Source organism: Rhea americana, unplaced genomic scaffold (genome assembly GCF_003343005.1).
Source record: "Rhea americana isolate MKP2758 unplaced genomic scaffold, rheAme1 scaffold_4, whole genome shotgun sequence".
NCBI lineage: Eukaryota > Metazoa > Chordata > Aves > Rheiformes > Rheidae > Rhea > Rhea americana.
The window spans coordinates 12,173,307-12,284,134 of record NW_028186534.1 but is presented as its reverse complement, the minus strand read 5'-3'; the positions used below and the strand labels follow the sequence as shown (position 1 = coordinate 12,284,134).

Here is a 110,828-nt window from a genome sequence, read left to right as displayed (position 1 = left end):
AAAAAGAAAAAAAAAGAAACAAAAAATGAATTAAAAAGAAAAGTCAGAAGCTTGACATAAACCCCACGAAATGCAGAAATTTGCAGCCAGCTCGCTCCCGAGGCGTTCGGGCATCGCGGCCTTGGCAGAACGACAGCGGCTGGATTAGACGCAGTGGGGCGCCTTGCGAATCCCTTCCGCTGATCACCCACTCCCATGGGCTTCCTGTTATCTCATGCAGGTAAAATCAGCATGTGCCCGATACATCCCTGCACAGGGCCACCGAGGAACCTCAGCAGGGCTTTCTCCCTTTTCCTGCTGGTGGCAGAGGGACTGGCACCATCTGTCTTTAAAGGAGGCCAAGAGCAATGAAGTCACGCAAAAAACAAGGAGTAGGGGAAGCTGACGACGACGGGGGCACGCTGTTACGTCTTTTAACACAAATAAGAGAAGAAGGACAAACCTTCCACCAGCGTGCAACCACCAGCTCACCTGTCTCCAAAACTGATGTTTGGGAAGCTCAGCAGAGCCGATGATGGAGGTGGGATGCAGAGATGGACTTTGGGGGGGACAGACAGAAAGGATCAGGATTTCAGTGCCACTGGGATCATCATCAGGACAAATTCCCACTCCTTTGTCCTGCAAAGAAATCCTGATCCCTGGAGAGCGAAGCTGCCCCTGCAGCTCCCCCATTTCCCAGAGGAGAGTGAGGGGGCCAGGCTGGAGATGGCAGGGAAGAAGAGAAATGCAAATGTGCTATTTTTTTTTCAAGTTCTAGATCCCTCCCCCCAAAAGAAATGATAAATATTTTATGATTCTTTTTGCTTCATGAATCAAAGTGAAACGGGCCAGGAGGCCAAGCAGGCAGTGCTAAGAGGTGCAGCTGTAATTACCTTCAAAATAAAATGTCTGCGGAAAAAGGCACTTCTAAACTGGTCCGTGGAGTCCCGATGGCAACTGACCATTCAATAACGTTCAGCTGAAGCTTCAAAATGCTCCAATTTCTTTATATAAGGGGATTATGCCTCCGGCTACGCACGAGGAACGGGACCGCCTCGCACACGTATTGCAGGCAAGTGCAGGAGTGGGGCAGCTCGTCATCCAGCCTCACCGTGCAGCGGGGACACAAGCAAAAGTGCAATTTATGCTTTTGGATGATTTCCCCTCCTTCTCATCTCCCTGCCTAGTTGCTGTTTGCTCCTGCTAGCGTCGCGCAGTCTCCTAGGCTCCGACCCTGCCCAAAGCCCGGCTGCTGCTCCGCTCCGGACACCCGTCCCACATCCCGGTTGTGCCGGCGGGTGCGCGCGGCCCTTCTCCCCCGGCACTGCCGAGTCGTTGTTTTGCCACGAGGGACAGTCTGTTCTGCAAGAAGCACGCGGGTCTCGCAGGGGCTTTTTTTTTTCCCTACGCTTTGCCAGACACACAATTTGTAGAGACGTGCGTGTAAACAGCAAAGGCAGCGCAGGTCCCAGCAGGGGCGAGGAGGGAGCAGAACAAAAGCTCAGACGTCAGAAAGGATTTAGAGCCACGGAAAGAAGGACGATTTGAGATGGGGGGGAGGAGAGACAGCACAGGGGAAAGGAGAATCAGGGAAGGGAGGGAAAAAAGAAAAGAAAGGGGAAGAGAAGGGGGAGGGCAGCCAGGAGAAGGAAAAGGAGGTTGCAAAGTCTGCGGCACAGCAGCAGGGTGCCGGAGACGATCATAGCTCCCGCTTTCCCCCTTTTCCTTACTGCTTTTTCTCCGTAAATAAAGCACAGCCTTGGTTGTGGCAAGGTTGTGCCAGGGTTATGAATAGCAACTTGGTTCCTCAGTGTATCTGTAAATTATTGTAGGAATAGCAGGCAAGACTCTGTCTCTAAGGTCAAGTCACCTCTCATCAGCTTCTCAGGAAAGTTGGTGCCCTATCCCATGAAACTGAAAAAAAAATAAATAAATAAAAAGGGAAGGAAATAACACTGTATAGGGCCCACAAATAAAGGGTTTCATCCCCTGCAGCACCCAGGATGTTTGTCCTTTCAGCCCCTGGGCAATTCTTCTCCCCACAGTCGAGACAGCTTTCGTAATCCATCATTGCCCTTACTCGAACTTCTTGCCCATCCATCACACGTGTCAGCACTTGCAGTAAACCCAGCACATACCTAGGACACGTCCTTCCGCTCCCAGGACTGACTTGCCCTCAGGTTTCTGTCCCCAGCATGTCAGTGCCATAAATTATTATTGCCATGTGAAAACCTGGGACTGCAGTAATAGCCCAGACTCTCCCTTCCCCCCTTTACCTTCAGCACTGTACAGCTTTAAGTTTCATCTGATTACTAAAAATAATTAAAAAAAAAATCAAAACCTGCTGCTGCCTTCTGGTTTTGCCAAGACTAGAGCTGAAATATTTGATTGACATGAATTCTGTCTAACATATGTGTATTTATTTAAAATTCCAGCTTGCCTGCCCTGCGCTAAGAATAGCTCCTGTTGACATCAGCCAAACTAATCGTATGTGCAAATGAATCCAAAAAAAAAAAAAAAAAAAAAAAAAAAAAAAAAAAAAGAAAGAAAGAAAGAAAGAAAGAAAAAGAAAAGAAGCAGCAGCAGCATGTACAGTGTTTACAGGAATCTGCAGAGCCAGCCAGGTGAAGTACATGGGGAATTTATTGTCCAAATGCATACTGATATTTAAAACCAGTGCAACTCCCTCACATCCCATGGGAACATGATTCATAAGACCATATTATTGCAATAAGACTTAAATATGTTATACAATTAAATGTGATTAACCATCTTCCCCAAATCCTGCATTCGTTCGTCTCAACTATTTTAGCCATTTTCCAAAGTGACTGTTGAAAAAAGATATTAATAACATGAACCAAGAGGGGAAGGGGAGGAAACATCTTCACCCGTTGTCAGAACAAATTAGCTGCCTGATAGATGACAGAGACTCAACGGGGCATTAATGCCATTTGACACCTGCAGCCAGGACACAGCCAATTCTCCGATCACTGGGACCAGGCAGCATTTTGCTGGCAACCCCGCGATGGGAAGGAAGGCGATGCTGGCCATGAGCGTTGCTCGAAACAGCAGCCGTGGGCTTCTGCTCAGCTCACTTCAGGGCTTGGTTGGGCTTTCCCTTCCCTCTTCTCCCATTAACTTGGTTTCTTTCTGCCAAAGGAACAGTAAATCTTGCTAAGCCTGAGAGAATGAGATGCATGACACTTGGGCCCTTCCAGATGCAACGAGGAGACTTGTCCCAGCAAACCCAGTGCTGATGTGCCAGCTCAGACCAGGGACCAGAGCCTGGGCCCAAGCAACTGAAAATCATAACTTGTATTTCCAACAAGGACAGCAGCTTGTCTAGCTTCACTAGCCCCTGATCAACACCAAGCTCTTGTTAAGAAAAACTCTTGCCAACCCTTAAGCCATGAGTATCTGAGAGCCACCACAGTCTCCATTTTCCAAGGTGTGTAATAACAAGTGACGAATATTTGACTAGGGGCATCACTTCAGAGTATCCTTTTTTTGAGCTGTCAGTCAGACAGTATGTTTGCAGTGGGCTTAATGGCACTCTGCCACGTCTGCTCATTAGCAAACCAGGTGCTTCCTCCTGTGAGACCCAATTATGCCAGGGAGAATAACAATTTCTCACTAATCCCTACCAGAGTGGCCCTGTGCTGGCAGAGAATTCAGTGATGTCTTGCCTGAATTGCAAGACAGGCCGAACGCTGGATCACATCCTCCAAGGACAAGTAATGCCTCCTAGCTGAAAAACACTTAGAAGGAAGAATCTGTTATACCTAATGCAAGAAGATTGAGGACCAAGCTGGTCCTAGGCCATACAAACTCACAGCTTAGGGAACACCCTAAAGATCCTGGTGAAGGTGTGCCTGACTTCTCTGTGGCTAGATGTAATCAGCACAATATATTGAGTATGTGCAAACTACTGAAAATTCAGTTAAATTTTTAGTGTCCTGTCAAATTTGTCTCCTCACCCTACTTGAGGAAGTTAGTCTGAAGTGAGACTAATGTCTCTTTATTCCTTTCTTTCCTAGAGAAGTCCTCAGAGGTGATTTTAAATGACCACCCAGAGAGATCTGGTGGCAGCTTTCAGCAAGGGTGATGTTTTGTGTGAATGAAAAACTTCAACCCCAAATGCTTGGATATACAACCCCTTTGCTGCATACACTCACGTAGGAAGGGCTGCTGGGTGTCAGTGCTTAGGAAAATGAAGCCTTGGCATGAAGAATCATCCTAAAAGATGTCAGCTAACAGTATGGTCTCGTTGGCATTAAGTTATCGTTCTTCCCATATTATAGGTGACTTAAAGAAGTGATGGCCCCCTCCTGTGGTAATGGCTCCCAAAAGTCTCTGGGGGGAATTTCTTTCATGAGATTTAAAAGAAGGCAACTGTCAGAATAAAAATATAGGATTTTAAAGGGAGAAAGGAAGTAGCAACTCATTGCTATGCCCGTGTTGCATGTGAAAGCCCCAATGAGCTGTGTAGAACCATCTGCTCCTGTAGGGCCAGGTTGTCTCCCAGCTGCTTCAGACAGCGGCACAGGTCTGCTCCAGACTCAGCAGCTCAGGTCTGCTCCAGACTGAGCCAACTCACCAGTTTGCACAACAGGAGCAAGAATCAGGCGTCTCTTTCAACTCAGGCTGAACAAGCAACTCAAATCTGAGCATACTCATTTACTTAATTTCTATCATATTTTTTAACCAGATCCTCTATGCAAAATGCTCCAGGCTTTTCTGAAAAATACGTACAACATAGGAAAACTGCAGTTCTCTGTTGTGCAATAATCCCAACCAAGCAGGCGTTAGAGCTAATAACCCTAAACAACTGACTCTCTCTCTCCCTAGGCACATTTCTATGAGTGCATAAAGCTTTGTTAACCCTTTTAAGACAGACTGCACAGCTTGCTCAGGTTCAGTGAATTCCTTCCAGTTGAAGCCTTTCCAGTCTCCTGTTTCACTTTTAATGAGGTGGGGAATTACCATCAGAGTCTTCTCTGCAGGAGATCCTGTGTGGAGATGATCCTTCTACAGGGAAGGTCCAAATTTCTCAAAACCTCAAATCTCTTCCTGACTGGATGCAGACATGGGTTTACTGAGGTGCAGGCTGTCAGTCAAACACCTCTGCTAAGTATTGGCACTATTTGCTTAGTTTTGAAACTTGTTTCATGCTGCAAACATGAGGTTGGTCATGCAGCTATCAGGTGTGAAACCATCCACTGCTTAATGTCCAGCTACACATCCCACTGCCGTATCTGATCTGTGTACTTCCTCACCAGAGCACATTGTATTTAAAAACATCTAGATAACTTTGTTTGAATCTATCTAAACACCCCAGGCTTCGGGAAGAACTGAAGCATTAACATAACACAGCAAAGGGCATTTTACTCCTTGTCCTTTTAATGATCCCTTCCCCCTGAAGATGCACTGCACTGAGGTGCCTCCCAGTGTATATCTGATTGTAGCCAGAAGTCACAAGCTCCTGAGCTCTTCTCCTAACTTTACCACTTCTTGCCCCCACAGTTTTGGAGGCAAGCTGTTCTCTTGGATCAGCAAGTCCTAGCTGACCTATTCATCAACCAGAGAAAACAAGGATTGCCAGGCGGTTTGGTAGTTGGTGGTAAGGGTTTATGCTTTCTTGATGACTATTGAGGCTGCTTTTGATCTCTGAGATCCAATTAGTAAAGGTGTGTACTCACCATGAAGAAGGGCTAAGAAGGGCTTTTTTTTCAGTAGTTGACAGGCTTTTTTAGAAGCCCTTTGCCCTGTGATGGGGTTGAGATGCTGCCGGAGTACATCCAGCCCAGAGTGGCATGTAATGCTGCAGCGAGGGGTGGAAGAGCCTCTGCACTGCAGAGAGGAGGCTGTGAGGGAGGACCGAGCCATCAGGCGGGAAGACTGCTCCACACAGAGGTGCCCTTGTGTACAGCTGTGCTCCTTAGAAAGAAACCTCCTGGGAAGTACCCGTGGTGTGGGCTGCCTCCTTGGAAGAGTGGGGAAGGCACGAAATTCTGGGACCTTGGAAGATGGCTTAGTGCACTCACCTACCCTCAGGCAAGAGCAGCTCTGCTGAAACCATCTGTTTATAGCCCTGCTCACGCAAAGCTGACCGAAGTCAGAGCTCCTGAACCGGTATGGAAGAATATCAGTGTCCTGCTGGAAACAAACTTACTTCGTATTTGTTTGCACACAACAGTGGAGCCTCATAGATGCTTTACAGGCAAATTCAACATAGTTCACATTTTCAGAACAGGCAAAATATGTAAAATGTATCTTTAAGCTCATGACAAATGGAGTGGAAGGGAAATGACAAACTTCAGGTCTGGTCAGAAGACTGAAAAGAGTGGCACTAGATTAGACTGAGATATTATGTTTTAACTGACAGATCTGCTTTACCACAGATATTGTAGGAACTTGGTTCTCATAGACTAGATGAATGATTCCTATTCCGTGATGGCTGCGAACTTCACAAAGCTCTTGAAGACCTCCTGTCATTGACTTGTTTTCCAGCTTGCCTGGGATGACCCAGGTCTGTTTGTGCCTGGATGGAGGTGACAGGATAAACCCAGCTAACATCGCTCCCTGAGCTTCAGGGTTATGTTCAAACTGTGCTGGATTTGGCTCTTTTCTTACCACCATTAACATCTAGAGTTAAGAGACAAATAACAGCATCTGAAAACAAAAATCATCCAAGCTTATGGGCTAAGCACACGTCCACTCCTGAAAGGCAGCCTGCTGCGTATGCCGAAGAACAAACGTATTAAGCAAATCATACACCGAAAGGCAGGAATATCTCCCTGACAAACATTTGCTTTTCTACATGCCAGTGCCTCAGGAGCATTCAGGAAGGCAAAATATTAAAATTCTTGCCTCAGTCAGATTAGAGCTTTACAAATATCTGCAAAATGGCCTTGTCTAAATAAATGCAGGAGTTGCGCTGTCTTTTTCTGAGCTGCTGAGAAACTACTTCAGAAGAGGTGGATCGAAGCTCAGTTCCGTGGTACTTGTCCCCTATCCCACTTGGTACCTTTTGAAGTTTCCTCTTTGCTCAGGCTCTGAGTGCTCCTCTCAGAGTGAAAATAGCCTTAATCTCTCTCTCTCTCTCTCTCTCTTTTTTTTTTTTTTTTTTTAAGTCAGGCTTCAAACAGTTCCTCCTGCCTCCTAAAAAAACTTTAGGGGAAACACAAACATATAACTTCTTATGAGAGCAGAGCTGTGGTTATTTAACTTATTCCCTGTGTTAGCTTTCAAGCCTTATCCTGGAGAAAATGTTACAGCAATGTGTTATCATTCGTTCACAACTTGGACTTTAAAGAAAATGATCATCCTAGAGCTATTTTTTTAAATCTTCATAGACTATTTAAATAGCTTTCCCCTCACTTCCTTTACCACAAAAGCAGTTAAGCAGTAGCTGACTAAATGCGTGAGCAAAAATATCTTATTTTGTTCAAGCTTTTAAACTCTCCTTGTCAACAAATGATGCGAGCAGCTCTGCGGAGTGTGCCGTCACTTTCCTGCCATCTGCCATGTGTCACTTCTTTACTCTTACTCCCCAAGGAGAAATGTCAGTGGCTGATTTATATTTCATGTTTGATTTTAAAAAAAAAAAAAAAAAAAAAAAAAAATCCTGCCAGGACACAACTGAACTGAGTTTTATGGCTCTTCCTCAGCTTCAGAGGGTATTAACTGTTCTCTTCCAGGCACTATATAATTCCTCCCCCATATTCCAGACATAGACATATTCTATTTGTCTCTCTCTCTCTCTCTTTTTTTTAAAGAAGCCATACATTCTGCTCATTTTAAAGCAAGGCAAGTGCAAACAAGTCTCACCAAAAATACTAAATGTTTGTTGAGACTGGTGGGAAAATGCTCCTGTGGTAGCAGAAATCAGACTGTGGATAAGATTAAATTTGATTGGGGAAACGCTATTATAGTTATATTTACTTGAGTCTAGGACAATTTCAGACACACGGGCTTTACTTTTGGAAAAAATATTTTTAAATAATCCATGACAAACCTCTTCCAGATACGTCTCTCTCGCTGTGGGGTAAGAGCTTGCATACGGGTGAGAGCTCGCATACGGGCAGAACAGAGGAGCTGACACGTTTGTGCAGAGACGGTGTTAAGATAACATTTTGATTTTGAATCTGAGGAAGAAGGGAAGGTTTATTTTTACTGCTGTGCATTTAAATAAATCCATTTACACAGCCACTGTCTGCCCAGCAATGGGGCTGACTCATAGAGCAGGAACTGGTGAAGTGCTGCTTTTCTGCCTGCGGACGATGATTGCAAATGAACCAGGAGACCTCCAGTTCAGCAGCTTGGGGCTGAAGCAGTGTGAAGAGTTAGGTGGGCTCTGGCCTTCCTCTTCCCCCTCCTCCTCGGTGCAGCTCTCCATCACCTCGCTCAGAGCCCTGCAGCTGAGGAAAACTCCCCACGATGCCCAAGGGGAAACCTTGCGCCTGGCCATAGGGTGCTTTGGGGGGGCCAAATTATGGAGAGTGTTAGAAACCTCTTTGAAACCGTCCACACTTCTATTTCCTTGCAAATGTGGAAGGAGTCAGATGGTACCTGACTGCAGGAACTGCGGAGGAGGAAGGGAGGGGTGATGACAGCTGACAGTGGACTTTGCCTCTTAAATACAGAGGAAAAAAAAAAAAAGAAGAAGAAGCTTTGATAGTTACAATGTTCTAAATGTCCCTATTTTTGCCCTCATCTCTGGAGAATCTTCAAATGATGCCCGACCTTACCCTCCCTGCTTAGAAAAGAGGTTGGTTTCCAGATCTAATCAAAGTAGGGCTCATGCTGATTTATAAACGTTCCCCGCTGTGCAGCGCAGTGCCCGTGCCCTGCGGCCGGCGCGGAGCGAACGGTGCTGCTCCAGCCTGGCTCGAGCACTGGCTTTGATGGTGGTTTCAAGGTGACACGTGCAGCCAGGGATGTCCCACCCACAGTCCTGCTCACGTGCCTCTAGCTTCCACCCGTTACGTGGGAAATCTCTGGATCCCTGAACATTGCAAATTTGACCCAGATCAAGCTGACTTTTTACCTTTGCAGTAGGAACATTAGTGAGCCAGGGAGCTAATTAAACTTTCAGCAGATCACCTTTGTGAGAGCTTAATTACCTGCCTCTTGTCCTGTCACATGGGACAACTGAAAAGAGTTTGTCCCCATCCCCTTGACACCCTCCCTTCAGGTACTTGTACACATTGATCAGATCCCCCCTCAGTCTTCTCTTCCCCAGGCTGAAGAGGCCCAGCTCTCGCAGCCGTTCCTCATAGGGCAGATGCTCCAGCCCTCTGATCATCTTCATAGCCCTACACTGGACTCTCCCCAGTAGCTCCATGTCTCTCTTGTACTGGGGAGCCCAGAACTGGACACAGTACTCAAGATGAGGCCTCCCCAGGGCTGAGGAGAGGGGCAGGATCACCTCCCTTGGCCTACTGGTAACAGTCTTCCTAACGCACCCCAGGAGACCATTGGCCTTCCTGGCCACAAGGGCACATTGCTGGCTCATGGTCAACTTGTCATCCACCAGCACTTCCAGGTCCTTCTCCTCAGAGCTGCTCTCCAGCAGGTCAGCCCCCAGCTTGTCCTGGTACCTAGGGTTATTTTTCTCTAGATGCAGGACTCCGCATTTGCTCTTGTTGAACCTCCTGAGGTTCCTCTCTGCCCAACTCTCCAGCCTGTCCACGTCTTTCTGAATGGCAGCACAGCCCTCAGGTGTGTCAGCCACTCCTCCCAGCTTGGGAATGGCCCTGCGATCGCACACAGGTCTCCAGCTCCTCCTGTTTGTTCCCCATGCTGCGTGCATTGATATACATGCATTTCAAAGAGGTAATCATGCCCGCAGGTTTCCCAGGAAGGGTGTACAGGGGTCCCCCATAGCCATGTCCCAAATGCACATCCCCAGCTGCATGCACCCGTTGGAGGCCCCCCAACCCAACTTGTGTTTTGTTGTCTACCCTTTCTTTACGACACCCCCTTTCCCAGCTCCAACCTAGTTTAAAGCCCTCTTTACTAGGCTGGCCAACCTGTTTGCAAAGGCAAATGTGCCCTGCTTGATGAGGTGAATCCCATCTCTCCCCGCTGGTTGTTGATCTGCAAACCATGTTCCATTGGCAATAAATATTCAGCAGGGCTTTGGCAGATTGCTTTGGAGGATGTCTAATTACCTCTAATTAGACTTACAAAGCCTTCCTTGTGCACACTTTACAAATTCAGGCTTTTTGGTTGTCATTTTTTTCTCCCCTTAAAGCCAGCTCTCCACACTTTACTGACATGCAACATCCTGCACTGGAGAATGGATTTGGAGAAGGGAGGAAAATTAAATTAGGAGACTGTGGGAAAGGGCTTCTCCCTCTGGAGAGGGGATGAGGGCCAAGCCTGAGGAAAACAAGTGGCTTGCCATGGATGCCAACCACGCTGGCACAACCATTAAAACTACATTGTCCACCGCGGGTGCAGCTCCGAGCTTCAGGAAGGCCAATTGATAAGGCATTGGGAAACAGCTGTGTTTTGATTTTTATCTTACCGATCTGGGGGGAAACCCTGCTCTTTTGGACCATGGTTAGGGCTTGCGTGTGGCCAGCATGCTGCCAAGGTGGGTGCAGCATGCTCATATCCCTATTTCCCAGGGCACTTGCTTGGATACTTCAATTCCTGCAGCACTTCTGAAGCTTTCAGTTGCATTTATGCTCCCCATGCAGCCAGTTTTTTCCCTTGCTGTAGGCAAAACTGCAGCTGCCTCCATGCCATCCCGCAGGCCAGGGTGCTGGGATGGAACGGGCCCCGGGGTGAGGACAGACGTGGTGGGAGCAGGACAGGCAGAAGGTGACTGCAGTGATTCCTTTTCCCTGTTCCTACAGGACTCGGTGATCTTTGCACGGGAGAGTGGTACTCCATGTAGCCACTTAGCTTTTTTAGATGTGAGCAGTTCCCCTGCGTGGGGGTTCTTCCTGTCAAAGCCTGTCCATAGCTTCGCTGAACTGCAGTTAGTCAAGCCCCAGCATAAAAATGGTGGTGTTACCTACCTCTGCTGGCAAGGCAGGGACAGGCTCCCCGCCGTTTCTGAGCCCTGACAGCCTTTCTGAGCCAGAGGTGATTTCTACAGCAGCTCTTTCTGCCCAAATATTCCTCTCCTTTACATTACTGAATTTGACTTTAAAAGCTGTGTTGAAAGGACTCAGGCTGGGAGCCTTCAAAGGAGCTCAAGGGAGTCTGGTGGATGACACATCAGCTGTGCAGAGGCTTCCTGAGCCAGTAAACCTTTTGAAAATGAAATAAACCTGGGAAAGCAGCTCTGGGTGAGTATTTATAACCTTGTCCATGTCCCACGGTCTGTTCCCAAATCTCTGGCTACTGCGACAGCTGCAGCTCCAGCCCTGCAGCCTTGGAAGGAAGGTCTCCAGGAGTGTGCAGCTCCCTCACCTTGGCAAGATTCACTGCGTGACAGATTCCCCTCCCAACTCACCTTAATTCAGCACTGACCATGCAGATGCAGACCACATGACTGTCCGGGAGATACTTCTGGCCTGGTGGAAAGATCTCTAAGGCCACTGTAGTGAAACTCAGTGTCTTGCTAAGTCAGTCCAAGCTGCAGCCCAGACATCAAGCTGAGAGGCAGCAGAGCTTGGGACTGCCACGAGTCTGGCCATTTGTCCCTGCCAAGAGTAGATGCCCAAAGCACAAGGTCTCTCCGGTACACTTACACTGACATAAGAATGGAGGCACCAAAGAACAGTGCTAGAAAAGGGAGGTCCAAATGGCATCAAAAGGCTTGTCTGAGTTTCTCAGGGGTGGTAAAAAGGGAGATTTTCATAGAAAATCTTTTTCTCCAATTTTCTCTTCTATTTCTGCCTCTGACGTGCTTTTGCCACACTACCACCTTGGCATTTATGAGCCATCGATCTTGTCCATCAAGTAGAGATCTTTGCTGTGGCCAGCATGGCCATGGAGAAGGATGCTGTGGGACAGATCATACCCCACTTTCCCCCATGAGTGACACTCCTAGCCAGCCAAGGGTTATCTCTAGCCTTGGCCGTATTAAATACCCAACAGCTCCACCACAGATGGGATTTGAACCCAGTATGATGGTAGGTGGGCTTTGGGCTCTCTCACATAAAAGAATAGCACAGTGAAACCAAGTAAGTGTCCAAACCTAATGAATAATATCAGTATCATGTCTTTGAGGGGGCGCTCTTGTCCTGTTAAACTAGTGTAGTGTTTCCCTGAAGTCTCAGGGTAATAGCCAAAGACAGTGATGCCATCTGATGGGGAAGGAGAACCTCATTAGAGCTGCACAACTTGATGCATACGGAAGAAAAGGATGTGCACAACTCCGAGCTCCCACATCGAGAACAGCATTGCAGATTGCCTTGGATCTCACCTAAGTAGAAGTCTTTGCAGCGACCATTTTTGCAGGCATCTTCTCAGTTAGTTGATTTGCACAGATCTCAGCTATACAGTTTGAATAAAGATGTTTCCATCTTGGATAAACACTGAGAAGTGACGTTGCTGACCCAGAGCGAACCATCTCCTAGAACATTTGGGGAATTGCTTGTCATAAGTTGTTGCTATGGCTCTGGACAGCTTTTCTTGTATCCTAGCAATGACTGTCTTTGACTGAAGCTTTGGTTGCTGTAGTTGGGCTCCTGACGGAGATATTCAGTGTCAGCCCCTTGCCTGCTCTCATACTGACTATTCCACAAAATGATCTCCCGCCTGCTTCCATAAAAGTGATAGCTTGCCTCAGGCAACTTCATTCCTTGCAACCTAGCAATTTACACCTTGCTGAAATGATTGCAGTATTAGAATAACATCATTTCTGCATGGGACCTGACTTGATTTTTAATAAACTCCAGGGCTGGTGTGATAGGTACTTATGAGTCACTGGCTGTAACAGAGCTGAGCAGCTCTCTGCCTTCAAAGCTAGTCTCAGTGAATCCTCTCTCAGAAGGCTCATTGATTTTGCCTGTATAATTTATACATTTGCCTTCTGTGAATAAAGGGAACAAACAATGGCTTGTTCTGCTCACAGAGACAGTCCTTTGAAGCAAATATCCTCCAATAAAATACTGTTTCATGAATTCCACAGCTCTTTCTCTTGGGGAGAAGAAAAGAAAAAACTAGGCAACTCCAAGAACAAAATAAATGTAGATTTTCAAATCTAGGAAGCTTTCCACAGTTGCAGCAAATAACAATCTCCAAACTAGAACAAGCCACGCTGAAATGTGGCCGGTCGTTTGGCTTTCTAAGCTTGTTCCCCTCCCCCCCCCCCTCAAAAAAAAAGGGGGGCCAGCAGCTCATGAATAACAGACGTGACCCAGTGAGTAACAGCAGAGAAGTGTGCTGCTTTGGGGAGCGCCTCTGTGTCTGCGTGGTGGTAGCAGAGGGTTGCAAGCTTGTGCTGAGTAAAGGGATGAAACCTGGGACTGCCAGCTCCCAGGATTTTATTGCTGGGCTTGCAGTGTTTTATTGACAGCCTCAGCTACTGAAGTTGAAAAAAGTATCTGAGAACCTTGGACTTTTTCTAGAAAAAAAGCTAGCTGTAGAAAAAACTTGCTCAAAAAGCGAAGCATACACTCCCTGCAGGTTAGAGGCAGACAGGAAATGAAAAGAATCGCAAATGTACTTTTTAATTCTACAATTTTTAAGAAAACCTCCAGTGTTTTTTTGAGTTTGACTCATATTTGGGAGTTCTTTCGTTTATATTTTGAGTAGTCTGGACATTTTTTCCTTGCAGAAAGCAAAGCTCAGCTCAGTGATTGGCGTCTTTGCTAAGAACAAAGAAGGGCAGTGACTCCTGGCAGGGAGGACACGCTACAGGAAACTCTTTTGCCAGAAATGTTTCAATATGGAGAGTAAAACGACTTTTTGTTGTTCAGGTCTGGCAGCATGGTCCTTAGCAGATCCGTTCCCTTTAATATTGGCTGTTTTAACTAATTGATTTTCACTCTGTGCTGTATAAAGCTGTTTACTGTCAGTTCCATTTAAAAACTTCGTGTTGTTCAAGGCGTTTATGTTATATGGATGTTAATGCATCTAGGCCATAGGATCAAACACAACTGCTCCACTTGGGAACAGCTCTGAATCCACCAATATTTTCATCCCACAACATTTAAACTGTCTGCGATTTCAACATTTTCCTCTTCCAAGTGTCTGATTTTATTCCCCTGCCAGTAACACGACTGTGACCAAGAAGATTTGAGGATTGCAGCTTTTCGACTGTGAGCACTTTCCAGACAGACGGGGGATAACTGACCCGTGCCCACCTTTTCTTCCTTCACTCACACTGTGCGTCTTGCTGCAGCCTGTAAATAAGCAACTCTCTGACTGCTCTGAAATGTTTTCATTGGGATTACAAGAGGAATAATTAAAATTAGCAAAAGCTTTGCTGTTAACAGTGCTAACAAAAGTTTTACACCTCATTTATCCACACCTACATTTGTGAAGATAGGTTAAAACTGGTAGTCTGGATAGTCCTGATGGCCTCAGATCAAGTAATAGCGACATGTCATTATGCTTTTGGGGAGGATATTTAAAAAAGAATATGCCAGTGTCCATTCCTCCAAGTTTCTACTGCAAACGCATTGTCAAGAGTCTGGTTTCATTCTGTAAAGGAAGGGCCATTTGATTTTTAATCATATACCAGAGCTGGGAATGGATTTCTATTCCCCAAAGTTTTATTCAGAGCTAAATGTCTCATCTGAAACCCATTTCCGAACGGAAGTATATTATAGGAGCTCAAAAGAGGGACATTTTATCCCTTTAGAGAACAAACTTATACATAATGTTGCTCAGTGTAGAAAATGTCTTCTTCCTGTTGAACAGTGGAATAAAAATGACATGACTATTTCCATTTGCCAAAAGCATCCACAGCCTGAGCCAGCCCAAAGGCAGAACTTGGTATTTTCAAGCATCAATCAAACATGCTTTCCCTTCAGCTGGTGCAGGGTCCAACAAAAGGCCATATGGGATGTTAGTCAGTGCCAGACGAAGAAGAATTGAATCAGGAATGAAATACATCAAAGTATCTCCAGGCTATTTCCAAGCTCTGTACTCAACATGATGTTGAGGGGGCTAATTGTAGTCATTCCAGCACAATCATCTTCATTGGCAAAATCAGAAGCAGCACAGGTATAAATATCCCTGCCCTAAGCTTCTCTTGTGGGTTTTCAGAGTATAGGATAAGGTCTAAAGAAAACATGGTATTTTTGCAGAAAAGTGCAAAAAATAGCTGGGTTCTTAAGGAGCAAGTAGCAACTGCTGTGATTTACTGACTATAGTTTGAAGGGCACAGCCCAGGTCTCCAAAGGTATTTATACTTGTAAAAACAAGTGCTTACGTTCCTTCACTCAGACTGAGCAGTACTTACCTCTGTAAATAACTGCTATACAACACGCACACAGGGTACAGAAATCTGGTCCCAGGTAAGTGCCTGAGTGTTATTAATATGCAGGACTTCAGCTCTGAAGGCAGGAAAAGAAGCTGTAATTTTAGAGGGAGATATATAGTTCTTGGAAATCAGTGGGAGATGGGTGTCTCACTCATTTATTCTTTTGCAAAACCTCCTCCTTAATCAAGATCCAGATCTTGTGATCCAGAAATCCGTGGGAGGAACAGATGGCTGATGTTTCTTTTCATGTAGGCCCGTCAGCAGTAAGCATGTTTCTCAATGAACAGAAAGTAAGTTGAGTCCAAAAGTACAGTAACATGGGAGACAGATGCAGACAAATATCCAGATGCTACCTCCCTGGTTATCAATAAACTTTCTTTGTTGCTCAAAAAGAGCTCTTGGACTGTCTTCTTTCCACCTCCCTAGGGGTACATCGGAGAAATGCACCCCAGATCAAGTGCTTGTATGATACATTTGGCCCCAGCTTCTCTGGTGTCCATGAAAAGATGATACTGTACATCCCATAGGTTTCCTGAAAACACCTTTTCTCTCTGCTTTGGACAGCAGTTTGAACGATTCACTTCCCAAGAATGTCTATCAGCTACATATGAATGAATCCAGCCAATGAGGGGATTGATGGAAACATAAGAAGCTGTAACAGAACTGTCACTACAAACTCCTACTGCAGACAGCTTTTGGACTGAGCTACAGAAAGTACAGAGTATTTTTTTCTGATCCCAGAGCTTCCAAACTCAACAAGGACAGAGAGGTGTTGAACTCCAGGAATTGCCAAAAATCACCATTTCAGGGCTCCATGCAAGAGGCAATGATGCTGCAGGAAAGCTGCCCTTGTTTCCCACATAAGCAAGGCAGGACCCCAGTGCCAAGCAATGTGAGCCAGTTACTACTCAACTGTAATTGAGATTTAAGAGCTATCATTTCCTATTGGTTAACCAAGGAAATATTTATGGGCAAAGCTTTGTGCCAAGCACAACATTTACGACCAAGTTTTCAGCACTAACTGCATCTTTTAATGCTAATTTTTGCACAAAGCACACAGATCACATTCACACTGAGGTGGGCACCAAAGGAAGCCTGGAGCTTCTGAAGGAGAGTCTGGAGCAGAGTTCGTTTCTGCCAAACTTCATCCTTGCCATCACAGCAGGCAAGGCAAGGGCCTTGAAGCAGAAAATCACATCAGGTACTAGAAATCAGAAGGCCTGGGTTGCTCTGCTGTCCTCTCCACCCTAGCTAAAACACCCTTTGCTCAGGGCACCAATGCCTGAAACAGGCAAGATTTAAAATGTTGTCTATGCACTGAAATCGAAAGCTTTAAATGAGGTTGCACCTTAGGAGCTCCACTGATTCACTCGGAGTGGCTGGAGAAGTTCCCAGCTGCTGCTCCCTGGGCTGGATGGACAGTGAGAACACTGCTGAGCCCCTGCACCGTTGCTACAGTCTTGCCCTGTCCATAGCGGTGAGGCCCTCTGACAGGTTTACACTGGTTGGGAAGATGTGAGCTGTAGCTAGCACTGATCATAGGGGAGAAAAGGGGAAGGATTTGTCAACCAGTCAACTCCAGATTTTTTTAATGAATAAATCGGGTAGCATTTGCCCTTTGGTGAGGAAGGACAAGAGCCTAATTTAGATCTACAAAGCTAAGCAGTGAAACCAAAGCTATCCTTGGAGAACAAACTTGTCTGGAGAGACATGCTTCTGTTCTCTAATTTAAAATCTATCTTCTCTTGGATCTCAAGAGAAGCTAAAGCCGTCTCCTTGCTCTTTCTGTGCTCTTTACAATAATGTCTTGCATTTACAAATAAGAAGTTGAGGTTCATCTGATTTGTAACATTAAGTCTCTAATAGCTGTAGCGCTGGCTGCTGTAATGAGGCCATGCCTTGCTGTTTTGCTGCCCGTCCATTTTCAGTGGTCAGCTCGTTTTGTTTGTTTGCTTTTAGCACAGCCAGAATCAGAGATTCCCTTACTGACTTACTAATAATGAGTCTTATTCTGATATTCACGAGACATGTTTGACTGCCTGCGTGAGGAACAAGAAATGGAGAAAGTATAGAGTAAAAGAAGTGTCTGGATGAGTACATCTAGTTGTCATCAAGCATCACTGACTGAAGAGCCAGATCATCACCACATCATACAGCAGTGGAGGAGAGAGAGGTGGGAGCGAGCCAGGAGATGAAACAACGACAAGATGCTGAGAGAATTCCCCCTGCTCTGCAACGGCACAGCCCACTTAGCGATAAACACTACTTGAGGTTCCCCAGAGCTTTATTATGGAGCTAATCCTGCAAGGCGCTGAGCTCCCAGCTCAGTAATGCATGAGGATTTTAAGGCAACACAATAGCTTAATGCATTAGAGCTCTTGCGCTTGGATTCAAATCCTAATCAGCTCACAGGGAGGAGGGAGAGTGATTACGTTAGTGAACGTGCCCTGCTGTGAGGCATATGTGTTATCTTCCCTGTGTCCCACGGAGCGGCTCGGCATGGCTGGAGCCATGGGGGCTGCCACGGGCTGGGATTATGGTGCACTCAGAGCATCCCAATGGTTATATTCATTTAAGGTAGAGTCGTCTCTCCTGTCTTGGACCCTCTCCGTGTAGCTCCCATCTCCATACCCACAAAGCTCTGCAGCCTTCATAGGAGCTGTGCAGTGATCTTCTCCAGGACTATGGCTGGTACTAAACAGCACAAGGAAGGCTCTGCACACTTTGAATCTCACATTTACCAACATCCCTTGTTTTTCCACACCCTTGAGCCACCTGCCCTATGAGCTTCCTCAGCTCAGATGTGGGGTGCTTTCTCTGAAGTCACTACTTTTTTTCATGGAAAAATAAAAAGTGAAAATGAGCAGTGTCCATGTGGATAAGGGCTCTACTGCGAGCTCCAGCCTGGTGCTCAGCGTCTGCTGGAGGGAGATATAATGTCTTGTTATTAAAACAGCTGGGACCAGATCTACTGCTTTGGTAAAAAGCGTTACCTACACCTGCTTTTTCTCCATCATTTTTTACTCTCATGCAGGTGTCTCAGCTTCCCTCCTTGGCCAGAAGTCTTCTGTGCGGTGAATGTGTTTAATTCAAAGTGTCTTTCAACATATTCTGACACTCCACAGAAAATCTGAAATACATCTGAATAAATCAGTCACTCTTGGGAAGCCAGGAGTACTGCGAGGATTTCCCCAGAGGTAGATCCAGCCTGGGCTTTTCAGATACAGTCTCGCATGTCCCTCCTCTCTGCTCATGTTAATGCACGGTTCACTGGAAGGAGATGCCGCTCCTTTTCTCTTGGTTTTAGTCTTGCTGCTTCTGCTCCACCTGAAATCTCTGCTGACAATGAAGCTGCCAGCAACAAGAGAGAGAAATCTGCTTCAGCACCAGAATGGTGACAAGGAAAAAAAAAACAGATATGTGGGGAAAACTGCTTTGAAGGCAGAGTATTTCCCAAACTTCCCATTAACTTGCTTTGTCCCTCATGTGAAGCCCAAATAGACAGGAAACTATGAGACAGCATTATTATTATTATTAATTACTGTTATTATTATGTCCTATTTCTGTACATCCAAACATACAGATGACGTTTTGCAAAATGAACAGGGGCCGAGGGCTTGCCCTGGAGAGGAGGCAGCAGCGACCCAGACCAGGAAGAGAGAGAGAAGGCGAATCCAAAGAAAGCGTCCAGCCCTCGGGTTCCCGGGCCGTGCAGTTCACGGCTGGCACTGTGCCTCTGCGGGTAATGGATTTTTTTTCTGTATTTCAATATTCCAAGAACAAGCCTGAGATTTCTTTGAAAACCTTGGGGGGAAACACTGCCTTTATTATGTTTAGCTCAATCTTCAACAGCTGAGTTGTTCGGACCCAATTTTTTGAACATCTGGATTACCCAGATTATCCACATCTTTTCCAAACAAAGGGAGATAATAACAATGATGAGGCTCAGAGCTGGGTGCCTGAGAATCAGGCCAGAATTGCAGCTTTCTCCCACAATAAAAAATCATTAAAACCCTTAAATTGTATCTTTTGTCCCAGTTAGGCTGAGTCCCTAGCACATGTATTGGTGGAAAACACTGCCTTCCAAATACATCCAGGAGCTGATGGAAATTCTGTTATGGCCCAATGATGCAGAAAGAAACTGGCAGTGAGATTTAACAAGGTCACTTAAGCCACAGAAACCTCTGTAAAATATGCTTGTTCTCCCACATCATATAAACATAGGGCCAGGGAGGTGAGGGATAAACCTCTCACTTGTAGGAGATGATGATTTATGATTAATTTCCAAAAGAAGGAAATCCATTTTTAATCAAAGTTATTTATAGGGTTAATCTAAAGGCAGTATTTGTCAGCCAGCATCCTTGCTCACCAGCACAGAAAACGAGGCAAGGTGAAGATGGATGGAGTATGTCCATGGGATTTGAATCGCTCTGCACGGAAAGGCCTGTAGTCAAGGATACCTGTATAATTTATGGCCCCGATTTTCCAAAGGGACTAGCTGATTTTGGTTCCCCTGGGTCTGGTTGCCCAATGCGTGACCTGTGCCGAGTACCAACCCCTGAAAAATGTCCTTTACAGATCCCAGTTTACAGGCACACAGCAGCTTCAGTGCAGTGGGACACCATGCTATAGGCATTATAGCAACCCTGTAGACCTTTATAGCACATCACAGGGGCTCAGATGCTGTAAGACTGGCTGCAAACGAGAGGTGTTTAGCCTGCAATTCTTGCCACCAGAGGCAAATTACACAGAAATTGGTGCTTCCAGTAGAAAGAATGGGGGTGATGCAAAAAGGTCGACAACTGTTGAGAAAGAGGTGAAACAAGATGCGACGAAAAGAGTTTGATACTACACTGACTTTGTCCGTAATCTCACTACAGACCTAATTTCTTCTGTTGCTTTAATTCTCCCCATTTCCAGCCAGCAATCTCATCTAATGGAAGATATTTGAGATTCTCTGGGAGCAGGGAAATTACTATACATAAAATATGTAGCTAGTATTATTAGAACAGACTTTGATTAATTCTGCAGCTGGCAAAATTACCCCTCCTTGAAAATGAAATCCATTTGCTATCAGTGTGGAAATAACGGTGTTAATATTAAAGCTAGTTTTAAAATGAATGGAGAGGGCTCTCCTCCTCGTCTCCCATGCACAGAGGCAGGGAGGTGAGACGAAGGGCCGGAGTGCTTATTCCCTTGCAATACTTTCCTCCGCAAATAATCTTCAGGACTTCAGCAGGGTTGTTTGTGATAATAGGTGTATTCTAATTGCAGTGAGCTCCTTCCTCAGCCTCACCTTCAGTTTGCAGATTGCTTGTGGCCAGAGGCTGTGGTTTTTTTGTTGCATATTTGTACAGCATCAAGCACTGTGGAGCCCTGTTGTCCACAGTGAAGATACAAGCCCAGGCCAGATGTGTCCCCGGACAGCGGGCATGCTGACTACCCTGTTAGTCTGCAGGACTGATTTGGAAAAGCACCTGGTCAAGATTAGCTGAGCAGCTACGACTGACTGCAGAGCTGCTTGGGGTTCAGGTGCTATAAGGCACATACGTGGCCCCAAATCCACCACTTCTGGCAGTCTGCTGGGTCCAGCTCTCCCCCTTATTTCTCACGCTGGAAGTTTTCCTCCCCGGCAGCTTGTTTGCTGGAGTGCACAGGCTCTCTCCTCCTCCTTCTCCTAAGCAGGAGGTGGGCAGGTCTAAATACGTTAAACACACAAACATACTCCACTCGCTCCCCGCTCCTCCAAGGACTGGCGTTGGCAGCGGTGGACCACCAGCAGCAGAAGCTGCCCGGAGGGCTTGGGGGAGGGTGAAAACAGCAAGAAGGCAACCAAGCAGCTAAGCCTCCCCCGTCGGAAAGGGGAGCGGAGCAAGCAGGAGAGCCCGCAGAAGCTCTGCGTTTTGTGCCTGTCTGCAAGGGCTTGCTGCAGCCCCTGCACACCTCTTGCAAGTACTTGTGTGCATCCGTGTCCCAGGGAAGAGCATCCTTCCAGGAGGAAGAGCAGGGAAGCAGCTGGAAGAGAAGAGGAGGGGAGGAATCAGCTATTCTCCCGTGCTAGAGGCAGGTGAAAGAGGGAGAAAGAGCAGTTTGGGGGAATGAAGCTGGAGGATCCAGAGACTCGGGAAGGAAAAGTTGCTGTGCTGGGAGATTCTGCACACTAGAGACTGAGCTCGGCTCCACTATGGGATTTCGCGTGTCTGACGGAAACCTCCTCCTTCTCCTGTGCGCCAGCGTCTTCCCCGGTAAGTTTGAGGAGGCTGTTTTTACTCCTGCTCTTCTCTTTAGCTCTCTCCTGCCTGCGCCCTGCCACAGGCATGCCCTGTCCTTTGCAGCGAGGCTTTTTCCCCACTCATGCATCCTCCTGCCCCTCCGTTGCAGATCCCTGAAGTACCAGCCTCTACCAAGAGCGGTTTTGTTTTTATTTTCTGGTTATTAACTAATTTAGCGGGGAAACAGTTAAAGTCGTAATGGGGAAGGGGCAGCTGAACCCACACAGGGGCTCAGCCTACCTGCTCCCTGCCGGGTTTTTTTTCCCTCGTTATCGAGTGCGTTGATGTGTCTCCCAGCTGCAGCTCCGGCTGGAGAGAAAAGTGCAGCCAGGGCTCAGCGAACACATCCCGTCGGATAAGCCCGGCTCCCTCGCACCCCGCGTCCGTGGGCCAAAGCTGCCGGATGCCCGGGCAAACGGGCAGGGTCGGCGCTCCTCCGGGCAGCGTCCAACTCTCAAAGTCGTTGCTGGGAGAAGCTGCACTCGTCACCCAGTCCATGCCCTTCCTCTCCCCTCACCCACCAATCTGTGAAAGATCAACCATGAAGCTTTGTTTGGAGAGCTGAATTTTTATCTGTTCTTTTATTATTTTTATTTTTATGATATATTTGATTGCAGTTTTCACGTGTAAATCTGATCCAAGAACCCCGTCTCCTAGCGGGTTTTGCTGGAGAAAAGCTTCTTTCTCCTCTTCGGGTTGCCCTTTCTTGCACACCTAACCTAGCAGGTTACTTTGCTTCCCCGATCCGTGCCCGTACGCCAGCAAAGTGAGCATCCCTCTCTCCCAGCCACAGGCTTCAACACCAGCAGCTCGCCGCAAAGTGGCCAAAAAAATTGTAAACCCTTTTGGGGAAGAATGTTCCATGTCATGTTTTACCAGTGGTTTTAGCAATCAGCCTCCGCTGCAATGGCAATTCTGCAGCTGGGGATCGGCCTCGGTGGGTGAAGGGATGCCCGGGGCAGGGCGGAGGGGGGACGTCAGCGGGGCACCGCCACGCACCCCTCACCGCCCTGCCCGCAGCCCGCGGCCGCGTGGAGACCCGAGCCCACGCCGAGGAGCGGCTCCTGAAGAAGCTCTTCGCCGGCTATAACAAGTGGTCCCGCCCCGTGGCCAACATTTCGGATGTGGTCCTCGTCCGCTTCGGCTTGTCCATCGCCCAGCTCATCGACGTCGTAAGTGCAAGCCGCGAGCGCGACGGGCGGCTGAGCTCGAGCGGGTCAGGGCTTTATTTGGTTTGGTCAGAATTTTGGTCTTCGCACCAAACCCAGGGAAATGGAGCACAGCATGGCATGGGAGCATCTAGGATAAGGGCCAGAGGACACCGGCTAAGGGAAAACCAAGTAGCTAATTTGGAATTTGAGCCGTAATTATTAACACTGTGATTTACACGAGCTCATAGGCGCAGCATAAGCTCTGGGACAGAGCTTCCCTAAAGAGCTAGCTCTTTGCTAGCTAATTTGGCAAATATTAGCAAGAAAAATATTCCTGAATATTTGTTCAAACAGAACTTACATGTAGGCAAGCTACAAATGCTACGTACCAAACAGAGTGATTTGTGCTGTGGACTGATACACATTGAAATGTTTTATATAAATATGAGATCTATTTCATAATTTGAATGCATTTATTTATATCAATATAAATTTTATGAAATAGGAGAAAGAACTTTTAGGAATAACGATTGCCGTGATTTTCACTTTCTACCTTGGAGAAGCTGAGGTTTCTTAGCACCAGCACCTCAGCTAGGGATAACTCAGATAGCCAAAGCAGTGAACAGAAATCTTGAATTAGCCTCAATACCTTTTTCACACTATGTGTTGCAGTGATCGTTCCTGTTCCCTCCAGACCACAGGAGCTGTTTAGCTTCTTTCTCAGTGGCGGGAAATTAGGATCTTCGTTCTCAGTGAATCCCCAAATATTCAGGCCTTCGATTTGTCATTGAGATTTATTCTGTGTGAGGAGGGAAAAACAGAGAGGCAGGTTTTTCCACAGGGAAGAGCAATACTGGGGGCTGCTACGTTCACGTGGGACCAGCGCAGCCGAGCAGCCGCCCGCGTGCCGAGCGAGCGGGCGCGCGGCGTCGGGCCTGAGACGCGAGGAGACGCAGCCCGGCTGAGCCGGGAGCCGGGAAGCGAAGCACACGAGCGTCACGAGTTGCAGCTCCTTAACGTGCAGAAGCATTAGCCTCCAACTGTGCAGTGCAGAGACGGTTTTCTGTTCTCTTCTGCTCCCTTACGTAAGCCTGAGGGATCCAGAGCTGTTTGCCACTGTCGAAACTGTATGGTTTTCATTTGAATAATTGATAAGGCTCAAATGAGGCATCGATGATTGTGGAGGCATAACAGAGACTTTCTACCCTGCAGCTGCTGAACTGTGGAAGCGTGGGATCAATACACGTTTTGTAGTGCTGTGCCCAGAGTACTTCACAAGAAATGATCCTTTAAAATTATGGCAATGTTTAGAAGTGCAACTAGCAGACGCTTCTGTGGAGAGGCTGATGGCTATGTTAGGGGAATAGCTGGAGGAGAGGTCTTCTTCCCTCCCATCCTGTGTGCTGTTGGATAACCCCGCCACCGACGCATCCTCCTGCCTGTCACGGTGGCCTTTGGACCATCTCTGTCCTCCAGACAGCGATACCATGCTGGTGCGAGCCCCGATGTGACTGTGAGACCTGACACTGCTCCCAACAGCAGGAAGTCTGAAAGAGAAATCGGAGTCGTATTCAAATCCCAGTTCCTGCTGACAAAAGCTGGGGCCAGGAGGAGAAAAAAAATCAATGTGAAACCTGCCGTCCCTCTGTATCCTTAGATCACCCCAGCACACTGAAGTTATTTTGAGACCACAGTAGAGTGATAGGGGATCAAGCCATGAGTCTAGGAGCAGCCACTGAGAAACACATCTGGACTCCTAAGCCCCCATCTCTGCAGGCCTTTGTGTGGTGCCTTCACCTTGAAAAACGGAGCCATGCAGCCCAGTATCGCCATCGGCTGGGAAACCACCCGCTGTCCTCCAGGCCACCTCTGCGCAGAAGCAGGGAACTGTGCTGGCTGAAGCTTAGGCAGTCATTAGCGTATTGCAGATCCTCCTACAAGAGAAACCCATGGGACCAGCCTCATCCTCCGCTGAGCCCAGATGGACGGCAGAGCCCTTGGGTGTGGTATTGAGGTGTAAAACAGGCAGGAATTTCCGCCAAGACCTGCACACAGCTAGGGAGGAAAATGACGCTGAAAGGACAGCACCTACGACTTTGGGATCTCCGGTCCAGGAACTGTGGTGCAGATCCTCACATACTCACCCTACAAATTGACAAGGGGTGTGGGTGCCCAAGGAGCCTCCTCCAGTGCCATTTCGGGATCTCCCACCTGAGCCCAAAGAAGGAGCTAGATTTGTCCTTCCTCTATTGTTCACTTGAATAGCTATGTATTTTCTAACTGCCTACGACACAAGTTAAGCACTGAAGATGTTTTTTCAAGTGATTTCCTTCTTCGTGCCCTCCTTCACTCTCAGAAAAGGGATGTATTTTGTAGAATGAGGAATACCGTTTAGCTTCAGGTTTCCAGAAATGTATGCACTATTAATGTTTCACAGTATAAGTACTTGTAGATTAAACTGTTGTAATCCATGCATGATGTATGCACACACGTGTGAGGAGGGATGTATTTATCTGGCAATCCCTTTCCTCCATGCTGAGGTCAGAGGAAGCATTTTCCTCTGCCTGTCCCCATGGTCCCATGCTGAATCCATCGACACTGAGGTAAATCCCCAAAAATTTGAACTGGTCTGTTCACAAGATTGCTTAGGTGCAGGCTCAGCTGTTCGGTAGTATCAAACAGCTGTGCCCTCTCCCATGTTAAATGGCAGAAACATCTGTTTTTTTATTTCCAAGATGGAACTTGCATTTATTGCTGAGGTGGTTTATGACTACAGAAATTAATTACAATAAAGAAAAGTTCCATGAGTTCCTTGGGCCTCTTCATCTGCTCCTGTAACAGACATCTGATCTTGCATTTTAGGATGAGAAGAATCAAATGATGACCACGAATGTGTGGGTGAAGCAGGTGGGTGCACTAATAGGTACTTTTCCCTGTTCCTTTTCAGTTTTGCAATCCAAACTCTCCCAACTTTACAACCACCTTGTTTTTGGCAGGAGTGGCATGACTACAAGCTGCGCTGGGACCCCCAAGAATATGAGAATGTCACATCCATCCGTATCCCCTCAGAGCTCATCTGGAGGCCAGATATTGTTCTCTACAACAAGTGAGTGTGAGCATGGTAACCGGCAGGCAAACCTGGTCCTTGCGCATTTGCTCGATGTATGGCATGAAGGATATTGTTGCAATTTTTGTTATCTTTGGTTCAAGCCTACTTAGTTCTCGTAATACCTGTCCCAGGCATGCCTTAAATGACATGACTGTTCTTCACAAGGGTTTGATTCTTCTGCTGATCCTTTCTCTGGAGAGCAAATTGTGTGGGTGGTATCAGGCTTTATTTTATTTTCACATGTGGGAGACATAACTAAGCTGGATTTGAGCTTTCAGTTTCCTCGCCATGGAGCTCCCCTCTAAATCTTCATCATCAGCTGGAAAAGCTGATTTCTAAGGATGGCCTTAAATAAGGAAAATATGCTGAAAAATGTCAGATTTGCCATGTCTCCAAATACGGACTAAGTCAAACTCTAATTTTTTTGGTCTTCACTTATACCAAGCTGTGATCTACGTTTTGCTCAGTCTATCATCCCTGATCAATAGCGTTTCCTTCAGGCGGAGTATTTCAGTGCAGAGTGTGTTAGCAGCAGTGAAGGAGGGCTCTTGATACCCGTATTATAAACTCTCTTCAGCTGCTAGGGCAGTGGGGGGCTCGTAGGTTAGTTTTCAGGTCAGCGCAATGCAATTCTAGGATTATTTCTAAATAGATATTTGTACCTGAATGCGAAATGCTCGAAATCTGTCTCCCTCATGGCCACTTCAGGGGGACCAGGTGATTGTTTCCTTTCTTTCCTATGGTGCCTGTATTCTTGGAAAGGGTGTCCACGTTCCAAGACTTTCTCCTTGACCCCTCCCCCAACTTTGCTTATCCCACCAGAGCTCTCTGGTCTCCTCAGATGCTGGAATACCCCAGCCTCCCTCTCCAGCATTGGCTCCAGAGGAAACACTTGCTGCAAGCATCAAACAAAAACGTCTTTGTATGTGGCTAACTCTCAGAGAAAACGCTCACAACGGAAAGCAGACTTATTTTTAATGAATAGTTGCCTGGTTCTAGTTTGATATGATTTTGCTTTTGTTTTCCTAAAAAATGGCTGAGGGAGAAATCTGTCCAGGGGATTGTGAGCTTTGGAGACTATTGAAATTTTTATCTTTTGCAATAGCTTGTCTCTGATCCTCAGTGGTGGGGAGTGATTGCAAACCTCTCGGAAATCACTGGGCCCTCACATAGCAGCTCTGAGAGATTAGGCCAATGGAAATGATTAATTCATAGGCACGTGGGCCTTTCTACAGGGACACACTCTGAGCAGAATATTATACGACAAGTGTTTCACATTGCAGCCCAGAAAGTGCTCACAGCTTCCACTGGAGAAACTGAATGTGCCTATCTGTCTTATGTATGGAGAAATCACTGCTTAATTAATGATGGTGATAAAGATTATCATTTTAGGAGCTTCTGGAGACTGCTGGGTTAGACAGGACTGCCAAAGGAAATGATCAAAGCTTTATGCAAACCAGGCCCTCATAGTTCAAGCCACCCAGCTGCTGGTGCGCAAGGATCTGATGTGTTGGCTTTCCATCTACCTCTTTGGCTCACCACACTCTCCTCAGGTGACTGAGCATGGGCCACCACGGGAGGACCTTAGTGCTAAAGCAGAAGGCCTAGAAGGCCTCTGCCACTCTGCTGCTGTGCTCTGGACCTCCTAGTGCCCCAGCTATCTAAATACAACTCTCCCTTTCTCTATATTAATCATCAATAATCATATATTCTGCTATTGATTACCATGAGTCTATCATGCATTTTTAATTGGTTACTTTATCCATGAATTAAACATGTATGTAGGCGCCAACCATTAGCCCGTAATGGTTTTCCGTTACTTCTACACCTCTTTAATACTATATTTGCCCTCGCTCTTTCAAACAGCGTCAAACATATCTTACATGGATTATTTTTTGTCTCGGGATGTTCAACCAGCATTCTGCACTTCTGTCTTCTAGCTAGCAAGTTATGAGCCATGCCTCCAGCTGCAGTCGTTATTTTAGTTGCACTGCTTACAAGGTGCACTGGCAGAGTTATGACACTTCTGTTTGGGATACTATGCTTTGAAAAAAAGAGCTTCCGGATGGAAGATTCAGCTAATGTCTCTTGTTTTCATCTTAGGGAATATACAGAAATGGTGAAATTTAAATTGATTTCAGATTTGCATCTTTAAGGAAACCTAACCACTTGTGAATTATTCTCATATCTAAGCTCGTTATTGTCAAAAACTTCCATTTATTCATTATATGAGGCCCAAATTAAATCAGTAAACTTGGCTGGTTTGGCCTAGAGAGTATTTGTAAGTTGTCAGCATTCATAAAGGATCTAAAATCAAATTAATATCCTATGGGGAAATTAATATGCTGTTGGGTTTTCAGGCTTGATGAGATAAGTTCCAAGGCTCTGTAAATAGTTCCTGCTAGATGTGACAAAACATATGTATAACAGAGGAATGAGTTAATAGTGAAATGACAGAGCCTCTCTTTTTCTTTGCCAAGAAGGCCAGCTGTTCTCTGTCTGAGGTTGTGAAGGCTCTACAGGCACAATCAAATCATTTATAAATGAATTATCTAATCCTCTGCATTGGCTTCTTTTCCCATTCATGAATGGACTTGAAGCACATTTTATGTTTTCTGGGTATATTTAAAGCGAAAGTGAGCTTTGTTGGCTTGTTCTCAACTGGGTAGTCACGACAGCACTGTAGCATTTCTTTTCCCTGGCCTGGTGATTGTAATACCTGGGAAGAAGCTCAGACTTCAGAATCTCCTTTTCTCAGTATTTTCTGGTGTTAGCTGTTCCAGAAAGCTATTCCTGCTTTAGCCTTAACAGCCACAAAAATGAATAAAAGGCAAGATTGCACGTGAAGAGAATTCAAATACAGTTTCTGTAATTAGGAGAAGGAAATATCTTCAGGAATTCACCCAGGGCTAATACGGACACAAAGCATTACTGGTCTGGGTTAGACGATCAGCTGGTAGGCAGCTTTCGAAAATCATGGGAAGAAGGTGGAGTTCTTTTGAACTATACTGTAGTGACTTGTTCTTTTTGAACTACACTACTGTGTTTGCAACCAGTGAGGCATATGGAATGACACTAGTTTCCTGACTCATCCCAAGGCTATTTGGAAAAGAAATACCAGAAAATGCCCTTGTCTAACTTTAAAAATATCGGAAACATTCTTGACATTTTTCTGTGTTTGTGTTTACTGACTCTTCCCAACAGAGTGTATCTTGTCATTTCATACTAGATTGTGCTTACGAAGGACCTTTAATTGCTATTTCACACTTAAACTTTCCTGATTCATCTGTGAAGTTTAGATGACTATGATTTTAGAGACAAATTGTATTTCTAGATGCCTTTGAGATTTGCCCTCAAGCTCTTTCCAGAAATACAGGAACAGATAGAAGGAAATCTATGAGAGAGATCTCTCTCATGGGTTGTTGCTGAGTTGGCGTCCAAGCCCTTCTCCTACCTTTATTCTTGGGACAGAGCTGGAGTCTCCAGTCTCCAAAGTGCTGATGAGGATTCTTGGTAAATGGAAGAGTCAAAGCAAAATGCGCAAATTGAGCATTGCTTAGAGCCCTGTGATGAAATAAGCACAAGATTCTCATTGTAACACTGCCACTTCTGAGACAAATGCTCATTTTTACTGAGGATTGATAGGAATTTCCATTATCAATGATTTAAAAACATCTGAAGCAAGCGAAAACTGAGATAGGACCTACAGAAGTACATATCTCCACATAGATATCTACATCTGGTGTACCTATGATGTAGATGGTCTCATCTATCTTGTACCCAAGAAGCCAAGATATTAGAGATATTCAAAACCCAACAGGATAAGGTCCTCAGCAACATGCTGTAGCTGTTTCCCGCTTTCAACTAGACAGTCTCCAAAGGTCCCTTCCAACCTCAAGTATTCTGTGATCCTCTGAATTTGTTGTGACCATTTTGACAGTACAAAATAGTTGCTAAACAAAGAATTCTGTAATTTGCCTTTGGAGAGTATCTTAATGTGAACATCACAGATGCATCTAATGTTTACCACGTTGTTTGGAAAGGTCTTGTGACCTTGTTCTGTATTGGTTAGTGCTGTCAGATGACAAATGCATCGAATGAGGGATATTTTAGCTCTATCTATATATACATATAGCTAATTTTCAGGCTTTTAAAGCTCTGTTTGGATTAAAATAGTATAATCAGAAATTAAAATAAATGTGTGCCTCATTTACATGCATTCTGAAAACATTTAATTTGTGACATGATGTGTCTTCCAAGTGCAGGGGAAATAGAAACTGGCAAAAAAAAATCTCCATCAGCAGAGCTTTTTAATGAAGCATAGCTGATGTCTGCCAGTAAAACAATGCTGTTCTTGAACCTTTAGAAACTCAGAAGTTCTTAGAAGAAGAGCCTTTATTCTAGAAATGAGGAATCAAAGGCTGCAGAACTATATCCACTGGAAAAGGAAAAAGCAACTCTCTATTGGTGTGCACTGTTGTATTTGACATAAAAATATAAGAGCTCTGGTACTTTATTACTGACAGATATTTAGAGCTGCCAGGTCAGAGTAATCGAGTGAGTCTGACTATCTTAATTTTCCTAAGTCCTTGCTGTGACTTTTGCCTTTCACTAGCTCATTCTTCCAAATGGTTTTTCATGACAACTGTCACAACATAGTGGTCTAGATTGAATTAGATGAAAAAGTGTTTCCACTATAAAGGAATGACTGCAAACCAGATTTACCCTGTCCCACTATATCAGAGGTCCTTTGTGTCTAAGGAAATATTCACATTACACAGTCAGAGCTGTTGGTATAACTTGGCTGAGAATGGGCTTTCCCACAGCAAAACCTTCCGCAAGGAAACAGGGTTTCCCCAGGCTTGTATCTCCAGACTCTGTTTGCAGTCAGTTGGCGCAACTACATCCCGCAGAGGAGACAGGGGAAAGACTTTGGAAGACCATCAACAGTCAGGTGACATTGTTGGCTCCTTCTCATGTCAAAATGAACAGATTCACTCAGAATGAAGACCTCTCTCTAGGATCACCCCCACATTGTGATCCCCCACAGGAAGAGGAAGAGGAAGAGGGAAGAGTGGGCTAGATGGTACAATGATAACACTCTTTTATTTATGTTGAAGAAAAGGCTATGGCGGTCTCTGCCTTGACCCCTATGGGACAGCAGCCTGGCTTTGTGCATATTTTTAGCTTTTCTGACTTAAGTAACAGGAAATATTAAAGCTTTAGAGAAAGTTCCATGGATAAAAGGCACCGAGTCCTTCTGTGTTCCTTTGTTTTCCAAAATCTGACACAAGCAACAAAGGCTTTCCATTATAGAAAGAAAAAGGTTTAGTTAAAAACCCCAGTTTTTCACCAAGCAATAATTCTAAGACTGTTTTTCCATTATTTCAACCAACCTGGAAAACTATCCCAGAGCTAAAGATCTGGGCAGCGATCCTGGGAGTTCTGCCTGTGCCTCCAGCAGCTGGAAAGGGCCCTGGTGGATCTTCCCAATGGAGTTTATCATGCTGTGGAATGGGAGTGGTCTGAGCCCGGTGCTTCGGCACCACACGGCTGTTGCCACAGCGGAGCACTGCAGCGGCTGAAGGAGTTTGCTGCTGGTTTGGAAAAAGGCTGCAGCCTGGGTCAGCTCCAGCCAGGAGGGTTTGGCAGGCAGCAGAACGCTTTCTAGCTATGTCACACTGAATAATTCATGTCAGGGTCTTAGCAGAATCTCTCCTTTCCCTTCTCGGCTTCTTTGTTGTTTAGTAGCGTTGTTGCTTGCCACCGCTCTGCTTCTTACAGCTGGCCTCTTGCTTGGTATCCAAAGACTTTGCAGCACCTCGAGTGCATAAGAAGGTCCCAGATCCCTCCCTGCTACTGTGCCTTTCTCTGCTGATGTGGTCCTCAGCAGAGGGAAGCATAGATGGATCGCTCTCCAAAGAGTCCAGCTTCCCGGATTCCTTCTGCCTTTTCCGATTGGCTTGTTAGAAAATGTCCTGAGTACATTTTTCAGAAGCCAGGCACTAAATAGGCTTTTTCATTAGTAAGAGTTACAAAGTCTCAGAAAAGTCTAAAGATAGAATATTGTCTCAGCTGTCATATTTAAAATCTCCCTGCAGATGTGACGGAATAATTTTCTTCACCTGTTGTCCTGGAAAGGCAGGCACAGTAGTGCTGTGTGCCCTAGATCTCTCTTGGGCATATTCTCTCAGAATATGATCCGCATTTTGGGATATCACCTTCAAGGTCTAACTTTGTTGTCCTCTCACTCAAGTGGCACACAGATGTGGCAGGTGTATGCATTGAGGAGGTTTTCCAGATGTGCATGTGTTCTGCCTGCCTAGGTGTGAGAACACTTGTTAAAAGTAATCTCTAGCTTGCAAGCTTTGAAGGCACTATTTCCTCAGTCTTTTCTTATCTTACATCTCTTCCCAGTGCTGATGGTGACTTTGCAGTCACCCACCTGACCAAGGCCCACCTCTTCTATGATGGGAGAATTAAATGGATGCCACCTGCTATCTATAAAAGCTCCTGCAGCATCGATGTTACCTTCTTCCCCTTTGACCAGCAGAACTGTACAATGAAGTTTGGCTCCTGGACCTATGACAAAGCCAAGATAGACTTGGTGAGCATGCACAGCCATGTGGACCAGCTCGACTACTGGGAGAGTGGGGAATGGGTCATCATAAATGCTGTGGGCAATTACAACAGCAAGAAATATGAATGCTGCACGGAGATCTACCCTGATATAACTTACTCCTTCATCATCAGGAGGCTGCCCTTGTTCTATACAATCAATCTGATCATCCCCTGCCTGCTGATCTCTTGCCTGACTGTCTTGGTCTTCTACTTGCCCTCTGAGTGTGGAGAGAAGATAACCTTGTGCATCTCAGTGCTGCTGTCACTCACTGTGTTCCTGTTGCTCATCACAGAGATCATCCCTTCAACCTCCTTGGTCATCCCCCTGATTGGAGAGTATCTCCTCTTCACCATGATATTTGTCACCTTGTCTATCATCATCACTGTCTTTGTGCTCAATGTGCACCACCGTTCCCCACGTACCCACACTATGCCTGACTGGGTGAGGAGAATCTTCCTTGACATAGTCCCACGGCTCCTTTTTATGAAACGGCCCTCTGCAGTGAAAGATAATTGTAAGAAGCTCATTGAATCCATGCACAAAATAACTAGCGCACCAAGGCTTTGGTCTGAGACTGACATGGAACCCAACTTCACTACCTCATCTTCCCCAAGCCCCCAGAGTAACGAGCCATCACCCACATCTTCCTTCTGTGCCCATCTTGAGGAGCCAGCCAAGCCCCAACCTGTCTGCAAATCCCCTTCCAGCCAGTACACTGTGCTGCACCCAGAGCCCATTCAGGTGTCCTGCTCCTCACCACAGTCCTCCTGCCATCCCCTGAGTGACACCCAGAGCACATCCATCTCGAAAGGCAGATCATTAAGTGTTCAGCAGATGTACAGTCCCAATAAAGCAGAGGAAGGGAGCATCCGCTGTAGGTCTCGGAGCATCCAGTATTGCTACCTGCAGGAGGACTCCTCCCAGACCAATGGCCAGTCCTGTGGCTCTCCAGCATCCCAACGGTGCCACCTAAATGAAGATCAACCCCAGCATAAGCCCCATCTGTGCAAATGTAAGTGCAAAAAGAACGAGGCTGCTGGCATGACAGGTCAAGGGACCAGCACTCACAGTGCCAAAGAGCAACATCTTCTGTTGATGTCCCCGGCCCTGAAGCTGGCAGTGGAAGGAGTTCATTATATTGCAGACCACCTACGAGCAGAAGATGCAGACTTCTCAGTAAGTGTGCTAATTTAGCCTGTTATCCTTGGGTAAGTCAAAAACCATCTACTAAGAGAGACCCACCAAACCCGCGGGCTATACAGATCATGTATTTGCTAGTATAGGCTCTGCCACCCTCTGTCACAGCCTCCGGACCCACTGGTCACCGCAGGCATGACTGCAGTGTTTGTTCCTGGGTCTTGGTAGGCCTGTGGGCTGAGAGGGTGGCATAGCCAGACCGCACTCAGGGCTGCAGCAGAGCAATAGGATTCTCCAGAAGAAAACAGAAGTAAAGTTGTTGTCAGATATGTTAGAAGGACCAGCTGTGAAAAAGAATAGTAATTACCCCCATCCCTTATTTATTTATTTATTGGGTGGGGGGATTTTAACTTATTTTTCTTTTTTGAATTCAAAACTTAGCGAGGACACAGTAATCCTTTGGCACTCCAAAGTCTGAACCTTTGCAAAATCCCTCTAGTTGCAGCCAAGAATGAGATTTTAGTCAAGGGCCCAGATTCACTCACACAGTGAATTTGCCCTTGCCTGCTATAGGAAACAGCGGTGAAATTTATTGTTTCACCATCACTGAGAATGGTATCATCAAGTGCACTTTAATTTAATTAATTTAATTTTGGTTGCTACAAGATGGCCTTAACAGCCAAACTTTGGTGGTTTCTCAGTTCACAGTGAGGTGTGTTAAACATCTCTTGTGAGATGCTGAGAGCTGCAAATGCCTCTGACTTCTGTAAGAGCTGTTACTGGAGCACCCCTTGGCATTGCTGGGTAAAACTCATCCCTAAAGCTATTACCAAGGAACAGAAAGCCCATCAGCTGTAGGAAGCAGCTAAAATTAGGAAAGAAGGAGAAACAAAAAGCAGTCATCTCTTGGGAATTTATCTGACTTTCGCTTTATAGATACGCCTCTGACAGACAGAGATTTAGCATTCTCTGTTTTCTATTAAGTATCGACTCCGGTTATTGAGTTTGGCAAAGTAAATTACCCAGAATAGGTTATGGATATGGCCAGTATGCAGTAGCATGGGGACATCACAGGATATGTTTGGTTTGGCATGACCCCAGTCTTCTTCGTTAGTGGGCTTCCGCTGGAGCAGGTGGTGGGTCTGTCTGCAGGAAGGTGGGTGGACAGACGAATTTCACACATACTCTGAAGGGGTAAATGTGTCTAAAAGGGTGAGAAGGAAAGACGGACTCAAAGCGCTTCTTCCACTGGAGTGGAAAATGTTGTTACACGTACAAGGAGCAAGTCCTTCTGCACCTCTTGTAGCTCTTCCCCCATGACACTAGGGATATAACGTGCTACTTAATTATGGCAGTACTGAAGGAAGCCGCAAGATAACCTGATGTTAGTATTCTTGCCTTAAAGAGAAGTCTTATCTGGTCTTTCCCATATGGATCAGTCAACAAAAGCATTTTTTTCAGCTGTGTTTATAGTTTGATTGTCTTAAGATTTACAGTCAGTGTAAGCCATGCTGCTTTTTTGCAATACTTCTTGGGCATGGAGAGTGTCTTTATTCACAGCACTGAGCACTTAGCTATATAAGCAGCAAAAACAAAAGATTACGTGCTACTATCCACTTATGCACCTTCTGCTACCACACTGAGATGTTTCTGTTCTTTAATGTCTTTCACTTCACAACATCCCTTTGAGGGAATAACTGTTTATTCCTCATTTTGAGGACTGACAGCCAAAACGCAGAGATGAGGTGACTTGTTCAAGGTTGCAGAACAAATCTGTGGCAGAGAAGGGATGTGAATCCCCATCTCCATTAGTCAACAGCACAGATCTCTCTGCGGGGCTAAGGCGCTTCACAGATGTTTTAGGACTACTGGCATTTAACTCTGCTCTTTCCCACTAAGAGTAATCACAAATAAATCCACAGAATTCAGTTGTTTTTGACTCGTACATTTTCCCATGGTGCAATTGAAAGAATATTGCACCAACAATACTTCTCATTTCTACTGATCCTCTTTCTGGTAAGCTTGTGGCTGTCAAACAAGAACCAAGTCAATAAGCATCATGGAGTCTTTCTTTAAAATGAAAAGAGTCTTCAGAGTCCACCAGTTTTCTTCTTGTACCCTGCTCTACTCTTCCCTTTTGAAATGAAGCAATTATCCTGGGCAGAAAGAAATTCCCGGTGGCAAACATCAAAAGCAGAAGTAGAGCAGTTTTGCTGGCTCTGACCAGACCCTTTGCCCCAGCCCAGCCCGCTGCCAAAAGCATCTGGAAAACATCCAGCAACAAGGTGATGGCGAATGGAGGACAGCCACTGCCAGGACCACCGATGCACCAGGCTCCGCTGGAACAGCTTGGCCAACCTGTGATACAAAACTATCTATCTCATTTGATGGCCAAACCACCTCACCAGCATTTCAAAGCCATAGGGAGCTTGACAATATTCTCAGAAACTAACAGAGAAGCAGACGTCCCCTCCCTGGCATGATGGTAAAACAGATTACCCAACTGTCCGCACTTTTCTACTCTTTCTCAGCAATTGTGGGCCGCACTGTAGGCAGAGTTCAGTGTTTGGAGGATTTGCTGAACCTAGTCTAAGTTTTTTCTTGTTCTGGATCCAAGTCAAGTGGGAATTTTTCTGGATGGAAATGAGAGAGAAGAAAGAAATACTATCACTTGCAATTGAAATTTAATGTAAGGAGCAGAGCTGAGCTAACAAAATGGGAAATTATTGGGAAAAAAAATCAGTACTCTGAAATTTGCTTTCATCTTAAAAATCAAACTGTGGCGTTTATCCCTGGGATGCAAGTTTCCAAGAAATACATCAGCAGACACCTCTAATGTAGCTGCAGCCCCTTGGACAAGCTCTCTGTCTCTTGGGCAATATTTTTAGAGAAATACATCTCCCCAGAATAGGAACAGAGCTTCTTTTGAAGTGTCTGTCTTTTTCCTAAAGCAACATTGCCACAGGGCAGTGTTTCTAAATTAAAAGTAAATAGCTTGTTTAATTAAGTGCTTCAGCAAAAAAGAAAATGGGAAATGCAAGGAGCAGTTGCTTGCTACAACAATATCTGCAAACACAGACACAAAGGTACTCTGGGGAAAATGCAAGAAGAATGAATCACTCTAGCATATGTTAAAAACACCATTAGAAATTAATTACAGACTGAGAAGCAAGACAAGCTGGATGTCACATGAGCCAAAATAACCAGACAACCAACACTCCCATCCAGAAAACCTCATCATCTCTCTGATGACTACGTTAATAGAAAGTCTTTGAAGAAGGCTTAGAAATAAAATGGGAGAGAGTAAATCTTAAAGGGAGGGAACATGAGATAATCTCACCAGTTTATTTTTAACAAAGTACAATAAACCCCACGCAGGACTGCTCTAATCTGTGTTTCAGGCTATAGCTCATGAGGATCAGCTGCTACTTGGAGGTCCCTGAGGTGCCCCAGCCCACCAGTCAAACTCCTGGGCTCCTGCCCTAGTCCCATGGCTAGGGTTTGGAAGGAGCTGCACCAGGGAAGCAGAAACATGAACTTCACCAGAGCCACAGAGTCCTGAACATTTCAAGAGCTTGGGGATGGGGGAATCAGCTGGTTCCTGCCCCTGATCCTTTCCCTAAAGTAGTTTTGAGTGAGATCACACTCAAAAATACAGATCAGAACTTGGGCTGCCAGATGTTGACAGCTGCATACCTGTTGGCAGAGATGCTGATGCAGATCATGTTCCACGTGTTTTACTAGGGAGTTTCAGTTAAAGAAAATGTATGCAGTCAGCCAAAAATAATAATTCTTTTCCTTCTGCTCTGTTTTTTCATAATGTCTCCATAATTTTCAATTTCCCCCCTTCTGTGCTCTCAATCTGAAGCTGGATATTGATTTAGAAACATCTGATGCACTCCCAGCCATCATTTTCAAGATTGGCTGAGTTTTTTATGTACATGCCATTGCATCTGAAAGCAAATTTCTGTTGACCTTTTCAAATTGTTCCTCTTCTCCCATTCTCTTTTTTTCTCTCTCTTTCTCTCAAAAAGAAACTTCTGTAGGTCATTTCTTGTCTTGGAGTGAGCTGTCACTTACTAGCACAAATACTTACGAAAGTTTATTTCACTAGAATGAGAGAATATTTCCTCAATCCAAACTCCCAGCTGGACATCATATTGTAAAATGCAAATTTTCTTCACTCTTTGGTTACATCATGAGCCACTAAACCCTGGAAGCTATCACCCAGCGCTTGCTTAGCCATGCTTCTTACTGGCAATATTAAGCATCAGACTGAGAGAGTTTCACCCCAACTCTCAGCAAACAATGAACAAATCAGTAAATTGGTGCAGCAAAGGGAAATTATCCACAGTGACCTTACGCCTGGATAAGAGAATTCCTTTGAATTTTGAGAGTTGCTATTTCTTTTACGCTCCATGATTATAGAGCATTGTGCTAGGTGCTGTGAAAGAATAGTTTCCCCCAGGAAGGTAACAAGCTCCAGGATAAGTCTCTGCTTGGTTACGTCTCCATGAAGTTGTGCTAGTTCGACAGAGAATAAAATTATCCATTGCATGGAAACATACAATTGATTCTTACACTTTTGAAAATATTCCAGGTATTCCTGGAACTGAAGATTGGGAGTTCAGAGAACAAACTGGGGGGAAGTATTACTCACTCTCCGGGGCTCACCTCTAATTTCCCACGTTACAAAGCTGCACGCTGAGCCAGGGAGCTGCAGCAATACCAGGTGGCCTAAAGGCCTGAATAAGCAAATAATCAGCGGTGTCGCTAACGCGGTCGCTTTGCAGGCATTGCTTCGGCTGGGTGCTGTCCGTGTTAAGGCACGGAGTGGGCACGGGTGCTTAGCAAATACAGTTGCAGATTCATACTTGGTTGGGGAAGGGCTGAACAAGCCGAAATGAAGTGAATGCATATATCCTGCCTGCGGGATATATCCTTTCCGTGCACACGCCGGCCCCGTGCCTTTGGTGGGTTTGGGCTACGGCGCAGCCACCGTTTGCTGAGGCCGGCAGGACGTGCAGGTGGAAGCAACCACAGCCGGCAGGAGCGGCAGCCGCTGTGGCCTCTGCTTCCATCTCCCAGGGGAGCCGGGAGTAGCAAACCCAGCTCTAAGGCTGATTGATTTTAGTCTCGTCCTCGAGGGGCGGAGGGGCCTTTTCTCCCCTCGCCCCTGGGGAGGTTCGAGCCAGCTCCGGCCGAGGTGGTTCCCCTGCAGAGCGAGGCGGCGCGCCACGGTCCAGCCCAGGGCTCAAGGCAGCGGCAGGGCTGTTCATCGCGGAGCAGGACGTTAGAGCGAATTACAACGGGCAGAGCCGCGTCAGTTAAAACGCTGCCATCCGATCGGGCCTCTTCCTGGGAAAGAAATTAATAGCAGCAATATAATAAGAGAGGTTTTCGCGTGCATGTGGTTTCTTACTTAATGAAATCACCATTTACAAGAATTCTTTCTTGCTGGTATAAATGAGTATTAGACCTCCCTGGAGAGGAATTGCTGGAAAACCCTCCCACAGCAAGGCAAAAGTGGATGAAGATGACCACTGCTTTTATTTGCAAGTTTGTTTTCACTTCTTACTCTGTCAAAGCAGTAAATCCCTTCTTAGAAAGAATTTGGCTTCATTAATCTGTGAGTGAGTCTGGGAAAATTAATACCTTTTTCCCCCTCTCAAGCTTGAACACATGCCCAGTTACAGCTGTTGCTCGTGGAAAATGGGACTGAGTGCGTAGATAAGCTTAATCACCCGCTGGCCTATGTCATCCGTGGAGAGTTGTGAACAGTGTGCAATTGCACACGCACACCCTGCGAGTCTGGAAATCGGACCCCCGCGTAGCTGCCAGAACAAACCTTGGCCAACACACAGGACTGTGGCATGTTAAACAGACGCCTCCCTTCCCTGCTCTCTCTGGACCTAAATTAAAATATTATATTTTGGAATAAAGCACTAATAGTCTCACTAAGCTTCAGTCTGGATAAAGCATGAATAATTGTAATAATTGCCCTTTCCTCTCTGTGTTCCCAGGTGAAGGAAGACTGGAAGTACGTTGCAATGGTCATCGACCGAATCTTTCTCTGGATGTTCATCATCGTGTGCTTGCTGGGAACCGTGGGTCTCTTCCTCCCACCCTGGCTGGCAGGAATGATCTAAATATAATCCCAGAAAGAAGAAAGTATATCCCACTCGATGGGTTTTAGTTCACCTGGAAGGGGATGAGCAGAGGAACGGAGACACCTCTTGAATAATTTACTGGGCGTCCGTGCATGAGTTGCTCCGGAGCGCTCTGAGAACGCTCTCTGAGGTTACACCACTTTGCCAAGCCATTCTCATCTCCTCCATCTAAGTTAAGGGAAAAGTTGTTATTCAAGTTTGTACATAGCATGGTGGCATTCATTGACAAATATTCAGCAACGCGAGAGCAGGAGCGTGTTCTCCACAGCAGCACGTGCAGAGGCTTCGTGCATACCAACCAGCCCCGGGCAAGCTAGCTCCACTCATCTTCAGAGGTCCCGGTGTGCCCTGCCTAGTAAGTTCACCCCGTCAAGCTGATATGGTTCAGGACTCTTGTGTCCCTGTGTGTGTCATTATTTATAAATAAAGTTCCAGATTTGGGATTCTCGTGGAGGATGTGGTCTGTGCTTTCAAGGTAACGCTGAGCCACGCTCGGTGGTCCCCGAGGTCGGGTCTGCCAGGTCAGGCAACGCCGGGCTGATCAACTTTCAAACAGCCGGTGGGAGTAAACAGCAGAAAGAGGCACAAACGTGCAAGCAGGGACTGAATCTGCCACCAGCCTCAGCTGGTGAGATAAACACGTGGAAGATGCTATTTTAAAGGGCAGTTTCAGCAAGAGCGTCTTCCAGAGCAGGCCAGATTTACAAAAAGTCCCATGGTTTTATCAGAGTACCAGCAGAACAGGGAGCATGGACAAGGAGTGACACTGGCTGTCCCAGGTGCAGACAAGCCCACGTTAACCTGCTCAGGGAGCAATACGGGCTGCGTCAATCACCTCTGACAACCTAGCCTGCTAACGAGTAATTTATTACAGAGATTAGTGTGTTTTCTACCATTCCCAAATATGTGGATTCAGGTCGTGGCACATGTCCCACTTGCTATTACATTTGGTGGGCTAATCCTCACCTTTGTTGGTTCTTCTTTCCAAGGAAGACTGCGAGTCCCTGCTGCAACTTGGCTCCAGGAGCCATGTGATTATAGAGGTGAATAACCGCTTTCAGAGCTATTTTTATTTTAGAGCTATGATACAGATGGGAAGATGGTCTGAAGAGCAACCTGGGAGGCAAGAACATCCCACTGCCAGTGCCACCACTTTCTAGCACTACCCAGGGGAATCCTTTTGCCCTCTATGTTTCAGCTTCTCCATTTCCACCCTGGCTCAAGTGGGAGCAGGTCAGGGAAAGCACTGAGGACAGACCCTCTGCTCAGCTCCAACCTAAAGATCACTGTTTCCATGTCAGGATTTTCAAAGATGAAATGAGCCCTATAAAAACCCCACTGCTGTTGTCATTCTGCCAGCAATGGGCTGCAGTCAACATGCTTTCACAAGCCTTGCAGCAGCTCCGTTTACGTTTAGCCCCTCTTTATTCTTCTGGGCTGTGGTTTTGAATTGCAATTTTTCCCTAGATTGCTTCAGCTGGGGCCAGTGCCTCCAGGGCAATCAATGTCACCTCTCTTCACACCGGGCTAACCTCACATCCAGGGAGAAGTGGGAAGCTGAACGTGGGCTCCTGCTGCTGACCTCTCCCAGGAGCTGCTTACTGTGATTGAGTTTGATTTTTTAAGCCCAAAGTGCAATTTAGCCACCTCTCCCACTGCCAGGCAGCTAGCTCCCATCCCAAGGTGAGGAGAGGCTGTGAAGGTGAGTTATCTCCTCCTGCACAGCGCATCATGCAGGCTGCAACTTCAAGGCAGAATGGGCTTTTTGGGTGGGGAATGATGACTCCCCAGCTCCCGCTGGATCAGGTCTTGCCGTGCCAGGAGGCTGGGGGCAGCCGCCAAATGGCCCAGCGTTGACCGTGGAAACCTCTTCAAGTAGCAGCTCCAGTCTGGAGCCTGTCAGCCACCCTCATGTATCTCGGACAATGCTGGCCTCGCTATAAAGCATCCTGCAGCAGGTCTCTCCCTTCCTCCATCCAGTTTCCCTGTCTTTGCCTGATGGGCTGGAAGAAGTCATTTAATGAGCATCAGATGATGAACTCACACGAATGCAACTACAAATGTTCACTACTATTTCAACAACTGTGCTCTTTCCACACAAAAACAATCCTTTACGTAAGTGTTGCCCTTGCTTTGGGACTCTCAGCAAGGAGGCAGAGATCAGTACCATGAGCCAGCAGGAAAAGGGAGCTGCTGGAGTCCTCTCCAGCTCCAGGAGCTGGAGACAGGACTGGACACCACAACTGAGCCAGATGCAATGGGTGAACCAGATAGAGGTTGAGCATCTGCCTTTTCTTTGTATGCATTCATAACCACAGAACGGCAGTCACACCAGGACAGACCCAAGCCCATCTAGCCCTGCATCTCCTCTGTTTAGCATTTGTTAGGCCACAGTTCCCATCTCCACCACTGGTCGCGGGTGCCAGGTAGGAACAGCACAACAGTGCCTGGACCTGCATCCTGTTTGCTTCAGAGGTCTTGCAGGCAGAAGGGCACATAAACAGTTACTGCAGTGTGCGAAGGAAGACAGACGCAGCCTAAAAATACAGGCTTCCCCAGGGACCAGCCCTGACTGCACGCCTCAAAAAGCAGCCTGGCAGCTGAGGGGCTCTGGACCTCATGCAGCAGCTCCTCTGCAGCTGGGATCAGCACCCATGAGGCTCTCTGGCCACTATGAAGTTTATTTCCAGGCAACTCTAGTTAGCACAGAGCTTTGGAAAGAACACGTAGGGAGAGGTGGGCAGCTGCCTGGTGAGCAGCACAGAGGGTCCAGTACAAGCCAGAGCCTGTGTTAGGTGTGATGTGTTGCACCTCTACGCAGTAGTTTCGGACGTGAAGCTGAGCCATGCTGCGCGACCCAATGGAATAATATGGTTTAAACGAGATTTTTCTCAAATACAAGTTATCATATGCACTCCAACAACCCGAGCACTACAGGCTAAAACCCAGGCAGTTATCAGCCCAGCTGATGTGCTGATCCCACTGGGTCTTCTTATCTAAGATGCTCACTCACACACTACTTTTTTCAGCTCTCAGCTTTTTAACTGGCGGTGCTGGCATCAGGCAAGATGTGGAAGAGATAAGCAGGCTTGTATCCTCAAAGTCCTTTAATAAAAGAAGGGGCAATCTTAAAAAGAGATAGCTACCCCTGCAAACTTCTAGTTCAAGTAAAGTCTTGCCTTTCTGATATTCTTCCTGGTAAAATTTCCTGGTAGAAAATAGGAATCAACCTAGATTAATAGGTTATTTCATCACGGAGGTTGCTAAGGAGGATGCTCTCCTCCATAGGAATCGAAGATCAGAAATAGCCTTACTGGAATAAAACTGGGACATGAACCAGGTGTAAGTACAGGAAAATGAATAATTCTGCTATTCTAACTCCTTGCTCGGTAATGGCTAAGACAAAATACAAAGATAGAGTTTTTAGCATATGAAAGACTCTAGAAAAATGTGTGCAGCCAGACTATTCATATTTGTAATGCTCCCAGCTCAGAAGCGATTCCCACTACTTGGTTGACTAAGTAAGGAAGCAAGAGTGGTAACACAGCAGGTGCCCTGAAGCTGCCTTAGAAGAGATGCAAGGAAAAATAACTATTGCTCAGGATCTGGGCCTGCAAAACCGAGCTGAAAGACCCCAAAGGCATCATGGAAAGCAAACACAGATGCTAACCTTTTCTGCTGTACTCACTGAGGAGACGCCTCATCTTCACCATGGCAGTTCACATTTTCCCACCAGCACACCTCCATCAACCCCAGCAAAATCACTGTATCATGAAGGCAAGAAGGGCAAAGGCATTACCTGACTGTAATAACCTAAATTACTATCATTTTTCTAGTTTTCTATACATCGTTTTCCTTCTAATTCCATAATGCTCAGCTTGTCTGGGTCGCTTTTCCAGCCATAAAGCGCTCAGGGTACTTTATCTGCGGCTGGCTGCTAGGACAAGCTATGTAACCACCATCGCCCCAGCTGTTTGGGGGACTCTTCTCCACAGCATCTCATCTTCTATGAGACGACCCACATAGCCAGCACCACCTCCCTTCTGCATAAGTTTCTCTCTAGACAGGTATCTGAAAACTGCACTTAAGGAAACCCACTTGCCTAGAGACAGACAGACAGAAAGGCAGATGGACATGTAAGACAAGTACAGTGCTAAAGAGAGAATCCCCTATCACAGCCTCGCTTGCTTAAAAATCCAAATTCATTCAAAGTTAAAGACTGGAGGATAGAAACTTTAAAGATGTAAGAAACTAAAGATGATCCCAGACTGTATCTTTTCACTGTGTGAAAAGGAAGTCTCTATACCACTGATTACATGAGGATAGTGGGAAGAATGAGCAAATCAGGACAAGGCACTTCACTAAAGGCTCATCAAAAGGGGAGGTAAACGATCATTAATTTGTAAAGATGAGGAAATGACAGGTACCTGTAGGGTTTCTCAGGGACTCATTAAACTCCTGCTTTATCAAGAAATCAGGCTTAAATCCCCCCAATTTATGGCCAAACTCTTTATTTGTGGTGATTAAAGCTTTAAGAACAAAGTCCCTACTGGCAAAAGATCTGCATAGGAATTTTAAATGCTGCATTGCTAACGCGTGGCACTGTTTTTAACTGCAGTTTCCATGAAATGTGATAAATTGGGCCAGAAAAGTACAAAGCGTACTAAAGAACGGTGCAACGGGGAAAATGGCAGGTTGCACTCACCAAAAGGAGCACAAAAAGTTTAATATTCACAAGCGGCCGGTACTCACTGGCAGAGGAGGGAAGGGCAATTCGGGCCGGGCAGGGGCCCCGCAAGCCGCTCTCCTGCCCTCCTCCTGCAGCCGCCGCCTTCCCCGCGCCGCACCTGCAGCCCCGCGCACGTCGTGTGCCCTCCCCAGCAAACCTCTGCTGCTCCTGCCCAGTGCTCCACGCCACGAAACGCCGTGACAAACCCGCTGCAAAGGGCTTTGACCAGCCTTAGAGTGACAAACGAAGCAGGATGCGTTTTCTTATTCCCACGGAAACTGGTATGTATATATACTAGTCAGATCACATTCAGGCAGTTTAATTTCTTCAAGGGTTGATGTTTCTCCAACCACAGAAATGTTCTCTTTCTGCTATTTGCTAGTGTGCAGAGGTTAGTGCTGGATTAGGACATCTCAGTACCTGAAACCTCTCAACAGAAAGGCGGCTGGATTCAGAGCGACGGGGTCGCAACACGCTTGCATGTACAGTCACTTGTTGCGTCTTCGTGCAAGTGAAGTTCCTAGTTGTTTCATATAGGCATCTTTAGATGCATTCCAAATAATCCTGGTTTATCTGGCCTCACACAGCAGGAGGAGGCTACTGGCAAGCATTTCCTTCCAGTGCAGCAGGAGTAGCGCAGGGGGCTTGTGCTGAACGCAGGCAACGCCGCTTTGGCTGCAGCAACTGCAACGTTTCAGGGACTTCCTCAGCCCCATCTCCGGCTGCCTCTGAAGGGGAGGCTCTGGCACTGTCGTTTAGGAGTGGCTGAGTTTGCTGCTGATGGACATCTGGAGCAAGTAGCTAAGTTTAACAAGTTATCGTTCCCTGCCGGGCCAGGGCATCTGAAAACAGGGAGGTGGCACCGCTTGCTGCCTGTCACTCTGCTCCGTTCCTCAGCAGCACCCTGGACTCATCATGACCCGCAAGGAGGCCGCCTGTCTGGGCGAGGAGAGTGGCACAGCCTTGTTCTTCTACCTTTTCCACTACTTGTGCCAAAAGCCCCCATGTTCCTTCTACAGAATTAGTTTTTCTTCTTTAAACCACTTGCAGATTGGTTTATAGCCATTAATTAGCACAGCTGACGGGGCCCACCAGGCTCCTGCCTGCCTTTGAGCCAAGCAACACCATTCCTGCATGCTCCTGGGCCGATCCACACCCGCACATCAACTCCAGATAGGATGAAGGCAGATCAAAGACATGAGTACGTGCACCGAGCCAGCCTTAGCCACAGCCCCCTGCCGTGGACACCCCAAGCAGGGCACCATCCCGGCCAAGCCTTGAGCTGCCAGTTGCTGCGTCTGGGTGAGGAGCTCAAACTTCTGCAGGTACCAGCTCCTCCAACTGTGTGATTGTCCTTAGCCACCTAACAAGTACTTTCCTACGGGAGCTAAGAGTTTCTCTCCTCAGACCTTTGTGCAGGTATTCTTCATGTGCCTGAGCAGGATACAAAAAACTTCCAGGTTCTGTTCAAGGGGTAGAGTTTTGAATCTACAATACTAAATGGACTAAATAGCTATGATTTCAAGTAAATAAAACCACTCATGGGGCAAAATTTAGGAACATAAATGGACAAATTGTTTATGCAGGTTGCCTTTCTCCTAATCAATAGCTGTCACGGCACTAGGTTTTGTTAACAGCTGGTCGTTCATGTTGTATTTGAAGTAATCAGACAAAAGCAAACGTCACTTGAAATTCTGCCTAATAGATTACATCCACGTCAGGCAACGACATGATTCAAAAATAAAGAAAAACAAAGAATTCTATATCAAATAACCTGCAGTGACTAGATTTGAACAGACAAAACTGCAAATTGAAGACTTGGAATCTGGCTGTACTGATTTAAATGAGAATGGAAGCCAAATTACCTGCTAAATTCAGATGCTGTGTGTTGAACTACCTCACCCACTACATGAGTGGTTTTGAGGCCCAATTTTAGAGTTCTGCTGTGTGAAGAGCACCCCTTTTACTTCCCCACTTTTCTTGCCCACTACTTTGTGTCTCATAGTTGCCAGAAGTGTTGAGTTCTATAACCAATGGTAAATACAGAAACATTCCTGATGCAATTTTATGTAGGTTTGTTGGATCCATTTTCAGAACATCTTCATTTTTCAGATAGGGAAAATGAAGATCAAATGGAAACGTATACAACTCTTCAGTATGTATGCAGGAGGTCTATTCCAGTGCCTACATCTGTTTTAATTACTGCATTCACAATATGCTATATACTTTAGCTCTTCTGAGCTCTCCTTTCTTCTGCCTGGAGCTTTTGTCTGTGGTGATACTAAGTCTAAGCTGGAAAGATTTCTATCTGATATGTTAAGGCAAGTCTGGAAAGCATCAACATGAACAGGAATTTTACTTCTGTCAATGTGGTATTTCTTTGCACTTCCCTGCATTTACCAAGGGGAATATACATCATACTGAAAATATTCATTATTGTGAGTTTCTAGAGAATTGACAAGGACTAAGACAAGAATTACTTTAAATACTTGCAGACTGTAGAGATCCTATTGTTATGTGACTCTTCTAATAGGATTTATGATTCCCAAACAAGTCTGACATGTTAAGAAATTACTGTTAGCAAAATTTCTTACTTCTGTAAGATTTTTACTTAATGGAAAAAGAAATAATACTTGGATGCAGTGTTGAAGCAACCTAAATTTTCTTAACGGAAGCCTCTCTCCATTGGGTGCTTGACAATCTGGTCTCTAGGACTTGGAGCTAAGAATTCAAGAGTTAGCTATAGCCATGTGAATACACAGCTACCAGTACACACCTAGCTACAGAAACTGCACATCCCAATTAAGTGCACAGGAATACAAACCATGTTCCATTTTTTGCCTCTTAGCATCTTTGAAAATCTGTACTGATACTTTTTGCTCCATTCTGTTTTGACAAACATTTCATTCACAGAATTTGTTCCATGATGTATAAATCTAAGTTCATACACTACCGTTTGGCAACAGGGGAAGCTTACAGCCAGGATAACATAAAGCAGCAACACAAAGCAGCAGGTACATTTTATCCGTATCTCTACAGTTCGTTGTGATACACATTAGACTGGAGCTCACACAAGGAGAAGGGTGGAACATGGCAATTACCTCCATGTCATACAGGTAAAAGTCAGGCTCAGAGCTATTCAATATTTTAGCCGACAAAATGTAAAGTAGCTACTAGGATTGCAGGAGGCAGAGATGGAAAAGGCCAAGAGGTTAATCTCCAGCTCCTCTCAGTACATGGCTGTGCTCTGTCTGATCTAAGACTTTGCTTGACAGATCTCAAGCCCCAGAGAGCACAACTAAATGGTGAGGTTTGTCACACCACGAGAAGGTTATCACGTTGTCTGCAGTGCTTGTGTACGTAACGCCGCTGTGAGGAAGCCATCAGCACTGAGCTACAAGCAGAAACAGTCAAAGTAGTCCAGATTTTATTACACTGTCAGCCAACAGAAACAACAATTTTGTTCCAGTGGATTTGCATTTTTGGCCATGAGGTGCTGTTTTTTGTCTGCGCTGGAGACCCAAAGTAACATGTGACAGAAATAAAGCACAAACTGGCAAAAATCACCTATGTTATATCTGAGCATTTCAATACATTATTAAGTCTATCAGCCTGCACTGCTGGCCATGTCTTTACTTTGTGTGGAACAAATGATGTGAATCTGAACACTGCATTTGTCCAGTGCTGATCAGGAAAACAGGAAAGGATGACCGGAGCTCATCTGTATGCAGCCTGGTTTGTTGGCTCTGGCGTTTGATTGACATGTCATTACAGAAACGATGGAAGGTTTAAAAAACAAACAAACAATGCATTTTGTGTTCAGATTGCTGCTTCTCTCAGAGTATGTGGAGCCTTCACCCAAAGATTGCCAGGGCAAAGCACTATCCTCAGCTGCCTCTGCATCAGGGGATGAAATCTGTATGTGGAAACATGCAATGATACCAGTGAATAAAAAAATAAATTAATGTCAAGTACTGAGGAGGAGGGTCCAGAGTTATTCCTTTCCAAATCTTTTGTTCAGCACAAGTGATTTTATTTTATGGGACTTTGCACAGTCAAATCTCTATAAGATATATGTAGGAATCCAGACACTGGTCCACCATAGAAACATCTCTGGGGACATTAAGAATTGAAGATATACCCATGATCACTTTTTATACCAAACTGCTACTACAGTTAAATATATTAATTTATGAAGGGTGGGTTAGGAGAAGCCAAATGTGCTGGCTTTTTAGTCTTTTTTTTTTTTTTTTTTTTTTTTTAATAGACCAATTGCATATGAATCATTAAAATTGCTTTACAAAGGAAGCTCTTCCAGTACTGACAGTGCCTGAAGGATGAACAAAGGGCTCTACCTAGTTTAAGAGAAGTAACCAGAAATATCAGTTCTAAAATCATAACTTTTACATTAAGACATTCAAGGCTTACCTCTTCTACCTGTCCCATAACATCCAGAGATATCACAACCCCCTGGATATCCAGGCTGTCCAGGATGTCCTCTGACACCAGGAAAACCTTGAGGACCGGCATTTCCAGGGGAACCCTTTGGACCTGGTTTCCCCAGCACTATTTCTCCTGGTGGGCCTGAAGAAGGAGAAGCATTGTAAGCAGTAGCACATCTACTTTAGCTGGTCCTTGGTAATATCCACGCTGTACTGCCTCCATCCTACATTGCTGTTCATTATCTGAGTATTGTTTCCTCTTTTTCGTGGAAGGATTGCACCTGCCAGTTGGAAAAATATCTTCTGCATCCCAGTTAACTACAAGTCTTATCCTTGACTTCACAGGTGTCAAGTTCCCCTAAAAATGGAGCCTGTTTATGAGAATCCAAAGTCTACCTATGCAACAATGCAGAAAATCACCTTAATCCCAGGAGCCATCTCAGAGTCATTGTTTTTGTGTTTTTATATCTCAATTATAAAAATTTGTATATACAAGAATATGTGTGACCATACTCCCTTGTTAGTGCCCAGTTCGTTAAGCCAGTGGTAAGCCTCTCACTGATTTCAAATAAGAGGGATCAGGATGGAAGAATATACCAAAGCCCAACAGATTACTCAAAAACCCTTGGGTTTCAGGAGTTGAATTTTCAATGCGTTTCTATCACTTGAGAGTCTGGATGAGAAAACTAAAACTCCCTGGATATGCCTCAGGTCATTAAAACACATCATTGCCTGGTACGTAGGCACTGAACTGAGATGTCAGCCTGCACACTGGCAGCTGTGTACTGAAGAGGGGAGGCTGTCTAGTACAGATGGATCTTTTTGTCTTAATAGAGAGGAATTGGTGCAGCAAACAGCACCCTCAAGCTGTTTGATCCAGGATGCTGATTATCACCTACAGCTCTGCCAGCAACCCTGCAGTGGGAAGGCCAGTCTGCCCACTGCAACAGTCCTAAGGCTGAGTGGGGCCTTGAATCTGGCAGCCGGGAGGTCTGGATGACCCATGGTTGATACAAAAAGGTTTATTCACTCTACCTGTTCTGCCTCTGGGTCCTTGGATTCCTTCTTCACTGGCTCCTGACATCCCTTTTTCACCCTTGGGCCCTGGTGCACCTAGTTAAAGATAAAAGACAAGTTTCAGGTACCTGCATTTTGCATTTCACCCAGAATTAAAGCTCCTGTAATCTCCTTACTATGCTATTTTTCATTGTTTAAGCAGCACAGGAGGGTTGCAGCCTTTGGCAAAGCAGTCAAATGACTATTTTCTTCAGTTCTGTCTGTGTACCATGGGGCAGTCTAAAGAAGTATCCCCTGAGTATCATCAGACACTAGGATGTTCAGTTTGAGGTTTAGTGAATGTTTGCTGGTACTGAAAGACCTGGCTATGCATACCTGGTCCTTCTCAGAAGGGTCCAGGCTATCAGCAGGCATTTAACACACAGACACAAACTCTTTGCTCTTGAATCTTCCTTTATCGACCAAACAGAAATGTCTTCTTAATGCAGGTCTGTACGTCATCCCTGTAGTTCCTCCTCCTCCCTGGCTCATCACTTCTCCCAGTCAATGTCTATAACCAAATGTTACCATCTCCCACTCTTTTCCATAATGACCAGTTGCCCATGACTAGCAGGGCTCCAACCAGCTTTGACTTGCATCCCGATACAGGTGAGAACAGAGATTTTTTACAAAGAAATTTGCAGTACTGGTGTTAGTGCAGTGGCCTGAATATAAGGTCCATTCCCATATGTTCTTCACCTTGCTCAGACAAATCACACAGCTGAACAGTGTCTTCAACCAGCTGCTGGTTACATCAGGCTTACAGTTTTCTCACTGCTATCAAAACCAGTATGTTTCAGCAAAACAAGTGCATTTTGACAAAATATCATTTTTCATATTTTTAAGATGAAAATATTTTAATCAGCTCTGTCCTTAAGAGTTTTTTTCAGTGAGATCCATCTCCTCCTGTCTCCTCACTTGACAGGCTTGAAACATCTGCAAGCTGTTGCCTTCCATTTTCATTTCAGTAACATTTCGGCAAGTTCTACAGATCACAGCCAAAATGGAACAACACGGTCGGAAGGGTAAATAGAAGGTCTCTAGCTATTTAGAGGTGTTAGGCCACCACCGAAAGCAGTATGTTTTACTTTACTTTGACGATTACCTGAGCTTCTAACAAATGTTCTCAAATCCAAAGTGTATTCCCATGATTCATTCATGCTTGTGCAGTAACTGTTACTACTTTTATACCACTGCATACTTGTATCAATGTTTGAGACACGCTTCTGAACAGGATCCTCTCCTGTTTTGAATTTATGTACAAGGACTACTCCAGCACTTCAAAGTCTTTCATCATTTTGCTTTTGGGAGATACATCTGCATTTTCCAATTGGTTTCCCCAGTTTCATTAATATCTCTAAGTTTACTGTCATTTTATGGAACTTCTAAGTCTCCCATCACTAATCAGACAAATTGTTTGGAAATGTTTTGAACCTCTGAAAATGTCTTAGAGTGTATTTTATTATGTAATGATATTTGAAATAGCAAAGTTCATAATCTAGTTTGGCAAAGTGGGCAACCAGCCTAATCATGATTTCTATGTTTTGGGGGCTACAGTTAAATGCTATTCTCTAGACTGAAAAAGATACTATTTCCCTGAAAATATCGAAATACTGTTTTTATTTTTAATAGCTTTTTTCAACCCCCAGTTGGTGACCTTTGCTTATTCTCAGGATGTTGAGATTATATTAATCCATTTTTTTAGTCACATGTGAGGCTATTGTTGTTGGAAGTATTGCTCCAGAAACCTGCTTCCACCATCCGCATTACTTCAGTTGCCTCAGGCTTTCCTTCCACTTTTCCCGAGATTTGTCATTTCTGCCCAGAAGCAATCAATTCCATTGCCATGCTGTTCATCAAAATGGCTTTATTTTGCCTTTCTGTAAGGAAAGTATCCAGCCCTCTAAAATCAAACTTTCCATCCCCCAAAAATGTACAAATGGTTGCAAATTGACATCCCTCTCAAAGCAGACTTTACAAGAAGAGTGAGCTGCATTTGTTCTCTCTAGTCTTTGACCTATCTAACTTTGCAGTAAAAACACACACTGACATAATCCTTCTGGCTGCTGAAGCTTTCCAACAAGATTAGGAGAGGCCCTCCTGGAAGGACAACATTTACAAATGCACATATGCATATATGTTTGTAACTACTTTGGTTTATCTCATCTACCACTTCATGTGGATAGCACTAAAGAGAAGTTTTCTTTTAGACATCGCGATGAGTCCAAGAGGAAAATAGGAAAGAGATGAGATAATATCATGAGGTATTTTTACTGCTTGAAGTACTGAAGCGCTTAAAGTATTAAATATGGGGTCAAATATGCTTAAGAACACTTCTAGCCATACCTCTTTCTCCAGGATATCCATCTTTGCCTGGCTGTCCGGGGATGCCATTTTCTCCTCTTTCTCCATTGTTCCCAGGGGGACCTGGAGGACCTGGTGGTCCTGGTTCTCCTGGTTTCAATTTTTCTTCCCAAATAGGAACTGGTTTCCTTGCATGTTCATGAATGAATGAGTCAAACTTCAACACGTGAGCTGAGAAGACAAGCCAGAAAACCAATGTCCATTTGCCAGGAACTCAGGAAAGGGACAAAAATCAGAGGATGTCGTCTAAAAAGATACTTAAAAGGAACAGGTACTGCTAAAATATGCCAGTCCAAACTAAAAAAGCCAGAAGCTGAGGAGAAGACTGGCAGCTGAGTCATGATTTTGCTATCTGACCTTGGGCAAACTGTTTCATCTCTTTGTGCATCACAGCACAGGAACTTTTCTACAAATGCTTCATCTTAAGAGAGATCCATGCGATTTCTTTAGCATTTAAAACACGCTGCGCTCTGTTCATGTTGTACCCTCTGAGCTGAGCATACCAGATTAGATACATCTCCAAAGTAGGCGCTCCATTTTTTTTTTCTGCTGCATAAAGTGAATCATTGATTCAGCACAAATCACAGCAGTTTTCCCTTAAAGGATCAAGTTTCAAACGGAATCTCTTCCATTTGAGAAAAATTTGAGTCTTTGCAAGGTGCCAAAGGGATTTCCTAAATAATACTTCACGGATTTTTGTGCTAATACCAGCCCAATAAAAACAATGTAGCACTGACAGCCTGGCCTAGGACACTTGCTTTACTTGGCGCTCAGCGTGGCACAGGATGGAGGAGCTCTATGGATCACTACAGCTTCAGGTTGTTCCCCTGTGATTTTGTTCATGCCTCACCATTGCTCTAGAGGCAGCATAAATTCAGGAGTCCAGTTGGTTATACTCACTCTGAATCATCCGCTCACAAGCCTGGCTAACTAGCTGGTAAATTGTGGCCAGGGACTGTGGTTCCCCCTAAAGTGAAACATTTTTTTAAAGAAAAGGAAGTATTAATATCGTTAAAGCAGGATCAATATCATAATGCAGGATATCTGTCTGCCTGCTCTTCTTGTCAGCTTGAGTTAGAGATACTCATTACTATGCAATGTAGCTTTATTTATTTATCACAAAGCTCTGAAGCCATAAAATTGTAATTGGGAAATGTCAATAATTGCTTTTTTCCTGCACATCAAAAGCGCTAGACTGGATCTACGTAATTTATGAAGCTACCAAAAAAGGAGAATAAATTTCACTTTCAAATGTTATCACAAAGGATGCTAAGATTGTGTAGCCTGTAATTCAGCATCCTGTGATATGTAAAGCATTTAATAAGATCAGATATTGCAGTGTGTTATCTTTGTCTAAACCTTTTACAAACATTGATTCTTACTGCTACTGTGTTCTAAAAAAAAATGATATCGGGAGTTTCTATAGAAAGTTTTAGGGGAGCAAGGAAAAGCAATAACATGCAAAAAAATCTGCTTGAATATAAATATTTACTCTGAAAATCCATAACTGTAACATTGCATCTCTCCAAAGCCATATAAAACATACATCTTTGTCTGGATCAACATGCATACTTGCTCAAAATTAAACAAAAGCTTAGCACAACACCCAAGGGAGGGGAAAAAAACAGTTCCATTGTAAAAGCAAGCATAGAAAAGGAAAAGCTGCTGGGAATGGAAGGAGAATAGTTTTAAAAATTATAATACCGAGGTGTTAACTTGAAACTAAAACAGTCTTTAGCCTCAAGGAGATCTGCAAAACATCTCACAGATTAAAAGGGGGATTCATCTCTCAGTTTTTGGAGTGTACGTCTGCAATTTGAGCCAATCCTAAAGGCACCCAGACAGGCAGGGAAAGGAAATAGGCAGTGGAGGACATGATTCATCTGACTTACTTTATTCTGCTTGTAGGTGAGAATCATGTCCTAAAAATACCTATTTCTCTCCACTGGTTATAAAGGGAGTCAGGGAAGAGGAGCTGACATGCATCTACGGTAGACAGCTGGTTTGGCCTGATGAAACCCCCACAAAGTTTGAGGCTCTGATCCAGAATCTGCTGAAGGAGACCGTTGAAGGTGAACCACTGATGCTGGGTTCTCGGCCCCATCCTAACTGGGAGAAGGTATGACAGCACGTCCCGCAGCTGCACCTGCAGAGCAGCTCTACCTTTTCTCAGCGTGTGTACTTTATGAACACACCAATTATACAGAGGTGCAAAGGATGCACAAACCCACTAATGATAACAACAATCTAGAAACAGGCAAGTAAAGAGCACAGACTTTTCAAAACATCTTAGGTGACAAAAGTCCCCTTGACTTCCGTACAGATTTGCACACTGAACTTGCTACAATTTATAGGGTTAATTGGGCTGTAGTAAAAGCAATGTTCATCTCTTCAATCTGCCTCAAACGTGAGGGAAGACATATTAGCCCATTAATTCCTTGTCATTTTTAAGCCAGTGCATATTACTCTGTGTCTGAGATAGGCTCAGAGTACATGCATGGCTAATTCCCTGGGCTCAGCTGGCGTGTGCTAACTCATTGCACAGCATAGCTCTCCTGCTTGAAGCCTAATTCATGTAAGTCATATCTCGCAATGAGACTCGGACTCCCAGAAGCACACAGGGTTGCATTTTTTTAAACCAAAAATCACAATAAGAAAATTTTTCTCACAATAAAATAACCTTCCAATGTAGCGTAAATATCCTGACTGTACCATCTCTCCGTGTAAGCACACCAGAGATATATTACACGAGTCCCTAGTTATACAATACATTTAGAAAGAACAACTGGGTGAAGTCAAGTGTTTTTGTGTTTTCCTTCCCAGTAAAGATGGGATTTTCAACTGGCTTTTTTTCTCATTACTACAACTGACACTAAGAAGCTCCTAGCTGCTGTAAGATTATATATATCCCATCAGAATAGCCAGTGCAGGAAAGTGGAAAGGTAATGAATTACAGCTACATTAAGTTATTCAACATCAAAATGGTTTAAATATGTAAGTATAACTTGTGAAACAGATTACCACCTCCATTCTTTTGAGGATAGGATACAATGTCTGTGTTGCCCAATACCCCAAAAAACTCACTTTCTCTCCTCTTTCTCCTTTTGGACCTGGAAGCCCCTGTGAAAAAGCAAAAGGAAAAAAAAATAAAAGTCTAGAGAAAGGAGGGGCAAAAGAAAATAAAAGTTCAACAGGGTACAGGTTACATTAGTGAGACATGGAGCACATTTGTTTCCAACACTCTGGTTGTTTATTTGACCTCCTGACAATGACTAAATAGGTTTTGAGTTCACAGGAATATTTTGTTTTCTTTTTAAGGGCATCAAAAATAAGGCAGCTGCTGATGCATAAAACACCATCAACAAGGATGCAGAAATTCCTCAGATACTATCTTAGGACAGTTTTCCCAACTTAAGTGGTTTTTAACATCTGAGAAGAAGAAATAAATGTTGACATCTAGACTTGAGGTTGCCTTGCCAAAGGCCAATATTAGCTAGTCCTGTTTGGGCCTTATTCTAATTCTTTATTTTATCTACACTCACACCAGATATTTGTTTGCCTGCTGGATTTTGTATAGCTTGTAAAACCACAGAGATTGAAGGAAAGTAGGATTTGTTAAATGCTTTATCAACGGTCAAGTAGCCTGGGCTTTGCATACCCAGAGATCTTCTTAAGAAGGGTGAGTGTAAAACAAAATTATTCTTTACACCTTGAGGGAGACCTTCTGTGGGAATAGTTTCTTTCCCCTGAATTATTTCATATCTTTGCCTTTGAACAAGCAGAAACTTACTGTTGGCCCAACGTCACCCGGAGGTCCTTTCTCTCCGCTGTTGCCTCGGGAGCCTGTCACTCCTTGGAAACCCTGCAGCATCAATTACAAGATGAAGATAAAAGGCCAGTTACTTCCTAACTTCTTTTTCTGTTTGAGGTTTACCCCTCCCTGTGGCTTCACAGGCACCAGCAGTTTGAGTTCAGAGGACTCTAGCAAGGGCATTGTCCTTAAGGCTTATGTCAGTGTCTTATCCAGCCATGAATATGGTGTTAAAAGTATATCATATATGAGTCATGTTCACATCATTCCCTATTACTGTCTCAATTATGGTCCAGCCAGCAAAGTTCAGTTTTGCGAACAAATTGCAATGCATTTTTTACCCTGCAGGTTTTAGATCCTTCATTATATATTCAGATTATTTTAGACTTAGCCCAGAGCATAATCCTTTTCTTCAGCCTGCTAATACCACATTATTCTTTTTTTCCTTGAAGACCTATGTTTGCCTCTAATGCTTCACTGCAACAGTAACAGTAGCTTAGAGAAAGGGAAGTACATTCTCTGGTCATCTCCTCTTTGTGCCATATAGACAAGAAAAACAAACAACACACACAAGAAGTATTTTCCTTTACAATTTTCCAGCTGTTAGGTTTAGACTCAGTGATTAGCAATTACTTTGAACAATGGAAAATGAAAGAAGTCTTTGAGACAGCACCAGAATGGCTTTCAGAGTCCAGTATGAAGGCTACAGTGCTCTCGTCATACTCAGAAAGCTCAGGTTCTATCCTGCCTCCTCTGAATCTTCCCAGGATGAGCAAGTCACAGTCACAAGCTGAATTCAGACTTAGCTTCTATAAATACCCAACTAAAACTACTATGAGGTCTCATACAAAGACAGCAGTGAGCAATTTCCACTGCAAACTGCTCCTTCCACATCTGCCTTCACCCTCCAGCTCCAGCTAGTGATTTCAGTGTGACAACCCCCATACACCTCAAACTCACACAACACCTGAAAAAAAAGTAGCAGGAGAAAACTAGCAATAGAAAAGCAATCATCTGCTTCCTGCCTCAAGGCCTCCCCAGAAGGTACCTCCAACAGGGGAAGCTAAAGGCATTACACCTCATGCTGACAGCGTCAGCGTAGGTACACCTGTGAAAATGTGCTGGGGTACAGCCCTGGGACACCCTGAGAAGGGGTTTTACTCTGACATCGTTGGAGGACAGCTTGTCAACACAAACCACAACTGCATGATGAGGAAGATTTTTCTATTGAATGGCTCAGGGCATGCACCTACCCTTGGTCCAGGTGGTCCTGGAGGCCCAGCCGTGCCTTCTAGTCCTCTTACCCCCTGCAAAGCCAAACCCAGTTATGCATTAACAAGAGGACTCAAAGAAAGCTGGTAAGCAATGAGATGGTTTCTCCACATGCTGTTTTTAACAGAAGCTTGCCAGAAATTAGTAAAAATATACCTGCCAAGCAGACAAGACACTTGCCACCTGGTCAGTGATGAAAAAGTTTGACAAAACTGAGATGACCCAATATTTTTTTCTCCAGTCCTTTTGGCCTAGTGAAAGCATCATTCAATTATGCACTGAGTTCATAAGGAGAGCTGAATGTTTCAGGTCTCTGCAAGTACACTCAACAATTGGAATTTATGGCACTCATGCTTGAAAACTCAGAGATTTACCTTTGCACCTTGAAGACCATCCCTGCCTGGAGCTCCCTGCACACCAGGAATGCCCTGTAATTTAGAATTGCTGGGTAAAATTGGCATCTGATTATTATTTCTCTACTTCATATTTTGCAACAGGGAACATAAGAAAACATGGAAAAAGAGACAGGGTTATTTGTGGAACAGAACAATCATTATCATTCCATCTTTAACCTGCATTGTCTCCAGGCTTCTGGATAAGTTCTTTTTTCTCCCACCAACTGACTCAGTTTTCCTTTTCCCCCCTATATTGCACCCCTCCCTTGAAAGGGTGCTTTTGATAACAGTTGAGTCCTAAGGCACTTTGCTGACACCATCTCCTCCCTCTTCTGCTCTGAGGATTCTTGGAAAACACCAAAGCAGAGAGCAGGCAGTCAAGCTGGCTTTCCTTCCTACCTTTGCTGATTATTTACAGTTCATTTATGGCTTGCTTGTTGGAGATTGTCTTATCGCTCTGTGAAACAGGTAGGATATTTGCCCCTTTAGAAGGCTAAAGCTATGGATGATTGTATGTTTAAAACTTTAGGAAGCAGGACTAACCAGCACAGGAAGATGGTTTGACACTCCAAGTGAAAGAGTTTCAAAACAGGTAACAACAAGAATCCTATCACTTTTCAGACTTGCTTAAATTAATTACTAGGAAAAAAGGGAAAATATTCTAGACAGTTTAAAGAAATGGTATCTGCTATTACTTGCATGCCAGGACTTCCTGTGTCTCCTTTCTCTCCTTTAATTCCTGGTGGTCCCTTGGATTGAAGCAGAAAAATAGTTATGCATACTGGACTATCCTGTAAGGAAAACATCATCATGCCTGCTCCACACCCACTTCCCAGTTTGCTCATGCTCTCCAAAGTGCTAAAAGAGAGTTTGTTCATGGGAATCTGCCACGTTCCTACAGACATGAACACAGTGACCTCCACTTGCATTCCTTGCTTAAAAATGATGACCAAGAAATGCCTGAACACTCTACTGGGCTGTTATCATTATCTTTCTCTAGTGCAGCTGCCCAGATGTTAACAGGATGATGTAAACACATTGACACATTGCCTGAATTTTTTTTTCTTTCTTTCTCCTTTCTCTGTCTTTTTTTTATTTTTTTATTTTTTTTTTTGGAGACATGTTCTTAATGCAAAGCACAAGTGACAAATAAGGCAGTGGAAAAGATCACATACCACTGGACCCTGAACCGTGATCCCTTGGGAACCTGGAGAGCCTTGCTGGCCACTAGGACCCTCTGGCCCCACTTGTCCAGGTGGGCCTGGTTCACCCTAAAGCCCAAGACATAAAACCAAACATAAAGAAGGAAAGCAATTAGAGGCTGTCCTCGACATAGACTGCACCACAGGAGCTGGGTCAGCACGAACCCTCTACAGGATTCAAGATCAATAATTCAGGACAGTAGGGATCTCTAGAAACCTCAGCTGCCTTTGCTTTTTTGGTCCAAGATGCTGGCACCCCATCTACAGGAGTCAATGGCAAGGTGCCACATCCTGCCTGGCAAAACAGGATTCACCCTCCCAAGCAGCAGGTCATTCCAGCTATTCAAGATGGCCTTAACCTGCAGGTGAAATCCGCATTTATTGTTATTTCCTTCCCAAACCGTTTCCCCTGCAACTCTGCTTCCTTCAGAGCGTTTACCCCAAAGAAGGGAAGAAGTGGGTTGGTCTGGCTTTGCCGTGCGTACATTAGTGGAACAGCATCTTCAATACACTAAACACTTCAGTCAGGACTTGCTCTTGTCCCCAACATTTGGGAAGTTCAGACTCGGTCATTCCTTATGCTCACCTCAGAGCTGTTCTTGAAGTCTGCGCGTGGCTCTTGCTCTGCTTCACAGCTCACCACAGACTAAGAGCACAATCAACCCAGGTGTGCTTGGCAGCCAGCTCAAGCACAGCACAAAGACTGGCTCTTTTCCAGAATGGCTGCTTTCCAAGAACATTGCTGATCACAGTGCATTATTTCAATTCAATAAGGCCCATCATCTTAATTTTTATAACCTGAGTATTTAATTAATACTAAGTGATCCCATACTCCTCAACGCATTGGTTCTTAAGGCCCTAAGTCTACTTACTCTACACTCACTACGCTCTGCTTGGCACAGTAAAACAGGGAGAGGACTCAGAGGAATCAAGTTCAAATCTGAAACAAAAATATCCAGCTCCAATAAAGGTGAAGCTTACACTCCTGTATCCTTCCTCTGATGTAATCTGAAGCAAAAGAAAGTCAATTATAATGCTGAAAATTAGTTCTTACCTTGGGCCCTGGCTCTCCTCTTTCCCCTTGTGGCCCTCTCCTTCCAGGGCTGCCCTGCCAATAACACACAAAGCTACTGTTATTATTATTTTTATTTCAGTGTAACAAAGAGCCTAGCAGACAGAAGTTGGCCCGTTTGCTACATACACACAACGAAAAGAGAATCCTTACCCCAAAGAACCAGGTGAAAATGGGTGCAAGAAGAAAATGAATCAGCCATCCAGTCAATTGGAAGATGAAAGGAAAGATGACAGTACAGCCCCATTTGTGACAGGGTACTTGCACCCACCGCCCATGGGAAGAGATGGAGTTTTGACCTGTTCAGACCTCCCCCAAACTACCAGTAAATCCAAGCTGAGGCAACAAATGGAGAAGGAGTCACACAGGAACATGGGAAGGCACCAGAGAAGAAAGAGGGGCTCATGTTTACATCCCTTTAGGCCAAGGCTGTTTTATGTAACATCCTCCTGATAAAATACACACATGTAGAGATCAGGGATGGTGGCCAACTCCAGCGAGACCCAGCTTAGCTCTGCATCTGCGTAACTGCTGGATCTGAGAGGAAACTAATCTTCTGGCACAAATCAGTACTCTGTGAACTTTTGACATCTTAATCTAAAAGTTTCTGTTCTTGAATCTAAACAACAATGGATTTAGATTAAGAGGTACATCCAGGAAGCTTTGCTAAAGGTTCTTTCAGAAATGCCCAGAAACTCATTTCAGAAGTATAGCTTGGCCTGGTCAAAAACACTCATTAAGAAAGAGTAATAACTACAAAGTGGGAGATAATCTTGCTAACTTTAAACTACTGGAGTTTTAAAAGTAGCAGTAAGTACTCATGTAACTGCAGTAAATTACTGAGTCGGATGGTATGAGTAAGGTTATGTATCATAACTGTATTTTCTCTTGTGCTCAAAAGAACTCAGCTCTTAAGAGAGTTGTGCTGCAGAGATGTTTAAACCACAGGGCAATGCAGGATGGTAATTATGCACTTAGTATATCGAAACATACTGTGATAGTACAGTGTGCTCTGTAATTAAACTTCCTTCCACTGGAACGAGCATGTAATTACTATACAACAAGATGCTGCTCCTAGTGAAGAGAGGAATCGATTTTCACAGTAGAACCACAGTATTAAAAAAGATGATCTAAAACACCTTCACCTGAGCAAGGAGGCCATTGTTGCTTAAACGGTTACTTTCTAGGAGTAAAGCTTCTGGTACGATTGAAATCAGGTGCTGTGGACAGCATCTCAGCCTTCAGCAGCCAGTGCAATCACAAATGTTTCCACTCACACTTTAGATGTGCAAACATTCAGCTGTGGACTAAACTGGCTGCCCTTGCTATTAAACCATGACCAGGTAAGTTACCACTGCTCCCCCAAAAGCTTCTCAGTGAATCCTAGAGAAATGCAGCCAGGAGGAAGCTGGCTTCTGGTCTGTCTGCCTGTTCCAAGGCAGAATCAGCTCCACTTATATTGTTCTTTAATCTCTTAAATGCCTCCATTAACGGAGATCCTACCGTATTCTTGCATTGCCTGGTCCCGGGCTTCGCCAACTGCTGGATAACTGCTTACTAGTGTCTAACTAGAATATTTCTTGCTGCAGATTAATCCCATGGTGACTTTCCTCTGTCTATAATGGATAAGGCAAAAGATTGAGTTTGTCCTTTATCCCAGAGAACATTATATACCTAAAGACTATCATATTCCCTCATTTCCTTCAGGGTTTTCTTGCAGGTTTTGTCCTTTGTAAAGAGAGTGCTTTGGGGATAGACAGCATTGTAAAGTCTCCTCTTTCTTTCTACATTGCCGACCTACGCAGACACTCACAGTCTGGTCTGAACCCAGACCGCCCTCAAGCCAGTGGGGTGCTGTACAAACCTAGTGGCACAGCCACCCTCCAAAGCCCTCCCATGCAGCTCGGCCACACCACTGTGCGCCACCAGAAATCTCAGACTGCTCTGAGCAGAGATCTCCCTGCAAGCACCTGTACAGATGTGCCCCATGCACAGTGGGCTATGAAATGTAAAACATGTGGTTAAAAGTTATCCATTTTTCACAGTGGGTGAAAAGAAGATGGATATAATCAGCTGCTGAGGATCAGATTCTTTATTGACATCCTTTTGCATGGGCAAAAGGGAGAGGTTTTGCCAAGTGTCTGTATAAGACTCCCAGTTAGCAGATGAACCTTTTTTTTCCCCATTTACAAAGAGTTTCAAAGCCTCTGATCCATAAAATCTCTCCAGCGACACACACAGAGGGTGGTCAGTCCTCTCATAAGAGGATTAATGTGGCATCAGGAAATGCTCCGTCTCTTCCTAGCTGCAGTTATTGCCTTGCTGAAGTGCCATCTCCCCACTTCATGACCATAGGAAACCTGAAGGGTATCGCTTTGTTTCAGCCTTTGACTGGTAAGGGGAAGACTTTAATGTTCCCTCAGATGGGGACATCAGGGCAGGAGCTGGCCTGCCAAGCCCAGACTTCACCTGTTATTCTGAAAAACAGCCAAAACATGCACAGAGAAACAAAACTCTATCAGGCAAAGCTTTGGAGTCTGTGTTCAGCAGGGAAGAGCTGCCTTCCCACTTAATCGCATCTGGGATCAAGATAAGAGAAAGAAAACAAAACCTTGTAGAGGCCGTGATCCTCCAACACACTATAGTCTTGCTTCAGTGGAATGCTGACCTCTCTCCATCTACCTGCCCAGCTCCTCACACCTGGCTTCCCTCAGGGTGTCCAAACAGCACGAAACAACATCAACGTATACAATATACTCACTTCTAGGAAGACATGGAAGGATAAACTTACAGGGGGTCCTGGAGGTCCTGGTAAGCCTGGGAGGCCAGACGTACAAGTGCAGGCAGGAGCTAAGGTAGGGCAAGTCTCTTCGTCCCTCTGAAACAAAGGCAAGCCAAGGTGCCATGAATTGCTGCATAGCAAGAGTAGAACGCAACATTTTCAGTTATTTCAAAATTCAATCTTTCAGCTGGAGAAAAAGAAAAGTTTTCTGCAGCTCACTGAGAGATGTTTGTGAAAGATTTTCTGCTTTCTTTCTCTGTCAAATAACAAGTTCATACAGAAAATTATGGATCATCTCTGTCTGAAATTTGCATAGCAAACTGGAAGATAATTTGCTTTTTGCTAGTATTTGCACACACCCCCAAAACACTCAACTGCATATTAATTCTCATTTTGAAATGAGAATTTGAATAGTAGAGCAGAGCAAGGTTGTAATTCTGGGCTGAAGGGTGACAGCAAAGCTGTATGGTTGTTGGGGCTGCTGTCACAGAAGAATTCATGATGGAAACGATATACGTTGCACTAGAATTTGAAGAGTTACCTTGCCTTTTGAAGCAAACAACTTCATTCACTTCACCAAGAAACATCCTGTCAGTAATCCCAATGGATGAGAAGAAAAATAGTTTCCCTTTTGTGTCTACCAAAATCGTTTGCAGCATCACCTCCTTCTGCATGGTCTTGTTCCATCATCCCCAACTTCATCTCAACTAGTAGAGTGGTCCCTTTTGTCTTACCAAGGCAGGAAGATCACAGCATCTGTCCTCCTCTGCCCCTAAACTGTTGCACACAATCCGCAAAGACTGCAGCTGGAACTGGGAGAAAAAAGGAGAATTTTATAAGGGAGCGTTGGCATAGTCAATCCATCACCAAAATCACCTCGTGACATTCAGGTACTGAAAATAATCTTCATCAATGATTTGACAGGACTCCTCTATATGGTCCCAAGTGCCATTGTGCAAACAGAGCTGTCCTATGCCCCACGGTCTCACCTTGATAACCGTGGGGGCAGATCCCAGTTTCACCCCACCCTCATAAACTGCCACACATTTCACAGCTCTGTATTAGGTACTGTGGGAGATCAGGACTAGACTAGCCTCTAGCCCCCCGCACATCCTCCTTTTCAAGAGGCAGCTATAACAAATGTAGATGTGCTTAATGCATAATATAAAAAGTATCACTGGCCTCTGAGTGATTTACAAGTCTTCAGGTCTCCAAGTCTTGCTAAGCAAGTCAATATGAAGCTTCATTCCAGCAAAAGCCACGTTTGCAATTTACTCACTGCTCTGCAACAGTGGCAAGGAGCAGAGTCCTCAAGTAATTGGGCTTCAGCATCACCAAAATGTAAAAATAAACTTTGCTTTTGCTGGCCCTCAGGGGAATGAAGATAAAAGTGGCAGCAATTCCTAGGAGATGGATGATTCTCCTCCCAATAACCCCTCATCCCGTCTTTCTCATCATATCCCACAACTGCCACATCTTCCCTTTTTGATTAACAAAGGAACACATACTGCACAAAGCTAGACAAAAATAATGAGGCAGAGATTTTTTTCCCTTAATACTGTTTCTAGTGTTTTTTTTTTTTTAATTCCATTCCATGCATTTAACAATGAATAAGCTGTACAGCCACGGGAGTGTGACATGCAGCATACAGATACAGATGAGCCCTGTAGATCAAGCAGCATTTAAAGACATCTTAAATTAAATAAGGTGCCATGATAACCATTAATGAGGCACTCTGTCTTCTCAAGGGCAGCAGCACTGTGGAAGATGTGAAGCTTTGCTAGGGTTGAAAGGCAAAGGAAGCAGAGAAGGCATGAAGCTGTTCATTACCGTTTCCTCAGTTACAAGATCTGTCTAGCTAAGCTGTTAGCAGGAAAAATTTCACAAGGACAAAGCGAGCACAAATTTTCCTCCTTGGCAGCTGTCTGTTGGCTTCCAATCAGTCTAAACTCTTGCAGTGTTTATTTAGCAAAGAAGTATTGCTTGAATCCTAGTGTTCCCTTGTTTCTTACACAACTGCTCCTATACCTAATAGGCAATTCCAATAACCACTTTTCCCTGGTATATCCCAGTCCTCTGCTTCTTTCTTTGTAAGCCAAAGTGGTTGGGCAGGCTTACGGGACAAGCTAACTTTAACATGCCGCTTTGAGGAGAGGGAAGTTGCAGTCAACTGGTATGCTACTTTCTCCTAGACTCTTAGCTCTAAAAGCAGAATCAATGAGGAGGAGCATCATGCAAGTCATGAGTGATTTTCTAGTCCCATTCAATCCCCCTTTTTCTGGATATATTTAACATATCTATTGCATAGGGTAAACATGGCAACAGATTCCTGTGTGATGGCAGATATAGGTCTTTTTGCCTGTAGGACCATGCACCGTGCTGTCATAGGGCACAACACCTTGGCCTCACTTTTACTTACCCTTTCCTCTTGTAAGGAAGCAGGATGTCTGCAGTACTGTGCTGTGCAGTAAAGGTATGCCCACAGTCTGGCACTGATTGGTTTGTTTTCTTAAGCAGCAGCTGACAAAGAGCCTCTAAACTGAAAACTTTTTCCACCATTTGCATGCAGATACGCAAGCACGAGCACACTAGAGATTGAGACCAAACGAGGCACAACCAGACCTGTTACTCTCAGTCACCAGTGTTTCCTGTTGTCACTTGGAAGGGGTTGAGCTACACAGCCTTCACATTTAGAAGCAATTCCCTAACTCATCTGTCATCTTCAGCCTGTTAGGGCAGGAGGATCCGTATTTCCCCTGGTCCCCAGACTCTGCAGCGTCATAGCGTAATGCCTCCTGCTCCGAGCACAGCTGAAGGCAGCTGCATGACACTTTCATACTCTGCCGCCTCTAATCACAAACCTCAAGCAGAGGTAGGAGGTGAGGAAGAGAGACATTGCACTAGGAAAGCTCATTAAATCTAAGAGATCAGCGGGATCAGTGGGAACTGTCCCACATCATAGCAGCGTTAGGAAGCATTCAGAGCGAGAACGATGCGAGATGGCAGTTCTCTCCCTCTGCCCACGCCAGCCACCTCCATATTTAAGCTCCTCACTCTCCAAAAACATACATCACCAGGGGACTTACCGATGCTGACCCGCTCCTTGGCCCTCTAGTCCTTGTCACTTTTCCCAGCATGATAAAGCCAGCCATGGAGATGCTACCAATGGTGTTGATAGGTTTCTCTGCTATTTTCTTACAGTCCAGATAGAGTTTGATCTTGAAATGGCTCACTGCCACGTGCACCTGGGTGACAGGCAAAGAGTCAGGTTACAGCTCTGCTATGGGACAGAGGAGTCTTCTAAACAAGCCAACGCTTTCTGCCCAGATCCCAAACCTGGTGTTTTTCCAACTATGAGCAAATGGATCAAAAGTACAAGGGCTAGAGAACAATTTTGAGTATATGGTGTGTCTGCTATGCAACAGTGCGCTCCTCCCTGATGTTCCCCTGCTATACATCAACTCACTTTGTGGGAAGCCTTCCCAGAGTTACAGTATTAAGTAATTCAGTTTTGAAAACTAGCTTACTGATGGACCTGCCTATAGATACTAATAAAAAGTGTTCATTGCTCATTTGGGTGGAGTACCTTTGTTTTGAGGATATAGACGGCCAAAAAAAAAATTCTTATGAATAATTATCAGGTTTTCACACAAAGATAGATATGGTTTTTTTTCTTATTTCCAGCACTGAATGGTCACTAAAATTCCGAATTCTAGGGGAAAAAAAAAGTTGATTTTAAAATTTTTCCTGGTTATTAACATCTTCCAAAAAAAATAATTTTTAGAATTCTTTAAGGGAAAGGAAAGGAGCTTGCCAGGAAACCTCTCCTCCTCCTCTTTTCTCTCTATCTCAGTCCACTCTTGTTATCAACTCACTAGCAGTTTGAGTCACACCATGAAAGGCCCATCAAAATGGCACTTCAATACAAAAGTTCCTTTCCCCCCCCCCCCAGATAAGGGAATGCAAAGCTTCCTCTTATCAGTTTCTAATGCCGTTCTCTGGACTCAGAGTTATTAATTTGTGGCTGAAGTCAATATCCACAGCATTGAGATGATGTTTGTTACTTCAGGGAGAAAGGGATATTTTTCTCTTGCATATTTAACACAAAACAAGTACATTTCAGAGATCTCAATCAGGCCTTCTAGGCAGCAGGCAGTATGGCACTAGCAGACTGACAGATGTGACATTAAATCCATGCAGCATTTGTCCCTGCTTTGAAACCCATCTGAAAGGCATTTAAGCCAATCCATGTCACTCTAGTTTTCAGCACTACCAAAATCTAGGCCCTTAGCACTTGGTTACACCTGGAGGAAGGAGATGTTCTGATTAGGAAGTTGCAAAGACCAAAATACACTGCTGCTGTTTTACTTTGAACTGGGCTCCAGGTGGGACTTGGGCTAAAGCTCTGCGTCTGGCTATATACGAGATGTGATTCACACTCTGGAGGTTTTTTTTGTTTTTGTTTTTTTTTCCCAAAATCTGAGCTCAGATCTGAACCTCAACAAAAATTAGAGCTATATGGAGCTGGGATTTAGCTCGAGTGCATCTCTATTTCACTCCCTTTGCAGAGTTTATTTATAAAAGCTGGAGAATCTGATCCGTGCACTTGCAGTGCTAACTGTTTTTAGACCTAATGACGTATCACCTGCAGAAAAAGACAAGACACTATTTTTATCAAGTGGGATTGACTGGAAAATTCAAGGGAAATAGAAGCAACAAGAACAGTGACAGCTTCTCGGTGATGTAAGCGCCTATTTGATACAACACAAATAAAGTTACAACAGAATTAAAAGCTGGAAGTGAGCTCTGCCTCTTTAAATTACAGCAGATCTATCTGTATTTAGGTCAACAGCCGTAGCTAAGATCATAGCTAAATACTCAGAAAGGGGGTCATAAAGGGCAACTTTGCAGGTACTGAGGTGAGCTAAGAAGTGCCTCAATGGTTATGTTTTCCTGGGAGTGTTTTAGCTGTGGCAGGGGGGTAGGAACACAAGCTCTGCAGGAATTACACTGCTGAAAACCCGACAGCAGAAAGCGCTGCAGTGACTGATGACAGTATCACTGGCTGGGAAGGGTGGGAAAAAGCCAGGAAGCAGAGAAGAACTGAACATAGGGCAGCAGACTGCCATCCCTGCAGGAAATCACCACCTCTTCACCAGCCAGCCCCAGCAGACAGGCCCTAGACTAACAAAAAGGAGGCGTTTAAAAAAGAAGCTGTTTGTAGTCAATGACCCTGAAAACAGCCCCTGCTCCTAGTCTCTGCTATTGCCTTTCATTCCATCCTGCCTCTAGATCGAGCTCATCGCTGTCCTCAGTTTTCATACTCTCCTGGACTGCCACCTCCCTCGCACTTCTGCCACAGCCGCCTCCTTGCCTGGGGGTTGTTCCTCTGGGTACATCTACCAGTGCCCAGCTCTCATCCCTTGGACCCCCTGAAGCTCAGGGGGGCTGGACTTCTCCTCTCTCCTCAGTGAACAGCGGTACTAGCAGCTCCTGTTGAGGTGTGTAAAAGCAGTCTTTGGGACCACGCAAGACTTGCTCCTAGCACTGGCAACGCCAAGCATCCTGCCAAGGCCGGATGGCTTTGCATGTCCAAGCAAGAGCTTTGTGCCTAGGTAATCAGTTACAGGGGTATCTTGGATCTTCACCCTTAGGCTTTGCCTCTACATAGGCTTAACTACGAAGACATGAATTACATGGTTACAAAGGGACCACCTGCATACTTTGCAGGACACAGTTACAGCTTTAGGTGACCTGAGCTAAGTCCCCAAAGAAAGGACAGTGCAGCCAACAGCTAGCCTCAGCTTTTCTCCATAACTGTGTACCACAGAAACCACCATACACACCAGAAATGAACAAGTACACATTCCCAAAAATGAAGTAGTTGGTTGGGGACAAAAATAATCAAGGTGACAGAACTAGAAGATTGTGCAATTCATAAAATGCATCCCTTAGAGTACTAACACATTGTTTGTGCGGGGAAGTTAAATCTTTAGAAAAATGTATATATGAAAATATATGCTGTATAAATACATACTGAAATGGCAAAGTTTCATCTTTGACAAGGAGAATTATAATTTTGTATATATTATGTATATTTTTCTATGATATTTCACATTATGACCATCATTATTGTATGTAATACACGGTAGTAATGTGTGGTTATAATTTATCTATATATACCCAGTCTTTATAAAATGGATAAGTGTGCAGTGCATTTTAAGAAGCATTCAATGTGTGAAAATCATATGTTGTGCACATAGGATCAACCCAAATTCTTTACAGCTATAACTTCAGCATATCAAATAGGTTTGCCAGTTCCCTAGCAGTCTGTATGCAAAGTATTTTTGTAATCACTCCTCGGTTTGAACAATATACATTGATAGCATAACACTCTCAGATTGGAGTGAGATCATGAGCTACAATTCTCCCTCCCTTGATAAGGACCTTATGAAAGCTCCCATAGAATATCTTCTTCACTTCCTGTTGGTCAAAGGAGACTTCCTGTAAATCAGCCTTGTAGTCATGATTGAAATAGGTCAAGGATTTCTTACTGGCTACAGGGAAAATAGGACAAATAACAACTTAGAATTAAAAGAGAATTTGATTTCACCCACATACTGAACAATAATAAATAAATAGGCTTAAACACAGCGAAAGTTTTAATATTTCACAATCAAGTATTTCTAAACAGCAGAAAAAGAAAAATAACATGTAAAAATAAAGAATATATTAGAGGTGGAATAAAAACAAAAGTATAGTTTTTACTTGCACTGAGAAACATTTAAAGTGCCATGTTGGCAGCAGCAAAGCATCCCATGACTGCTGGTGTATAACAAAAATATTAAAATAACACACTGTCCAATTTAAAAAAGAAATCAGTTCTATTACTCCCAAAAATGTATACAAATGCCCAAATTTAATCTATTCATCATGAAACTTACAGTCAAGGATAACACCAAGGAGGGGCTGGAAGTCCTCATCTGTTACTTGCCACACAGCAAAGGGCTCCTTGGAGGTCTCAGGCAGGAGGCGGAGTAGGATGCTGATGGTGTGCTCAGGTGGAATTGCAAAGAGATGGACATCACTGCAACAAGACAAGACAAGGAAGCGTCAGTGGCTTAAAGTGACAAATGTCCTTCAGACAGACAGGGTTTGCCGGCAGTGTTTCTCAGGTATGATGGCATAGAAAAGACTAACTTGTGGGAATGAAACACAGGCTCAAATTCCCATCTGGCACAATCCATGGCAGTGGAACAAGATACATCAGGAGAGAACCTGCCCATATTTTGTGCATTACTCATGTGTTTAAAGTCTGTGCTGAATCCTAAGCATGCACTGCAAGGCCTTCAAAAAGCCTTCTCCTCGTGCCGTGCAGAGATGCAGATGTGGTCGTTGGTGTCAGACCAGTACTGCCTGAGCCACTTCAGGGAATGCTGAAGAGACAGTGTGGGCAGCCTTAACGTTTTTCAAAACAGAGCTCAGTAGCAGCTTATAAAATATCTCTGCCAGGCTCCAAACAATTCTCCATTCTCCCCCAAATCTCTTCTTCAAGAAAGAATGACGATCATGTTGTATATGGGCTAAATATTTAAGCTGTGGCAGAAATTTGTAGAAGTGCCCTTCATGGAGCAAAAAACCCACAGAAAGCTCCCTCTGGATCTTCCCCACGTCCTAGCCGAAAAAAATGGGTTCGGCTCTGGAACTCATGAACATACAGCAAATGCTGGCACAACTTGGCTTCTTCCCAACTGTGCGCCAAACTTGTTAGAAAGCACCAGGCAAAAGCAATAATTAGAGGATACAAGGCAAAGAGGAAGGTCAAATTGGTTATGCTCGAAATACATCTGTAATCTGAAACAGCACACATTTGCATGGGCATATACACAACTCATCAAGCATCTTTTCAGGACTGATTCATAAGTAATGTCAAGTTCTTATTTATCTCTCTGTTTCTGAAGTAGTAATGTCCTTGGAAAGGCAAAAGTAATAGCTGAACAAAAGGATCAGTCATAATTTTCTGAGTACTTAGACCAAAGAGCTCTCTGAATCTCCCCAATTCTGTTTACTCTAAGAAGCTTTGCTTCTGTAACTAAGTAATTAGTTACAGAAATTAGACTTAAAACAAAGTAGCACTATATGTCAAGAGTCAAATCATTCTCGATTTATAATTATAAAAAAATGACAGAGGTCACTGGAGCTGCCTGGGCCAGAAATTGGCCCTCTGCAACTTGTGGAATGCTGAGATGAAGCCTACTATGCAACAAATGGAGTAAAGTCACAACTCAAAGTCAACGGTTAATCCTCACCAATAAAAGACCAATCTGCTGAGGGAATCTTTGAGCCAAACATTTTCTAAAAGCAAGGATCTGTCTCCAAATCAGAGATGCTGAGAGAAAGAGTTGAAGATGAAAATACAACCTCAAGCTTTCATCACTGAAGTGTGTATATTTATGGACAGAATGCCCAAAGAATAGCACATTAATATTGATAATATTAATACATGACATAATCCTTACATCCGTCATAGCCTGTTGGTGGGTAACTAACAATGCTGGAAAAAGTGATTCAGTAATAAGAAACAACCTCACAGTCTGATTATTTTTGGCCATGCCAAAAGGAGGGGGGGAAAAAAAAAGAAAGAGAGAGAGAGAGAGAGAGAGAGAGAGAGAGAAGAAAGAGAGGAGCCCTACTGTGTCCTATTGACTTCTGCATTATATATTCCATATTCTGATTCATTTTGAGGCAAGTCAGAGGTTAATTTCTTGATATATTAAGGAAAAATAAACTCTGGCATTCTTTTCAGTCTATCTATAGTTTGATTTCTCAAACTGCAACAGACTTATGGACAGCTCCAGACTTACGGAGTTTGCAGACTCATTGTCTGTAAGTTGCTAATGGGAATTAATCATTCACACACAAATCAGTGATCTTTCTTCGCTGTGAGCATAGTTAATGTGTATGCATCAGACAAATGATCAACATGATGCTGATCGCAGCTAATTTCCTAAATTACCTGGTTCTCTGGGTGAGCTGAGTATCTTTGAACAGGGTGTAGGTACGGGAACCACTGAATACGAATGGCTCCATAGCTACTCCTTTAACAGAAGCATATTCCTTCTCTACTAATCCAAAAGCTTCCATCATATCAAATCCTGGAACAAAGCAAAGCAGAAAAATAAATGGTTATAAAATAGTGCAATATGTTGTAAAGGACTTCCCCGCACTGGGACAGAGATTTGCTTTTTACAAACATAGGTAAAGCACTAGGCAAACTGGCACAACCAGCAGTCAGGCTGAACTTGAGATCCGTATGAAAACAGGGGGCCCGAGGAGGGTGAGGGTTTGCCACTTTGACTCAGGAAGGGTGTTCACAGATCCCGTTCCCCGGGGATCTTGAGAATGGACTGTGGCAATGCAAAGGACTAATCGAACCATTTCTAGTCAAGGCTTCTCAGAGCACACAGTAATTCTGCGAACTGGCTGGGAGGCAGCATGACTAGCAGATCAGCAACGCTGGTGGAGTCCTTTGTTGACAAAACAGATTAAAAATAAATACAATCAATTTAAAATCAAATACAATACAAATAAAGGAAACAACTACTGTATCAATCCTGAAAGGAGGTATTTCTGCCTATGCATTCCTCTGCGCGGAAGGCACTGTGACTGCAGAGTATGCAGAATTAGCTTTTAGCTAGCCTGGAGAAGGCAACAGGAGGAAAGACAAGAAGCACAGACTTCAGCACAGGCTGAACAAACTCACTGGAAAGCTGGAGCACGTACCACAAGTGGTAACCAAGGAAAATAACATGCCCTTGTACTCTCTGCATACATTTGCTGTAATCACATCTCTTCTTGCAGAAGGGTATGCTACACACAGACTTTTGTAATTTTGTTTTTAAATCTCCGGAATGAAAAACAAATGAGAAAACTTACTCAAACAATTTTTCCTTTTCAAGTTGATGCAAAAATATTATCTTCAAAAGACATGGAATCAATCCAGTAATTGCTAGCATAGAGGGAGAATTATCTCTGCTCTGAAATGCCTCATATGCAAGAGTCACAAAAATCAGGAAAGAACTTCAAAATATGAGCATTTCCAGTTCTATTTTCATGAAATACTCAGAGATGACCTGCCTTACACAGTCTACAGAGATTCTCCCCTGACATCTCTGACATCGCCTCTCTGGCTCACGCAGCTTCATCTCACTTTCCCAGCTCATCATTAAAGCTCTGAGTCATTTTCTCATTTCATTTTTTTTTCAGTAAAACAAGATCTTGCAATTGGGATTCTTTTTTTCGTTTATCTGAATTTGCAGCAGGCTGGGACGAGGGAGCTAGCTCGTTCTTTAGAAAGAGGAATGGCTACAATTTCATTACAATATGGTCCTTTCAGTCTGGACTTTCTCACTCCTTCCTCAGTTACTGTCTTCTGTAGTGCCTTGACTCAGGATGTTATTTTGCACAGGGGCTGCTACAAGGTGCATTTTTTTCATTCCCCAACAATACTAGGGAGTCTGTTAAAAGAAAATACCCGCTGAGAGCTATTTACTTCTGATGTGCTGGTCCAGGCACTGGAACTACATTAAAATGTACATTAAATTTAGTAGTATAAAGACCAAAAGCAAAGCTTAAATCACAGTTATAAACATGTTTTGAACCTGCTGTATAACAGATTCAGAGAGCTGATAAGGAAATGGGCTACTCCTGCTGCCATTGCCACGAGGATATGGAAGAGAAAGAGAAGGGAAAAGGAGGAGAAGGCAATGTTTCTTCTGGCTCTGAAATTCAACTGCTTTGAACAGTACCCAAGAAACTCCCAGGCATGGATGCACTGCCCCATGGTAGTGGTAAGGTAAGTTGGTGGGACTGAGCACAAGACTGAGTAACTTGCCCAAGGAGATAAACAGCAGAGCTGAGATCTGTAGCCAGTTTCTCAGTCTTACCCATATTGCTGAGCTCTCTGGCAAGGAGGCAATATTAACTTATAGGCAGAATAAATTGCTTTCTAAGTAGCTCCAACAGCATAAAGAGGGGATATGGCATAGAGAGGATAAATGGGAACATGTTACCTTAGCTGTTTGTACAGCTGGACTTCAGAGAGCACTTCAGGTTCTCTATAGCTCCTTGGCTGGATGCAAAGGTAATCTTGGTGATAGACTGCAACTTTCTTTTAAGGCCCCATATGAGTTAGCAAATTGAAATCTTCTTGAAATTCAACAGACATTTCAAACCTTTAAGGCCAGTGAAAATCCCAGCACTAAACACTAACAGCTGAGAGCAAAAGCTGATGGGACCGCAGGGGCATATCAATTCAGTTAGTGCAAACTTTTACTGGAAGAGGAGGACAAAGCACAGGCAGGGGATGCAAACACAGCAGGCTGGAAAGACAAGGGAATACCACTGTGGGACGATGTTCATAATTAAAAGATAAAATCTGAAAAAGATTTTGTTTTGAGAAGACGACCCTGAGGAATTATAATCCTCAAGCAATCTCACTTATAGTCTGATTAAACCGTCTTGGCAGAAGCCTTAAATCCAGCCATAAGGGTGACATATGGAAGGCAGGCTGCTGTCTTTCTCCTCTGATGGAGGCAACAGACAAGTGGGGGAGAAATAAGAAATGACACTCATATGAGAAAAGGTGTTTGTACCAAATCTGCTGAGAAGGGTGGTAAGTACTGAGCCAAGACTTCTTTCCTGGCCTGAAAGATGCAACGGTGACCACTCGCATTCAAAACAAGGCTCTGGAGAAAACCATCAAGAACCTTCATCTAAACAGTCCCTAGCTGGAGAGTAGCAAAACCCTGAACCCTAAACTTTTTACAGAGATGACAGAATAGTTGTTTGTGGGCTTTCTTGCAGTACCAGAAAAAAAAACTGAGACAGGCAGAAAGACATCACACCCAGAGGTGCCTGTGACGTGATAGCTAGCAAACTACCCAGCAACTGGGGAGATTCAGGTAGCCTGAACCTCTGTGTCCTGCAGCCCACTGCAGCTTTATCCTCAAGTGCTCCTTTCACTGTTTACCTCATCTGGACTCATCCCATTGTATACATTTAACATTACATATTCATGGGAGCAAGGAAATGAGAATGCTGTCCCATGCCTCAAGTAAGTGCCTTAAGCAACAGAGTCAATCTCTTTCTTTCACCTAATAACCATTCATATGAAATCAAGTTGTTCCAACAGAAAAGACAGACTTGTGCAATAATAGCCCAAACTGAGATGGAAAGAGCAACCACCTGGCATACGGAAGCATCAGTTCTCTATCAGAACAGTAATCTAACCCATATCTTCCATATTCTATGAATATACTCTAACCTTTCAGGTTTAAATCAGCATCTGTCTCTATTTCTGTCCCTCAGCCTGCAAGGTGGTCTTCTCTGTCAGTATTTGAGAGGTCTCAGGTTTTACCTGATGAAGGATATTTTCCTATTACAGTTCTCAGACTTTGGTAGGACTGGAAAACCGCCTCCCCTCTGTTCAGATGTTGTGCATTTCTGATTAGACAAGATCTGATAGTGCTTTCACATTCACAACCCAGCACTGTAGGGGTGTGATATCATACCGTACCTCGTACAGAGCCTTCGGGTGAGCTGATGGTGGGGCAGGCTGCAAGAAGAAAACAAATGGAAAACAAACATGTTAGGGAGAAAGACAGTCTTGCTAGGAGATTACAGGAACAAAAGAAAGAGGTCCTCTGTGCAGAGGAATAGAAAGTACAGGAAAACTTAGTAATATTACAATATTCCACAGCTTAATTCAGACTCTGGCCTTGAACGTTGATTTTATATTTAAACATATATATGCATATAAATATATAGACTTTATGCAAAAATAAAAGTTTTCCTCGGCTTGCCCATCACAACAGCAAATAAAAATATGACCTTTCACCAGACTTAACGATCGCTTTCTTTTGACTAAATCAGCTGGCACCGTGCAATAAGAAACAAAAAGAAAGAGCATCATTTCGAGCACGTTTCTCTTAACTCATAGACATCCAAATGCCACTTTTTAAAAGTTCTACTTCTACTGAAACAAGCACCTTAACGACGCTGTAAAACACACGAACATATCTGCAGTCCTAATTTTTATACCTGAAACTCATCTTAGCAAAAATATATCTCTTGGCCTCATTTTTAAATAGCGTTACATTTAGTGTTACGTTTCCTGAAAAGGGAACAAATAGCAAAACAAATAATGCTACATTTCCCAGAAAGGGGGGCAGCACAGTCCTGCATATACGCAGTGGCTTTGTGCCATCATACACTCAAATTACATGTAGCCATGCAATCTGCAAAATTTGTGCTCTTCCTTGTTCTTCTGAAGACATTCTGTCTCTCCTGCTTGGCCTTTGAACTCTTCAGAGAAACATGAAGCGTTCTGGCAAACTTTTGCAGTTCTCCTTTCAGAAACACTCTTGTTGAACCCTCTAACATGCCACAGAGCAGAAATTTCAAACACACCAGGGAGAACAGGCTAGAACCTGAAGCACGTGGTGAAGACTTGGTTATGAACACTCTCCATTTAAGTGGTTCAGGTAAAGGAGTGTTCTAGAGAACAGGGCACAACTGGAATTTTTAATTATCTGCTGCCATTTAAATCCCTCGGCATGATTGCCAGATGGAGCTGGGAAAAAGGGAATGCTTGATGCAAAATGAGAAATAACCCTGAAAAATCAAGGACACTTGACAAGATGGGCTACTTCATAAATGATTTTCTAGGTCATCAGCATAATGCAATCTAGCAGATCATTATATTAACGCTTTATTGTAACCCTTTTATTTCTATTAATATTACATCATATGCCATTTCATATCTCATTGGAAAAGCAGGGCTTCTAACTTCTGCAAAAGGTGTAAAGGATTACTCAGAATTATTCAGAAATGGAGTGTGATATAGAAAAAAAACATCTAAAATAACTTAAACAGGCTATACGCTGCCCATTTACCAGGTATCTAATTTTGTCGCTTGGGAGTCAGGGGAGTTCCTTATGGCCCTTTCCCCAGACCTTGCTGATGTCCCTGGCAGTCGCTCTCCTCCTTTCCAGGGTGGAGGCACTTTGCTCACAGCTCTTCGATGTGGCAATACTCAGCTTAGGCAAAGTGCATCAGAGTAAAGGTGACTGACACTGTCAGTTTGCCCTTCTCCCTTTAAAATTTTTGCTAGACTTTCAAACATAGGATGCCAGCTGCCTTGCACTCTTTGTTTTTTGTTTTTTCCCCCAAGTCCTAGTTACTGTACTGTGCAACAAACATCCACTCCTGCAATGTCAGAAAATTTCGCAGTAACTTAGCTACATATCAACACTCAAATTTTTCACTGTACATCCCACAGTTTTCCCAACATTATCATCTATCATCTCTGCTCCTTCAAATAAATTACTTTATAAAATCTACAGGATTTTATATCTCTCCTAATGTTTTTTTCAGCTATCATAGCCATACAAACTATATTAAATTCTACCAAGTGGCTCAGCAAATTTACGGGATGTTTGATTTCTACTTAAAATTTCCTAAGACTTTCCTACTGTGTTCTGAACTTGTAGATTTTGTCAACAAGCCACTTGAAAATTCAGCCTGGTAGGTTCTTTGTTTGGTACAAACTACAGTTTTCTCAGCTGATCTGCTTCATTCTTCCTTATTGGCTTCCTTCAATAAGTTTTAAGCTGAAGTTGTATTTAGAATCATTTCAAATAGATAGGAAAGGACATTACTGCAACAGTATCTGTATTCTAATATTTGCTTCTTATCAGCTTTTTATAACCTTGTTAATTCAGCATTTCTCACTAATCCACTTCATAGTTTGCTTTGTATCAGCTACAAGAACATATGCTCATTAAATTTAATAAGGGACTTTAATTTAAAAACATGTCATCATTCTCTTTGCTCCATTTTGGTCAAGTTGTGCAGATATCCTTTAAAAATGAGTCTGATTTTAAGAAGTTGCACGGTTTCAGGCTTTTCTTGGATAGATTCACAGTCCCTGTAGGCATCTGTCAAGAAACAGTATAGCCATTCCTGCCTGCCTCGCAAGGACTTTACAGGGTTAGGTTTAGCTCAGTTGGTTACAGCATGGTGCTAATAATGCCATAATAACAACATAATAACAATAATGATTGTTGGTTCAATCCCCATACGGGCCACTTGTTTGAGGTTTGGACTAGATGATCTCCAGAGGTCCCTTCCAACCTTCCCAATTCTATGATGCTATGATTTGTCATTGGAAAAACTAAAGCAATACTTTATAGCAGCTGATTTACCCTCTGCTTTAGATGGAACAAATCCTCGTACTGAAGGGAGTTTAGACAATACAGGAGCTGAAAGAGAAAACAACACACATGAGCTCTGTTATTCAGGACCATGATAGCTAGCTCAAGACCTGTATACTTGCTAGTCCTTCTCCATTATCGTGGAGCAACAAATAATGCATAGGAGGAGTGCAAAAATTAGGGCAGGAGTGTTGTTGTTGTTTTTTTTTTTTTTTTTTTTTTTTTTTTAAGGCTAGCAGTCTACCTTGATTAGGAAAACTCTGACCTTAGTCACAGGCCAGTGCAAGCATTGCCACCATTCCACAGACTGCCTTGGGACTGATGGATGACAGGTTACAAACAATGCACAAGCGATGACTGATTCACTTACTTGTTCGGCCTGTTGTGGACACGCTTTCGCTCTCTCCTGTGTTGTGGACAGCAGAAATAGTCACCTTGTAGGCTCGGTCAGGCATCAGGGACTGCAGGGTCACACTGCTGCTTTTGCCAGAAGCCATTACCTACAACAGGATGGAAAAAGAGCCCAGCGTTGATGCAGACTTCCCTCTACAGCTTCTCATTCACACCTTAGAGTTATATGAAGCTGCAAGTCTTGAGACAGCAGAGCTCAGGATGGTTATCCCACCTAGTTCAGACAACAGTAAAAACAAACCAAGGAAGCTTTGCTGTGCATTGACATCAGCTGTGTCCAGGGGAAGAGCTGTTCTCTATATAAACTCTCTGTATAAACAAATACTCTTCACATAGACATTTTAACATAGGTCGAAAATTCTTTATGACATAGCAGCTAGGCTGGGTCTGAGTAGAAAATTCTGAGTTTTAAGTTAATCCTTAACCTCCCCAAGTCAGAGGGGCAGTAGATTTATCCTCTACCACTCTCTGAGTATTCCCCACCGTGGTTCATGAAGAAGAGAAAGCTGCATCAGTAGCAGCTTTGATGGACACAAATACCTGATTAGCAAAGAAGCCTGGTGGACCTTGGCTCCCGTACAGAACTGGTGTCCCTTTCTATTAGTCAAAAGACTGCCACAAAGCAATATGCTGGCGAGTCAGGGGAAGTGGTTGTTTTTTGTACTCCTGCAAACCAGTCTTCTATAATGTGAACCCCACTGGCATAAGCAGTTCCCTTAGGTGGGAAATTGTTCCCCTGCCCCCTAGTTCACAGCCTGCCACCTACAAAGCTGCTAAAGACCTACTGTTTGCTGAGCACTGTTATCAGAAACAGGGCTGTAGATGATTTTGTAGTGCTGTATGCGGCCATCTGGGGGTTTCCAGTGGACCTGGAAGGTGGTGGGGGTCTCAGAGTCAATGAAGAGGTTGGTGGGTGGGCTCCGGGAATCTGCAGCAGAGATTAAAGGTTAACCACATAAAAAACAGATAGTGATGTCTAAACTGGACCAGCAACATTTGCTTTTGGACTGAAAGTTTCACCGCTCTGCTGTGCTATTAACCAGAGCACAGAGCAGAAATAGTCACCTCAGAGATCAGGAGGGAACGAAAACAGATCTCAGATGGAAAAGGATTGCCCAAACACAATATAGTACAATTCAAACATACACTTCAAGCCCTAGGACCTGGAAAGAAAACTTTGAAGGGGAGAAAGAAGTGCTGGAAGTATGTGGAAAAGTGATCTTTTAAATATATCACTTATAAACGGCTAAGGATAGCCTTCATAAAGCCCAAACTGAAATTTTATTTCATCAAAGATCTTGAGATACCCTGGAAAAACAGCTCAATTGGTAGTTAAGGACTTACAAGTTCATCCATTATCATTTCTAATATTTTCCAGTTAATGCCGCGTTTGGCCTTGTCCTTCTGTTTTAAAACAATTCTAAAATAATCCAGAGCAGCCAGCACACAACAGTTTTGTCTAGCTCTTGTCACTCTAATACTCAGCAGCCTTGGGAGTGGACTGCATACAGCGCCTGAGCTCTTCTTTCTCTTTCTGGCACCGAACTGTTCTGCATAGATGCATCGCAAACAGGTAATCAGCTGAGCTGCTCTCAGCAAGAACAGTATTTGTCAGAGAGCATAGTTGAGAGTACCTTAAAATACATGTTGAATGAAGATTATTTGCATCTTCATTGATCCTCCTTCCTTTTCCTAGACAAAATGAGCTTAGTTTTACTGATGCTGAACCAAGTTTGTTGGCAGCTGAATCAAGCTGGATGCTGTTGCAGTGCCTCACCACAAGATAAAGTGGAGCAGAAAGCAATCGTAGAAGGAAAAGTCACTTCAACAGCAGTGTTATTTAGTGCTGTGCTCTACCTCTGCCTTTGCACCTTTGCTATGTGTACTGGCTATTTCATTCAGCTGAGCTAACCAGAGACTCTTAAGTGAACAAAGCGGAAAGTCAGGGGAAATCTTCCAAGTCAGGTTTATTCTGGAAGGCCCTCAGGCCTGGTAGAATTTGATGGCATGGATTTGACAGCCAGGGGAAAGGTCACTTTTCTAAGCTGCCCAGGAGGAAAGAAGCATCTCTGACACAGAGGACACCATCTGTGCCTTCCATTACCTCTTGAACCTCTGCTCTCTATTCCTCCACAGCAGGAATCTCAGGCTGCTCACTCTTGGGTCTAACTAGTAATACAGACACATCTTCAAATAAAAGTAAAGCCCCAGAGACCAATCCGTCAGAATACTCATCTGCAATTATTATATAGATTATAATTTTGCCCTCATTGCCATGGGTTGAAGCCTCTTCCCACATTTCAACCCCTTTCATTTGCAAGGTATAGCCTGTGGAAAAGATATCTAGGAAGATAGACAGAGAAGCTGAAGATGTTTATCATCCCTGAGCTAGAGACTGCTGCCTACATAGCTTAGCTAGAGGAATGGGATACAGAAGCACTTCATAATCCACTTCAGTGCAAAGTCAGTTGGGTCAGCTCAGCCCAGCTTCAGCAACAGTTCTTATTCAAAACTGATGACTTTGCATTGAAGAAGTGAGACACACTCATGTGCCCTGTTCAGACAGCTCTGCTTTGATGGCAGGAACTTCCCACTAAGGGAAAGCATACAGGCAGATTGAAAGGGATGGGGAGTGCTTGGGCATAACATTTCAAAATGCCCTGGCTATCAAATAAATAAAAAATAAATACAATCTTCCTAAGTCCATATTTACTAATCTTTACCTCAGCTTGCCTAAGCTGAAGGACTTCTCTTTCATGACCCTGCAGCTGTGGATCTGTCTGATGAAGTGACATACAACATGGGGTGCCCTGTTACAGCCCTGCTTGTTCCTCCCTCTACCTCGAAAAGTCAATGTTAGCAAACTATTAAAAGTCAGAAACACAGCTTGGGTATGGTGGCTTAACATATAACTATTCCTCCACCAAGCCTTGATTACTTCTCTCTGGGACATAATGTCACTTCACTTTACCCTTTTTTAGTAAGATTTGAGCTACATCTGATTATCACAGGAGGGTACAGACTGTGAGTGCTTACCCCAAAATTCATGCTGATAGTATAAATCAGTCAAGAGGCTGAATATCTTCTTATGCTGCTGTAATTCAGTTACATACACAGTAGATCTTAGAGTCCTGCATTTATGTCTGGATCCCCGAGTCATATCAGAGCCCTTCTGCTGCAGGGTAAGCTCTGTACCACCATGCTGTCAGCTGCAATGGACTGCTTAGGTATCCTGCAAGGGACATTCACATCACCCTGCTCCAGAGCACTACTCAGGAAATGCGGTGGCAGAAAGAGACCCCAATATTTTCAGAACAAAAAGGTGACAATTTTGCTCTGCTCAAGGGAGAACAGGCAGACTCATTTACCTCACAGTGTGAGATTTCTTTTTTCCCCTCAGTATGAGACGTCCTTATCTGCTTCTGAGCAAGGACAAAACTTCCAGATCTTTCAACGGATCACCAGCCAACACTGCCTCTGTGTCCCCGTAGCTTCCTCTCCAAAACTGCATCCTCTGAACTCCTGCTAGTTTGTCTGAAAGGTTTGTGTCCTTTTGAAGTATTGCTAGGATTATTTATTCGTGTGACAAATGATAGCAGTACGTAGACTCCTTTAGTCAACGGTAAGGATTTTGTTAGGCTAGATAATTTATGCTAACATAATAAAAGGACAGCTCTTAACTCAAAAGAGTCTTCAGCCTAAATATAACAGAAAGACAAAAAGATACAACAGAACAACGGAAAAAGCACATGGAAACAATTTTACTATCCTTGGCCAATATATCAGTCTACTGTTACTCCTGCTCTGTATTTTGGTAAGCCCATGGGGAAAGGTTTGCTTAATGGGGTTAATGGAAGAAAAGCCTTAACTTCTTATTTTTTCCTAGCCATAATTAAGAGTCGAAATACGTGCTTTGTACATTTTCTGTTGACTAGAGTCCTCTCTCCTTGGCACTAGGTTTTCAATTCGAGACTCATAAAAGTGAAGCAACAACGAGGGACTAGGCTTACAGAACCTGGGCTGGTCCAGCTACACTTCTGAACTCCAGAAGTAATTATCAGTTCCTCTTGCTCACTGAATATTTAATTATGTCATGAGAACCTTTAGGTTCTCCACCAAGATAAAGAGAGATCTGCAGCATACGAATCTTTCTCCAGCTTTTGTTGCTTTTCCAGACAAAACCATTCAGACAGTTTAAATTGAGTTCACAGGTACTTTGGGGATAAATTAAACCATAGCTTTGGGGGAAAAAAAATCTGTCTGCCAAGAAAAATAGGTACTTTAGCCCAACCCTATGGAAAAACATACTGCAATGATGAACAGGCTTTAGGAGGGAAGATGTTTCTGCTGTTTTTTGTGAGGTTTCTGCAGCATTCCTTTAGCATAAACTATTTGACCTTGAAATGGGATGTTTCACCTGGTGCAAGAGGCAAAGTGATCCTGAACAAAATGAACTTGGTGTTCTCACCTCACCCCCAAGGGAGGAATACAGTTCGGCTTCACAAAAGCAGCATACAAAGAACATCACTCTGATCTGGCTTTTTTTTCCCCCCTTAATCTTCAAGAAAACAGTATTCAGAGGAGAATGAAGGATAGAGAGATAAGCATGTGTTACCAGTGCTTCCTGCCGAATGTCACTTCCATCACTGCCCTTAAGCTTCAGTATTCTCGCAAATTCTACTGAAGCGTTTTTAAGAGAAACTTCACGTCTTTATTTCTGTGTATGGGGATGATGCCAAGAAAAGAAAATAGAAAAGCAGCAAAACAAAGAGTGCCTTTTCATCTCCCTCTGTTGCTTTTGATCAACACACTTGATTACAGCTGTTCACCATGTTGTAATCCAAAGACACTGATAGTATGTGCCTATATCAGCACTGAGAAATGTGTGGCACTGGCCTGATTGCTCATGCAAAATGACCTGCAGCACCCAGGCAGGAGGCTGCAGCCTGGCTCCCCAGTTGTACACCTGATTTGTCTGAACATTTTCTTTTTTTCATGAAGCGAATGATATCTCTAATGCATTCCTGTTCATGCACAAGGACAACAAGCTGACAAGCTGAAGTCCAACTGCCTTCACTATCCCATCGGGGTGCCAACTCCAACAAGGAGTGGCTTGTCCAAATATGCCTAGAAGAGTGCCATCACATACTTTTGCAGTGGGCTGAGGATGCTTCTCTGGCATCCTGTAATTCCTGCCTTAAAATACAGACATTTGTTTACTCAAGCTTCTAAACAGCCCTAATTGTCCCTTTGTTCTTGGATAGCTGTACGATATTTTCTTTTTTCTTGTGGGCACATTTCTTTTCTTGTCCTATGTACTTGCCTAGGGTAGCTTTCTATAAACAAAAATTATTATTATTCATTATTATTCATTATTAATGAAGCCTGAACTTCTTATTTCAAGATAATCATTTGCTCTAAGCTTCATCAACTCATCATCAACCTAAATGAGCTTATTCTGCAAAGGAAGTTGAGAGCTGAGAGATGCAGGAGTGGACTGCTGCTGTTGAATGAATCATATTCCATTTGCTGCCAACAAAGCCATTACACAGGCAATATTAATTAGGAGGACATCGGGGAATGCCACTTTTTAACCTCATATCCTGTCTGTACAAAGCGAGAGTTAGATAATGCTTCCACACAGAGTATGACTGCAGGATTCCCTCTCATCAGATGAAGCATGATTCAGCAATTATGTAGCTGAGGAAATCATCGCTCTCCTTAATAGACAATATTTTACTAACAGGAAACATTTATTAGGTAGTACTGCGACACAGTCAGCTGAATACCCTACAGAAAGCCAGCACATTTGCATCAATACACTATACTGAAATGGGGAAAAAAGCAATGTATTCTATACAAAGTAATGCAAGGGCATCAAATATCTGTAAGATACACCAACCTGCCTAAGCGTGCCCAGCCTCTTTGTATCCAAAAAGGCTCAGAATACTAAAATGGGAGTCTAAATACTGCTAGCCACTTTTATACATTTAGTTTGGGGTTTTCAGAGCTGGAGAAGACCAGATCCAAGCTGCTGGTCTGCGATCTGTTCTGAGTTATCCCACAGCCTGTATATTTTCCCTAAGCCATGAATACTGAGCACTGATCACTTACTGGTTCTATGCTGAACTGAAACTGTGTCACTTCGAGCACCATCTTTGTAATAGGCCCACATGGATATCTTATAGTCCGTGTTCTTCTGCAAGCTTGGCAGAACAGCGGTTGCCACGTTTCCAGCAACAGAGAGCTGCATCAGGGAAAGAAATGAGTCAGTGGAATTTCCAGGCCTTCCCAAGCTAGCTCACACCATCCAGCTGTCTGGCTCAAGACTGCCTGTAGGTATGAGTTATCACTGGGCTTTGGGAATAAAGTCTCCTGTTGTGGGTTGCACAAATTTAAGTAGTGGCAAAATTCCAGCCCTAATTAATTCTGAGTAGACGTCCATGCGTTGCTGCCCAATTATATTCAGCAGCTACTACTACACAACACAGTGCTCTGATACCAGCTACTCTACCTATTCTGAGCATGAAATCCCTTTGCTTAGTTTTCAGTATCATTGCTATCCCAACTCTGTAAGGCAAGCTAGAATACATACAAGGTATCTCTGAGATAGACTTGTGAGGCACCAGTGCTCGTATCATTGCTCCATCATGCTCACGCTCAGAGGCTGAAATGAGACTGAAATTGTGTCAGTGTACCTTTCAGAGGTACTGAAAACAGAAGTCCCAATACACTCTTACTCCAGCCCAGCTGCGAAGAATGACATCCTTCTCGAAGAGCAGTAAAAATTAATCAGTGCTCACAGCACTGAGCAGAACAGAAGTTGCTTTACCTATCTTAGAGGTGATACCTCTAGCTATAGATATCTGAGTATGATGTTTGTCTTTTCCTCAGCAACTTGACATTGTGAATTGGTGATTCGCTGTAACCCGAGATCTTTTTCTGCTGAATAGCTACTTAGCTATTTGTTCTACATCCTGTATACCTGTAATTAATTATTCCTGCCTAAGCCTAGTACTTTGTACTTGCTCCTCTTGAATTTCATCCTTTAATTTTTCAAAGAACATTTTCCAGTCTTCCCAGATACTTTAGGACTCGTGCCCACCCTCTTGTAGTCCTTCCCTGCTCCTCTCTCTACCAGCACTCAATTTGTTGACTAATCCACGGAACAAGCCAGGTCCAGGACAGACCCAAGGGCCTTTATCCAAAAGGCTTCTCCAGTCAGGTGGTGAACCACTGAATTTCCTGAGTCCATTAACCTGAATAGTTTTACATCTCTTTATTCCACTTCCACAAGCAAGTTCAGAGTCATGAAGCAGGCACAAAGCCCAGCTATGCATGGTTCAGTACCTCCTGAGGCTTCTCTCCACCGAGGGTGCTCCATCTGATCTGATAGACAACCACATCTGAAGCAGCGACAGCTTCCCACTGCAGTTGGAGATTGCTTCCTGAGAGCTCAGTAACCTTCAGTGCACGTGGTGGGGGGACCTTTACTGAGAGACACAGAAGGAAAACAAGCTGAAGTGCAGGCACTGACAGAGCCTTGTCAGAGCCAAGGTAGTGAGCAGATGGTCAGGGAACAAAACATCAACCAGGCAGATGTCTGAGACTAGCATGTCTTTCACTTCTCCAGAGCCAAATGACAACAGCCATCAGAACAAAAAGGGATAAAATATTTTTTAAACCCTAATTAAGGAGGGTTATTTCATTTGTGGAAAGGACCTGCATCACATTGGCACTTTAATGGGGAGAAGGCTATGAGGGCACTCAAGGACACACAGGTTACCAATACACTGCTTTCTCTCTCTCTCTCTTTTTTTTTTTTTTTTTTTTTTTTGCCTCCTTCCTTTATTTCTTCCATCTCATTTCATACCTAACACAGCTGGGCATATTCCACACACAAAGAACAACCCTCTAAATAGTCCTCTGAGTTTTGTGTGAGGGTTTTGGCCATAACCTGCTGGGACTGGTCTGTAAATCTCCCATTTAGGACACAAAAAAAGCCAATTTCATAACCTGTAATTGGGTCCAAAGACCTTCTGAATCTCTCAGCATTTCTCTTGCCTACTTACATGTGGTAACATTGCCAGTAATTGGCAAGGAGTCACCTTCATCATATGTAGATCTGACACTGATGAAGTACTGGGTGAACGAGGACAAAGGTCTTAGGACTGTGGATGATGCAGTGCCAGGAACCTCAACCTACAAGGGAAGAGTAACGTGAGTATTAGGAGAGAAGCCTGGAGCTGAACTCCCCTGGGGTTGGTACACTGGGGACAACTGCATAACAGGTGCCCATGTCAGTACCGCTGTTAAAATGCTGCCAGCAGGTGAGCCCTCCCTGAACCATGCAGCTGAGGGAGGACAGAGCAGAGTCTGACCTCCTGATTTCTTTTCCATCTACCAGCTCACTGAGGACTCACCTCCCCAGTGTTACTTCCTCTGCTGGAGATGTAGGTCACGCGGTGAGCTTTCACTGCCTGAGACGCAGCCTTCCAGCTGACTCTGACAGAGGAGTGGCTGATCTCAGAGAAACTCAGGTATCTAGGAGCACTCAAGGCCACTGCAACAACAATTAGTGACAGCACTTAAATATTTTAAAGGCAATGCCACTGGTTGTCTCCTACTACTCTTAGAAGGCTCCACCTTAAACCAGGAGGTTCATTCACTATGAGGGAAAATACTCTCTTTATATCACTGCCATACATGCCTCTGGATGTCAAGAAAGGCTTCTGGGGCCTTAGGTGGAGAAAAGGCCAAAGAATTCCACTTTCTCCTCAAGAAACAAACATCTTGGGGAACACTGTTTCAGGAGGCCTCTTTTACCAGAGGAAAATTGCTCCTTTCCATAGCTCATCATGTGATTAGAAATCCCCTCATGGAACAATATTTGCTGAAGATCAGACAGGGAAGAGACAGTCTGTTTGCAAACCACATGAACTGCATGGGAAGCACCTCATTTAACATCTCACATGCCTTAAGTGTTTAATAGCACCTTAGCAGGAAGCAACACTTACAGGTGGTTTCCTGGATGCTCGCTGGATCACTTGCATCTTCCCCATACATTGCATACACCGCAACAGAGTACTCTGTGCTGGGCGACAACCCGTCTAGTAGAACCTCAGGCTGGGACACTTTCACCTACCAACAGAGAGCCATCTTGGGGTACCCTTCAATTGTAGGGTACCCTCCAATGCCCTCAACAGCACAAGGGCCAAGCAAGATCTTACAGAGACACAGGCTGAAGCCAAAGTTACACTTTAGTTAGCCTTTTAGTTATACTAGTGACATGTCACAATTTGGGTAGGTGTATTACAGTCATCAGTGCTTTTCCCCCTCACTTCCGAAGGGACCCAAGTACACATCGCTTTGTCCTGCCCTGGCCTGTAGATGTATAAGTCTCTTACACTTCACCTGCAGTGGAAAAGAAATGATTCTCTGTTTCTAAGAAAAATCTCATTGAGATTTTTCTGGAGAATTTACTAAAATGGGAAGGTGAGGGGGGAGGTAGAAAGGAGAGTAGCTTCCACAACTGAGAATATGAAGTTTAGGGCTGTTTTCTAACATAGCACTCAAAAATCATATCCTTAATAAAAATCCTTAAAAAAGGAAGGCAACATAACATGCAGTTCAAACACTTTCATTTACAGGCATCGTGCAACGGTGAGTCCCCTTAGAGGACCCAATTCTCTCTGAGACAGTCCCAAAAGTTTGCAAAGGGAAGGCAAATTCCTAATCCTACCTCCCCAGGATGGAGCACAGCCCTTTAGGGATGAAGGCCAGAGGAGACCAAACAGGCAGCTGCTGTGGTGAGCAGCGCAACATTTTGGGGGTACAATGTCTTATGTCTCACAGAGAGAGAGGATGAAAAGGGTGCATAAAAGCTGAGGTTTTAAGCAAAAGCTGAAGGTCCTGTTTCCTGAGAGATGCATGGAAATTCAGGCTTACAGCAGTCGCCTGTTTGCATGCAGGCCCATAGCAGCCGGAATGCTGCCACCTGCCGCTAACAGAGCACAGCCACATCTCTTCTTTCACAAGATGTTCAGTGCAGAAACCCACCTCGGAGTGCTTTAGGAGTCTGCATACAAAGGAGCATACTTTTAAAAAAGGCTAGGAACATTTTAGTAATATTTTTGTAGACATCACGCAGCCATAGTGCATTGAACTTTTACATTGGGTAGGTCAAGTAACAGGAGAAATATTCTAATATGTTAAAACATAATTTTAAATGTTGTTCTCTATTAAAATGCTCTGAATCTTAAAAAAAAAATACATCTGTATATTGGAAGCAGAGTACAAGCATTAATTGCTGTATTTTGAAAACCATCTTGCAATTGTTCTTATCACTATGCCATTAGGAGGGGAATCTGAGTCCAAGAGGCGGCACACGTTCTCCAAAGCCATATGGAGCACATGTGGCAGAGGCCTCATGCACAAACAAGAAACTAACTCAACCCCCTGAGAGGAGAGTAAAGCAGCAGCAGATCCTTTCTACTATACTTCATATCCTCAGTATATGGGTACTCCAGAAAACTTATTAAAATCCACACAAGACCTTAGAGGTTTTTAAAGATTTTTCATTCATCTGCTATTACTTTATTTTTACACAGTGTCATAAGCCCAGCTTTAGAGTCAGAGGAAACTACCTTGATAAATTTTCAAAGAAAAAATTAAAGATAAACAAAACAGACATTTCTGTACAGAATCAAGGATACTGCAATTACAATTGGGGCTCAAGAGATGTGGGTTTAATCCCAAGGCTTCTAGGGTCCTACACAGTAGTCACTCCTCTCCCTATGCCTCAGTATCCCACATGTGAAACCTTCACAACCACACTGACCTTCTTTATAAAGTATATTCAGATACAAAATAATAAAAAAAATCTTTCATGAAAGATGCTACCAATAATAACAATGATACTTTTACACATTACATCAATTCATAAATAGTAGAGCTAGAGCCAAACTCCTTTATTTTCCAGAGAGCCCCTGAGTTTACATTTAACTCTTCACAGCTCACATGTTCACTAACTGGAACTCTCCCAAAGGTTTTTATGTTTTAAATCTGCTCCATAAGTAACCAGCATTTAAATCTCACCTGCATACTGATAATAAAGAGCTGGGGGTTCATTTCGGCCTAACTTTACTGAGGACAGCCCAGACAGAGGAAAAACAGTGGCATTATTCTTTTGAACTCTACCTCCATCGTATAGTCCTCTGCTCCTCTGGGGGCTGCTGAGCAGAGCACGAGGTACTGGGTAGCTCCCTTTGCTGCCTTCCAGCTCAGCCTCATGCTGTTGTGACTCAGCTCAGAGACGCGCAGGGAACGGGGAGAAGACAAAGGCACTGGGGGAAAAAAACATGACAAAGACTCACAAAATAAGCCAGTTAAAGCACAGTCCCCTCCTCCCCTCAGATGTTCAAGCGTATTGAAGCCAAACTGTCAGTTTAAGGAAAGCAATTAGGACTCATAGGAAGAACGTCCTCAGCGTACGAGGTTTACAACAAACTCCAGAGCAGTGCTGGCTTTGCAACAGCTACTGTAAGCCAGTGGACATCTGCCTAGCATCTAACACAGTACAATAACCACTTATGGATAAATAGGATTAATTAGTGTGGAATCCCAGGATAAAAAGGGACAAGGGGCTGAAAGACATTTCTAGCAAAAAAGGTTACAGCCATGTCTGGATAGGCTTAACACAGTGCCCTCCTCTGCAGAATGACACAGGTGGAAAGGGCTCCCTGAAGTTCTCTGGTCCAACCCCCTGTTCAAAACAGGGCCAGATTAGAGAGAGTTCCTCAGCATCTTGTCCAGCCAAGTTCTGAACATGTCCCAAGGATAGAGATAGTTGTACGCAGACTGTCCGAACTTGAGGAGGGAAATACTATGCCAAGCTCCAACCTGAGGATCATAAGAGCTATTACAGAACTGTCCATCAGCATAATTCTCTGTACTCACGACCTACATGTGGAGGTGACACCTCTCAGCCCCTCTCCCATAGCAGGGGGAGAGTCATAAACAGCAAACACTGACACCAGATATTCTGTGTGCGAGGTCAGGTTGACAAGCTGCAAAGAGGAGATTGTTCCATCTAAAACCACCTGAAAGCACAAAGGAAGGCTGTCAGAATGGAAAGATGCTGGCAACTCTCTAGCAAAGGAACAGCTGAATTAGCCTTCTCCAGCAGGTGCAACTTCTTTGTCATAGTTCTGTGCCCAGAAACATGAAGTTCAATTACCCCCTTTATTTTATGCCAGCTAGTATCTCTGAGGAGGCTCTCTTACCCTCCCCCAAACAGATAGGGCCTTAAGGATGCCTGTCCTCCAAGATGGGATCTGTACAAACAGATCTAGCAAAGGCTCTAGTAGCACTCTCACTGAAATTAGTGGAAACCTATCAAGCTTTTCTGTTTTATTCTATCCAGTACAAAGTAGCATATTTAGGCAGCTGAATGTACCAGCATGTCCACTCCAAGTGATACCAGTGCCCCATAGGCTTGCAAGGAGCCAGTCTGGCGGCATGGGGTCAGCCTTGCTGCAAGGAAGGGCAGAGTAGGGGTTCAGAGCAGCGAGGCAGAAAGGAAATGCTAACTGTCCACAATTTGAGAAACAAGAATAGCAGTTGGGAAGACAGAAATCTATTTTCTCTGAATATTGAAAGGCTGAGCAATCAGAGGAAAATATATTAACAACGGGAAAGCGACAATGATTCTGGCATTCAGGGAACCGCAAGTCAGGGTTGTCTGCCCAGCTGAAGGTCTAAGAGCAAAATTGATAGTTTCCTGAACACCCCACCTCAGATTCAATGAGGCTACACAAGTGGAATGGAGGGTAGTACTTGTCAGCTCAACAACAGCAAGGTCCTGAATGTTTTGGCCTATAGTCCGCAAATTATTATTTTTATAACATCATGGAGATAGCAAATGCTTTACAGACAAAACTGAAGGGCAGATATATACATGACTGAGCTTAATCAGAACAGATTTTAGGTAGGGGATAACACTGTCCAAGAGACAGAAGATCTGCATCAGAATGTCTTGCAATATGTCTAGTAACATGATACTTATTCATACTTTTGCTGTATGTAACATGATACTTTTGCTTTGCCGTTCTATCAGCTGATCACATATGTAGTCACTGTGTTCATTTAAATTCATACCTGGTTTTAGTTGATACCCTGTGATAATTGCACTTCTACCCTCATCTCTTAGTCTGTTCAAGTCTGCTTAAATTCTTAGCCACCACCTGGAAGATACTGCTGTCAAAGCTGTTCAAAGAAAGGCCTCTCACCTCTTTGGGGATGCCACCCCTAGATGGATAATACATAATACGATATTTCTTTGGTGGTCTCAGAGGAGGATTCCAGGTCAAGTGCATGCTCTTAGAGGTCACAGCTGATATTTTAAGGTCAGTTGGACTCAGCTGGGGACTGGAGTTCACAGGGATATCTTTCACAGTGCTACCTAGGAATTCAAAACATTCACTTTCTTATATTATCTTCTCATGCCAGATGCACTTCCTTACTCATGAGTGGTATTTTTCAAATTGAGTTACAGTCTCCCTCCCTGTAGAGTTCAAAAAATGTTCCAAATTGTTCTGATATAAATATTAAAAAGCTAGCATACAGAGAACATAAATACTCTGTTGAGAACAAGTTGTGTATTGTGATGGATGCTGGGAATATATTTTCATTATAAGCCTGCATTTTTGCCTATATAGAAAAGATGACCCAGCTTTTTTCAATCCTGAAGATCTGTCAAAATGAACAAGTAGAAGATATTTTGGTTTCTTTTTTAAACAGTGCCTCTTTCTTTAGGATAACTTGTACCTGTGAAAAAACAGTCTAATTGTATCAAACAATTTCAAATTAATAAGGACAAGTCAATTTATCTCTATGAATCTCCAGAGCATTAGAATTAAATTATGTTTGAAAGTTTGACTCTCCCATTCTCCTTAGGCCAATCTGTGAGCAGAGAGAAATGAAAATATGTACATGATATTGCTCCTGATGATATAAGCTAACATCTGGAGTGGTTCTTCACTCTTCTGTTCATTGCACAAGCTGTTTTCCAGCAAAGAAAAGAAATAGATTGTTCATTTTTAACTTGAAAATGCTTTGGAGATCCATCATCTGAAATAAAGGGTGTGGAAAATTTGTTTTTAGATGTTTTGCTATCTCCTCGTCCAGCCTCCATATTTCCACCTTCATCTCTCCCTAATGTCTTCCCATATTAGCACCTTTGCTTCTTCTGCCTCCTCTTGGCTGGAAGAAACTCAGAGAAGGAAAAAGTGACAACACAGTTATCTCTCAGTAGGATAATGGAAGTGAGAGGATAAGCCCTCTCTTTACTGTAACAGTAATTTTTGTCATTAAATATTTATATCCACTAAGAGCAATCCAAATCACTAGTAAGAACAGTCTTTGCCTATACTGACACATAGTCCAAGAATAGATAACTCAATTGAGAGCAGCTGATTGGAAACAAACATAGGTAACATCTCTCTGTGGCTTGTTACAGACAGTAGTAAGTCTGCAGTCGAGTAAGAGAGAAGAACTACATCCAAAAGGTCTTGCAGAAAATAATGACCACATGTGAAACTGGCCAAAAAGAGGACAAAGCAGGAGCACTGTCAGGCAGCAACAGAGCTGAGCAAGGAGACCAGCATGAGAGAAGAGTTAGGCAGAGCTGAGAAGATGGTAGAGCTCATAGATGGAAAAATAGGAGAAAAGATCCAGCCAGGTGGTGAGGAAGACATATGGCCAGCAGGGAGGAAGCTAAGCCCACACAGAGCAGGTTTCATTTCACCTGTGTTCTCACTGTTCCTCTTCTCTTTGATCCTGATGCACAAGACCTGGATGAGCCTGCCAACCAGAGAGCTCAGCAAGGGGAAATCCAACACGTTGTACACTGTGAGCTCCAGTGGCTCTGAGGCCACCTGCTTCAGCTCTGCTTCATCAGCATTTTTCACCCCTGGTAAGCAGAAAACAAGACTGAGAAAATTCCCCAGAGACGAGCAGCTTTCAGGCCTCCCCCTGTTTACATGTTGCTTTTACAAGGCCAGAATGAGGACATCCTTGTGCTCTCCAAGCAGAGCTATCCAGCCTTCCCAGTGGGATGGTGGTTTCCAAGAATGGCCTTGGCCTTTTCTGAAGCTACAGCCTCAGTCCAGCCTGGAAATGGCTTTAAACTCTGTGGGGTCAAAAGGTCTGTTGTGGCCTGGAGACAGTCTAGTGAATCCTTCTTGTGTTTTCCTGCCTTCACATCGCTTGCAGGTTTTGCTACCAGGAAGGCGTAGTTGGCATAGATGTAGTTGGCATAGATGGGGGAAGAAGTGAATGAATAAACATTTTTTATATTTATGAGGTGCCAGTATTCCCCACAGAGTCTGTTGTTCATCAGAACATCACATTGTATTTCAGAGTTGGGGATGGAATAAAAGCACATCATTTATTTTGCAGAACTTTACCAGTGCAGAGCATCCTTTGTCCCTACCCTTCTGCTCTCCTTTCTCATTAACTCTCTGCAAATCAAGCCCTACCACAGACCACAGATTTTGTTTCACAGCTCAGAGACAGCATTAGAGAGAGTAGATCAGGGTTTACTCCTCCTTCACATTCACTTTTCACAACATTCACATGAATGGTAGAGCCATGGAAACTAAACTAACTGCTTAACCCTCTAAGGATGTTTTGCTTCATCAGATGACAACTCAACCTGTTACACTGGTATGCAGCCCTGATTTCACCCTTCCACACAGCTCAGAGCAACGGTGCCCCCACTGCATGTATAAGAACGGTTCACGTTCACTTTTTTTAAACAAACAAAATCCCCATTCAAAACACTGTGTGATGAATAAACAAGTTAATTTTCATCTTAGCCACAATGCAATGCAGTCCTGCCCACTATCTTAGTTTTACAGCTTCAAGCTGCTCCTATCAAAGTTGAAGAAACATAGCCTTCAATTTGAACATGAGTGAAAGTAGTCTAGCCTTTTCCTAGAGCTTAATAGCTCTTCAATAGCTGTGTTCTTACCAATGGCAAATATCTCTATACCCATGCTTTTCAAGGTCTGAGCAACCAAGTTGGCGTCATCCTGGGATTTTCCATCAGTCAAGAGGATCACAAATTTCTCTGCCTCCACTCGGGCACCAGATTCTGGTTTTAGATTCTGTTCCAAGACATGGGTCAAAGCAAGGCCTGGAGAGGAACACAGAAGGATGGTACACTAAAGCCTCACAGATAATCCTTAACCTTTCCATTTTTTTCTAGCCATAGAATAGCTTTGCTCCCCATGGAGGATATTCTCATAGGAGAACAGCTTTCTGGCTTGCAGCCTCAAAAACCATTTAGCAGACATCTGAGAGCCGGAGTTACCTGTAAATGTGTTGCCACCCTTGTACCGCAAGTTCCTCATGGCCTCCAGCACCTCCTCCCTTGTAGTGTAAGTGTTCAAATCCCACTCTGTGCGGGGATCACTGCTGTACTGAGACAACCCTGGGGAAGGCAAGAGCTATTAGCATCATGCAAGCCAAGCTAGAAGATGAGACTGGTTTCAGGAGGAGGAGTTTACAGGCTTGTCATGGTAGGATGACAGAAAATAGTGAATAGAGTGCTGTATTGGGGGCCAACAGACCTGGTTTCCAGCTCCACTTCTCTTCATGGTCCTAAGCACACAGACAACTAGGTGATGCCTCAAGTCTCTTTGGGTGCAGTGTTACTTACCCTTGCAGTGGTGCTCTGAAGTAGCTGACAATGTCTCAGCATCATTCAGGAATGCTCCCAGGTCAAACTAAGCAGCTGCAAGGAGTAGGAAGGATTTGCACTGTCCCCAAGGCCACGTACATTCTGTTCTTTTTAATCTTTCTCCTTTCCACTCCATACTTGTGTCAGTTTTCTCTCTAGCTGAGATGAGCCAAATTTTCAACCAAAGCTTTTGCTCTGAGGGTCTCCTGTTTCGTGCACAGGCTGCCCAGTGTTGTCAGCTGGACTGAGTGTCGCTCAGAACTGAAAGCAGCACTGTTCTGAACCAAAGCAACTGTAGTGTGTCACCAACAACATTCTGTTTACTGCTGTGTAAACTGAGCACCTCGTCATAGCTAGGCAGGAAACCTTAAATGTATCCGAGCATTGAGTGCTTCCTAAATGCCTGACTTGGTGCTAATCAGAAGACATTGCTTCTGTTCACTGTACAACTGTTTTTTACAGCCACTAGAGGCTAGAGCTTGCTACCAGGCAGAAAAAGCTGTCAAGAGTGGTCTGTCACACCCCAGCCTAGAGGAATAAAAGCTGCTCAGATTAGCACATAAACACAGGAACAGAGACCACAGCATCTTCAAATACAGCTATGTTTTCAGATAAATTTCCCAAGCTCAGGAAACAGGAAGGTCTCCTACCTACTCTTATCTTGTCCTGGGCGATATCGAATGGGGAAATCAAAGTGCTCAGGAACTCTTTAATTAGCTTGAAATTGTTGCGTCCAATGCTCCAAGACCCATCCACAAGCAGAACAATATCAGTCATTGCCGATGTGTCGCACTGAAACTGGGAACCTGAGGGAGATAATGTCTGATATTTAAAGGAGCAAAAAGGAGGAAAAAAATGCTTGAGTTTTAAGATTAGAAACAAATCTGAAGCGTAAAGCCTTGTCTGGGTGGCAGATTGGACCATCTGCCAGCCTGACCCATTCCACCCTCTTGGTAAAAACCATGTAGCTAAGGGCAACAGGTCTCAGAACCAAGCAGCTGAGTGGCGAGCAGTTGCATTTTTGCAGTTAAGGGGTTAAACTTACGAGAAACTGTGCTTCTAACCTAGGCACTTCTCTCTGCAAACTGTCAGCTTGATTATATCTCAGCCCCAGTCTAGTGCTTCCCTTTTTATCTCGCTCTACGTCTCAAAAGAATTGCAGGTGATTGTTTAATTCCATTCCACCACAAGATTCCCTGTGGGCTATAATTATTTAGTGGCTTTATATTAAATTCAATCTCTTCCTAAAACCCTGCTGGCATCACAGATACTCAGCCCTGCCTTTCTCTCCACCCCAGGCCTGCAGCTTAACAGAGGATAAGATAGGGCATGTTGCTGATCAAATGCATCTTCCCTGAATATTTTTCAGATGGGGGATTTTACATCTGTGGTGGAATGAAACAGATGATACCATCAAGATTAAGCAGGCTGCAAACAAGTTACTCTCCTATCTCTTTCACAGCCATGGCTTCCTACCGGTCTCAAGGGACCAAATGCAAATACTTTGGCCAATCCAATTTTCACCACTAAGAGTTCTCTTCAAAAGTGCTGTGAACCTTCTACCCTGCCATGTTCTCAACTGACAAAACTGAAGGATCAGAACAAGTCAGTCATCTGGGAAAACACAAAGAACCACTCCAGGCAGGACATGGAGCAGGTTGGGTAATCAACAACACTGATGCACTCCTAACCTTCTGAAGAGTTATTTGTCCTTTGGGTAAGTCCATGGCTGGGCGGGACTCCTCAAGAATGCAAACCCCTACATGCATCTCTCAGAAGTCCGGGGAGGTGACAACATATGTCAGGAACACAAATTCTTACATTTGTGAAAACAAGGCCTCTGAAGACTGGAAGAAACCTTTAAAACAAGCAGGAGTTTGCTGCCAGCCAGAGGAGTTACTGCCAGTGCTATCAGCTGCAGAACAAGTCTCTTTTTTCCAGCTAGAAAATCATCATCAGTCTAGTCTAGCTTTGGATTGTTGTTTAAAAGCTGTACTGATAAAAGCTGTTAGCTACAGATGTCATTTTATGGCCCATGTTGGAGAGCAGCAGCTGTGACTGGGGAGTGCTATACATCCTATTTTATAAGTGCAGAAATGATAGAAGAATATGAGTTGAATCGAGGTTGCCTCTGTCCCAAACATAGACCATTCTTCCTCTCCATAGTTTAATAAATCAGGATAATTGAGACAATGATTAGAGAGTCTGAATAAGAAATTCACAGTTCATATTCAGACTACTCATCCCTCACAGTTTGGGACAGCTCACCTAATCACATGGTACTACTCTGCTTCTTCAATGGATAACACAAATCTGTAAGCTGGAAAATCATGAATAGAGGACAAAGAATAAACGAAGCCTCCCAGATGGAATTTTTGGCCTATTTCCATTTTGCCCTAAAATCTGTGATGTTTTGCAGAATTGCAAACTTTTCCAGTGATCCGTGATAGTTCCCCAAAGTGTCACATAGCAAATAAAAGCAAAATCAACAGCACTCTCATTCCTGAAAATCTTGGTGACAGATAGTGGGCTGGCAGGCTTGTATTCAAAAGACTTAGGGAACACAGTGCAAAAGAAGGAATGCATTCGAAACCCCACTCACCTCTCCTCAATGAATCCTTTGTGGGTTTTTCTTTACCTAGAGACTCTCGTCCTGAGTTTGCAGGGGTGCGCTGTGGTGATTTAGTGCTTGCTGGTGTTGCTTCTGTCACACTGGCTTTGGCACTGGGTTGGTTTCTTGCAGCTTCACCTGAGACCTTTGATTGACTCCCTTTCTGCCTTTTCTTTTCAGTTCTGTCCTTTGCTGTGCTCCAAAAAGAAAAACCCCATCATCTCTGGCTGTATTATCACCCACAAAAACTGCTGCATAACAATATGTGATGGTGTGATGGCTGATTTCAGCCACGTTTGACAGAAGTTTAAGTGACACAGAGAAGATAAAAGTTTTATGAAGCTTTAAGCTTTATGAAAACAGGTGACTAGGTAAAGAAAACCATCTCCATTCATGCCTCTCTGAAAGGCTGCACATGGGCTCATGAGTTAGCATAAGAATGTTGATCACATCAAAAGTTTGTCCATTCCATTGTCTTTGACACTGAAGAATAACGAATGTTTATAAAGTATAAAACTAGGGAAAATACCATGACATCTGTTATCTGGTGTACTCTTCAGACTTCAGCAATCTGGGACTCAGAAACATCATGAGCAAACAGTGGTTTTATGTACAATGGACCCTGACAGATCTTTCTTCCATGAATATCAATAATTGCTTTTTAAACAAATGAAAACCTTATTCTTAGGCAAAAGAGAATCTATGTGGGTTGTGTACAAGACTCAGCCATAGGGGCAAGCTCACACTTTTTTGGAGACCAATTGCAGTCAGACTTGGGATACAAAGCTTAGGAAATCAGCATCTTTAGCTCCACTGCTCACGGAACAACTTTGTTCTCAAAGAATCAGTGCTCCGTTAAAGGATGTGACGGTATCTGTTGAATTTCAATACTTGTCAGTCCCAGGCATGCATGGATGTACTTTGTTTGTCTGGGATGAGGGATAAATATCTCAGGCTGCTTACAGAGGTTTTTGTAGTTAGGATGAGATATGTGAAGGATAACGTTGTAGGTGTAAGATGACATCTTACTGTACGAGTGCCCTTGACAGGATAAGGATTGTCTGGGGAAAGGTGGATGTGATGCTGGGGGACAGTTGTACTTTACCCTCAAAACAGCCCTTGTGACTCAATTCCACAAGACACTTGGACTGCAAAACATGCCTGATGCTAAAGCAAGAGCCGTTATCTGAAGACCACTCCAAGCCCAACAGGGCTCAGAGATGCCTAGTGAAAGATGCTACATGAACCCAGACTAGTTACATTGCCCTTTTCACAGCCTTACACATGTTTTCCCAACCAGTAGTCCACCATGCCTCTGGGCACTGACCCCCAATGGTCTGTGCACCTACCTGTCTGTGTCAAGACTGCATTCAGGGGTGGTAGAGTGGCCTCTGCCACTGAACTATGCTCAGCTGCTGAACTCCCTGAAGAAGTGAGATTCTTTTCTGACATGGTTCCTGAGTTTCTTCGGTTACTTCTAGTCTGGGACGCATTTTTGAGCTCCTCAACTATAGGAACAGCAAAAAAGATACCAATGTATCCAGGTCTGTGAGCTTCACAGTTCATCGCTTACTCTTTGGTCTTCATCGCTCCCTTATTAACCCTCCGATCAAAGGGATAACAGACAGTGCTGTTATTGCAGCACAGTCTACAAGGCACATAACAGAAGACGAACTCTGAAAAACCAAGTCTCTGAGAGCCTAAGGAGCTCTCTACATAGAGAAAGAAAAGTAGCACACTACTTACTCACGAATTTCCTTTTGGCAAACAGGGCTTCCTGGGAGCCATTAAGCACATAGACCTGCAACGTGTATTCCTTGGTAGGGCTCAGCCCCGCAACTGTGGCTTTGGGAGTCTTGGTTTTCAGCATAACTTCTTGCTCTGAGTCCCCTGAGGTAGGATGAAGCCACAGTTCAGAGTCTGTTACAGATTAAATTTATGCTGAGAGTAGCAAAAGCATAGCTGAAATGCAGAGAATAGCTCAATCAACTCTAATTTCCTATTTAATTTTGTGGATCTCTTAATGATTTTGACTTTTTTCCCCAGTCCAGGGTTGAGAAAGTATTTTAAAATCCCTGATATACGCCCAAAACAGAAAATCAATTTCCACCTAGCATTAGTGTGACTTTCATCAACTTCTCCAGGAGCTGCTGATATTTAAATTTCTGAAAAGCCAGTCCTCAGAGGCTGCAGGTTGGGCCATTGCTCAGAAGGATCACTTACAAAAACAGCCAAGTGATTTGCTTGAGGTCATATGTGACAAAGTGAGGAACTGGCTTTGCATGATGTCCTAGACGGCACTTGGGATTCACTTTGCTTATCTCTGCTGCTCTTGCCATGTTATCTATCCTCACAAGCCTCCTCTCTCTCTAGAGGATCAGCTGCTGTCTGCAGATAGACAGCTCATTTCTGGAATCAGCACTGCTTCCAGCTCTCTGTTGCCCTCGCTCACGCTCCTGCCATCACCAGGCCTCCTGATAGGCCTCCCCGCTCTCCAAATGTAGGCAGGTTTGTTCGGACTCAGTTACGCACTGGAAGGGAAGCTCACTCTGGCTCCTTCCTTCCTTAGCCTGTGGTGCTTCAGTAACAGCAGCGCACAGGGAGAGAAATGATTGTAAGGAAAAGGGAGGAGAACAGAAGAGACAGGCACTAAGGCCCTGACCCGGAACACATCGTCCAGCGCATCTGCATTATGGGAACAGGCATTTGCACTTGGCTACAGCTGCAGTGACACTTTGTAAGGGAACTGCCAGCGGTCTGGCAGTGGCACATAGAAGCACTGTGCACACAGGACCTATGCTTACTGCTGCCTATGAGTCACAGAATCATAGAAGGTTGAGGTTGGAAGGGACCTCTGGAGATCATCTAGTCCAATCCCCCTGCTCAAGCAGGATCACCTGGAGCACATAAAGTCCAGGCAAGGACCTTTAAATCTGGCTCTCCTTGTCTCTGCTGTTATGTTTCTGAGGCCAGACTCCTCCTGCAGTGGATTCCTGGACTTCCAGCAATACCTCATAGCCCATGGAAGCTGTCCTGGGGCTGTGATCCCTCTGATCCGTTGGGAATTGGGATACTTCCACATTAACCTGTCAGCAAGTAGATGGCTCAAGACAGCTCTTCAAAGCAGTGGTCAAATGCAGCACAGAGATCTCTCTGTTATTGGGGTGGTTAGACTATCCCAGCTGATATGGGGAAGTTTTAGGATCACAGGAACAAAATGAAGGGAAAGACAATCAAACTGGCTTCCTAAAATCCTCTGATTAAGAAAGATCCATGATTCTGTAATTGTGGCAATGGATGAGTTTGACACCTCAGCTCCTGTGCTCATGCCTAGTTGGAGAGCTAGAAATGGAGCTCCACAGCCTATGCAGCGGGAAAAGCCTTAGGCATGTATCACAGAGCGCGTGCCTGAGTGCAGAAAGGGAATTCCCTGCATTCCCGGGATGCTCACTGCTCTCAACCCAGCACCAAGGCCCGGGGAGGAACAAGGGAAGGCAGGAATGAGAAATGTTTTGCTCCTGCTCAGTAAACAGGTGCAGGCTGAGCTAAAAGCAGGCAGAGGAGCAAATGTCCTCTCATCAATGGCTCTGTGAACATGCATTCCTGACTCATAGCACCCTTCTTCTGGCTAACTGGGATAAGGGCAGTGACTGCAGACCTTTCTGAAAACCAAATGCCAGCCAAGACTAAGGTTCTCCCTTTGCTGCCAACCATTGCTCCTGACGAAGGATGTAGTGTCCTTTCAATACCACCAAGTTCAGTGTCAAAAACTCAGGAGAATTGGAGCCTGGCCAGGGCAGGGAGCCAAGAGGCTGAGCCCCACTACAGTACACACACTGCAGGGTCAAGGACTTCAACTAGGAATCCCCAGACGAGCCAAGTACAGGCACAGCGGCTGTAATGAGAGAGGATACAACAGCAAAGGGGATCAGAGCAGGGGCAGTGACATCCTGCAGCCATGTCTAGCCAGTTATAACCGCAGCACCTTGAACCTGTTTTCTTCTTTCACTCCACTTTGGATAAATACTCAGTAGTGCCAGGCAAGAGGAAAAGAGAATTCAGTGAACACATAATTAATTATACAGAAGTGGAACAGCTCCCATAGAAGAATAAAACAACAAACCTTTCCCAATCTTTTCTTTCACACAGTCTCAAATAGTAAGAGTTTCTTGCTAAGGCATTCCCTTAGGACGAAATGGACAGAGTTTCACATCTTGTGAATCTATGATACAGTGATTTGATAATCTTTCCTACGTGTACATTAACACAGCACTATTACTGATTGCTCTTACGCTAGCCAGAAAGGCTCCTTGTCCAGACTGCTATGTACAGCCCCATGGAAATTTTTGATCTAGGTTAATTTGCACTTAAAATGAAAATAAGCAGTATGTAATTCCCTTTTCCTTAGTTTTATCACACAAACTAATGCTTGTAATTAAGTTCTGCTGCCCAAGATACACACCAGCTAAAAACTGAGGCTTGGTCCCCACTCACACAGAAATCTTTGCTTGGTCTAAAGTGTAATCCATTAGCACATACCTGCCATGGGCTTTACCCGAACTTTGTAGCCATTGATGTTCCCTTCAGTTTCTTTCCATTTCATTTGGAGTCTGTCTTCCGAAAGGACGGTGAGTTTCAGTCGACCTGACCCTGGAGGAGAAGCGTCGGGCTGTTATACACGGAATTCTTCCCACATGCCCATGTACAAAATGCCTCGTGAGTTATCTCCTCTGGGGACATGAGAATAATTTCAGCATAGAGGAAACCTTTGCTGTCCCACCAAGTGTTTTGCATTCTCTGACACTGTGCTTCAACTCCTGTGGTCCTTCTGCACCTCTGCCAGGAAATCTAACAAGATTTACTCTGTCAAATCTGCAGCCTTCACCCTACGCAAAGAGAGTTTCTCCGTGTATTGAGTGAGTATATACTCAGTATATACTTCAGCAAACAGAAGAAACAGTCTGGAATAGAAGTGGTGGCTTTCCCTGCACCCCAGACATCCTAGGAGGCTCATTTCCAAGAACTTTTTTGCAGCATCTTTTATGTGTGGAATTCAGCAAGCGTGTTAGAGTGCACACTTAATAAATGAGATGGCAGGAGACAGGTAAAAGGGATCAGTAAGGCTATTCAGTAGACTTGGGCTGTGGAGCAATAAAAAAATTCCCAAGGTGATGGATTCCATACTTCGACAGGAAGATCATTTCAGAGGCAGCTCCAAGGACCAGCTTAAAAAGAACAGGAAAGAACAAGAAAATCTGATAAAGAGTAAATAATAGTTCTTGACAGGACCATAACACATGGGTGCCAGCCTGTACCAGTTTGCTGCAGGGAGCAGCAAACTAAAAAGACAAATCTTGAGGAAAAATAATATCAGAAGAGGAAGTAAAAAGAAAGAGAAATAGGGCTAGCCCACTCCCTTAGCATCTCCAGATTTCAGAGATCTTTTAAACCTCAACTAGATTTTTGAACTCGTGTCACTCTGAAACAATGATTCCTCAATAGAACAGAGCTGTACCATTGTATGAATATCACCATATGAAACATTTTCACTTCACTGATGAAGAACGGCAGATTTATCTCCTCTCTTTCCTTACATTTTATCTATAACTGCCTTTTCAGTAGACTTCCTGCTGAAGCAAGGTGTAATATGCAATGGATGAGCACATCCTTTGCCTGCATACTGTAAATATCTGCACTCGTTTGCATCTGTGCCAAAAATGGCCACACTGCACTCAGCTCCATGCACGATTACCAGAACTGCACATGCAGCTGCAATAAGCATGGACACAGATTAGCCCCACAACTGACAAGTGCATGGAAAATGGACAACCAAAGACACAAACACTGAGCTATGTGTAGAAGTGTGACATAACCTAGCACGTGTTTTGCAAATACAAATAGATGGTTGAAGGAGGGAGTAGTAAAAGCATGGACATTCACTGGGGAAAGAAGAACCAGAAAGAAAGGTAAGAATGACTGATAGTCTTGATCCAAACACACTGTGGACAGAACTCAGACATACGAAATTTCTAAATATTTTTCAAAATGACAAAAGTCATATTTTTCTCTTCATCATTAGTCAAAAAAAGCTTAGGAAGACATGGAGTTTTCTGCTCAGTGCTGGCAAACTGTGTGCTGCACAGGAATCCTTGGGTTCCTAATCTGGTCTTGCACAGAATCCAGACATCTCCTGACATCTTTTCCATGAAGCCACAACCCAAAAGAGCAGCGATAGCTGGCAGTGAGGACTTGTTTGTTTCAGCCTGACATCTGTGCCTTAGCTTCTCATCATGGACACTTCCTGCAGGCTGCCCAACAAGCAGATAACTATGTTAGGAAAACAAAGCTCAGATTCACATCTCACCCCAGACAAATATGAAGGGAAAGAAAGAAAACATAAGGAAGGGGGGTTAGGGGTAAAATCAAGTCCCAGAATCATGTCTAAGAGAAATGGTAAAAGATCTTGGAACAATGAGGGGAATTCATAGTTGGATGAAACATGGAGCTGTCTTCTTCTGGACACATATGGTCCAGCTCCTCAGCCATTACTCTAGGAGCCCAAAAGTTAAAAAGGCAAGAATGTCCACAGACAGATCTGAAAGGACTACATCTTCTAAAGCTCCATTATGTGCTGGATGCAAATGAATGCCAGTGCCATGAAAGCGCTACTGTTTCTCTTCCCGGTGTTGGATGTGCACTATTTGATGCTGTAACCTTGCTCTCCAGTTGATTCAGAGTTAAGTCCAGAGATGCTGCAGAGGCATCTGCAGAGGTCTAGAAGATACACAGCATGGAGATACATTTGTCCAAATCCTAAAGTACTACCACTTGTCAAAAAGCCCTTGTATTAACCACTTATATAGGGGTAGATAAAGGTAGATCCTTTAACATCAAAAAGCATATGATGAGGTTCTATGGGTATTTTCTGTCCACTTGTGAAACCATGGGAACACCGTATGTAACAGAAGGAATACACCTTGTGTACTTTCTGATCCAGATGTTGCAGCATATATTGACATATTGCTTCAAAGAAATAGTTTCAGAGTGCAGGACAAATGCAGTGATTAATAGAAACAACATCATTTTTTAAAAAAATAATAATTTTTCAAGCTCCATTTGCGGATCACATAAGCATCCCTCATTGCTTATATAGGCAGAAACGCATCCCTAGCGTAAGGGAGTAGCATGCTGAATTACTGCCAGTGATGAAGACAGGCATTGCAGGATGGGGAGGGACTAAGATATTCTCCCTGAATGGGTCTCCTGTTGCTCTTATGCGTGGAAACCACCTGTTTGAATTTCCACCAATAGACACTGAAGCCTAGCAGCCCCCTGAAATTGTGTGTGTGTTTAGAAGTGGTCCTCACACACAAGGTTAGCGCAGCTGACAGTCATACCCTAAGGGATTGTGCCTAGTGCTTCTTTCAGAGCAACCACAGACAAGCTCCTTACCTTGGCTGCTCACTCGGCCCCAGACATCACCCACGACAGTCAGGCAGGTAAAAAAGAAGCAAGTGTGAATCCGCATGGTGACCAGGACCTACATGAAGGTAAATATCAGGAAAGAGAAGTAAAGTTGCATTTACCAAATCAAAAGCCACTTTCGTTCTTTTGACTAATTCTGTTGCCCTGGAATCCCCTCTCCTTTCTTCATCCCTGCAGAAATATTAGACAGAGATTCCAGAACAACTGTTGTTTCAAGTAATATATAAGTAATTATTACAGACTTAACCATGTCAGTGAATCACTCTGACCAAAAAGTAACCTTTGCTGCATTCCCAGGGCTGGTTAGCTTACAGACAGACCCCCATCTACAGCTCATTGACTTCAAGGGAAGTCCCTGTCTCATCTTCCCTGGCCTGGATTTAACCTTTACTCAGTTTGGCTCAGAAAAGCTACACCAGCATAAAACCATCTCAGTTGATGGAAACAGTGCCTCCCCCTTGCCTCAGTCTCAGTATACAGGGTTTAAAACATATGCTGTTGGCCTTTGCAACGCATCATTGGCATCTGTCATTTTTGTGCTACCCAGTTCAGCCTTGTTGCTTTTGGCAGGATCAGACTATACACGAGTTTCTTTCATTGCAGTCTGCAGTGACATTTTGGTTTTGTTCATTTTGATGGACAGGTATTTAGAGGCTCCTGGTAAATGCCTATTTCCCATCAAATATGTCATCTTTTTAGTGATTAAAAGGAAAAATATATCTAAGTGAATGATCCAGTTGTGATCTCCTAGTTTTTAAATCAGAAGTTCTAAAATGTTGTAAGATTGAATGGAAAAATATGCAAGTTATAACAGACAGATGTTAACAACCACCCTACCCCCATACACAGACACACACATGCTCGCTACTCCGTCTGAGTTTTTTTTTTTTTTTTTTTCCCTTTGATTGAATATCAGGTTATATGGAACAACTGCAGTGTAACTGTAGCCCTTAGCCATGGGAAATGCTTGTTGTTTTTTTTTTTAATTCCAGCTAATAAAATTAAGTCATTGCTTATAAAAAAAACAGCAAACATTTTACAGGTAGGTTTTAGGAATCTGACTATCATACCCAGAAAAGCAAAGCAGGCACTTGTGCTGAGCAACAGAGAAATCTACATTTTTGAAAAATTCCCTGAATCAATAATAAAGTTTATTTTTGTCATTTTGCAATGCCACCAAAGCTGCTTAACTTCCTTGCAACTTCCCTGTGGCCGTAGGATGTCAGCTGCAGACAGAAACACTGGATTGCATAGGACCTTCTCATATTGACAAGCGTTATATAGGGTCCAAAGTCCAGTGAAAAGACAGCACAGACTTCTCCAACCTACACTGAATCAGGTTTATTGTAAGGTCTGATTCAGCCATCAGCTTCCACCTCTGATGTGTCATTAACTCAGGTTGCACAAAGCAAGTTCCCAAGAACGTAAATCTCCACTCTTACAGCATTGCATCTAAGGCAAGGAACAGGGTCTTGATGTTTCTTTCCTCACTCAGAGACAAGCCCACAGATATTTTGCTTCCCCTCCAAGTTTCATTTTCCTGCCTGTAAAGCAGGGATGGAAAAACATGCACCTGTTTCAGATGGTTGAAGATATATGTCTGGAGGAGGTATGCTTCCCCACCTCACAGTACTTTCTACTCCAAAGGATACCGGTTACATCCCAAGCCCCCACCTGAGTGTCTGTGGTCCCTTCGCATCCAATTCTGTCCTTGCTAGTGCAGCCATCCAGCCAGGCTGGACCACAGACACTGGGCTCAGCAGGACCTCAGTGTCATCACCCTGCCAGGGGCAGGGAACCTCCCACATGCCAATTCCTCTCTCCCATTACGAGCTCAGGGAAAGAATCTGGAGACAGCAACACACGGAGCATATGGTAAGAACTTGTAGGGCCCGGAAAATGTGTGTGAGGGAAGCACCACTTCCCCAAGTGGGCTGAACGTGACTTCCTGTTTGCCCCAGCTACATGGTCAGAAGGGATCCGGAGGTTAAATCAGCCTGACGTCACCTTATTTGTACAGGAAATTTCTAAAATAGGCACTTTAATTAAAGAAAAAAAAAAGATTTTCTTCTCCAAAAGCCCGTCACTTTTTTAACTCAGCGCAAATGAAGGTGAGGATTTTGGAGCATCGTGAACTAATGCCACTCTCCACAGCCACAGAGGCTAGCTCACAGTTTTGAGGACATTTCTACCACTCCTCATCCCAGAGGGCATCACTGACTGCCACAAAGCACTGGCAGGAGCAACACCACTCCACAGCCTACTCACTGCCAGTCACATGAGCAGGATGAGGCCTTCTGCTCCTTCCTCCTTGGCGGGAGCCAGTGCAGCACTGAGCAGCATTTATCTGTTCAGAAGCATTCCTCGAATGAACCTGAAGAGCAGTTCCTCACCTCCTCTGAGCAAAAAACAATAAGCTACATCAGAGTTAGCCTGTGAGCAAATCCCAATCCAGACTGGTTCCCTGGAGCTGGTCCATGCATGAGGGGAGATTCTTATGGGAGAACCACACAGAAGAAACTAGCAACCCTAGGAGAGCTGGATTTTCTGCCAGAGCTACAGAAAATCAATCTGGCCCACACTCCCTGAACGCTTTGCTAGTTAAAGGACCTAAAAGAGAAAAAAAAACATGTTCAGCCTGCCCTTCCTTTACTCTCCAAAAAGCCTTCTGTGTTTCTGTTTAACTATTGAACCAAAAGCCTCAATTATCTCAGCACTTCTCTTAAAAATAATGTACAAAGTTCACTTTGGGACTGAGCATTTTTAGCTCCCCATGACCCAGACACGCTTTAAGATACTGGCTTGATGCAGACACACATCACATCTATAGGCGGGGAAAAAAAAAATAGACAACTGCAATTTCAGCCACAAGTTAGCAAGCTGTTCCAATTATTGTCTTCTTTTGCTGAAATTTCCCCCAGGTTTTACCCATTAACAACCGAAGGAAAACAATAAAAACACCAGTCAAACTCCATTTCCCACTGCCATCACTCTAAAAGAATTTCCTGCTCTCTATAAAACCAGTCCTTTGACATTTAGACCTTACCTCCAGTGAATCTGAGTCTTGAAGCTACTTCACCTTGCAAGGATCAGACTCGTAGGACCTGCCTTCCTTACATGACATTGGAGGTGCTGCCCCTGAGCTGAGCTGCACCACTGCACTAGCTCAAAGTTTCTCCCAGTTGGAATGTCTGCAGAAGTTCCCTGTTCCGTCAGTACGCACACATCCCCCCAAACCACGCAGCCCCCCCAACCCAGCCAAGTGACATCCAGGCAGACTCAGCCCCAGATGGGGATCAGTCACAAACCTTTGCTGAGCAGTGCTGTTTTTCTCTGAAGTCAGATGGGAGGTGTGAAGAATCCAGCTACATTCTTAAATTGTGAGAGAACTCAGCTCCATGTCTGCTTCTCAGAGTGTTTAGAGGGATTTCAAGCCCATACGTCAGGACAGCTAGGAAAGGGGAGGAAGGGGAGGGAGATAAGGGGGAGAGGGACAGCGATTCCCCCACCTCCTTCTCACCACGTAGCAGAGAGCAGTACTCTACGCATGGCCTGCTACATGCAGCTAAATAAAGCACACACACACAAAAAAAAAAAAAAAAAAAAAGAGAGAGGAAGAGCCCGCTTCTGTGAAGCGCAGTAAATAGCTTTTACTGTTTTTTTCTAGGATGAACCAAATACGTAATTTCTATATAGGAAATTGCATACTGATTTCCTAGAGTGCAGCAAAAAGTCATGGTTCCCACCCACTGTTATACTCTCAGGAATAAAGTCCCTTTGGACACATTCACATCTCATTAAATATTTTTGAGAGCCTAGAGTTTGCACTGACGGCATACAGTATCACATTTGTCCAAGGAAATTAAGCACATCTGTACATTTTGCAAGGCCAGAGTCTGAATCATGCACTGGGGCTTGATGCTGCTGTAGATTTCACAGCTGTTTGATACAGTTCTGACCTCAAATAGTATGTGCTTCCCCGCCCCAAGAGCGCTTGAGAGAGCCACCCAGCTCTGGGCCAAAACATTTTTTGAAAGATTTTGTCCTCGTTGCCAAGAATGGAACAACTGACAGTGGCATTCCTCATTTTAATTGGAGACCAGATTTTCAGCTGTACTCCCAGGAACAACAGCATCACTCTCATATTGCAACAGAACAAGCTACAGGAAACTCACAATTGCCATTCTGCAGGAAATATAGACACTTTCTAAATTGTCAGATTGGAAGGAAAGATTACAGTTTGTAAATAAGTCTGCAGAGTTTTTAAATATGCCCCAACAAGACAAACATTATATACTTCTCTGCAACTTTAGCATTATGCATGAGTATTTAAAGGTATCACAATATACAAGTCAGAGGGTAACATTAAAATGAAATGCTTAATCTTGCTAATCTTGTTAAAATAGAATAGAGAGCACTTGGTAGTCTGCAGAAACAGAATTGTTACTATCCTACAGATTACCTTTACTGTACTTGCTGTTGCATTTTAATAGTTGCTTACATTTGCCAGTTTACTCTGCAACTAGGAGGAGGTGAAAAAGGAAAGACCACGTATCTCCTGCATTTCACTTTCGGGGAAGTTCAGACCCAGAGGCAAAATTCATGCTCTGTTCATCTCAGAAAACTCTAGAGTTGCTTCCAGTCTTTATGTTAACATTAACTACTCTTCCCAAGGTATATAAACAATACTGTACAGTCTCTTGGCTTTGTCTTGCTTCAGAACAAGCCCAATATTTCAGAGTAAACCTTGGTGCCATCACAGAAGCCCAACCAATCCCCAAAATGCCAACACAGAACTGAATTTAGAAAGCAAACAGGCAGATAAATATGCTTTGCTTTCTTTGTGCACTGAAAGGCTGGAAATAACAATTGCACGTTGACAAGTAGCTTAGAAGATTGTCTAGTTTCACATAGGGCCTGAAAGGACCCCAGTGGATTATTAATTCAAACATCTTTCTTGGACCATGTTCCAGTAATACCATTGCAAATAGGACTACTACCTCTGCAGCAGCATTAGGAGAGTAAATATTCTTTTATGCCAAGGAAAAGAAAGCAGTCAGCAGTAATGTAATGCTACCTAATAAACAGCTGGCATCAGGTTTTCCAGGAAAGTCAGCTCCCATTTTAACACAAATCAAAGTGACTAGATTAAAAAAAAAAAAAAAAAAAAAAAAAAAAAAAAAGATTTGGCTGGCAATCAATAGAGCTGCCTTCAGAGACCTGTCCCAACCAGGAGTGCCGGGAATCATCCTGCTGTATGCACAACATTGTAGGCCAATTATAAGCAAGATGCTCTGTGACCTGGAAAGCAAGAAATCTCCCGTATTCTTGCTATTACCT

The 110,828-nt window shown here is 44.0% G+C and overlaps 2 protein-coding genes across 3 annotated transcripts; one reads left to right on the top strand and one right to left on the bottom strand.

Moving 5' to 3' along the window:
• Positions 1–21,127: 21,127 nt before the first annotated feature.
• CHRNA4 (cholinergic receptor nicotinic alpha 4 subunit) lies at positions 21,128–40,264 on the top strand. Its single transcript, XM_085314188.1, has 6 exons — positions 21,128–21,621; positions 22,669–22,820; positions 25,662–25,706; positions 25,796–25,905; positions 32,326–33,706; positions 39,691–40,264. The coding sequence occupies exons 1-6, from the start codon at positions 21,561–21,563 to the stop codon at positions 39,814–39,816; spliced, it is 1,875 nt and encodes a 624-aa protein (XP_085170314.1). The 5' UTR covers positions 21,128–21,560; the 3' UTR covers positions 39,817–40,264.
• Positions 40,265–47,971: 7,707 nt separating this feature from the next.
• On the bottom strand, positions 47,972–108,890 carry COL20A1 (collagen type XX alpha 1 chain). 2 transcript variants are annotated; one of them, XM_085314184.1, is made up of 40 exons: positions 108,797–108,890; positions 105,456–105,543; positions 102,543–102,653; positions 99,750–99,893; positions 99,353–99,511; positions 97,995–98,195; positions 96,043–96,198; positions 95,024–95,143; positions 94,682–94,846; positions 93,455–93,619; positions 91,938–92,110; positions 90,614–90,749; positions 89,848–89,993; positions 87,666–87,789; positions 87,072–87,211; positions 86,721–86,850; positions 85,999–86,141; positions 84,763–84,895; positions 79,434–79,576; positions 78,608–78,737; positions 78,229–78,285; positions 75,540–75,578; positions 71,979–72,117; positions 69,907–70,049; positions 69,410–69,519; positions 66,049–66,207; positions 63,697–63,774; positions 62,972–63,058; positions 60,163–60,216; positions 59,082–59,177; positions 58,602–58,655; positions 57,886–57,939; positions 57,493–57,546; positions 56,219–56,290; positions 55,513–55,548; positions 53,329–53,395; positions 52,411–52,599; positions 50,044–50,121; positions 48,995–49,150; positions 47,972–48,482 (listed from the first exon to the last, which is right to left on the bottom strand). In XM_085314184.1, exons 2-40 carry the CDS (start codon positions 105,529–105,531, stop codon positions 48,469–48,471), a joined length of 4,431 nt encoding a protein of 1,476 aa, XP_085170310.1. In that variant the 5' UTR covers positions 105,532–105,543; positions 108,797–108,890; the 3' UTR covers positions 47,972–48,468. The 2 variants fall into 2 exon arrangements, with proteins under 2 accessions (XP_085170310.1, XP_085170311.1); XM_085314185.1 differs by lacking the exons at positions 47,972–48,482; positions 48,995–49,150; positions 50,044–50,121; positions 53,329–53,395 and having other exon boundaries at positions 52,513–52,599.
• Between the last annotated feature and the right edge of the window lie 1,938 nt (positions 108,891–110,828).

Excerpts from the sequence above, each read along its gene's own strand:
- CHRNA4 (XM_085314188.1), top strand. The coding sequence starts at position 21,561 with ATGGGATTTCGCGTGTCTGACGGAAACCTCCTCCTTCTCCTGTGCGCC. Across the intron at positions 21,622-22,668 it reads GTGCGCCAGCGTCTTCCCCG|CCCGCGGCCGCGTGGAGACC; the intron begins GTAAGTTTGAGG and ends CCCTGCCCGCAG. Across the intron at positions 25,906-32,325 it reads GATATTGTTCTCTACAACAA|TGCTGATGGTGACTTTGCAG; the intron begins GTGAGTGTGAGC and ends ATCTCTTCCCAG.
- COL20A1 (XM_085314184.1), bottom strand. The coding sequence starts at position 105,531 with ATGCGGATTCACACTTGCTTCTTTTTTACCTGCCTGACTGTCGTGGGT. Across the intron at positions 70,050-71,978 it reads CAGCTCACCCAGAGAACCAG|TGATGTCCATCTCTTTGCAA; the intron begins GTAATTTAGGAA and ends GTCTTGTTGCAG. Across the intron at positions 49,151-50,043 it reads AGGACCCAGAGGCAGAACAG|GCCCACCAGGAGAAATAGTG; the intron begins GTAGAGTGAATA and ends CTCCTTCTTCAG.